Genomic DNA, 109,510 nt, shown 5'->3' with positions numbered 1-109,510 from the left:
TCTTACGAATGTCACATGACCAACTCAGAAAACAGTTGAGTCGTGATTACCTGAGCCTCAAGCAACTGTGATGTCATTTGTTTTCAGTCGACTGTAAATGGCAAAATAGCCGCCCCCTTAGATGGATCAAAACAAGTGGATTTTGCTGCTTCATTCATAATCTACAAATGCAATATTAATCAGAATAAAATTAAATGTTCTTTGTAGTTGCAACGAGCAGATTCAGTTTCGAGATTGTGGTGGGAAGAAGAAGTTTGATTTTCATTCAATCATTCAATCCCTTATTTTTATATCACACGTCTCGTACTTAAAAAGCAACACAAAATGCTTCACAAAACAGATAGTAAAAGACAACAAATCCCTCCCCCAGTAGGTGTGCGTCTTGGGGAAGAACTTAAAACATCAGGTGCATTAGTGTGGATTGTACATTAGCAACATAAATATACTCCGGGGAGCACTTCAGGGGCGTTAGGAGCTTTGCTCAAGGGCAAATGAACGGTGAGTTCAGAATATATCCAGGACAGCTGAAGACTGCAAAGGACATTCTTAGCCCCTCAGTCATGTCTGCCTGCGGTGGAAATGTGATGTATCTTGTGTCTGAGGCCATTAAAGAGAGAATTGGCGTTCTGCTGTGAATGGACATCAGTAATGTGCATGATTGAATGGGATACACCAGTTGAGTAGACTGAAGCATTTTCTTTTTCTTTTTCTTTTTTTTACAAAAAGCTTGTCAAATAGAGGGAAAGGTGAGCTGGAGGACTAAAGGGAGACCATTTGATACTCCCTACAGACCATCAAGAGCCGAGGACAAAACCCAACTATCCAAACAATGTGAAGAAAAAGAACTCCGTCGCCGTGAACTTCAATGAACAGAAATGACGTCTTCTGGGCGTCCAAAGTAGGTCACAGTGCAATTGTCTAATGTTTCTTCATGGAAAATTGTCCCTATTAACTTTTTTGACCTTTTACCTCATTTTTTGGGACAGTGATTTGCAGCAGTTTTAAAGCGCAATATACACATTATAGTTCCTCTCGTCTACCCTAGCAGCACTTTTAAACTCAGCTGTTCCCACTGTGGCGCCTCTCCTTTGCATGTCACACATAGCTCTAATGCACTGCGATCGGCTCCTCAGTGCTTCCCCCGGCCCCGCCCGACTGCCTGCAGTGTGACAGAGGGGCCGGTAACACGCTGTCAATACAGAACAAGATGGAGTGGAGGGGTGGGATGGAGCTGGGGGGGGAGCAGCAGATTTGGATTTTCCGCTCTCAGCTGGACGCCTTGTAGCGAGCAGTTCCTGTGGACACAAGTAAACATGGAGGATACATGATCCAAATCCCTCATTTCCTGCTCCGACCATGAAATTAGCATTAAAATACTAAAGTGGGAACACAACACACTGCCTGACTTGGAGTCCTCCAGAAAGAGAAAAATGTGAGTTGTTTGTCTGGAAAAGTTTAAATGTATTTAAATTTCAACGGGATATACAGAATATGCACAATCGTGTCAAAACAATGCAACAAAATGAAAGGAATTATAAAAAGTTTGAAATACCAGTCAGTGTTACCCCAGAACCTTCAGGGCTCTGTTAGGAGGCAAAGCAAAATACAAGAAAAGCCTTCTTCTAGAACTTCATAAATGTATGCTGCATTCATCAGTAGCGGCGGCAGATGTGTGCTGACTCCCATTTAACAGGAGTTTGAATTTGGCAAATTCTCAAAACAGCCACATCTGTGTAGACTTCTTATATCCACTGCAGGAAATGCATGGATGGATGTATGAATGGATTAATTTATGGATGGATGGATGGATGGATAGACAGACGGATGGATTAATTTATGGATGGACGGATGTATGAATGGATAGATGTATGTATGTATGGATGGATGGATGCATGATAAATGGATGGATGGATTAATTTATGGACGGATGGACGGATTAATTTATGGACGGACGGATGGATGGATAGGCAGAAGGATGGATTAATTTATGGACAGATGGACTGACGGATGGATGGATGGATGGATGGATGGATGGATGGACAGACGGATGGATGGAATAATTTATGGATGGACGGAGGTATGGATGAATAGATGGATGGATGGATGGATGGATGGATGCAAAACAATCAAAGAGTATCCAGATGACTTTGTGACTGAGTGCCCTGTACCTAATGAAATGTCTTTTGAATGTTTGCCCATGTGGAACAAAACAAACGGTCATAAAATTCAAATCACCCCCCAGAGGTGAGGAGCATGAAGTTAGAGTGACGCTTGTCCCACCTGGCCTACGAAAGTTTTAAAGTGATACTTATAATGGAAGCATTCAGCTACCACAGTCAACCTGAAACAAAATGGACGCAGCCTCCTTCGGTTTGTGTCTTATACATGGCAGTAGCGATTTGATGACTTCAGCACTGGTGGAGGCCACGCTGGAGCCCGAAAGAGGGCGACTGACAGGAGAAGCATAAGTGGTTCACAGCTGGTGTCTGCAGAGAAGTGTGGAGAAGGGCCTGCCGGCTAGGAGGCGGGGTCTGCGGGGTCTGCGGGTTGGGGAGGTCGCAGCCATGGCGACGGATGGAGGAGGAAGTACACAGATGTCCACGAGCTGGCAAGACCGTCAATAGGGTTGTGAAGACAAGGACACTGAGAGATCCAGGGATATGCTGTCTCTCATTTTATATAGTGAATGTAAAGGTGCATTTCAATACAACTGATTTTAGCAGTCACCAAACTGCACGTCTCCAGGAAAGTAAGCATTGCTAGCTAACTGAATAGCCTACCACTGCTAAGTTAGAACAAATTCTTAACAGGTGGTTTCGGTCTTTTATTCATTTTATTAAAGAAACTGTAACAAAATCAGAAGATAGTAAAAAGATGTGCATTTTTCACTCAGCTGCCGTTAGCTTTGACTAACACCGCTACTAAACACCACATTAGCTGCTATAGCTAATGCTATAGCTAGGAATTGTATGTCCGCCTTTTAAAGGCGTGCGCACATTTACAGTCATAGTAACTAGCATCAAATGTGTTGATGGCAACAACAGTGTTTGTTGGTGATGGGATGCATCCATCAAACTTAAATTCAATGACAGAATCACAGATTTTCATCTTTAGACCATGAACATGGGAGATGTATTTGGACTGTCGTAGTCATGGCACCAAACCAACACACCTCAATCCCAATCGTTGTCCTTTAATATTTGCTGCCAGCCTTTCGTGACCTCATGAAATGATGCGACAGTGAGGATGATGCGCTGGGAAAGCTTCCATCTCAGCAGTCCCAACACATTTCATCATCATCTCCCTTAAAGCCCACTTCAGCGTTCTGCCGAGTCACCGCAGCAGTCTCCAGGAAACAAACCAAAGCAATGCCGTCGGTTTGAATCGACGGCAGCAAAACGCCGAATCGGCACGAAAGGCAGGAAGGAGACAGAGGCGCCGTCGCATCCGTCGACACGGCGTCTGTGTGACCTTGAGAAAGCCACTCGAAAGCCAGATGCCGTGAGGCTCGCTTACATGCTGGCGCCGGCTTCGAATGTTCGCACGAAAAGAGACAAACGTGCTCGTGACAAAGTTTATGTTTTCGCAGAGTGACATCTTGGTTTATTGAAACGATGGCCTCCAGTCGAGTGCAACCGTCTGCCAAGTCCGAACCCAAATTGTAATTCTTAAATAGCCATAGACACATCTTGCTTGTGTTTCAATTTTGGTCATAATTGGTTAATTTGGATTTTTTTATTTAAGAAAACTATTTTTACAATATCAATGTCTAGACCATGGTGTTGAACTAATTTTAATTCAAGTGTGCCATACCAGAATGTAAGTGGCCTAATAAGCAATAAATAATGACAGGTCAAAATATTACCTGATTTTTTTTGGGTGCAAATAATTCCAAGTACAGTATGAATTGATTTCTTTTTATTATATTTTTACACACAATTCTGGGTAAGAGCCAGATTTCAGAATGTCATTTAAGTGATCGGGCCGTCCAATGCACAAAATTAGCAACAACAGTTATTTTTTTAGTGAAAAACTGTAGTTTGTGTTATGCCCTTACGGGCCAGATTGCAACCATTCATGGGCCAATTCAGGCCCACGAACTTTATGTTTAACTGAATTTCTAATTAATTTAATGCGATTTTCAGTGAAAAAAAAAAAAGTTCCAAGTGAACCCCGACTTAGCTTAATTTGCAGTGAAGGGCCACAAACAGTGATGTAAGCAGCTGGATGACTAAAAACAAACTACAATGGAACTCGTACCTTCACAGGGTCAACCATACCTTTAAAAAAAAAACAAAAAAAACTCTCAAACACCAATGAAAACAACAACAAATAACAGTGATACATCATGACTGTCGTGGATTTCTAGTAAGAGGAAGAGCTGAGCCGTTAAAGACAGCAGTAAATAAAGCCTCATCAGTTACCATGGAAGCTTATTCACAGCCGGAAAAGCCTCAAGAAGATGGAGGCAACAAAGGATGAGGTCATGTGATGAGTAGTTTATTAGGAAGCTTCCTGATAACCGTTGGCGGCGTCATCCACACCGTCGCTGAATCACTAGCGCGTCTCACCCGCTTTCTTTGTTTTTATGTCTTTCCCATTGTTCTCCATCATTCCAAGTATGCTCATGAGTCACTCCTCCCGCATGTGGGAGGCTTTAGAATATGGTGGACGGATAACAGGGGGGGATTGGACTGTAGGTGGTAGTCTTGGTGGATAAATTAGACTTAAGCCGAGGATCACAAATTAAAATAAAATAAATAAATAAATAAAGTACATCATGACCAGACTTTTCTGTCTGCTCTTTGTGGGGAGTCAGTTGCATGTGGCATCGCAAGTAGCTTTGTCTGCCTGGAGGATTTTCTAATGAGGGGCTTTTTGGAGGAGGATGACAGGCCGCTTTGCTTGTCCTGTCCACGAGGAGGGGCGTTTAAAGGAAATGAGCAACGTGCACTCCGCGGATGCGACTAATAGCACACGCCAACCCTGCTGGCATCTTGGCAGGCAGCATTAGCAACAGAGAAGTCTGAAACTGCCATTTTGTCAAAGACATTGAAAACCTGTAATTTAGCCTCCAAAATGTGAGCGGTCCGATGAAGCCAAACTGGGTCACGACAGTAAGATCATTTATGCCAGGCACTCGTAGTCGGTCGTAAAATGAAGTACACACGGCGCTTGCATGATCTAATCAATTCAAATGGAGTAGGCTCCAGCTCCCCTGCAACACCAATGAAGATAAGCGGCATAGAAAATGGATGGATGGTGCAGTCGTTACTCAGTTCTACACAAACATTGACACTATCGTGTGTGTTTCTTAATTCCTAATGTCAGAACTGAACACAAAGATAAATAAATAATTAAAAAAATAAGGGAAAACAACAGTAAGCCTCTGAAAAGTTGTAGGCCTACAGATGTCCACTGCAGAGAATAACAATAATACATTATTCATGAAATCACAATCATTTGTAATGAAGTGCATAGCCTGTATTTGGATAAAGGAAAACAAACCGTCCACTGTCTCCGTCCTAAACCTGTTAATCAGACTAGGCTGACATATGCACAAGTTCACAATTGGCCTGTTTATCTCTCAAGCAAAAACGTGTGAAGTAGAAGGTCAAGCCGGGTTATTAAAAATTTTCAGTTTATATGCTGATCAGCAATTACAATAAAAACAAATGATATGCAAAGGTTCCATAACACCGTATTTTAAATTTTGTTGTCCAATGTATTACATTCTATTGTTCAGATATAATATATTTTGATCTATATGTTTAATGAAAATGCAAATGAGCCAACTGTTGTAATCTTAATTGTGTATATTGTACACTGTGTTAAGTTATGCTATGTACGGCAACATTGGCACAACATACACGAACAAATACTGCCATCTGCTGGTTGCTTAGAAAAAAATACAGCAACAACTATTCCTAGCTTCTAAAGGTAAAGTGTAGAGTTGTAGACAGATATATCATATCATTAACTTCATATCACAAGCGTTTTAGCCGTGGTTTAAAAACATAATTGTAATTTAGGCTATGATCATTATGCACTGCCTTTTAAAACTAGTTTTAGTTTACTTTCTTAGAACGTGAAGTTAGATACATCCGGCTCAAACTTCCTTAAGACAGTTTCAAAATAAACGTCTCCTCACCTGGATACCTTTATTTTTCTTAGGAAATAAAAAAACAAAACAGTTATGGTTGATTTCGAAAATTACTGTGAAGGGACCTAAGCAACAAAGTAAACATTTATTTACATTATTGACAGCTTTTCTATTTATTTTTTATTTTACTTTGTAATGGAATCAGTCCTTTTGCCATAGTCTTTCTTCGTTTTTGTTTTTGTTTTTTTAAACTATTGTTACTCCTACTTTTGCCACTTCTTAATATGCATTTTACATTTGAAAAAAAAAACCATAGCACAACCACCAATTAGCAAATGATATGATAATGACAATAATGATAATCTTGTTTCAGTTTACTCACAAAGTAACTTGTGTGAAATCTAGATCTGTTCAGTTGAACAAAAATGTTTTTGAATAAATAATAACAGGTTAATAATTCGGCCTTCCGCCACTTAGTGGAACTATAATTTAATTGCGTCTGTCACTATATGTGAATAAAGATACTTATTTGTGGTCCACAAATGCAAAATTTCGAACCAAGAAGTGAAATTGTATAATTGTCCCGGGCACGTGAGCTGACCACACAATTTTATATTTTACTCTGAAAGTTTACCGGATGTCATGAGTCGAAAGTTTCCGAGCGGGAAGCGCACGAATGCAGCGTGTGTGCGCGTAAGTCAGTGCGTGTTATGGTAGCAGACGGCGCACACGCAAACTCCTCGTCTTCGGGTTCTTTCCACCGCGACGGCCCCACAACGTTGTGCGAACGAGAGGACCATGTCGGTGAACGACGTGTACGTGCTGCGACCCTTCAAGCTGATCGCGTTGCTGTGCGTTTTCCTGGCGCTCTGCTTGGACCTGGTGGCACTGCTCAGTCCGGCCTGGGTCACCGCCGACCACTTCTCCCTGTCCCTGTGGGAGTCGTGCTCCCAGTCCGAGGCGAGGCAGCCGGACGAGGAAGCTGCGTGGAGCTGCTTCTCCACTCTCACTTCTGGTCAGAAGCTTTCATTCTTTGCATGCGTTTTCATCCCTGCGGGATGCTCTTTGTGTTTGGATAGGACGGGGGGAAAGTTGGATGATTGGCCGTCAAATGTTAATAGAAAATAAATAAATAATTAAAATTGTGCAGTAAGTAGCTATGTCAGTATCACCCAAAACATGAAATAACAAAGTGTTCATGTGTCACTGGGTTTCCCTAATTATGTCAGTATGATGATGTCACTAATCATGTACTCCAATCACATAAGTTTGGCACTGACTTTTTTATTTTATTTTTTAAATTGAGCCAAACTGTACTTTTTATAGTATGTGATTGTGAATTGTTGTTGCTATTTTCAAACTATATTCCTTATTTAATTCAACCAAAGATGATGTAGTTCTTTACCCATAAAAAACATTTAAATGATGTAAAAAATAAATAAATAAATAAAATCCTTCCGTCCTATAGAAATACATCCAAGCCAATAAGCCATATAATAAAAACAACAACAAATATTGAACGTACTGCAAAAATCAAGAATAAAACATTTACAATATTTAAATATGTGCTCTGTTTAAAACAAACTTAGAGGAATAAATACAGTTCCAAAAATCTGTTTTTTTTTGTATGTAAAAAAACAAAAAAAACAATTGTGAATACTAAATCCATTGAGTGTATTGAAATATTTCCTACTCTGACCTAAGCAGACGACTCAGACCCTTCGTCATCACGTCATTCATCAAAGGTTCGTTATGTCGGTGTATTGACGCAGTCGCGGTGAGGCGTGTGACAAAACATGCACGCTGATTCACGAGCAAGCCCGGCCGGATGTGAGGTTGAATAGAATATGCGCTGACGGAGTTACAGCCAACAAGGTAGTCACCGGTCATGTGAAGGAGTTCCTGTTGTTTAGACATCATTTCCTGGTCTGTTATGTGTTTTTAATGTCAAACTCGCTCACTCACAGACGGTTAACAACGACATCTTTCACGTGGACCCACCGGGTTGTAATCACGTGGCTGCTGTGTTTACATCCTCGCCCCCCTTAATCTTTGAAAGTGTACAATGTCACATGTCACATGTCACCTGTGACTTTTCATGATCATGTTAGGAAGTCAGACGGTGGCTAATAAACACAATGATGTGATGTTTACATTTGAGAGGTATCGCTAAGTTTGTTAGCCTTTCTCAATGGTGGTTTCAAACCAATTTGTGGTGTCTTATCATTCTGTTTTCAACCATACTTCAATATCAAGAAAAATCCGAGAGATAAAATGAACATTTTTGGTTGATTTGACAAGAAATGATCCATTGGCTAAAAATTGATGCTAGCTTTTTCTTTCCCAGGAAAGCTTGGCTAACTAGCAACACTGGATTTTGAAGGTTCCACTGTAGTTAGGTAGATGTGACTTTATTATTGCTCACATACACATCTGGGTTTGTCTAAAAATGGGTTTAACCCATGTTGGAAGATATTGTGTTCGCATATGTACGCATGCCACAAAGAATGTAGCGGAAACAAGGCTTTGGCCCGGTTCTCATGTTGTGGAATGCGTGGGGCCAAATGGGAGAGGTGGGTTTGTCGCTTTTTGAGCGTCTGCAGATCCCGTTAAAACAACAGCGCAGGGGTGGGTCGGGGTTAAAGGGCCATCTTAGCCAAAAGGCATAAGCAGAGGTGTGAAATGTGAAGCTCATTTTTAACACCTTACCCTGACATTCCAGTTCGTCTTTGGACTCTACTCGCGTGTCGTGAAAAGCGCAGAAAATATCCATTGAGCTTAGAAATATGTGCTGCTGGTGAGAGGCGTCTGATGGAAATTCTAACCACATGATGTGGTAAAGCTGGAAGCAAAAATGCCTCCGGAAGGATAAGCCTTCTCCTTGTGTGCTTCTTATTCAAATGCCATTGAGCTGTTATCGCACGGGGAAAACGCTCCTTTTTCTCTCGCTCGCCGATTGTTCGCCTCATCCCATGCAAATTATTCTTTTGAGCTCGGTACCGTCTCCTGACACTGACAAGTGGGATTTCAAATATGGGATACACAATAAAGCAGCCCAGAGAGAGGAGGAATATATATATATATATTTTTTTGTAATATATATATATATTTTATATATATATATATTTTTGTAATATATATATATATTTTATATATATATATATTTTTGTAATATATATATATATTTTATATATATATATATATTTTTTTGTAATATATATATATATATATATATATATTTATTTATTTTTTTTGTAATATATATATATATATTTTATATATATTTTATATATATATATATTTTTGTAATATATATATATATTTTATATATATATATATATATTTTTGTAATATATATATATATATATATATATATATTTATTTATTTTTTTTGTAATATATATATATATATTTTATATATATTTTATATATATATATATATTTTTTTTTTATATATATATTTAAAAACGTATTGGTAAAATATTGCCCAAATGCTAAAAACGTAGCATTTTTCCCCCATAATGCAATGGGGTATTTTCCCATAAGACTTTATATATCTATATATATATATATATATATTTTTTTTTTTGTGTGTGTGTGTGCATGCGCTTGATTACGAGCAATATATGCAGGCAGTGGACAGTTTGAGGCTGCAGAAATGAAAAGTCAAGCAGCACTTCTTGTCCTCTCACAGACATATTTACATAGTGGAAACGTATTATAAGTCAGCGAGGCTGGAACATGACTTCAGCAGCCACAAACCACAAGGAGTAGTATTTCTTTTTACTTTTCAAACGCCAAAGAAACGATCATAAGGTTTTTCATCAATGCAGGCCAAAGTCATCTCCATGACAACCACTTATTTGATTTAGATTTTTTATTTTTTTTTATGTAGCTATGACTGCCTCGTGACTCCGAGTAGATTTTGCTTGGATGATCTTCTGACGTTATTACACGTGTTTCATCCCACAGACTGGCAGATCGCCACCCTTGTGCTGCTGGTAGGCGGCGCCGCGGCAACCCTGGTGGCCTTTTTGGTGGGCCTCATTTCCCTGTGCCACGGGACGCAGAGGAAGCACTACCGCACTGTGGCTGTCTTACTTTTCACTGCAGGTCAGTCTTCCTCCCCCGCTCTGTCTATTAATATTTTTGCTGATAAGCAGTGGTTGGGACCAGGAAGGCCTGAACACTATCAGAAGCACTGAGCTACATTTACAATCTAAATTTGATTCCCGTCAGTCTATAGTATTCATTTTGTCGTGTTTATCTTGGCTGCACTTTGTGCGTGTACGTCTTCTTCTTTTCTTTTTTTTTTTGTCCAATCAGATTTCAGCCACCATTAATTGGTTATTGTATTTAGCAAATACTAGCAAAATGACAAAAAATATTATTTATATTTAAAAATAAATAAAAATAAATATCAAACCAGGTCTAAAAATGAATAAAAAAATAACTGAAACCCAATATGGAGTAAATAGTTTTGACTGTGCTATGTCGTTCGAACGTACTGTAAAGTCGTTCAAATGTATTGATAAAGTTGCTTGAACGTCTTGATAAAGTTGTTCAAACATGTTGTTAAAGTCTTTCGAATGTCTTGATAAGGCGTTCGAACGTACTGCAAAGTTGTTCGGATGTTTCCGTAGCATCGTTCAAACGTTTTTGGCAAAGTTGTTTCAACGTATTGGTATTGACGCACAAACGCGTCGGTAACGTTTCAAGTATTTTTGAAGTCATTCTAACATCTTCACAAAGTCATCCGAACATATTGATAAAGTCGCTCCAACGTATTTAGTAACGTGGTTTGAACGTCTTAGTAAAGTCATTCAAACGACTTGATAAAGACGTCCGGACAAATGAATGGGAGTTTTCCGAACAAATTGAAAAAGTCGTTCAAACGTACTGCAAAGTTGTTTGAACATACTGGTAGAGTCATTCGAACGTATTGGTAAAATATTGCTAAAAACTTAGCATTTTCCCCCCATAATGCAATGGGGCATTTTCCCATAATGCAACGGGGTCATACCATAATTGCGCAAGTCAACGTTTTTAGCATTTAGCCTACATTTACCAATATGTTCGAAGGACATAGTCCAGTCAAAACAGTTTCACACTTCCGTAAAAAACAAATGAAATCCAAAACGATTGCAATCCTGATTGCAACAATATAGTGGAGGTATTACACAACGGATCAAGTATGGTACTTCAAGTCCCCATTGAAGGTCCAGGTACCAAATACACAAAACGAAGCAGGAAGAAGGCAGCAAGGACGCACTTAGCCCAACCACAAGCCTTTCCAGGCAGACAAAGTTTTATTTGTTCCAGAGCTCCTATGAAATAAGGGCTGCTAAAGTAAGTAGAGAAGCAGTGGCGCGTTGCTTGAGCTCATTTCTTCTGTGGTGAGCAGCCCAGAGGCCCGCTTGGCCCACGGGCCAAGAAAAAGCAGCCACAGAATTTTGCAGCAGTGCCAACAATAGGAAGTCACGGAGGGGAGGGGGAGGGTGGGGGGGGGGGCATCACTTGCAAACTTGAGAGAGGGGAAATGTTGACACCAGTGGGAAGGTGTCCATCTTTAAAGCATATAATTAAGCTATTTTTGAAATTCACTATAAACAGTCTTAGTTTGCGCTTATTTAACTTGCGCTAGTGTTGAAAGAAGTTCAATCGGAGGACTCGTTATTGTGAGGGAACTTTGTCTTTGTTCCTCTATGAAAACGTCAGGCATAAAAGGCCCAGTGTGTGCAGTCAAGTCAACTAATGGCTCTCCCACTGCCTGCTAGCCATTTACTAAAAAGCACGGCACGCCAGTGTTATCCTTTCCTGTGTGCGTAATTGCTCCGAGAGCCTGGCGAGAGAGAGAGAGAGAGGGAATAAGGCCGCCTTTACATGCGGACGGCGCACAGGCGAGCGCGAGCGGGAGCGGGAGCGTATTTGGACCCCGTTAAATGCCCCTTGGCAGCGCTGCGCTATTTATTTTCTGTCCAGAAATATGACCTCAGCTCAGTCTGGGCTCCATCAACACGGCCCGCATTCTTTTGGGCCGCCACCACTCCTAGAGGAAGGAAAGGCGGACGAGAAGTCACGCTGAAATCCTCAAAGCCGCAAAGGCTTACTTTAAGGAAAATGACGCGGCGTGGTAAAAGCAGCCAAGTGTTTTTTTGTTTTGTTTTGTTTGTTTTTTTTGGTCAATGTCAAAAGTCCTTATTTTCCATTAAGAACGATATACGCTCGTGCCATGCAAATCTATGCAAAGCTTTTAACTTTCTTCAAGCTCTCAAGTGTTTTGTTTTTGTTTTTTGTGGTCTGCTATTGACAGTTTGACGCCAATGCTGCTTTTATATAATGTTGTAGATTTTAGTTTTACATAAGTACTTAGCTTTAGCTTTTGTTTTGTTTTTTCATTTTCCCCAAACTGCTTCACTGTGTTTGATGAACATTTTTAATACTAAAAAAATAAACCAAAAGAAGCATTTCTTTTCCCCAAGCTGCTTCACTGTGTTTGATAAAAAAAAATGTAATACTAAAAAAGAAACCAAAAGAAGCATTTATTTTCCCCAAACTGCGTCACTGTGTTTGATAAAAAAAAAATTAATACTAAAAAAGAAACCAAAAGAAGCATTTCTTTTCCCCAAACTGCTTCACTGTGTTTGATAAAAAAAAATGTAATACTAAAAAAGAAACCAAAAGAAGCATTTATTTCCCCCAAGCTGCGTCACTGTTTCCTCTTTCTTCTTCTACCGTGTTCAGTAACAACAGCCTTTGGGAGAGAGAAAAAAATCGATCATCTTTACAAGCATTTCTCCCAAAATGTGCATGCCGCTTTAAAGGTAGGCATGTCACTGCTTGTAAAATTGATTTGCATAATTCACTAGAGTTATAACATCAGTTTTTTTTAATAACACTCCCCCATAGCAATGAACTCATTTACTGCCAATGACGGCTATAAATGTCAAAAATTGATTTAAACTATTTCTATTAGTTTAACTTTTTTCCCCACTTTTGTTAACAAGAATATAAAAACCTAGATTTTTTTTATTGTAAATTTAGAACAGATGTGAATTTTTTTTTTTATCGTGAGTTAACTAGTGAAGTCATGAGATTAATTACGATTAAAAACTTTAATCGTCTGACACCCCAAATTTTTAATAATATTTTCTTTCCTTTTTTTTTTTTTTATTCATTCACTGCCGTTGACGGCTATAAACGTCAAAAATTAATTTAAACAATTTCTATTAGTTTAACTTTTTTTTCCACTTTTGTTAATAAGAATATGAAAACCTATAAAAAAAATGTGTACATTTAGAACAGATTAATCGCGAGTTAACTAGTGAAGTCATGCGATTAATTACAATTTTTTAAAAAAATAACCGCCTCTTGCCCCTAATTTTTAACAATCTTTTTTAAAAATGAATTTATGGCGGTGAATGAGTTAATATCCATCCATCCAACCATTTTCTTAACCGCTTATTCCTCACAAAGGTCGCGGGTGATTTAAAAAAAAAAATAAAGCTCAATTTGAAATGAATATGACTCAAATATTCTTTCTGATACAGAAATTATATATTTTTTTAAATCCCTCACAAAGATAATCATGCTCAGTTTTGATTGTGGTTGTAGATTGCAGTGCAGTATAATCGACATAAACCTGACTACAACATTAAACGTGAACAAAATGCCGTAAAAGCTCTCAAAGTACACCACAATGATCAACATTCAAATACAGTAGCATAGTATGGCTGTTCATCAAAAATGAGACAGATTGCTTTTTATTCCTAAAAATAATATTTCACAGTATAATCCACTGTAACATTATGAATTTAAAGTGCAAAAATACTAAAATTATGATTCAATAAAAATGAATGACATATAAGTTAAATAAATAAAAAATATTGTAATACGACTGCAGGTATTTACTGAAATTCTGCCTCATCACCATAGCAACAGAACTGAAAAAAAAAAGCGCAATCTAGTTTGTGACCCTCCTTTCTTTTCATCTTTCCCCACCAGTTGTTCTGCAGGCCTGCGCTCTGGTCCTGTACCCGATCAAGTTCATCGATGGGACGGTCCTGCAGACCTATCACGAGTTCAACTGGGGCTACGGCCTCGGCTGGGGCGCCACCATTTTCATGCTGGGCGGCGGAGTCCTCTTCTGCCTGCGGACGGACATATACGAAGATGCCATGTACTGAACCAACATTTGGTTATTCTTAGTCAGGTTGTGAAGGCCGGAAAGTAGGACCGGTCTGTTTGAATAGAACCCCCTTCACTATAACTATCACAACGCCCCAGCCTTTTGCTCACAGCGTGTCCCCTCAGCCTGGCCGGTATCTGGGTGAGGTGGCGACCTTTCTGGACGGCCGCTAGTTGCTGGACATTTTCATCGCGTGGTGATTCTGGAGGTTTGTTGTTGGACAAAATGGACAGTCGGGTCCGAACATTTTGAGGGCGCCATGTTTTGGCATTTTCCTAGCGTTACAATGAGAAGCTTGTTTTCCACGTACTCACTTTCCCTGCATTCTGTCATAGAGTGTCTTCTCATATCACAAGACTCGGCTTTTATATATGATGGAGCTACTGTATTTATAGTTTGTTTGTGTAAAAATGTGTAAAAACTGTTTGTACATGAAGGACTTTCCAGAATAATTTTTTTTGTTTTTGGGAATGGTGACGGTAAGTCATTGGTGTGTCCTGCCAGCTTGACCTTTGACCCATGTGTAAAAAAATTAATAAATAATTAAAAGCACAGCATAGGGGGGGGGCTCCTTATTTGGGGTTATTAAAATAAGTTATTAACCTTATTAATAAAATATAAACTTAATATAAAATAAAATAAAAGCTTATTAAGACATAATCTGAATGTTTGTTATCAGGCGCTCAACATTCTTAAGCAGGTCGTATAATCAAACTTTTTATATTCTACTTAGGACAGGCTAGCTTGCGTTTGTTATCCCATTTGCTGCGATTATGCTAACGATTTGCATGTTTCGTGTGAAACAGAAGGCACCGACACGCTGGCAGACTGGTGTGAAGTTGTCACCCCTCGAGGTTTAAACTGCAACAGCTGCTTTGGAAGAACCACGGCAAATAAACTATTTCAGCAGCTGCGGCATCTGGAGAAATGACCACATAAGGAATGTTTTATGCTCGTATGGGGATGGACCAACACCGAGGGGAAAGTCCCAAATGTTTGTGCTTTTGATCCTGTGATGTTAGATGTGAGAGGCGTCTCTTTGAGTGGTTTTCTTATAAATAGCAAGCTGAAATGTGATCTGGGTGGAGGTGGCGGAGCTGCAAAATAAATGGATCAAGTGTCATAGAATTTTGGGACAGATTTTCATTAAAAACACAAATTGACAGTACAGTACACACACCCACGTGAGTGTAAAAAAAAAAAAAAAAAAAGAATCATTATACACACACATATTTAAGTTTGTTATATTACAAGCGTGGCACATGAAATATTTAAACATCCCTAATATAATATATATCGTGCAAGCGAGCATATCGAATGAACATATGAATACTAACATTAATACATGACAAAAAAAAGATGTGTTGCAAAAGTTAAAGGTCACCCGCCCATTCACACCTCTTGACAGAGAACGCTTGTTCGATAGTCGTGAGCCAGCTGCACATTTCCTGCCGCTGGTCTGCTGTTTACTTTGAGCAGCTTTCATTCGCCATGGAATTTCTCTTCGCATCACTTTTGACACTCTTCTGCCATCTTGCGGCCAAAAGTAGTATTGCGTGTGAGAAAATACGTTCGTTGTTGGGTTTTTTTGTGTTGATACTCTTGAGTTTATATTCTGCCATGTCGTGTCTGATATTGTAAACTATTTAATATTAATTTTTTATTCTCTCTCTCTCTCTCTCTCTCTCTCTCTCTCTCTCTCTCTCTCTCTCTCTCTCTCTCTCTCACGTAATATAACGTTTTTCTTATTCTTTTCTTTTATTGTGTAGTACTTTTCACAGAGGACTCACAAAGTGCTCTGCATAGTTAGAACGCCGTCATACATATACACTAATGTAAAATACAGATTTGCAACATTTTACAGTTGATTAAAATCACAAGTCTATCATCAGCACTGCCACGGACTGATGACATTTTAATGATGGTTGAAAAGAGAATTGTAATCGGCAGTTGTTAAGATGAAAAGGCATGAATGATCAAGCCAGATTGAGATGACGCGGTCCTTAAATCATCGTCAAATTCCCAAACCTGTTCAAGTTTCCCAGCTGACAGCTGTGAGTACTTTGGACACAACCACAGCATTCCCCAATAGTCCAAAAAACAAACAGAAATCACAAAAAAATGTCATGTGTGTCAACAATGGGAGAAAAAGACAGATGAGAAAAATGCTAAACTCCAGCTGAGTCAATATGACCCGAGTGTCATTGAGACTTCCCTGTTACACCATAAAAAAATAAAAATAAAGTTGACATTTTCCATTGAACAGCATGTTAAGCTTTCAGGAATGATTATAGGGCAACCTTCCACATGTTTTTATTTTTTTTAATGAATTAACCGCCAGCACAATCAAAGATGTAAAATGACTTATTTTTTTTATCAAATAATATGTGGAACATGGCAAAAATGATCGACATCGAATGGAAAACAAAAACTATCAAATGTAGGAAACACATTTCGAGTATTTGGTAGAGTAAGCCGGACCCTGGGGACAGTAACCAGATGGGCCCTGCAACTTTTAATACTGCAGGGACAGATTCCAGTTACTGAACCTGGGGGACGGAGACAAACGTTCTTGAACTCTGAGGAAGGGGGAAAAAAAAAAAAAAAAAAAAAGGTGATCGCTGGTAATAGTATAGTGGTTCTGGTTCATATAGTTGATCTTAAAGGGCTTGCTGGTTGGACCGATTCTATACAATGCAAGTCGAGGAGTGACGATATGGAAAATCACGCAAACCTGAAAGCGCTCCTCGTCTCGGTGGTCCTCGGCAGCAAAGTGAAGTGAATAGCAACACCTGAGCTATACATTAGCGCCACTCCAGCCTTCTATCAAGCGTGACCCCCCCCCCCCCCCCCCCCACCACCAAAATTACACATTAACTTGAAACATGTCACCTCTCCCCCTCTCGCTATCTCTTGGGCTCTTGGACCCTCACATGCCGTAAACGTAAATTAAGAAAAGTTGACAAACGACGCAGTGAAAAGCGGCAATGGTATAAATGATCTGAAGTCAAAATTTGAGGGCTGACATTTTCGACTAATGATACTGCAAATGGACCTCCGCGCGGACACAAATGTGTCTAATGGGCATTTATGCAGTGCTAGTGGGAAGCCTGCAGATGGCAGCGCGAGTGACCTTGCCACTATCGTTTGTACTGAGGGATCAAACAACAACAACAAAGCAGAGGTCATCCAGATGGATTCATTCCCAAGGTAAAAGTAGTGCGTGAACACATGAACGCAAAAAAAGCCTTCAGCAAAATTGTGCATATTAAATGAGCTTTATTTATTTTTTTCAAAAGTTCTGGGAAACCTCAAGCAAACTACAAGTTGTGCCGATTTACAAATTTACAGAACGCATTTACAAGGACACACACACGAACTGCTCAAATAACATGAATACACAAATAAACACAACATGAAATGAAAACAATATATAGAGGTACTGCTCAGTATGCTACAAGTTTTTTTCTCTCCAGAGGATAAAGAATATATTCCTGTGAGTATTGTTATTTCGTATTTCTGCATATGTTGCACAGGTTCAAATATCTGTTGCATAACACCGTGAAACTGACGCTATTCTTAAACCCGTCCATGGCGTTTTGCGTTGTGTGTTAGCATTAAGCTAGCAAACTTGTTTTATATGTGACCATAAACTGGGATTGTCTATTAACTGGAAGCCTTTTTAGAAGAAGTGTTTACTGTCTGTCTTTTCACATTTTTGCCTACAAATGAAAAATAAATAAATTGTCAAACGATGGCATCATGGCATATATCTTGAAAAAGTCATAAATCAGGTCACTCAGAAGTCCGGGTACCGCTAATGTTGTTGTATTGCTTAGTTTGTGCGGTAAATCCCCTTCGCAGTGAGTGTAGGAATTGATTAGATTTGTCAAAGTGACAAAAACATGACAAAGAAGACACAGTCAGTGACAGAAGAAAGTAAAGGGGCCCAATGCGGATCCATGTGGGCCACCGTTGTCAGTCAAGTGCTGGAAACTCCAAACATGTCAAATGTTCTTCTTCACAAACTGATATCCCTGATTCGAAATGACCTTCTGTCGATTTTGTCAAACTGTCAAAATTTGGAATCGCCTGGATGAAGAGAATGAGAAATATGTATTAGCACGTGGCACAGTTATGATTATGGAGCACTTTTTTTTTTTAATCATAAAATGTAGTTTGTTGTACTTTTGTGGTCTGCTAAAATACACGCTCTGCGACTCCATTCACTCCAGATGCTTGTTGCCGCACAATATTTGTTCAACTTGGAGCGCACAGCGAAGCAGTTTTTCTCGCCCACGGCCGGCAAAGTCAGGCTTGTGCTCACGGTGAGAGTTGTCTTCTGTGGGACATGTGAGGAATTCACAAATCAGTGTGATTTTCTTTTCTTTTCTTTAATACAGATTGATAAGAAAAAATATAGCTCATTTCAAGAGAGAAATAAAATACAGTAAACATGTCGTTTTTGTGTTACTTAAGAAAATATTTATTTATTCATGTCATGTGCTTTGGAAATAGATTGATATTGAATGATGGAGAAAGATGATAGAGATTGTTATGGAATGCTATGTAATGACGTGAAATGAGCGGAACCGTTTTAAGTTGGCTCAGCTTGCGTTGTGAAAATAGAAGGAAAAAAGAAACATGCTGGCTTTTTAGCTTGAATTTTTGAAAATAACAAAGTATTGGGGAAAAAATTATTCCAAAGTCTTGAATCGGTCAAAAACGTGTAAATTAGAGGGCAAAAAAAGTTCAATTAAATAAAGTTTTGGGCTTTTTACTCATTCACTGCCATGAATTCATTAAAAAAAAAGATTATTAAAAATTAAAGGCAAGAGGCGATTACATTTTTTAAAATTGTAATTAATTGCATGACTTCACTAGTAAATTTGATATCTGTTCGAAATGTACAATGAAAAAAAGGTTTTCATACTCTTGTTAACAAAAGTGGAAACAAATATTAAACTAATAGAAATAGTTTAAATGATTTTTTTTACGTTCATGGCAGTAAATTAATAAAAAAGAAAAAATATATAAAAAATTTGGGACATCAGGTGTTTAAAATTTTAATCGTAATTAATCGCATGACTTCACTAGTTAACTAACGATAAATCACAAATTTCAAATCTGTTCTAAATGTACAATAAAATAATCTAGGTTTTCATACTCTTGTTAACAAAAGAGGGAAAAAAAAGTTAAACTAATAGAAATAGTTCAAATGAATTTTTGACGTTTTTAACCGTCAATGGCAGTGAATGAGTTAATTGGAAATTTGGAGTAAAAAATTGCAGTGGAGATAAACTGAACAGTTTAAAAGTTGGGATGGTTTGAAACAGTCACAAAATGTATAAATTGGAGGAAAAAACAAAAAAAGTCAAAGATTTTGACTTTTATTTTGACATTTTGAAAAATAAATTGTAGTAGGACTAAGCTGAACAGTATAAAGTTGTTTTTTTCTATCCAGCCAATTCCACTCCTCCATATAAAATAAATCATTTTTCTAACCGATGAATTGTTTTTCTAACGAGAGCTGTGGGAGTTTCGGATGTTACCCAACGTACCGACTGATATTGCGTTCCTTCGCTGGCGTGCTTCACCTCCCATTCTAGACAGTGTTCGGGAAGCTTTCCGTGAGCTTTCCTCCAGTGGACGTTGATGCGGCCGCCTTGAACCTTCATCACGCTCGGCTTACGTGCGGGATCGGGCTTTACTGTTTAAAAAACAAAAGAAGAAGGAATCAAACAGGGCAACTTTGAGCAGGAATGTTGCATGTGTCCTGGCATGTACCGTAGTTTTGGATTTGAAGCGACGTGTACTTGGGCCTCAGGGGGCCTTCTTGGGAGGAGCCATTCACACAGATGTTGACATCAGTAAAATCTGGAAGAGGTTTCCCTGTGAAGTCGCAGCCACTCCGCATTCCGTTTGTGTACATGTACTTGGGACACGCCTGTGTTTTTTCCAGTTGGTTGTGCCTGCGGAGAAAAACGTAAAAAGTTCTTTGTCACATTTTTTTTCACAAATGAAAACATTGCTCGGCACTGAACAGGGGTGCTCAAGTTGGGTCCTCGGGAGCGCCGTGTTTCTCTCCACCAACACACCTGATTCAGCTTGCTGATGAGCTGATCATTAGATTCAGCTGTGCTGCAGGAGGGAAACGTGGGAAAACAGGCTCTCGAGGACCAAACTTGAGCACCCCTAGTTACCATAGTTACCGTTTTTGGTACAGTTTTCAGATCCAATGAGAATTTCTTAAAACTGCTAATTATATTTTCAAATTTTTCTGACACGCGCGCATCAACGCTGTAAACGCGAACGTTCGGAATATTCAAGTACACAATACTCAAAGTTTTATAAAAAAAATATCTCAACTTAAGTATTTTAACTTTTTTTTCAAGTTGGTGTATGACTGGGTATGGATAACTTAAAACTTAATAAAATTGAGTTTTTTCGTTATTAAAACCTTGTTTCTATTGTTTAAAAAAAAAGGTAATATATACAAATAAAATTAATGTATATAGTACATACTAAAAATAAAACTTTTACCGTCTAAAAACGTTTAATGACGTGTACTAAAATCCAAATGAATGCCGCCAAAAACGTTAATTGAGATTTACTACTCGTTTTTTTTCTCAATGGGTCAGCGCGACGTCTGTGCGGCGACGCCTTGTCATTGGGGTTGTAAAGTCCCAAAACACCCACTAACTATGGCCAGCAGATGGCAGCATTGCATCTCTTTTCAATGGGCTCCAGTTAGTATGGAATTACACTGAAACATGACCAATCTGATGAAACCGAACGTTTCCAAGGATGCCGTGAATGGCCAAAGCCTTTGTCACATTAAATCTAAAACACAAAAAAATATTAGTGTCAAAGTGCATCTTTTCACAAAAAAATCACCCAAAAATGACCTCTTTTCAAATAGTGATGACTAAAGAACGGAATAAGGTAGAAACATACTTTTTTTAACATACTATTTTATTTTTGCCTTATTTGACCTTTCTGTGTCACAATGAGATGGTTTGTAAACAAATGGGACTCACCAGTAATACATAAATATCTGTGAGTTGGCTGTAAATGTTTCCCACTTGCAAATCAAGCGCTCCATGTTATGAAACACGCACTCCAAATGTTTTACTGCATCGGCTTGACCTGTTGGAACGGAAAAAAATACAAAGTAAACGAATATCAACAGAAGCGTTTCTCACTGCTTTCTGCACCCTGACCGACCTGCGGCGGGAGGTTTCTGCACCAGTTCCGTGTAGTTCGCACTTTTGATCAAAGTGTTATTAGTGCAGTGCCCGCTCAGCAGGGTGTACACTCGAATTTGGACGTCCTTCATCAGATCGAACTGAGCGCTGAAATATCTCCGAGGCGCCTGAATAACCTGAATAGATCATATTCTCGCTCACTGCGTTTTATATTGGAGCAGTGGTTGTGTGTTGCACAGGCGGTACTCACGTCCCAACGCTGCGCATACGCATTAAAGTATTCCACCTGGTAACGTAAACATTCTTGGAAATTGATTAAGCTTGCTGGGAGGGTCCATGTAATATCCAGACGGCCAAGATGGCCATGATCGATGATTTTAATCTCCTCTGGGGGATCCACTGCAAAAGAAGATGACATGCAATATTAGGGCTTTTCATTAGATTCCATTCAATTCGATATTGATTCATTATGGGACATCAATTCTTCTTAACTCATTCACTGCCATTGACGGCTATAGACTTTTTAACAATTTCTTCTAGTTTTTTTTATTGTATTAGAACAGATATAAAATTTGTGATTATTCATGAGTTAACTAGTGAAGTCATGTGATAAATTACAATAAAAAAAAAGATTATTAAAAATATATAAATTAAAGTATATATATATATATATATATATATATATATATATATAGAAAAGATTATTAAAAAAATTTGGGTCATCAGGCGATTCAACTTTGTAATGGTAATTAATCGCATGACTTCACTAGTTAACTCACGATTAATCACAAATGTTATATCTGTTCTAAATGTACAACAAAAAAAATCTAGGTTTTCATACTCTTGTTAACAAAAGAGGAAAAATAATGTTAAACTAATAGAAATAGTTAAAATGAATTTTTTACGTTTTTAGCCGTCAATGGCAGTGAATGAGTTTTAAATGGTAAGTCTCAAAATGTTAAATGTAAAATTGTGGGAAAAGTTTGAATTTTTGAAAGGAGAAAGTCTTAATACAAGTTTGACAGACAAAAAAGGAAAAAAATGTTAAACTAATAGAAATAGTTCAAATTAATTCTTAACGTCTATAGCTGTCAATGGCAATGAATGAGTTAAAGATCGAGGGCATGATTAAAAACTCCACAAACAAATCCCCAATTAAATTTTGCGGCGGCAGCAACTCGTTAAAATATTTAGTTTATTAATGAAAGTAACCCGTGTTATAATCCCTCAAGTGTTACACAAACATTGACATCAGCAATTGTTAAAATAAAGATTCTGAATGGTCAGTAAGTCAAATCTTTCAAAAAATTTAAGAAAATACTTTTTCAATTCATGTGAACAATACATTTTAAGAAAACAATAAGATACCAAAAAATGACCTTCAAATTCTATTTTCTTATGAATTTATGTAGAAAAAAGATTCACAGTTTTACGATTTGATATCAAGCTCAAATAAATATTTCTTCCGAATGATGACAAAATACTCATTTCCAAGCAGTAGGAGTTTTCAACCAACCTTGAATAGCTCTGCAATGCAACTCCTCCATGCAGATTATTAAGAGCGCCATCAGTAAAACTCCGTCAGGCAACATTTTTCTATGCGCCCTGTAAACAGCAGACAAAAATTTAAACATGCAATTGAAATGATGAAACCGATTTTTTTTTTTTTTTAAAGTACAATAAAAGAAAGACAAAATATCAGATTGACTGCGAGTTGAAGAGAAAATATGTGCAAAAAAAAAAAAGCCCACAGAGGGAGAAACTTACATGTCTGCGTTCCAAGAGTGCGTGGCAAGTGAGTGACTGATGCTTTTGCTGACCAGTTTTGTTTTAAAACAAGGGGGAGGGATGATTCAACATCAAAAGAGGATCATGGCAAGGCAAGTCGTTGGGTCTTAGACGAAGAAAATTCCCTTTCACGTTCATTCATGCTGACTCGATTGCGCTCCACGTGTCATCGGAGGAGACGTGCCGGAAACATTTTCAGGATTAGTGCCCTAAATGAATAATGTGAGTTTTGCACTTCAACGTGGGTCAGACGGATCCCGCAGCATTCGCTTCGTTCGGGAAAGCTCATGAAAGCCCGGAGCGTCCGAGAAGAACATCACAGACCTGACTGTGGGATTTTTTTTCTCTCTCTCTCTCTCTCTCTCTTCCCCAAGCTCATTAAAATGGAGGTCAATCTTAAACATTTCTTGACAATAATATGTTATGTGTGACCTCACTTAGCCTAAACACGACATTCTGATTAATGTTACATTTTTGGAATATGAGCTATGAAGCAAAATCCAGCCGTTTTTTTTCCATCTCAGGGGGCGGCCATTTTGAAAATGACATCACAGTTGCTCAGGGCCCAGGCAACAACCAATCAGAGCTCACCTGTTACCCGAGACCCGAGCAACTGTGATGTCATTTTCAGTCGACAGCAAGTGGCAAAATGGCCGCCTTCTGATATGGATAAAAACTGCCGGATTTTGCTGCTTAACTCATATTCCACTAACGTAATATTAACCACAAGTACCATATTTAGACTAGTAGCGCGGCATAGAACATATTATTGTAAAATATAACGCAAGTCCTGGAACTTTTCTGACACGCAGAAAGCAAGCATTTTAGAAAATAAAGAGATTGTTGACATGATGGGAAAAACATTTCCATTCAGCATTTAGATATTTTTTTTTCATGGTGACAGAGAAAAAAAGAACACATGAGATTGAATTGCAAATAATTTATTTATAATCGCCATGTTCTGATGTTTTTTTATTTTTTATTATAAGAAACTTGAAAGTTATATAGCCTAGATATGTACAGAGCCTCGGTCATTCGTTGTTTTTATATCATGTACTTGACCTTGAGGTTGAAATACAAGAAAAGAAAAAAACAAAACGTTTGTGAGTCATTTGAGTTTTTCTGGCAGTGTTTTTTTATGTCACGGTGAGAAAGGCCATGAATTGTCATCTTGGTTTCATGTTGCCACAATCAGTAAACAGCAAAATGAAGGGTAATGTTAAAATAATAGTATTAATTATACAGCAACACCCCCCCCCCCCCCCCCCCCTTCGTTGCATTTGGAAATTTAGAGGTCAAATTAACTTCACCTGTAAAGTGCATTTTAGGTTGAAAATAGGTTTGACAAACTTTTTTTTTGTTTATTTTGCTACTAACTTCGTGTCAAATCCGATTACTTTTTTCTAACATTGCTGTCTACTTCCATAGTTCTTCAACACCGACTAGAGCAACATATTCTCTCAAAGTTAAAAGGGGTTTTTGAGCACCAGAGGACCATATGTGCAGAAGCTGGAAAAATACTAAAGAAAAAAAATGTAAAGGCTAAATCAGCGATGAATTATTTTGGTGTCATAAATCAAGTGTCGTATGTTGCCTTTAAATGTTACAAAGACCTTTCAATGAGGTTTTAAACGGCTGTTTTGGTTGGGCTGATATTGCTTGGCTTGACATAACAATAATGCAGTCTGATTTAAAAAAAAAAAAAGGGATAATGAGAGAACAAAACCCAACAAATATGACAAATATTCTTCTACATTTCATTGTTCCAAAAAGCAAAAAAAGAGGAAAATGTCTGTTGGTACCAATATTTGGTCAAGTGCGTTCGTCACCCCTCATTCAAAACTGCTCATATGATCGTTTCAAAAATACAGAGAAGTGATCCATATGACCAATCATCAATAAATGATTCAAAGTATCCAGTCATGCGGGGGTAGCGGGGGTGGAAGTCAAAGCATGTGACACCTGAGGAAGTTTACGGATTGGTTCTATTTCCTTTTCCCCTCTTAAATCACGCAGATGAGGGTTCAACAAGCTGAAACAAAAACCCGTGATCTTTATCACGCTAACGTAAATGTAACCTTTGACAGTTCAAAAAAAAAAAAACATGAATAATACATTTGCCATTCTTCCATGGAATATAGTCAGTATTTTGTATGTAGAAAGGGGAAGTAGATATTAGACATCAAGGCATGAACAAAGAAAAAAAAAAAAAAAAGAGGATCATATTGTTGACTGGAAAAAAAAACGCACACGTCCGACATTCTGGTTTTCTGGTAATATTTGCAAACTTTACACTTGAACACTCGGATAATAGACTCCTAGTTTAGCATATTCTCATGTCATTTGTAGATAAGGAAATCCCAAGAAAAGGATTCCAGGGTTTTGCAAAACTATTTAAAAAAAGAAGAAAAAAGAGTAGTGTACAAGAAGTACATGTTTCTTGGAAGTAAGAGATTAAATCACAATTCAGGCATTTTGCAAAATTACTCAAGAGGGGAAACAAAAATGAGGAGGAAGAAAGGTGGGCTGGACAGATCATCAATCATGTCACATCGTGTTTTCATCCTTGTGGCCTTTATTCAAATGATGTTATTTAAAAAGGACCCCGTTAAGTTTTGTCAATGGCAGAACAAAGACTCAAAATTATCTTTAAATAAATAAATATGTCAAATCAAAAACACACCAGTAAACATGAGGTTACTGAATCAAGACTGCATCGTGATCAGAGTCACAAACAAAATCATGTAACAAAACATGTAATTAATTACCCCAAAAAACACAAAAAAACAAAAAAGCATAAATCATTCAGCTTTTCCTGACACAGTGCGTGCACGTTGTGCTTTGTGGAAGTCACCCAAAGCAAAGATAAAAAAAGCTTCTTCATGTCTTGCGCAGCAAAGTATAAAAACGGTAGAAAATCGAAAAATACATGACTTTAAATTAAAAAAAAGGGAGAAAATGCTCTGAAACCACAGTGGGCTACATGTCGTCACAGTGGCCATATACACCAACAGCGGAGGATTTGTACACTCGTTCACACAAGGTTTGCTATGGCATGACTTTGAACAACGAATGTGGTCGTCATGCATTTGGAAAGGCAAAGTTTTGTAACAGTTTTGAGTGCTCAAACTGGCAGATCAGTTAGCTGTAAAGAGTAGAAAGAACGCAAAACGGCACTGAATTTAAATACAAGTTCATGAACGAGTTGGGGGGGTCAAAGGGAGTTAGTTACAAGTCACAACCGGCGCTTGAAGTAGACTCAATAACCACTGAGCATTCCAAAGAGGGATCAGCAGGACTTCTTTTTTGAGCCAATTGTTATTTTCCAAATGGGTGGAAGTCGGAAGAGGATACAAGTCAAAGCTGTGATGGACAGGAAGTGCCTGACATCACACGGGCAGACGGGAAGATGGTCACGTTCTTGTCTACTGTTTCAGTCGGACGCAAGCAAAACTGGGCAACTGGGGTCCTCGTCTGCTGAGGAGGATGGGGAAAGAGGGCATCTCTGGTCCCAGGTGAGGTTGGTTCGGGCCGGACGGGGTTTTTTTTTTTTTGTGTCAAGCGGCTGATAGTTGCGTGGGCTTCATGGCGGGTAGATCCAGCAGCGCCTGCACGGTCGCGCTCACCTTCACCAGGCCGCGCTCTTCCAGGATGTGATGGGGCAGACACAGCTTGTCCTGCATTAGCGAGAAAAAGAAATGGAAGTTGAACCGGGAAAGTGCCAGAGGAAGCAAAAGTACTCGCACGCTGTGCTAAAGCAGAAGCACAGATACTTCGTTTGGTAAAACTAGAAGTTTGGCGAAATCTTCGTCGGTTGGTGGTGACAAAGTGCGTAATTGCATTAAATTCACCAATAAAAGACTGGATATGAGTATATTTGATTAAATAAAAGTAATTCACATATTTGAGTAGGCTTTGTTTGTTAAAAAATAAGCATTTAGCGAGCAGCTTCATTTTTAGCTAGCCGCTAACGTCTGAAAGGGCGGCAACGTATGGCAGCATAATTAATAGTGAATTTTAAGCACGTCAAAACAGTGATTGAGCAACATTTCAGCTTGGTGTTGTGTTGATGTTTGTAGCAACATGAAATGATAGCCATAAAAGGTGGAGTAGCACCCCCAGCTAGCGGCTATCGCGATTTAGCCGGGACTCCACCTGGCAGCGACGAGGTGTTGTGCGGCTTGCTGTTGCTGAATATTCACTAACTTTCTAATGGTTATCTTCAACGAAGATGCATAATAAAACAACTGACAATAATACATAACATTCTCTTTTTTTAATTTAATTTTTTTTAATTTTTTTATTTTATATATTTTTTATTTTTTTTATTTTATTAAAAAAAAAAAAAAATACATAACATTCTCGCAACATTCATGAGAGGGGAAAAGACCGAAAAATGGCTGCCTCTGTAAGTCATTATATGCCATCATATATAAATGTCTGTTTTAGCATATACTTTCAAGAAAACAGCAGCAGATAAAGAAAATTTGCACGTTTGAAATATATAGTAAAAGTAAATAAATGACAACAAAAACAAATCAGACTCCATGTGTGTGTGTGTGTTGTTTGCGAGCTAGCTAGCATTGTGGTTTCTACAGTTTGACTAAAGCTTTGAACTGAGTAACCATCCATCCATCCATCCATCCATTTTCTGTACCGCTTGTCCTCACAAGGGTCGCAGGGGTTGCTGGAGCCTATCCCAGCTGGCTTCGGGCAGTAGGCGGGGTACACCCTGAACTGGTTGCCAGCCAATCGCAGGGCACACAGAGACGAACAACCATACTAACTGAGTAACCAAAAATGCTAAATGCAAATACAAATGGACAGGAATCGACAACTTGTTTTATTATTCTTTTCTTTACTTAAACCTGAATAGAAAAAAACATATGCATGATGTAATGCTCCCAAGTATAACTATAAATGAACAAAGCCTTTTTTTTATGTAGGTGTAAAAAGCGTCTTCATTTTGTTTTTGCCACAAATGTTATGCTGTCTAACATGAAACGCTACTGCCACTAGTGGCCAGAATATTCCACTGCACGTTTAGCTCAATGCAAATCAATGTTTTACAGTATTTTTAACGGTATCTTCATGTCGATTTTTAACATCAAATAACTATAAATGATTGTAACACTAGTGATTACTATGCTAAAGAAGACAGATTGAGGCAAATGTAAATAGCAGTAATTCATTTCCCCCAAACTAATTACATTTGTGGCAATCACTCATTCCAATCGGGTGAGTCATTAAAGCTGTATCAAGATTAGTTTCGCCTAATAAACATGCGGGATGATAAGACATATTGGCAGCATTACTTAAAACATTGGGTCAATAAAAAGGCATATTATAAATCGTGAGTACAGCATGGAAAGTTGTAAATGATTACCTGTGGAACTCCCATTTTCTTACAGGCATCCAGGAAGTTCTCCACATTTCGACGGCATTTAGCCATGCTCAGCTTTGGCTGAGAAGACACAGAGAGGATCACCACAAAATGCAGACTCCTAATTACCCACCATGCCCTAAACGGTATAATCGATCAAAGTGCACTACCACTGCAGGCGAAGGTACGTGGATGCTGGCCACAGAGCGAGGGCAAATGTGATTGGCTAAATGGCAAAGGACCACGCCGTCCATCAGAGCGGCTCCGACGTCGTCTGGAAGCAACACCTTCAGCCTGGACTCGATGTTCTGCAAAAAATGTCAGGCAAAATATTTTTTGGGGAACAAAGATTAGCGTGCTCGGTTTTTATTGGCAGAGGTATTCATTTAACAATATTCATTATTGTTGTTTGAGGCGTTATGTAACAGGGGAAAAAAAAACAACACAGGGCAAGGGCAAAGCCAATTTGGGATCCAAAAGTTTTCAAACAAATATCCAGCTAAATTCTGAGGAAAACACACTCAATCATGGCTTAAGTGATAACATTCCTTTTCGAGCAGAAGTTGTTCATCACTGGTTACTTAGGACTTCTTTTGAATTTGGGAGACAAGACTTATGAGACACTGCTTCGGCTTGTGACACAACGTTGGAAACACATCAAACCATAATAGTTCATTAAAAAAAAAAAATGATATGAGACGACCTGTCGTAGGATTTCTATTTGCTCGATTTCCTCTCTCAAATGCTCCATCTTTCTCCTCATAGTGAAGCTGGGCTCATTTGAGCTCAACTCCTGATGACTCGCTCTGGTGAAGGCTGGAACACAGAATTAGGAAAGCAGTTGAGATTTCCAGATAATGAAAAAAAAAAAAAATCAACACAAAGGACATACTAAATAGTTCTGATTAGCTGTGCAGGTACATTGAGACCTTTTTCCCGGGAAACAGTGAAGGACACAATGTAACACAGTGCTTATCTTTACTGCGTTATAAAAGCTTAGTCATTTTTAAATCAGTAAACAGTGTTGATAGTGAACCCTCGTGAGTTTCAACTGGGAGGTGATGTGAGTGCTAATGGTTCCCTAGAAACTCGACTTCCAGAGAGCTGCGCTTTGGAAAATTATAGAGTATATTAAAGGACTATTTTCCAAGTAAGTGACAACATCTGTTATGTGTCTGCAGCATGTACCTGATCTTGGCTTGAGTCCAAACACAGTGAGAGATGTGCTGAAATCAGAGTTGCATAAGCTCTCCTGCAGACAAAAAAAAAAAAAAAAAAAAAAAAAAAAAAAAAAAAAAAAAAAAGAGTCATTTACAGGATTGACTCGAGTTTGTTGATGGTGTTTAAACCAAACGGTCACTTTGCCACGCACCTCGCAGTTGTCACTGCCGCTGCAGTTTTTCCGGGCACTCTGGCATTTGTACTGTCAAGACAGTGAGCAAAAAAAGAATGACATATATAGCTTTTTTTTTTCTTTTTTTAAATATAATTTTTTTTTATTTTTTTTTTAAATAAGCACTTATTTTCCACAAATGTCTTTCTGGCTCTCGCTCTATTTTTATTTTATTTTTTTATTTTGTTAACATCTCAGTGTGCTGTATAATGCATGGATGTCTGATAACACAATGAAGGCATATGCAGGAGATGGTTATCGATGACGCTGTGCAATCAGATAGAAGTACAAGTACAACCGATTTCCATGTAAGGGTTAACCGGAGTCCGTGTAAGTCAGTCGATTTGTTTTTTTCCCCCAAGAAAACAAACATTTTCAGAATCTAGGCTACTACAATTCAATCAACACTTTTACATCATTTACACTCCAAAAACATAATCCAGAAGTGGGGTTCGGTCAAATCGGTTTATAGGATAAATGGGATTGTTTTAAAGAGCGTGAGCACACCTTGAGATAATCTTTTCTCAGGTATTTGTTTCTCTTGCGATCTTCGTTTTGATTGAGAACAGGCGGCACCTCCGGCCATTTGCACTCGGAATCGGACTGGTCCGTCTTCAGGCCGCCGTCGAAGGAGCAGGATGACGGAGGCTATGGAAACAAGCAGATACTTGGTTGGCCTCCAGGCGGCTGACACACAACTAAAAGAAATACGAGTACACGTATGCGAGTAGGTGGTACCTGTCCACTTAGCACCGATGCGCCACTGCTTCCCTCATCTAATGAAGCACTATAAAAAGAGAAATATTTGTATAAATGCACTGTATTATCCCATCAATTAAAAGGCTAAGGACTTAAATTGCCGGCACCCGTGCCAGAGATGACTAAAATATGACATCATTAGGAAGTTATCATGTTTCAATAACGATTTTCAGTGATTCAAGTAGTAGCATATCAATAACTACAGCATGATTGGTGTTCCGCCAGCACGAGCGCGCGCAGAACAGGAAGCATGTGGTACAGCAACGCACCTACGAGTCTGAGGAGGAGGCCTGGCTTTGCTGCCGGAGTGACTTAGGAATCTGCAGACGCAACCAAGTACAATAACAGTCACGTACAATAACGACAATGTTACATGCCCAATTTTCCTGGGTAAATCCATTCAAGTTAATCCATAACAAAAAGAAAATAGCTTCGACTTATCTAGCACCATTCGAGAGACCCAAGGACGCCCTCACAATAATAACTCATGAGCGTAATTAAAACCGAGAGTCCAATTGTTGTGTTATGTGCGCCACGTTAGCGGAGGTGAAGCTAGCAGTAGCTAATGGGCTTGACAGCGAAAAGCAGCATGATAGAAGTGTTAGAGTAGACAATATTAAGTATTGCACTCTTTGCGTGTTCAATTAACTGAATGGTGAGATTCTGGTGAAGAAGTCCCTTTGCAAAGGTAAATAATTATCAGAAGCTTCTGGTGACAAAAGCTGACGACACTGAAGCCGTGTTCTATCAGGTTCTGTGTCCGGCTCTCCGTCACATCCTTATTTATTAAAAAGTGGGCGAATACAAAATGTCTCCACCCATCAGCCCACAGTATATTTGGTTATAACTCAGTGAATACAAGAGAATCTGTTCCCATGGGTATGAATCAGATTAGAGAAAAACAATAATAATAAGCCTGTAACTCCCTTCTTCCGACCGGCAGAGACCGGCCCTCCCATTAAAGATAGCAAATGTACAAACCCGTTGCCCTTTCTCTCATGAAAGTAACACAGATAAGAATACAATTCTATTCATTGAGCCATACTGCTATAACTAAATCCAAAATGGCTAAAATATAAATTGAAACTGAAAAACAATGTTAATAACTCATCAGAAGCTTCCTGGAGATTTCAGACCCCAGTTGTGCAAGATGGAAGATGATGCTGAGGAAGATTCTAGATGTAAGTGGTGAAAGCAATGTCAATAAATGCAAGATTAAAAAAAAAAGAAAAAAAAAAGGGTTCAAATATTGTATCAATAGATCAATGTGTCAAAAATGCCCATAGGAAACAAGCTAATGGGAATGAAAGTGCTAACTGGTACGTCTAAAGCTCAATTTTTCGAGTAGCTACAATAGTCGATCGCAAATATTCGAGGAAACACTGGAGTCCATCTCTGGTCATCTAGCGCATGTAAACATACTGACTTGGGAAACGGCTGTAAAGAAAGCCACTTTTTCTCTACCTGTGAGCTCGGCCAGTCACTCTGCGTCGATGGATGAGACTTTCTGCTCTGCAAATTAAGGACCGTCGTCTAGAACATATCACACGGCCGCCATGGAAGGAGAAGGAGGAGAAACAGAAGCTGAAGGGCAAACTGATGTAAAGCGGCGTGAAGCCGACACGATCGTTAGCGCTAAGCGCAGGTGAGAGAATGTGCTTTAGCCGCGTTCGCTGTGCATGGCGATGCGTCACGGAGGAGCCGCGCACCGGTTCTGCTGCTCCTGCTGCAAAAGTTGGACGGCGATTTTCCTCAGATCCAGCACCTCCTTCAGTTCGTCATCCTCCTCTTCCAGTATCTGCTCTTTGTCGGAGCTGCAAAGCGGCCAGGATGGAGGTTAATTTATTTAACATGCCATACCAGTTTAGGCTTATGAAAGCGCTACATATGTGAATGTATTCTCCACAACAGTCATCAGCGACGCCTCTTGCCTTTTTGTTAGTAGAACAGAAATGGGCATTAACTAGAGTAAAACCGTCTTGTACCACAAACCGGCCAATAGTTGGCCTTTCAAATGTTACCATGATCCAATTCAAAATATTTATCAAAACAAGCCTTAAAAATCCATACAAGAATAACAAGCTTTTGTTACATGGGGTTGGAAAATATCAGAATCAACTCTAAGTATAATGCAGTAGTTTGTTATTTGTATCTGCTTAATGTTTGGATAGTTGCAAAAAGCCTAAGATGATGACTTACAATGTGGTATTTCACAGTGTTATGTAATAACAACAAACAGGAAATTTACAAGTTAGCATCTTCATTTTTGTTTAAATCTTACCCTGACTCCTCTTTCCAGCTCTCCTTGTCTTTGCTTTGGTGAGACAAGTTGAGAACCTTTTCCAACTCCTGAAATACACAATGGAAAGAACACGTTTGTGGATAAATACATATACTAGACTATATATATATATATATATATATATTATACATTGGACTTCCCTTTTTAAATCAATTGAGTCGACTAATATGAGTACTGAATAATTTGCAGCTGTTTTTATTCAAACAGTAAAAAAAAAACAAGAAAGAATGTAATTAAGAATTAAAGAAAGTCATATTTTTATAACTTCTAATGCCAACATTTCTTTATCCAGTTATGTGTTCCAAATGAAATTTCATGATTTGCAACATATTTCATCTGTGGATATATCGGATTTTTCTCCTATTGCTAAATATGCTTCTTTTTTTTCCCCCATGAAAACGATCACATCTGAGTCATAGCTTTAAGTAACCAAATGTGTGCAGATAGTTTCTTACCTTAATACACGACCCATGACAGTTCTGCTGTCCATCACACTCTGACAGAGCAGGATCCTCATTCGGGTTGGGTTCTATAAAGTCATACAGATCCTGATCTGATAGAGGGAGGAAGCATCCGCGATGATCACATTAACGCTCACTTATGTATATATTTCTAGGCACTTCATTCAATAACCCCCTCGGTCTCTGTTAGTGCGTTCAAAGGGGTAATCGGATACTTATTGTTGGTAACCTTTGCAAGAGTCCATTTTGGAAAGGATTGAGAGGGCATCGGCGCGGGCTGTCTCAGACACCTGAGAGTGGAGGCTGACGGTGTCATCGTCTGAAGGCTGCGTGAGGCAAAGAGATGCTCTGTGAGCCTGCGTGCTCTTCAATGACATTTAAACACAAAGATTGATTTGAAGTCATCTGTGACACAATTCTGCCTTCATTTGTTAAGTTATGTGATCGCTTCCCCTAGCACAGGGGGAGGGGTCAAGCTTTTATGTTCAAAAGTAGGGTGACCAGATTTTCAAGGTAAAAAGCGGGACATGCCAAATTTAGCTGGAAATCAAATAAACAATAAATTATCACCCAAAATTATTTATAACAAATTGAATCGCTAGTCAATTGGTGACGGGTGGTTGTGTTATTGTTTTTAGCTTATGCTAATTGCTATCTTAGTTGACAGTTCAAGAGTGCTAAACAATCAATGCACTCACCATTATCCAACCTTTTTTGCTCGCTCCTAGCAACTATTGGAAGCTGGTTGTGACGTTTACCTCCCGCAGTCCCGCATTGTAACATTTGAAATATGCCGTGAGAAAAACTCAGCTTTCATTGGGTCTGACCGGCAACCGCAGCATTAGGCTGGTAGGACTACATTTCCCATGATTCTTAGACACAGAAGCAGGAAGTAGTTCTCGTTACGGTATGAAGAAAACATACCCGTTAGTAATTAGATTTACAAAACAAACAAACAAAAAAAAAAACAGGACGCTGAAGTCGCACCTGTTCAGATTAAACAGTGATGTCTGGCCACCCTTCGCAAAATGGCATTCATCAATGCATAAAAAAATAAAAAATAAAAATAAAAAGTACAAATGAATAAAACACTTGTTTATTTCAATAGTGTACACAATATTGTAATAATGTGTAGTTATAATGTAATCAATTTAATTAAATTTACATTTTAGGTGTATATGGACAATAGCTTATCGAATGGTGTCCATTATTTTTTATTTATTTGATGTCTGACCTCTGTTGTTGACAGCCTCTTGTCACCATTGTCACTCCCAATTCCAGAGTCAGGCCCATGGTTCTTACTGGGATAAAAATCTTCCATGCTGAGAACAGGAGAGTAGGTATGGTATATGAGCTGGTGAGAACTGCAAAAACACAATAATGAGTTGATAAAACAGAATTTTAGTATAGGCATACCTATCTGTGAGTGGCTGTGGAAGACAGCGTTTGCTGAGGGAGGGGAGGTCCAGGGTGTCTGGCTTTTTGTCCGACCTGCACGCTTGAATGTTCAGGTACTTGAAAATGTGTACTTTTCCCTTGAGACAAATCTGAAACAAGCGATGTGGTCATTTCCCCACTAGATGGCGTAGTTATGCCAGATTGGTTTTGCTTGCGCTGATGTTTTGGACTCACCTGTGCCGGAGGAGACTGCATAGGATTGTTATCGAGGATGATGTGCTGCAGTTGCCTGAGTTTCCTGTAGACTGCTGGGATCTCTGTGATCTTATTGCAGGAGAAGTCAAGTCGGATGAGAGGCAGATCAGCCAACTCTGTCAGCAGACAGGACATACGAGTCTCATTTTGTACCATGGATTACTGGACACTTCATTAGGTACACACCTGTCTAAAATGTATCAACACCTGTGCAGCTTTCTAATAATCTGACCCTATAGCTCTTTACAGAACAAACACAAAGTCAGGTCAGTGTCAATGTTTCACTCTGACCTTCCGGAAGAATCTGCAGACAGTTCTTCCTAATGTTGAGTTCCCGTAAGGCATGGAGACGCCCGACCTGGGCTGGCAGCGCCTGAATCTCATTACAGCTCACATCCTGCAGGGGGAGATAGAGTGAAAACATCCAATAAGCATGACATAATAGATAGAAAAGCTACTTACAAGCTCCATCAGATCTTTGGCTTTGCCGATCTCTTCAGGGATGGACACCAGCTTGTTGTTGCTCACAAGCAGAACTTTGAGCGGAAGGTTGAACAAGTGTTTGGGCAAAACGGATATGAGATTTCGACTGGAGAGAAAAAAACATAAGAACATACATTTAGACAGGTGTGCAAATAACACTAGCAGTATATATTTAACTTATTCTCTGTCAGATAAGTTAAAATCCATCTTTGACGTCTATAGTCGTCAATGGCAGTGAATGTGGCTCATTCTAATATTCCACAGTAAAAACGGAACAGGTATTAAAACAGAACATCGCAATTATATAATGAGGTTCAGGGGCACAGAAGTGCGGCATGATCACCTGACGTCAAGATACGTCAGTATCTGCAAGTTGATGATGGCTTCTGGGATGCACTTGATGCAGTTGTGGTAGAGGTTGAGGGACTCTAGCGGGGCAAACAGACAAACTTCTGGAGGGACATCAGACAGGCGATTCTTGGACAGATCTGCAAAACAAAAAATCCTTTCCTTTATATTCCTTTTTTAATTCCTTTATAATTGATTAAAATGACTACCTTCATCCACATGGTCCGTAATGTTTACTGACAACATACAGGTGACATTCAAGTACAGTAGGCCTATGTGCTGACGCCGTCGTCTCTGTTGCATGCAAGAGCCACTGACTACTAAACAGACAGATCAATACATGTTAGTGAGAGGGGAGCATGTCATCATTGAGCGCTGGTCTAAAATTACAACCCTCTTTGTCTTACCGCATGGAATATATCAGCACTCATCGATCCCATTGGAAGGGACATCAATGTCTTAACGTAACGGCAAATGAGTTATAAGAACGACCAGGGGGAAAAAATACTGATATTGACATAAAACATCGGTTGCGGGTATTATCAAAAAGGCAGGAGAAGTATGTATTTTGTACTGTATTATAGGTAGTTTGGATCGTAAATACTAGTAGGTCAACATGATTTCACATTATTTATTTCTTTATTTATTTATTTTTTTTTTAAGAGCTCAGTATTGTTCATTCGGAAATGTCATCATCATTGCTCTTTTTTTTTTTTTTAAATATATATATATATATATATATATATATATACATATATATATATATATATATTTTTTTTGTGTGTGTGTGTGTGTGTGTGGGTGAGTATGTGTATGTGCGTGCGTGCGTGCGTGCGTGCGTGTATTTGTTAGCTCACCAGAAAACCTATTAGAAAAAATCTCATACCGTTCACCTAAACCGAACACCAGGAGACCCGAGGGGACCGAAGAAAACCAAGGAAGGCGAAATCCAGCACCGACCAGACACATTTCACATTAGTTAACACTTCCTTGCTGTGCAATACAAATTATATTTTAAACTGACATACACATTATAAAGACTCCAACAGATATCATCAACCAGACTTCAGACCATTTATGGATCATTGAACGATGCATTCATGCTCACAATATGTCACTTTCTCACTTTCATTCTCTCCATCCCTCAAAAAAAACCACAGCCATTGTCTTATTCAAATCAAAGGGGACACATGGGGGACATGGACCAGTGATATATGTGGAGCCTACCTCGTTTGGACACCTATTGATTGTGCAAATGAGTGTGTGAACGTGTGTCTCGCTGATCCCATCTGCGGCTGATGTGTTCATTAGCAGCCAGCGTGAGAAAGCGCACAGCTACAGATAAACATATTGTAATAGTCAACATCACTGCTCCTAACCTAATGCATGCAATAGCTACTATTATGTGGCTATTAATTATTTAGGTTGAAGTGCACGGGGTTCAACAGCAGAGGAAAGAGGCTGTTACTCGAAATGTCTTTGACATTATTTTTTATACAGCTCTTATATTACCGGTAGCTCTCATTACATTGACTGATGCTGTGGCCAGTTAGGATATCAACCCTTTGCTTAGTAGTCGAAGCCAGAAAGCAGAAGTGAGAAGACCACATGAGACACTCGTCAGACCGCAGTAATCAGCCCTTGGGGGTTCAAGGGAAACACAAATTATCGCCTTGAGAAGACCAAAGCTGAGGTTAAAGGGTGTAAGCACCTTCCATTAAGAGCAAATGCTTTAGGTTCGATGCTGTAATGCAGCTGGGAAAACACCCCTCCATCCTCCCCCCCAAACCCCCAGAAGCCTCCCAGCTGGGGATTCTTAGCACCGCCGTAGGTTGGTGGGGGTGGAGCGCAGGCGTGTCCACCTCCCCATTCCCCCCCCCTTCCAACCTAGACCGTTCGCCATCTGTGGTCCACAGTGGGCCTTTTCTTCCACCTGCTGGCTGGCAGGCGCTCCCAGCACGAGCCCACTCCATGCCGCACCCCCGTGCCAAATCATCTATCCATTCATTTGCGCTGGAGGTGCAGATGATGTCTGGCTACTTCCGCCAGTGACGCAGCAATCTAAAATAGACTTCCTGCTGGGCGCTGCTTCTCTCACTGCCTGTCGCTCGTACAAAGGATTTAACACAGGAAGTAGCCCTTTAAACATTCAAGATGTCAGTAACAAAAAAAAGGAGGCTTGTTACAGTACATTAACTTTCATCTTATTGTTCTATGTCCAGGCAAAAGCATCACTGTTTATCTCTACATTGGTGCCCTATTTTGTAGGGGCAAATCCTACAAACACCTCTTATAGCAATCTACAGCTATATTTGAGACTAACCACCATCAACCGACTTTGATACTTCCCCATTACACCCTCAAAAGTTGTGATTTTCTATTGACTTTCATATTTACTATTCTATTAATACAGTAGTTGCGTTGCTGTTAGAAATGTGCAGAAACTGCACAAAGACAAAGTAAACAAAAACTGTGGAAAAATTAACAAACATTTGTAGCTACTCATTAGCTACAAATGTGCTCATTAAATGCTAACATTAGCTGCTGATGTTAGCATGAGCGCAATGTTAGACCACGATTCAGTTGGCAAGCTGAACGTGTACTTTTTCACAAAGATAGTTTGAATTTCTGTAACGTTTTAATCAGTTGAAACCTTGCTGTGGTCAATAAAGGCAAGAATTTTTTTCCATTTTGCGTCATTTAACCACTCGTTACACACACCTCCGTCAGCATAGCAGTGCTAACTACAGTACAGTACAGTTATAATAAGACCTCATGATACCTTATTCTGCTACATTTTCATGATGACTGAGTGATTTGGATGAAGACAAAAGGAACTTTATAGTGATATTGACTCTAATATTACTATTACTTAAACAGCGTCATTGTCCCTTTGTATAGCTTTTGTATTGGATCTAATTAAATTGTTCAAGTGTACTTAATGAAGTGTTGTTTTACAATTTTTAAGCATTGGAATGGAAACTGAGAATTAAAACCTATGTGAAGCTTTTGTTTAATATTCTTAGTGAATAGTTTTGCCTGTGGTGACCTTATTGCGTGAAATGTTGGCCACATTAATATTAAATGACTGCAGAAACAGAAAAAAAATAACATTATGTTGCCTATGGGCAAACATACAGTAGGCTGAATTTTTTTTATTTTTAATGTATTGGAAAATGTGTGAACTGTTAAAAGCCCTATAAATACAACCTTTAATATCAGATTAAGACCAGCACGTGATTACAGTAGTAGTCATGTAGTTAAGTCAGATATCTAACCGTGACATCATTCAAGTAATATGGCCGCGTTTCCGAGCTAACAACTATGTCATGCCTCGACATGCGCAGGCACATCATGAAAGAGCCTGAGGTCGGAGGGTCGCTGTGCGGGAAGTAAGATTGTCAAGCGACACTCACGTGGTTGCGACCATGCCAAAAGTAGTTTTCATGCAGTCTATGTTCTGTGCGTCACCCTGTATCGTGCTGCATTGGACTACTACGACGAGCGCAGTATTTACACAGGTTTATAATTAAACGCAAGAATGTTGAGATGTGTGTCTGAGGGCAGACAGTCCTTCGCGAGGCGTCTTCGGAGGAGCAAGCGCGGGAATGTGATAACACATGACTTAGAAGAGTTTGCACGTCACACACAAGCCATGAAAGACGTTCTATTGATTGCGCCTGAGCATGTAAATCAACTGGAGAATCACATTTTAAACCTTGCTAGTCCCAAAGTAAAATTCAGGCAGAAGAAAAACAACGTTACATTGCCAAATATTCAAATGAGGCCATTCTGAAAGGTTAAAGCTTCCGTTTTTCATCCAGCCTGAGTGACCTACAAACAAACATTACACTTTAAAAATATATATATTTTGTGCACTTTAAGGAGATGTGTTTCATTGTTAAATACAAGCCCAACCCCTTCTTTAAATAAATGCCAAAACAGATTCTTGCACAAGAAAAAAAAATATCCATCCATCCATCCATTTTCTGTACCGCTTGTCCTCACAAGGGTCGCGGGGGTTGCTGGAGCCTATCCCAGCTGGCTTCGGGCAGTAGGCAGGGTACACCCTGAACTGGTTGCCAGCCAATCACAGAAAAAAAAATATGATTGCTCAAATCTGAACTTCTGGCCCACCTATGCTTTACAGTGTTGGTTATTTTACAGAACCTCAAACTGTTGTGTGTTGGTACCGTCCCAAACAATAAACCCCTTACCTGTCCGTGGAAAAAATCCAAAATGGCTTCCAAACCCGCCACTACTCTCAATTCTAATTAAATTCAGTAAATAAACATTTAAAAACAATTCCAAGCACCTTGAGCCACTATTCGCAAGTTGTGACTTGCAAACAGTGCAAACACGTCACACTGTCTCGCAGTTTTCCAGAGTGACTTATCAACCTGAACATCTGCCCAGGTTACTAACCAGGCCCTCTCCAAGGTCAGGCCTTCCGCCCCGCAAGCTCTTTCCCATGAGAAAACAAAAACCGAGTGGAGACAAAGTGCCAGTGGCACATTGCAAACAGACACCCTTGTGTGAGTAGACTCCTTGCTTTCTTTGCACAACACCGCTCATTAGTCAGATGACAAGCACTCAGCCAGACCCTGAGTACAAACGGCAACAAGCTTTGAAAGCTCTTTTGCAGAAGTAAAAGGTTACTACTGGCAGCATTAAGGCCAAGCTGTTAAAAAAAAAAAAAAGTGAACAATGTCACACATAGCATTGTTTTTGTATTTGTATGTGCATATGTTAGTGGAAGAACGGACAAGCGATGCTACTTACTGTTGCCACAGTGACTTCAAAAAGGTAAAAATAAATGATCATAAATGCACTTTATCCAAAACTATTTGGGATATATTACCATGTTACCATCATTTAATTCTCTAGGGTGCACCCCCAATAAATCACTGATCTACTTTGAGAGGCACGAGACAAAGTGTCACAGCATATGGTATATGGACATATCAGATTAGGAGACTCATTAAAAGACATAAACCGTCTCAATGGCAAGTATAATGGTTTAAGATGCTGACAAAAAAAAAGAATAATAACAGACTGATCAGGCTGCCTATGAGATAAGACTCCTTGGAATATAATTGAATCATTACAAATGTATGCATCTTCTAAAAGCTCAGTAGAATTATGTGCAAGAGCTGAATTAGAAAACCTGACTCGAGCAAACCAAACGGCTGCATGTAAAATAGGACTAAGAGGTTAAGCTATGGGAACCGAGAATAGAGTGTCTTCCTCCTTTCTGCGTGCTCTTTTAAACATATAGGCACGCATGCATGCAGAAGGGTGAGGCTGCCAGTAGCATCTTTTGTCCGCATGCGACCAAAATGACTGCGCCACACTAAAAAAACATATGTCAGAATTTATTAGAAATTGCTCATTCACTCATTTCTTTATACTGTCTACACTGCACAGTGGCTGATTTGGGCGCGCCTGATGTCTCATTCATGTATCTCAAGGGGAGGCGGAGGGGATGGAGGCGGGAGGGGCGGGGGGGGGGGGGTGGTTTGTCTCGCCCAACACAACCGAGCAGTCACCGAGCCCCTTGTGCTTAAATATATGACCTAAATCGTTACAGTGGTCGCTTTGTGTAAGACAGATATACAACAACCGCAATAAGACTCGCGCACTCGCTGCCCTTATCATGTAACATCCGGGTATCTAAACGAACGTTCCGAACACATTTTGCCACCCACCTGCTTGTGTTGTATCGGTGAGGTCGTAGCTCACCCCGGGGTACTCCCTCAGCTTCCTCCCGCTGAGGTTGAGGATCCCGGAGCACACGGCATCCTCCAGCGCTCGCTCCAGACTCCGGGCCGTGTGGTGCTGCTGCTGCTGCTGCTGCTGCTGCTGTTGCTGCTGCTGCTGTTGCTGCTGCTGCTGCTGCTGTTGTTGTTGCTGCTGGTGGTACTGCTGCTGGTGCTGGCTGCTCCCCGGGCTCCAGTGAGGTCCGCTCGGGTAGTGGTGGTGGTGGTTCTGGAGCGCAGTGATAGCTCCCACACCTCCTTGACTGGACGCCATTTTCGTTTAAAAAAAAAGAAAAAGGAAAAAGAAAGAAAGAGGAATTGAGTCTCGGAACGATAGCGGCAGCAGCGCACAGCGGCAGGTTCTACGCCCATGCGCGAGTGCAGAGGCGTGCATCACTGAGGGGAGGCGCAAAGGGGGTGGACAACCACCGAGGTGGAGGTGCTGATGATGCTGTAGTGGCCATTCTATTATTTTAAGTTAAGTAACACATCCCCCTCCAATGTATTAATAAGCAGAAGGCAAGGACGTACATATGAATGGACTGAATGAATGTTTACTTGCTGTTGGAAGAAGCGTAGCCACCGGCGGCCATCTTACGTTGGCATTCGCTCGGCCGTATAACTTGAATAAATAGATTTTTCTGTCTCTAAGGTGAAAATTCCACCATGTATGACATATGAAAGAAGCACTCCATGTACATCTCATTGCTAAGAAAAAATAAATAAATAAATAAATATATGTATATATATATATTTATATATATATATATAAAAGGTATATCTCCAGGTGCTACTCAAGATTTGTCTGCTGTCAGAGCCATCAACAATCAAGTGAAAGTAAAGCCCATGCATCAGGAGAAAAAAAATCACTGCGAAATGTAAACCATATATCTGTGAGTGACAATTCACAATGTTGAGATAATATACTCTGAATGGTAGATGCAAACAGTGAAGTTTAATGTTTGCGAAAGCTCTAATGACTCCAGGCAGGGATCCTGGCGTAAAACATGCACTGATAAAAGTGGTTTCAGAAAATAATAATCATAATAATACAGGATAAGAGGTATAGCAAATGAATGGATGGATGAGAGAGAGAGAGAGAGAGAGAGAGAGAGAGAGAGAGAGAGAGAGAGATTTTCATGTGTGCCATCAGAAACTATCCAATTCCTCTTAATTTGTCTGAGAATTATTCTTCATTTACAACAAATAATTGTCGACTATCTATGCCAGCGACAAATAGTGACAGGCAGGACAATTACCTACTCTTCCACTAGATGGCAGAATGTACAATTGATCTGTGTCGGATGCCTTTATTATTTAAGCACTTTTTTTGTGAATTTTTATTTGTGAGATGTTTGTCATGTAAAATAAATCCTTTGACTAAATAAAAGTTGTAAAACACTGAAGCGGACAAATTTTATAACAACGAGCCAAACAGAGTGAAATGCCCCCCTCATGAATATCTATGAGCTCTGAATGCTACCGAATGAACCCCGGTCGTCTTGTGTATTCCGCTATGTGGTAGCATGTTGTTATTATCCGCTATTGTTGCTGCCAGAATGGTGAAGCAGTAACACTAAACACACTGTAAGTTGCACTTTTATGATGAAGCTCGGAAGCTCCCGTGTGCATGCGTTATGCTTTTAATAACGTGTGTGTCGATGCTTGCTAGGCGTTGCTAACGCGTAGCGGTCTGTTGTGTTAGCTAGGCGCTGGTGACTTTAGTTACTGTACGCTGTTTTTTTTTTGGTGTGGTTGTCTGAAAGGGATGTTTTGAGGAGGAATATTTTGTGATAGGATCGTGTATTTCTTAACCGCCGAGCTTGCGTCCCCTTGGAATACAGTGGCGAAGCTAAATGTTGATGTTAGCATAGCGATGCTAGCTAAGCGAAGCGTCGATAGGAGGTAAGGAGACACAGGCCCTTTAAATCATCGTTTTAGTTCTAAAAGTGGAACTTGTTTTCTGTTTACCGTGCACAAACCTTATTATTTTATTTCAAACCAGCGACGACGTGTGTTGCTAACTCTGTCATTATACTAATAATGCAGCTCTCTGCAGAAACTGCTTTAGTTGTGATGTGTTTTGTTTTTTTCCTCCCACGGCGCCTGTAATTTACTACAAATCTGTCTCACATTAAAATAACCACACTGTGTCCAAATTTAGTGGTGGACCACCAGGCTATTATTTAGTGTCATTCCAATGAAAATGATCGTTCATAAAGGAGGAGACGATTACTAGGCAAGGGTGCATGAAAAGACAAAAGGCCAGGGTTTTTGGCAAAGGTGCATAGAAGGATACAGGTCGACAGATGTAAAGATACAGGCTAGTGTGGCATCTATTTTTACGGTGCTTGTATTCATGTTTTGACTTTTTACATAACTGTGTTACTATTAAATGCTAACAACAACAAAAAGCTTTACTGTTTAGCCTCACGGTTGACATCAACCTAAGGTGTGTGGGACTACATCAGATTGGGTCATAATTGCACAGAAAGAGTCAAAGACCCAGTATGTGAGGAATTAAAACCTCATCACCATATGCGGGTGACAAAACCAGAAAGCATGGAACCGGGCCTACACAGAGCCAAATGCACATGCAGGATGAGTCACAGATGCATTTAAAATGTTATCGGCACCTGCAGTCATTTAGAGCATCAGTAAACACAATATCCCACAGGTCTGAGACTCTGACTCTTGGACATTATCATTACATCAGCTCTTCCAGGACTGACCAACCAGAGAAAAGTCCAAAGTCCTTTGCCTCTTGTTGATTTTAGGGCTGAACGATTTTAGGAAAAGATTGATTTGTGATTTTGATTTGATCCTCCCCCTCACTTTTTTTTTTTTTTTAAATCAAGCTTCATGGCAATATTCACTATGTACAGTAACATTTATAAATATGACAAAATTACATCATAGCATCAAAACATTAAAAGCTGTTTATAAATGTAAGGACACTAAAGAGGAAAGTGGTCCCGTTTTTTAAAAAACTGGTTCAATAAAGCAAAATCTACTGCTTGCTGTCATACATGTATATATAAAAAAGTAATTGTTTAATACTCTGTGTACAAATGTTTTTCTTTTAACAAAACAACAATAATTTTACACTAATTTATCGCGCTCCGATTTGATCTGGCCTTGCCTGGGGCCCGTACCCGCCTGACCTCAGCAGTTTCTTAATATCATCACTCGGGTGCTTGAAAAGTTACAGGCAAAGGTTGCATGGGAGGATACGGGCAAGGGTGAATGAGAGACTCCTGTCCAGGTTCATGTAAGGATGCAGATAAGTGTGCATGGATGTGCCACATCAGTGCAATAGTTCATTTTAGAAGCTGGTTGCTTTTGGGAATTCCATTAGGTTGGTGTAGATAATTACACGCCAGTTACCTTTGGTTGATGCTGATCTGTGCAAAAAGAGACGAGTTTTTAGGTTAATGTGTGGGCATCATTGTTAAGCATTTTTCAAGGCTAATTCATGCATAAAATAAAACAAAAGTCTCTGTTATTTGCAGTTCAAGAATGGCTGACAAAAAGGGAAACACTGTCACTCCAGTCAAAACACTAACAAGGAAGGAAAAAGAAGTGCGAAAGAAAAAGGTAAGGCGATTATGAACTTCAGCTAAAAAGGAAACGTTTTCAAAATGGTGTCCGTGAACTATATTGCGTTGATGCTGTAGGAGCAAGAAAAGGCAGCTGTTGTCTTTGAGGAATTTTTAGCATCATTTGAGCCCAGCCAAAAGAGTGGCGTGAAAACGTTTGTCCGTGGGGGCGTTGTGAATCCAACAAAAGGTCAGGCGTTAAGAACTTGCTACACTACACTGCAAATCTCATTCCATAAGTCTACATATACTAGATACTGTGATTTTGGACATGCATAGTAAACAAGAAAGATCAAAGTCACTATTACAGAACAACTACTCTCATGAATACAACTCTTACTAACTGCCATAATTGTTGAAGGACTCTTTTGTTTTGTTTTTTCTTGCAGAAGAGGAAGCAGCAGAGGCCAACAAAAGTCGGCTTTATCGACCGGCCTCAAAGTATGTTCCCCTGCCTGAAGATGTCACAGCGGCATCATCTGCAGAGAGCAAAAAGTCTGTAAGTCTGGACACGTAAAATGAACGTTCCAAATTTAGCTCTTGCGAGTATTTCAAACAAACAAATCAGTGGCATGAGCGACGGCTTCTTGGATTCGCAGGCTTTTAAAAGAAAGACAGAGGAAAAGAAGAAGAGTAACCTAGAGCTCTTCAAAGAGGAACTTAAGATGTGAGTTGACACAAAAGTTCTTCGCTGTTATTTAAAAAACAAACAAAAAAAAACAATTATATTTTTGGACATGTGTTGTGAAAAATATAGAATTCAAGAAGAACGCGAGGAACGATACAAACGAAAGCAAAACGACCCAGTTGGTGGAGGAGGATACGGACTTCTGGAATCACCACTGTTAGGGCGACCAAGTAAGGAAACCGTGGAACCCAGGCTTCTTTCTACATGAATGGATGGAAACTATGCACTGCTAAACCTCATTGTGTTCCACAGTATTTTATGATGACCCAACTGTGCCGACCACCACTAATCTATACATCAGCTGCATCAGTCCAAAGGTCGGCCACGCGCTGTGATCTCATTTTAGCGCCACAGCTGCTATAACGCACTCTGTTGTTCCTCAGATGAATGAGGAAATACTTTGCAAAGAGTTCGGTAAGTACGGTCCTCTGGCCAGCGTGAAGATAATGTGGCCGCGCACGGACGAGGAGCGCTGCAGAACCTCCAATAGAGCCTTTGTGGCGTTCATGACACGGAAAGATGCAGAGCGAGCCTTGGCGGCGCTTGACGGTACTCCTGAAAACATGCTCCTGTTCGCCGTTATCCTCATGGCGACGTCTCATTCTGATGTTTTTATTTGTGGGGCTTTAGGTAAAGTGATAATGGGATTTGAAATGAAGCTGGGATGGGGCAAACCCGCTCGAATCCCGCCTCAGCCGCTCTACACTCCGGTCGGGGTGAGGGCTGCGCCGCCGCCCCAGTCCGGTCTTCCTTTCAACGCTCAGACAAGGGATCGCTTTCGAAATGACTTCACCAAACCCCTGGCCTTGTCCAAAGTTGACCTCGACAAGGTAACGGCCTACTTTGTTGGCTTTATGCATGCGCATGATATCAGAAAAGCGTGCCAATCGGACAATTCATTGGGTGCACCTGCACATCTAATGAGACAAGAATCATGTCAAGTCAAAAGTGCCTTGATACGTTCAGAGGGAAATCAATTTAACAATATTTTCATAAATATGTTCCCTGACAGCATCAGTCAAGACTGTATTATTATCTTTTATACAGCTTTCGTGATGGACTCTTTCTAGTAATGCCGAATGGCTAATGTGCTGGGGGAATGATCCAATTTCACCTAATTGGTGAAAAAATTGACTTAAATATTTACAGTAAATAATGTATCTTTGTCCAGAGTTAGAGTGATGGATAGGAAAATTAAATCAGGGGTCTGCAATCTGCGACTCTGGAGCCACACGTAGCTCTTAAGTCCCTGTCCTGTGGATCGCTAAAAGAAATGAGTAGAAATTATTATAATTATATATTTTTTTACATATATACTTTTTTTTTTTAGATGAAATGTTTTTTAAATGATTTAGATAGAAATAAATCAAAAAAATCGTAGTCACATTTTTTGTCAGAAAAAAAAGGTAGATGAAAATGTTTTTAAAATGATGTAAAAATGTCCAAAAAGGACCATAAAATGTCTAAAAGGAAGAAGAAAAGCATAAAATTACCATAAAATGTCCATGAAATTGCCAAAATAAATGTCAGAAAATTACATATAAAAAAAACATTCAAAAAGTAACAATAAAATGCCCCAAAACAACAAGAAGAAAGTCAGAAAATTGATTTAAACAAAGGCAGAAAAGAAAATGTCCAAAAACAAAAGGAGTAATCATGAAAATTACCATAAAATGTCTACAAAATTGCTAAAAAATAAATAAATAAATAAAAGTCAGAAAATTGATTTAAGGAAAGTCAAGAAAGAAAATGTTCAAAACGTAACCCTAAAATGTCCAAAAACTAAAATAAGAAATCCTGAAATTATCATGTCTATAAAATTGCCCAAAATGTCAGAAATTCTAGAAAAAAAGTTGAAAAATTACACCCAAAAAATGTAAAAAATAAATAAATAAAAAGAAAGGAATGACGAAAGGTAGAAAAAAAAGAATCAACATATTGGATGCTGCGTATTTTTGCATTCTGGTGCAGCTCTAATGAGCTCTTGGCCCCTCAATACTTCACACGAAAACACTGTTTCCTTTATCACAATGTTCAAATGTTTTACGGCTCCAAACTGATTTTTTTCTTATTTATTTGGCCTAAAACCGGCTCTTTTGACAGTCAAGGTTGCTGACCCCTGAATTTAATTGTATTCCACTAGGTGGCAGAAGGTTCATCATTAAAATCTTAATAAGAGTTTTGAAGCACTGCTGTAGATTGTGCAGGTGTGCCTAATGTGATGGACGTTCAGCTTTTACATCACTGATAGGCTAAGTCGGTGATATTTTGTAGAAGGATACAACGTAAGGGAAGGTGATTCAATAGTCTGGAAAACGATGCCCTCACTTTTATAATGACATCATTTAGTGTTGACATTTAACAACAAGCTACAGTGAAGTAGTGGCGAGTCTGACCTCTCATAGTGTAGCGTCATGCTCCTCTAGAGGCCGAATTGTATTTGCAGTGTCGTGTAGACAGGTGCGTATTCTCAAAACAGGTTTTTGACTATATTACATAACCGAGGGGCAAGATGAAGCATAGTTAACTTATTCACTGCCATTGACGGTTATAGACGTCATCAATTAATTTGAACTATTTCTATTAGTTAAAAAAAATTCCCCCCACTTTTGTTAACAAGAGTATGAAAACCTAGAATTTTTTTGGGTAACATTTAGAACAGATTTTGTGAATTTGTGATTAATCGTGAGTTAATTAGTGAAATCATGCGATTAATTACGATTAAAATACTGACGCCCCTAATTTTTAATAATCTTTTCTTAAAAAAATAATAATAATAATTTTAATTATTTATTTATTTTATAATCTTTATTTTTTATTTTTTAGGAAAGATTATTAAAAATTAGGGGCGTCGGGCAATTGCAATTTGTAAACGTAATTAATTGCATGACTTCACTAGTTAACTCACGATTAATCACAAATTTTATATCTGTTCTAATACAATAAAAAAAAAATCTAGGTTTTCATAACTCTGGTTTACAAAGGTGGGAAAAATGTTAAACTAATAGAAATAGATCAAATTAATTGTTGACGTCCATAGCCGTCAATGGCAGCGAATGAGTTAATGTTGTTAGAATGATCTTCAAACCTCATTCATTAAGTGGATAGTAAACCTTGCTATATATATATATAGTATGTATGCTATCGTTACTCTGCTGTTTTGTATCCTGCAGTATGTCATCTGTACAAATACTCACATTTGTCATATTTTCACTATTTGGTTTGACTTCACAAACAGACTCTGTCCGAAGCCGTAGTCAAAGTGGTTATCCCGACCGAAAGGTACACACACTCTTCCTCCTACGACTGACAAGCTGTTAGAACACAAGTGATAGGGCAGAGGCAGGGGCTGTCACGTATATTCAAAGATAAAACCGTAACGAAGCATTAGTTAGTCGTTTTTTGTTTTTTGTTTTTTGTTTTTTTAACTCATTCACTGCCATTGACGGCTGTAAACGTCAAAAATGCATTTGAGCTATTTCTATTAGTTTAATTTTTTTTTCCACTTTTGCTAACAAGAGCATGAAAACCAAGAAGAAAATTATTGTACATTCAGAACAGATATACAATTTGTGATTAAACATGAGTTATTGAAGTCATGCGATTAATTACAATTAAAAAAAATTAATCGCCTGACGCCCCTAAATTTTAATAATCTTTTCTTTAAAAAAAAAAAAAGATTATTTTAAAAAAAAAATCTAGGTTTTCATACTCTTGTTCACAAAAGTGGAAAAAAAATGTAACTAATAGAAATAGTTCAAATGAATTTTTGACGTCTATAGCCGTCAATGGCAGTGAATGAGTTAAGATAGTTTCACTTAGCAAAAAGCCATGCTGTGATTAATTGCATTGTGAACAAATCCATTCCTATAAATGCCACACCTCAAATGAGCCTCCTTTTTCAGCTAACGGAAATCATTCATCATTTAGTTTGACTGACACACACCTGCGGAGTAGAAATTGCATATAATCATGTCTGGAAAATTTCATTTTAAGAAAGCCCACATTTGTACAAATAAAATGCCTACCTTATAATAAACGCCTTACCTTAAATAGAAAGCTGGTAAATAAAACCCTCGGTGATTATATGAGAAACTACAGTATGTATTTTCTCCCTTTTTTTAGGTTTCTAAAATCGTCACTGTCATTCTAGTAATAATAGAAGTTGGGAGACGTCCACAGTATACTCACTTCTAATACTTTTGATACATAAAATTAAAAAAAAACAATATCAAAGATCATTTGTAGGAAAGACCTATATATCCCAATCTAGATTATTTAGCAATTTTCTATTCTTCTCATTTCTAATTCCTATTCATAACACGGCACAAGAGGCTGACGTGGTGCAAATGCCTCGACACAAGACCAGGGATCTACTCGGCCCTCCCTTATACAAATGTGCCGTGTAGAAATTTACACCCAATAAACAAAGTCAAATGAGAGTATTTCAGCGTAAGAACGTGACTTTATGTAGGATATTCATTGATATCGATTTTTGGGGGTGCGATTCGATTCAGAATCGATTTATGATTGAGAACGATTTTTGATTCAAAATTATTTGATTGACAATGATTTTTGCTTCAATTCATAGATAGTCAAGGAATCGTAATGATCTACTCCTGTCTGACTCGCTAATACTAACTAGCGCGCTACTCGCGGCGCTTTTCTATTAGTTTAACATTTTTTCCACTTTTGTTAACTAGAGCATGAAAACCTAGAATCATTTTTATTGTACACTTGGAACAGATATAAAAATTGTGATTAATAGTGAGTTAACTAGTGAAGTCAAGACATTAAAAAATGTAATCTGCAGACTTCCCTAATTTTTAATAATCTTTTCTTTTCTTTTTTTAATCGTGTCAGGCGATTTAAATTGTTGTTGTTAATTAACTGCATGACTTCAATAGTTAACTCACGATTAATCGCACATTTTATTTCTGTTGTAAATGTACAATAATTTTTTTCTTCTTCTAGGTTTTCATACTCTTGTTAACAAAAACTAATAGAAATAGTTCAAATGAATTTTTGACGTCTATAGCCGTCAATGGCAGCGAACGAGTTAAACAAAGCATCGTATGGCAATTTTCTATAAAAAATAATTTGCCACAGAAAAGATAAAGATCTGTATTGTTAGTCGCAATTAGTCCTCATTGAAGGTCAACTGTCTAAAGGGATCCTTTTGACCTCTTTGACTGAGCGATCCGAGTCTGTCCTGTACGCTGCGGAGCGCAGTGACTGTGCACTTGAGTGAAAACGGGGCACAGGCAAATATATACGCTCCACATTTTCCCAAACGGTAAATGCTTTGACAAGGACCGACGTTGTTAAGACTAGCGTCGAGAGCCAGCCTGCAGTTCGCACGGGTCACTAGCTCAGTGCAAAGAGGTATTAAGAGATCTCCCCCCCCCCTCCCCCCCACCGGAACTGACACAGAGAGAACATTAAAGGTTGGACGTAAATAAATCACTTTCTGTTTCTCCCCCGCGCAGAAACTTATTATTCCTCATCCATCGAATGATAGAGTTTGTGGTGCGTGAAGGTCCTATGTTTGAAGCCATGATAATGAACAAAGAAAAAAGCAACCCAGAGTACAGGTACAAGAATGATGTGTGTGTGTGTGTGTTTTTTTCTTAACCATCAAGCCTGTGGAGGCGCCTCAAATGATTTTCTTTTTGCTCAGATTCCTTTTTGACAACAAGAGTCAAAATCACGTTTACTATCGTTGGAAGCTATACACCATCCTCCAGGTATTTATCGACATTTTATATCCCTCGGTTTGACCGTTGGGGCCCATTTTTAAGCCAATGGCGATCGTAGAAAATGCCTTCTCCATTAACACGGAGCCCTAAACGCGTGAGTGCATTTTACCTTCACTTCCACAGGGAGAGTCCATTACAAAATGGAGGACCACAGAGTTCCGTCTGTTCCGCGGGGGATCCGTTTGGAGGCCCCCCATCCTCAACAGCTACATAGACAGAGACGAGGAAAAGGATGAAGGGGAGGAGGCCGCTACTCCTGAGGAGGAGGTGAAGAAGGGACAGCTGAGAACAGAGTGAGTACTACTAGGGGTGTGCCCCAAAAAAATCCTCTCATTTAGTACGATTCAGAATCGATTTAAAATGTCCCAAAATCGATGTTATTTCAATTATTTTATACTGTCTCGCCTTTGTTTGTGTGCGCCTTTATTGGGAGCGCTGTTCATGTTGTACACGATTTGGCCACTTAGGGGCAGTGTGGTCCCACGCGGTCTGACACACTGTTAAGTTGTAGCCACATTAGAGAGTAGAAGGAAAAAGTCACGATCAAGTTATTCCCCCAAAAGTTGTTTTTTTGCAGCGTGGAGCCGTTCTTTTGAGTGATAAAAGTGCAGTGAGCAGCGCGCTAATTAGCATTAGCGAGTCAGACTGGAGTAGATCATTACGATTCTTTGCACATCTTGAATAAAAAAATCATTCTTAATCGAAAATCGATTCTGAATCTAATCGCAGAGCCAAAAATCGGAATCGAATCGTGAGACATTCAAAGATCCCCCCCCCCCTAGAGTATACCAAACAGGCAAAAAAAGAAAAGAAAAAAAAGCCAATTTCCAATTTTAATCTGTTTGTTGCATCCTTCTCATATAGTAAAAAAAAACAAATGACATTATTTAATGCAAATTTTCATTTAATTTTTTTCAAATTATTTAAGTTACAGAAGGACATTTTTGCAACTGACTATGCTATTATAAACTATCTGGTTAACCTAGAAGAAACAAAAACAACCTACAATCGATTAAAAAAAAAAAATTGTTCTTCATATTATTCAATCAAATGAATTGATCCCACAGCCTCAAGTGTTTTTCATTTTTCTGCTCAACAGGCACAGGCAGAGGCTGGACGTGCTGCTTCAGGAGCTCACGCCCAGCAAAGGAAATATCGGCGACGCCATGCTTTTCTGTCTTGAACGAGCGGACGCCGCCGAGGAAGTCGTGGGACACGTTACTCAATCCTTCTCCTCGCCTCAGACTAACCTTCAGAAGAAGGTGAGTTTTATTTAAAAAAAATTTTAATCTTTTTATTTTGAAGACCTACTGTGTGGAAATCATGTTTCCCTGCAGCAACATTAACCTCACTGCGTTTGTTCCTGCAGATTGCCAGCTTGTATCTCGTATCAGACATTTTATACAACTCCAGTGCCAAAGTAGCCGGGGCATCATATTATCGCAAACAGTACGAGTTGCCTTTTCTTCATCCTTTTTATACGAGGTCTTCTTGATGTTTGTCACGTTATTTATAACTACGATTTTTGCTGATGTATTTTTAGCTTCGAGTCAAAGCTATTGCAGATATTTGGAGTGCTTCATGAAGCGTATAAAAACGTACAAGCCAGGCTGCAAGCTGAACAGTTTAAGGTAAACATGATGATTTGCAGAAAAAAAAAAAAAAAAGAATAAGAGAATTTCAAAACATAATTACGCCGACCCCTGCAGCAAAAGGTCACAAGTTGTTTTCGAGCTTGGGAAGACTGGGCCATATACCCGCAGCCTTATCTTATCCATCTTCAAAACATCTTCCTGGGCTTGGCCAAAATCGGGGAAGAGTTGGCAGAAGTGGAAGAAGTGAGTGGAAAAGGACTACTTTCTTTCATTATTTTGTCTTAAGCGCCAATCAAATGACCCGACGCTCCTCTTTTAGGAAACGTCCTTTAAACTCGACGGCGTAGCGATGGCCGCCGGCGCCCTTCTCGACGGCCGGCCTTTGGGCAAAGGGCCAGCGGACGACCTCGACGGCTGCCCCATGGGCTGGGACTCTCTGGACGGCGTTCCCGTCGACGACATAGACGGCGTTCCCTTGGGAAGCGCCATCGACGACATTGACGGGATGCCACGTGAGTCGAGCGCGGCGGCGGCCGTTTTGCGGTGCGACGGCGTCCTGACCCGCTTTCCCGTTTGTCCTCAGTGGACGACAGCAAGGGGGCTCTCTCCAGGAGGGGGCCTCTGTCCAAATGGGAGAAGACGGCCGACGACGAGACTTTCTCGCCAGGTAACGCGGCTCGCCAATGTCCTCTGCGGGGAGCCACTGGCGTTACGTAACTTTTTGCTTTCTTTCAGCCTTGCCCGAGTCCAAGTGGAGCGCCGCGTCGAGCAAGAACAATGACAAAGAAGTGAATGTTAGGTAAGGACCTCTGCCACTGCTTTTAGCTTTATCGGCAGTCTTGCCTGACACCTTTTCACAAGCGCTCAGCGTCAACGCGGTTTCTTTTGTTCTGGCGAGAACAGCGTCAACTCACTGGACGGAGGGAACTCCGAGAGCGACAGCAGCGACGACTCAGGCAGTTCGCCCAAACATGACAGCGCGCATTTTCAGAGCTCGCTCCGAAGTTTTCAAATGTCGGAGAGCCAAAGAAAAAAGCTGAGAGAGCTGGAAGTAAGTGACTCTTTCTGAAATTGCCATTAAGTCAAATAGGAAGAAAGAAAACGACGACTTGATTTTTTTTATAATATAGGGTGAGTTTCTAATTCTGTATCGATGCCACAATATGGCGGCTTATCCGCAATAATGAACCCGCATTCATTTGAGGCTTCTCAGTAGTATACAAAGCTACCATAAACTAAAAGTCATTTTCAGTTTAACTACACACACTATTAGTAGCTGCACCGACTGGCAAATATAAACGCACTTTCAGTTTCACTATTACATTCAACGACCGTAGTAAATAAGACAGGACGTCTTAAATGCGAACGAAAAACACCATCAAAGTAGGAAAGTTAATAACACCAAGATTGCACCAGATGGCGCCAAAGTAAGTTTTGACCTGAGGACAATCGCAGCAAATAAGAGGTCAATAATAGGTTCCACCCAAAAAATAAACTCCTTTTGAACATATTTCAATGATTCCTCTTTTTGAAAGTCACAACTGATTTCCACCGCCATAATACATAAACATAACCTTTGTTAACCCAGTTGAAAGTTATGAAAGTCCAAGATGAGCTGGAAAGTGGCAAGAGGCAGAGGAAGTCCGGCATGAACATCCAACAGCACGTGGAGCACTACAGGAACAAACTGCTGCAGAAGGTATTTGGAACACAAAAGGCGCTCTTTGAGCAAGAAACGCAACCGCTCGGTAAGATAAATAAGTCTTTAATGACAAATGTGGTATTGGACAAAAGTACAATTAGAGAAGCACAAAAACAAATGTTGTGGTTTTAATCTGGCTTCGACAAAGTGGTCCCAAAATGTGTTTTAGAGTTTTTAAACGGAACCATTTTATCATCTGTTGTAGGAATTTGAAAAGGATGACGATAAGCCTGAGAGGTCGACATCCAAATCAAAAGAGAGGTCAACCGAGGACCGGAAGGACAAAAAGAGCAAAAAAAGTGAAAACGGAGACCGACAACGGAGTCGAGATTCTGACAGGCGCAACCGAAAATCAAATAGCATCTCTCCTTTAAAGCAAGTTCCACGTGACGTTTGTTTTGTGCAAAGAATACGACAATCCTATTCTCAAAGACTCTCCCTGTCTCCCACCCCTCCCCCCCCCCCCCCACCCCCACCCAGGTGTCCCAGACAGTCCAAACGGTCCCGATCTCCATCTCCAGAGAGGAAGGGCCGAAGGTCCCGGTCCCGGTCCCCACATCGTTCCCACAAGAAGACAAAAAAGAGTAAACATTGACTGTCGCCTCCAGGCCTGCCACGAGAAACAGGCGTCCACCACTCACAGCGCTCCGTTGTCTTGGTCCCAAACACACCGCCACCCCCCGCCCGCAAGACTCTGCTCTCTTTTTGTATCATATTTGGACACTAATTATATTTTTGTTTTACTTTTGTTTATAAAAATAATGTGAAATGGTCAATGCTCAAACATTAAATCACTCTTGAGTGATTCTATGCATTTGTGTGTGCGTGAGTTCTTCTCTCAGCAGCGCAGGGCAAAAGTGCAAAGGGCCACGTTTCAGCTCTGCTTAAAAACATGACACTTTTTTTTATTGAGGACATCAATAGAACGTTAAGTTGCTTACAAAAGCAATTAAGTGTGCAATGTTACATTGTAAATGTACAGTTCCTAATCTAGTGAAATGTATCAAATGTCGAGCCATTAGTGTTTCTGAAAAGTACGTTTTAAAGATACCCGACCCTATTCAAGAAGAAACATGTACAGATTTGCTGTCTCTAAAATGTTGCCATAAACAACAGGAAATGTTGAAGCTGAAACATTTAAAAAAATAAAGCAAGCTCAATTTCTTGTTTTTTTTTTTTTTAGGCACGTTTACAAATCACCATTATTTCAAGACACATCGAAATGTGCGACTTAACAGTTCGGAGACGATGTCTTTGCAAACGGTTAGCGGGAGAACCTCTTAAGAAACGCGGCAGCACAAGAACGCAACCGCATGTTCCGAACACATCGTCCGCTTCGACCACATAAAGCGGTAACGTTGGCAATTAAGAGCTTTGACAAATGCCAAACTACTTTACAGTTGCTTGGTATGTAAGATGGCATCGATACAAGTTACAAATACAAAAGTCTCATGGAGCTCAGTATTTCTTCACATTAATGAAAACCTTGATGGCTCCAGTGAAGTCAGCAGAGAGTAGAACCTCTGTGTGATCCGTCTTTAGGGCACCTGCAACACAATTTTCCTTTAGCGCTTACAACTAACAGCACTTTGTTCCCGCTTGAAGCACGCGCACGCACACACACGCACACACAATACCTGAGGGAATCGTTTCAGACTCGTTGGAATCCAGGCTCTTGCAGTCGGCGTCTGTTTTTTCCGCACCGGCCTCTTGTGGCACAATGAGACCGGGCTGGGGTGCGAAAATGGCTGACGTGACGACGGCGTTGTGTGCTGCGGGAGAGAAAGTGCAAATCCAGGGCGTGAGGCAGGTTGCTGGTATTTAAAATGCAGTGGGCAAAAAAAAAAAAAAATAATAATAATAATAATAATAATAAAAGAGCAATGATGATGACATTTCCGAATGAACAATACTGAGCTCTTAAAATAAATAAAATAAAAAATAAATAAATAAATAAATAAATAAAAGAAAAAATAAAATAAAATAAAATGCAGAAAAAATAAAATAAAATAAAATGCAGTGGGCGCGCAAGCGGGCGCGGTTACCTTTAATCCCTTCCCAGAAGTCATTGCGGTCCCGTCGTACGGAGGTGAATTTGCTGAGGTCGTGGTAAGTGCTCCAGATGTACACGTATTTATCCTCTGACCCACTGACGATGAAAGAGTAGTCGTGGCTGTGGGAACAAAGTTGCATTACGAATCCATAAAAAAGAGGACGCGTCTGTGGCGAGTATGACGCATATTATTCAAACGCGTGTTTCCAGGACTGCTCCGGATGACGTGTGTGCGTTCCAAGTGTGTTGGGCTCAATGAACCCTCACCTGAAACTGGCCTTAATCTGACTGCTGCTGTTGACGTATCCCTTGTACTTCATGGACAGAGACAAGTCCCTCAGGTCGTAAAGGCGGATGCGGGAATCATTTGAGGTCACCAAAATCTACGGGAGGAGAGAAAGAATTTAGTGAATGGCGAGTTGAGTCGCGGCGATAAGATGATTTTCTTACCTTGTTCTCTCCAGGTAACGGTTCAATACCGGTGATTTTTCGCCCCACTTTATTCCTGCCTCTCGTGGACCGAACGTGTATTTGGGTATGATATTTCAGGCGCTGTAGAAAGCAAAATAAAAAAATAAAAATAAACATTTCACATGGCGTTTCCAAGGCAACGCGTCAGTACAGAGTAGATCTTCAAAGCACTGAATTTCCACACTGACAAACTGCCTAACTCGAGTTTCTGCAAGTCGAATTTACAGCCTTTTAAAACAAATTGAATGGCCGACGTCGTAAAGTATAAAGTATGTATATCCTGTTGGATGGTACTTTTAATTGCATAGTTAACTCACAATTAATCGCAAATTATATCTGTTCTAAATATACAATATTTTGGGGTCAAATTTTTCACTGTTGATATAAAAAAGGGGACAAATATGGTTTACAAACACAAATGCGGTTGTATCTTCAACCATTGATACAGGAATATTATAGGTAGTAATTCACATTTATTTGAAGTTAAAAAGGTATGCTAAGCAGTTAAAAGGAGTGCAAAACATTTGAGTCATACATTTGTGTTAAGGTCACTTTCTGCCACTAGGTGGGATGAGTGTTTCATGTTAAGCGTTTGGTCACAGGAACAGTATGTTAATCTTTTCAAATTCAGAGGAATTGGTATTGGGAACAAGAAGCAACTCATGGACTCTAGGCCATTTTGTTCATTGTAAATTACAGCGAGTCAATTAAATTATGTTATAGTGACTCCTTTGCACAACCTCATGAACATTTTTTTTTTTACATTTACATTTGAATGCCTCTGTGCATTGTATTTAATGCTTTTTAACGCCATTTAAGACCTTCGATTTAGCAAGAACAATCTAATGACTTTTTGTGCTTTTTAATGACCTGCTAAATAAAATACAAGACTGGATGCAAAAAAAAAAAAAAAAAAAATCAATGAATTGTTGAAGGTACCTCCGTGTCATAGAAGATGCATCTTCCGTCATAGGTGCCGATGACAGCGTACTTGCCATTCTGGCAAAAGTTGGCCGCCGTGATGAGGCGCGTTTGGCCGTCCACCTCGTTCCACAGCGCCACCTTCTTGTCCGGAATGTTCCACAATCGCAGCTTTCCATCCAGAGAGCCGCTTAAAAAGTATCTGTCGTCCTGGCAAGAAACAAAACCACCGCAAGTTAATAATCTGTGAATTGTGAGCGTCCTTTGAGAGATATGTTATCAATTTACCCTGGGGTGGAATGTGATTGCCGTGACGAAATCAATGTGCTGAAAGCAGCAGAGGCACTCTCGCCTGGATATGTGCCACAGTCGGACCGTTTTGTCCATGGACGACGAAAGCAGGAAGAAGTTCTACAGCAACGCAAGCAAAAAAAAAAAAGCCTCGTATGAGGCGAGACGGCATTCGCGTCGAGGACGAATTGAAAGCTGTGGACTTTTGCTCACCTTTGACCAAGACAAATCCAACAGATCTGCCGTATGGCCCTTGTACTTGCAGAAGGGCACCTGGCGAAAAGGGGCGTTCCTGTCTTCTGTGTCCGGGTCCTCTGGAGCACAAGTTGCCTGAAACGCAAGGACGGTATAAGACATTTGCTATATCGCTTCTCCGGAGTAGGGTCGTGGGGGGTTCACTCACCCCAGGATCAGTGTCAGATTTGGAGGAACACAAGCTTTCCTGCGATGGCGAAGGTGACACCCGACCTGGTTGGGAAGCGAGCGCAAACCGTCACTTCAAAAAACCTCACAGTCAAATCTCGCCAATAGTACCTTCCGTGTTGTACTTCAATCTCATGTTGTTGAAATAGTCAAAGGCGGTCTTTAAGACCCAGATGCGGACCACGTTATCTTGGCCGGCGCTCGCCAGCAGCCTGCCGCAGTGCGAGAACTTCATAGTCCACACGGCCCCCTCGGGAACAAGAACAAAATGCTGCCATCAGACTCGTTTGGTTTCCAAATAGGAGGAGGAGGAGGGAAAAGCGTAAATCGTCCTACCATGTGCTCGCCGCTCAAATCCTGCACAACTTTGATTTGATCAAAGTCAAACGGACCCTTAAAGCTGTGGGCCGCCTTAAACTTGGCCGGCCTTGTATAAGGCATCCCCTCGTCATCACTGGAGGACGGGTCGTCTTGGTCTGTGTGGAAAACTGGACACGGCCGCGAACAATGTTTAGTTCACGCGGCAATGAAAACGCTTTCGGACGTCACCGACATCCTCAGATTCCCTCTTCATGCTGACGACGTGCTTGCAAAATTCAGGTTATGTCACCACTTTTGAAACTAAACTCTGGCAAAGTTCTTAAAATCTTACAGTGCAATTTCCAATCTTTTCCCCTCCACATTCTGTTTTGTCACAGTTGAAGTGTTGGTATAATGAAAATGACAGATTGACAGATTTCGTTCGATTTTTTTCACCTTCATCGCGAACACTTTTCACTTTGTTTACTGCCTTCTCGCCGTATTCCTCAGCAAGATGCTTGGCCTTTTTCACCGACTTGCCCAGGAATTTCTTGAACTGAGTTCTGGAAAATGATGACACAATTGAGAAGAACGTGCAAATGAAGGTAAACAAGCGACGGAATTTGATCAAATAAGACGCAGATTCCTTACGTCCTCTGTTTCAGTTTCCCCCCATCTGTGTCTGCCAGCGGAGCCTGCGACTTGTCATCATCATCTGACTGCGCTTCATCGTTCCTGAGGGGGGAAAAAGGAACAACTTCCCTTTCAAACATGTCACCTTGTTTTTCACTGGAGACTATTTTTTTTTCCAAATGAATGTAAATACTCAAAAGCACAGCAACAGGCTATCGCCTTATCCACGTACGTGATATACTCTTTGGTCCTCCTCATGATGTGCAAAGTGAGGGGGTTAATCCCAGCAGGAAGTTTCTCCTCTGCCTGGATTAACGGGATCTCTTCCCCAGTGTCCAGGTTCTTGATCATCACGCTAGCCAGGATTTCCTGTTTTCACATTCGGGTTTTGGTCCAGTGAATGTTGGTGTAAGGAATGTGCTACAACATGTGATGTGGCTTCAAGCCAAGAGAAATAAAAGACCACGGAGATAACCACAAACACACAAGGGCCTACCTCATCAGTGAGCTCCCTACCAGAGTTGGACCGTGGACGCTGAGGGCCTGGAACTTGTCCCTCGCCCTGAGCCGAGTCGTCCTCACCCTCATTCTCCTAAAATCCACAAAAAACGGACGCTCTTTTTCAACTGCTGCTGCGCGCATGACGGCATCTCCAACATGTGATATTTAGCAACCGAAGCGTCACTGGCCTGTGCAGTTACGACTTTGTCCCCACTGGTGGCGCTGGCCAAATCTAAGGAGTGCTGCAACTCTCTGGTTAAACTCCTCACAGTGCTACTCGGAGACAACAGGCCAGAGGGTTCCAGGGGGTCGCTGCCGACTGGACTCATTGCAGATACTGCACAGACAATAATAGTTGGTTAATGTGTGTATTGAAACAGTGTTTGTTCAATCTATAGTATATTATATACTGTATATTTAAGGAAGCCTGCATTTTTTTTGGTAACAATTATTAATGCCGCTTTCAAATTTAACGCGACAGACATTTACACACTTTTATTCATTTATTAAAATACATGTCTTTATTTAATTTCTCTCAAATAATTTGTTCATTATTTTTGGGGGGTAAATAAAGAAAATATTAGCAAAATAAACAATTTTACCAACATTCAACTTCTTTTTTTAAAATCTAAAATTGGTTATCTAAAATTATTTACATCAACACTAAATTCTTATGGAGGAAATAATTAGTCAGTAAAAATTACATTAATTAGAAATGCACTTGAAAATTGCCATGAATATAAATTTATTATTAAACTTAACTTATTTACATATTTTACCTACACATTTATTTATTCATTTAATAGGAACGGGCAAGTACCGATACCAAGTATGGTTACTGAGCCAATACTCTGCTTTATTTCATGGTATTCGTACTCGCAACGGTGGGTGATACTCTTGTACTTAGGGAAAATGCTATAACTGGATTTTTTTGGGGGGAGGACATTTCATGTACCACAAGAACAAATGTTGAGTTGAATATTTAAACTAAAACCGGTCTGAAAAAAAGTGATATTGAGCATCCCAAATTTTTTTCTACAATTGAGCTGGCCCATCAGCCGTCTTTATAAAATAAAATATGGCTCTCGAATGCAAAAGTTTGCCTTCACTTTATGTAGAACCCTCCCCACATTATTCATTTTTGCCCAAATCTATTTCGAGTTGTGATCTGTCCACCTATGATTAACCCAGAACACTGCAGGCTTGTTATTCATTTACTTACATTTTGCATAAGTCAATAATAAGTAAACAAGCCTCGGACCATTGTGTTTCGGACCATTTTAAAGGCTGCATTGAAAAACAAACGTTAAACTTCAACACACTGAGTTATTGACACACCTTACATAATGTAATCAAACAAGGGTTGGCTAACACCCCTGGTGCCTTCTGAGTTTGATTTCTCCTTCTCAATTACTTTTTTTTTTGGCGGGGGGGACAACTTGTGAACATCTGTTAAAGAAGGTAAGAGCTTGACTGTGCCCCAGTGCACAAAGTCCAAAAAGACATGCTTGCGTCTTGACCGATACAACATCAAATCTTTTTCTTTCCCGTTATTGTAATGATACGCATGTGTTGTTTTGGCGCCAAAATTATTGTACAACATCTTTAAGTGCATTTTGTTTGTTTACCTTCAAGCCCACTGGGCCTGAGACACTCCTGAGACTTCTTGGAAGGGACACGCTGCATGGCCGGCGGAGGCGGTCTTGGAGGTGGAGCTCCGCCGGGAGGGCGCGGTCGTGACGGCGGAGGCTTCTTGGTGCTGGCTACAATGTCTGGTTCTACCGTGAAGTGCCGGGGTGGTTTCGTAGGCCCAGATGTGTCCATAGAGTCCATCGGTCTGTGTGCGAATGAAACTTGCTCTAAAATGTCAGCGGACCTGGGTTCCTGCGACCCTGCTGCGACCCCCAGCGCCCCATCGGGGTGTCTCTGTCCTATCGTGCTGGTGATGTCTGGTGGCTGAACACCTTCCTGTGTTCCAACTGAAGGTCCTGGGAGATCCAAAGGATCGGGGGCAGGCAGAGAATACACTCCGTTTGTCGCCGAACATTCCGGTTGCTCCTCGGGCCTCTCGAGGGGCTTCGGTTCATCGACTGGAAGCGACGCCGCCACAGGAACTTCCGGAGTGTTACTCTCTCCCTTTGACTCCGCTTCCGCTGTCACATCAACATGAAGTTGATCGAATAGTTCAGCAACGGCACCGTTTTCCTTTTGGCTCTCCTCAATGATGCTATCAATGATCTAAAAGATAAGAGAAAAATTCCAGCTCAATTCTTCGTACAGTGGCTACTGTGCAAGTCTAGTAACTAGAGCTGCGGCTATTGAATATTTTAGAATTATTCTACCAATTACCCCATCCATTGATAATAAAAATGTATTTTACAATGTTAAATAAATAAAAAATTAGCATGAGGGGTGCATGTATTGTTTCTCAAGTCCTTCACCATATCTGTAACTTTGAGGCTTTAAAAAGATTGGGCCTAGACTGGTGAGTGACGTGGGAGTCAGTGTGTTGGCTGTCATAAGCTAAGGTTAGCCGCTAGAGGTGGTCAGTTGTATTAAATTAGCTAATAGCTAATTAGCTAACAATAGTAGATGTGCTATTGTGTGAGCCACTTCTGCCTTGCAGTAGACACATTGCACATTTTAATCTTCATTTTTAAGTGTGAAATGATTCCTAACTTTGAACTTTTTTCTGTCTTACACACTCTTTCCTCCTGGCTTGATGCCGTAAGCACCAACTTATTTTGAGACTGAGGGGTGCTGAGTCACCAGTAACAGTCAGTGTGGAAAATGATAACTTGTTTTGTAGTCGAAATATTCAAGTTTCTCGATTAATCGTTCTAGCCTTATAACTAAAAGAAAATCTTTTTTTTCTACAAGACACACAGATACATACATAATAGATACGTCCGACTCAAGTTACCGGTAACTCTATTCTAATGTGTGTGAGTGTTATTGAGCAATAAAATAGAAAACCACACATGTAGGGATTCATCTTGAGTAGTCTCAGAGGCAGCCTCTCCGCAGCTCTCATCTTCATGGGATCTATGCGAGAGCTGTTCATAATGAAAACATTTTGTGAAATGAAAAAATACGATCATAGTTGTTTTAATTTTTGTAAATGAGATCAAATAATATGGACTTTTTAGTAATAAGTGTTCAAATAAATATTAATAATAGTGTCAAACTCAGCAGTTTATAGCTTTTACTACAACTCCTCTCGAGAAGCCTAATCTTCTTCATATAATTCTTTCTATCATTTTATTATTATTTATTTCTGTTAGAAAAATAAAAGGTTGAACCTCTAAAGCCAAACAATACAACAACACTGGTTTACTTACACTGTTTTTTTTAACCCTACAAGGAAATCATGTAAAGTGAAATGATTTTCTTACCATCATTAAACATTACATGAAGAGGTAATTTAGGTAAGGTTTAACACCAACTGTCACACAAGTCTTAAGAGAAAATAACCGCATAATACACTACTTCACCATGAAGGGACTTTAAAGACATACAATAGAAAGTAAATTATCGACAATAAAAATGCTTCTGCAGATTCTCTGGTCATTTTCTTCCAGTCATTAAGAATGATGTTTTCAGATGCATGCTAATTGTGTTAGTACTGTTACTGTGTATGTAAAGCGTGCTGACATTTAAGAAATTGTGTCTGTCATATCGCACTCCGATTATATGATTCTCTTTACCTTTCCTGTGGTGTTCTAAACTAATTACCAAACCAATTATATGACATTTGGTTGGTTTGACTTCAGAGGTTCCATTATATGACTGAAAAGTACCCTGGAAAAAAAGTTGCGCCATTCACAGTATCTATAGAATTATAGGAAACCCAGAAAGCACCTAATGTCTAGATTTATTAAGCCTTATTTCATACTTAAAGGTTCTTAAGCCAAAAGCAAAACATTGATTTGAGAGGTTTAAAAAAAAATCACCACAATTTACAACTTCAATAAACACACCTTAGGAGAAGGAATGACGAACTTGGCAGGTGACCTAAAAGGCACAGAAACATGGTTAAGAACAACTAATAAGCAAATGACTAGTTATCATACACCTCCAAATTGTCAAATGGTACTTTCATTTTCAATGTCACGACTAGTAGTGTTTACGTTTTCTAACATTCAAGTATGCAACACTGCACATACTGTGGGTTCCCACGATCAGTGCAGAAGACAACACAGCAAAACTGACACTCGATGCATGTTTTAGCTACTTATAGATAATAATGAAAATGTGTTTCCTTACACTTTGGGAGATGGGCTGAAATGCACGTCCTCCGGAGCATCGTAGAACTCCTCCGTGTCACTCGTGTCTGACGCCATGCTAACATGAAATGAGCTCTCCATCTAGCTAGCCAGTTTAAACATCGGGCAGCTAGCTAAAACAACAACATGCGATCGAGTGTAGCGGGATGACACCTCTGTCTGTTTTGTTCCTTTCGCATAGTAACGGTAACACGAAAAGGGCTTGGTCTTGGCTTGTTCGGAAAACACTTTCCTGTCAACGTCACAGCATTACGTTGCACCGTGCTCAACTAGCGCTACATGGGTACATAGCGAAAGGCTACAGGTTTACAATTATATCTAAACGTAAGCAACCGCGTATAAACATAATTTACTTATTTGCTGTCAGAGTATCCCCCAAGAAGCAAAAATGGCGTCTTTACGTTAATTATCTAGCTAGTCGTTCGGAGGCAGCCAGGAGACAGCTTATAAACAAACCATTTCTTTAAAAAAAGAAAAAAAGAAAAAAAAAGATGTCAGCCAGTGCCCAAAGGGCGGGGCATACATAGGCCCCTGTGGTGATTCTTCTTCTTCTTTGGTTTTTAGTTGTCTAAATCGCCTCCTGCTGTATCAGAGTGGTAGTCTGACCAGTTGAAAAAACTGAAAATATGAACCTGACACTTTGAATGATTCAATAATTCAAGGATTCAAGAAACGTTGCTGTCATACCAAGACACATTTCCACATGATATTCGGAATACGATATCTGAGGTCTCAGGTTAGTACAGCAAGGACCAGGACTTGTAAAAAATAAAAATGGAACAACAAAATGACTTGCATAAAATAAATATGACTAAAAAGAGATACAAGCAAATTCCCAGTTTGAATGTGTGCAAAGATGCAAATGAAGTAAAGTGTGGATGCAGCAGAAATAAAAATGCAAGAGGCATGCTACCAGGTAGGACCATGTGTGTAGTCCGCGGGCCTTTTCCAAAAATAGCTCACCATTGTGGGCTTTGTGATTTTCCTTGATATTGTGTAAGTGACGTTTGAAAATGTAAACAAAGGAAGAGATTTAAAGAAATCGAGTGCTGCATATTTTCTGTTATTATCTGGAAGAAAGCATTGACATGACCACTGTCTTCATATAAATGAATGTAATTAATGATTAATTACTAGGCCTGTCACTAACAAATATTTTTAGACTTGATCAATAATTAATAAAAATCACAGGTTATTTTCAAAATAAAAATTAAACGTTGTTGTTTTTTTAACGTTGTTTTTTTTAACCTAATTCAATTACTCCAAAGTGTCATTATTATTTGATCGGTGACTTAATAATGAAAGGAATTGTTGCAAATGGTTGAAAACGTCTCATGAGAAACACTGTATTTAGTAACGGAAGTTTTGAGCCAATAAGAAAAGATTGCCATACTATTCTCCCAATGAAAAGTTTGGATGGTCATGCTGTACCAATAAACGACAATCCGATTGGCTAAAAAATGAATGGGCGGTTCCTTTTCTGTAAGTGGATTTGAGGGCTTGGAAGGAAAACAAGGACATCAGTCAGCGTTACCTCGTCGTTGAAGGTATGGAATAATTTATCATTTAAAGTTTTGGGAGTATACTTAACACACAAGACATAATCGAATTACACATCGAACATTTTAAATACGGCAAACAACAGGTTGACAACTAGTCTGTCTGTTAATTGGTCGGGTCAATCCAACCGGACCAAGTAGCAACTAACTATGTGACCAACTAACTCGCATTAAGATTCAGCTTGTTTAGCTGTTTTAAATGATCAAAATCGAATAGCTACCAGTAAACCCAACTGACAACATCACTGCCAATCGTTCTTAATGTATATTGAGCTAGCTAATAATAAACGTTGACGAGTTAGCTTAGCTATGCTGTTAGCCTTAGCCTTTTCACTTGTGGCAACGTTTACCGCAAATGACCGGAAAATGAGCTTTATTGTAGGATAGCGGCGCTGATAATGTAACGATGTGTTGTTTTAACCGACTTATTGAAATCGCCCACCTTAAACGGCAATTTTATTTGCACATAAACAAGTTAGCTAACTCATGTGTACACTTTCCCCTTTCACGCATTACAGTCACTTCCCATGCGTTTACAGTACGTTGCATTGCGCCACTGAAAGGTAAAAAAAACTTTCATCAGGTTATGTTGGGATTCACATTGAAGCGTTTAAACTACTCGAGCATTTCAGTTGATGTATTTTTCGCTTTTGAAGAAAGACGCCAGGCAGATATTTTTAGCTTCAATTAGCCTACATCTAGATTAGGAATAAAAAAATAAAAAAAGTAAAATGGCATATCAGCGTGAGATAACCTTAAAAACTACCAATTCGCATAGACTTGTCAAGATGAGTACAATATTTCAAATCCTAATAATCTCATCTGGATTGTAATGGAAATGTGTCTGCTTGTCAGACTTTTAAAATTTCAGAATAAGTGACTGTCATAGTGTGGAAGGAATTGTATGAACTAGGTGGTATCAGGTAAATTAAGGCATTTAAACATGGGACACACTTTATATATATATTATTAACATTTGTACTATTCATTTTTCAAATGTTGCCGTCACTAATTTGATTGACCTTTTCTAACTGGCATTGAATACCATGTTGAGAGTATTTTGTTTTGGGTTTGAAAGGTGTGGCCTGGCAAGGGTATGGAGCACCCTATGCACAGAGGGGACGCAATGCCCATTGGACTTCATGACAGGTAATGAATGTGCAATGCTATTACATAACTGAGCAACAAGTGATGTTTGTTCAACTTTATTGAGAGAGTTTAAATGATATCTTCAATAAAGGCGGATGCAATACATTTTTGATATCAGATTGATGACCAAGTAGCACATAGTTGCAGTGGTTATCTGGCCTGGCTTGACCTGGCAGTGTATCCCGACTGTAAGTCTGTCGTACCATATGGAGAAAAGCCTTCATGTGGAATCAGAGGTGTTAAACAGGTAATACCCGATTAGGAGTTAAGATGCTATACTTGAGGACCGTGCATAAGAACCACTGCTGCAGAATTATTGGACAAATGTTTAGTTATAGTTTGATGGAAAGTTAGTGGTTTTATTTACTTATGGACTCCTTTTTTTTTTTTCTTTACTGACTGATAATACTGGTGTTGGCCAAAGCAAATATTTGAATGTGCCCTTCAGTTCTGCTATTTAGCAATCAAAGTAATGTGGCTAGTATCTGTTTATTTAGAGTGAACTAAAATGACTTGATAGAAGGTACATTTCAGACAAAACCGAAGGTTGGGCAATTTGGCAACATTAACAATCTAGTGCTATTTTAAAAAGTTTCACTGTCACGTTCTCATCCCGTCATTCCTTCCCAGTGTCATTGAGCAGAATGATACTATTCGTAAGAGCCATCGTGTGCGGTGGTCGCTCAGCTTCCCATAGCTGATGTCATGCTGCACTTCTTTTGACACCAAACGAGTGAAATCTGATTCATTGCATTTCAGTAGTATTTTTGCCTCTCGTCGACCATGCACCAGTTCCGAGACGTATCTCTGATTTCGGCAGTGATCGATGAGTTAGTTTTTCGTTAAATTGCTGCTCCATTCACAACAGCTGGAACATGAATGGGCAACAAAACTCAAGCAATTCAACTGCGCCAAAAAAAAAAGTAAATGTCACGTTAGGTAAGGTATGTAAGTTAAAAGATACTTTTAAGTTCCAGAAAAATGTGGCTGGCTCAAAAATGAGCATTGCTGTGTGCCACTTTTCACCGGATCAAGTCTATAGTGGGGAAATCCCCTCTTTGAGCGTAATCTTTTCCTGTTTGCCAGAATATAACAACCGTGTATTCACAGCCTCACAGAACAGTCGAGTATGGCAAAAAAAAAAAAAAAAAAGATCATTTGTGCATATTGCCATCCAAATTCTGGCTAATCAGTATTTCAGTATTGGTTGTGATGGATTCACTTTCACAGCACACATGCTGCTGATTCTGATGAATATAAATGTTGTTATAAATTAAATCATGAAGCCCTTGCGGGTTATTTCAGAATTTAGAATTGTCTCAATAGAATGTATTTCCTCGGACGCAAGTAGCTCATCCGGAAGGACTTAAGTTTTGGAACGTCATTGTTCGAATCCCCCCCCAAAAATGCAGCTATTTATTGGTGATGCTAGTTTGACTACTTTGCTTTGAGCAAGACTCATAACCTCAGCTCAGAGGCACAGTGTGACTCCTCGCATGCCCGATCACTCTCATCTGTTAGTCTGTGGTGTGCAACATTAATATATAGCAGTGTGAATTGAAATTCCCCCGGAGACATCACATTATGGTAATGTAATATTACAGCCCACTTCAGTATATGGATGCAATTATACTGGAACACATGGCAGTCACACCTACAGGAAGTGAAAATGCCACATTATGTCCACTTGGACAGTCTAATTATGTCCAATAATAAAGTCGCTTCTAAACAAATTGCCTTTTGCAGTGGTAACGATCCTCCGTTTTGAATGGCACAATCAAAGAGGTACTTATTCAAAAATGTGCTTGTCGTTGGTGTTTAGACCTGTACTGCATGATAATGAGAGCTGTGTCAAATTACCTGGCTCAACTAGTTACTTGATAATAAAACTGCTCCCTCGGTATGGTGTTAACACTACTGCAACCACAATAACTAACATTTTGTTACACGAGTTTGTCTCGTCACACTGCTAATTAAAGCAGAACAGTATTATCTTTTTATGTTTCAACCCTCTATCAAGCTTTTGACACAGCTCTTGTATTTGATCTCATCATAAAGTGTTGTGCAAGTTGTCATGATGTGGCGGGTCGGTCTATTTTTAGTCACGATGTGTTTCACATATTTTTGTTCCCTTTTTAATGGGAAAGTGTGTGTGTGTGTGTGTGTGGGGGGGGGGGGGTCTTGATTCATGTCGATCTTCAATTGTTGCGCAACCTTTTAGTCACCAGAGTTCTAAAAGGCATCCAAGGGTTGTATGTGAAAAGTTCAGAGCTTTGTAATATTACAGCTGGCTATATTTAGCTGATAGTCAGCGTATGACTTGTGGTATAAGTGAGGGGATGACAGATGGGGCAGCAAAGTTTTTCTTGACCTGGAGACAGTGGAATATTTGTGGACCTCCAATGTGCTGTGTTCAGCTCTGTAGATTGGACCGTCGTATTTGTAGTACAGTACAGTAGCACGTGTTGGGTGTCTCAAATTTAAAATGCTAATGAAAAAGTGCAGGAAATGATGTCATTAAATATTCATATTGTAGTTAGGCAGCATTTTGCGTGTATTCAGCTGCCCAAGTGGTTGTTGCGGTAGTCATTATGCAGAGGCGGGGGTAAGTCGCAAGTAAGTCGTAACCTTAACTCTATTTGCTACTACTAATGTAACTATTGCAGTGTTCCTACTACATTACCAGAAAATACTGGTTTATGATACTGCTAGAGGAGCATGGATGTAAACATTGTGTATTACAATGCGCATTCCTTGAAAAATGGTTGTAGTACCAGATATTTGGGAATACTGTTTTTTTTTAGTGATAGACCCATATAGGTTTTTTTCCGGGGCCGATACCGATTATAGTAGTCAAGGAGGCCGGTAACCGATATATCAAGCCGATATTCATTTGCAGTAAAAGAGAAAATATTAGCGTCAAAATAAAATAAAAATTAAGCATGTTTGTTAAAACGTTTAACATTTTCAACACTTTGAAGGTTTTTCTTTTAATTTTAAACATATAAAGAATAGACAGCTTTGTTTAAAACTGATACAAATTCCAGGGAGCTTCGCAGGTCATCACCATGTGTTAAAGTAATAAAAAAAAAAAAAAGGCTACCTAAAGTTTTCTACTGTCGATAAAGTTAAAAAAAAAAAAAATCAACGAAATTGTATTAAAAAAAAGTGTAGAGAGTTCCCAGTGTCAGCATAATCCTTTATGAAGTAAGGTGGAAATTTACATTAATTAAAAGTTCCCTGTATCTCACTGAGCGACAAATGCATAAGAATGAAGCTAATTTTGGGGTTTTGTCAGGGTTCGTAAAAGATTTCAAAAGATCTTCGCAAACAGTGGAAAAACATGTTCTAAATTTCTACAAGTAAAAACTGTCTGTGAATATCTTACAAATCACGATGAAAACCCAAAATTCTCTGCATTTACCGCTCAGTGAGATGCCAGCTTTATCGGCCTTCAGATTCATAAAAAGCCAATGTCGATATTTGTCAATATTTGGCCCAGCCCGATAATCAGTCTATCCCTACTAGTTTTCTACTTGATATTTGTTTTTGTTGTATAAAAAAAAATAAATCTTTTAACAATTGTATATTTTTCTATATAAAATGTGTTTCATAAATAAATAGAAAAAAGGTCAGAAAAAACTGCCATTATTTTCATGTAATTTTAAGGAAAAATGTATCAGGATATAAAATTATACCTATACCAGGTTATAGAATATTGTCCATATCACGCAGCACTACTTGGACCTTTGTTAAAATAATTTTGGAATTTAAGTCATCATACAAACAGAATTGAAATTAACTGAACTCTTTTTTTATTTTATTTTTTATGTTTTGAGTCTTTCTGTCGCCATGAGTTTTTTTTTTTTTTTTTGAGACCCGAAGTGTTCCTGACAAATTAAAATTGTTCAGAATTTTCCTGAGAGATGATGTTTTTGCCTTAAAAAAATCAAAAACTTATTTTACCCAAGATCCGAACAAATTGGAGATTGGTTGTCTTTTATTGTTAAAGATTCCACTACATTGGGTCCAAAGCAACTGAACTCGAATGGTTTTGCTGCAAATAATGCCATAGCATGACCCCAGTGGTAATCACAACTGTGCTAACAAGGTGGCACTGTTGCTTAGCTACACTTGATAAACCCCGCGGAAGGCTGGGCTCCTTCCCCCTCCTACCGCTCGACAGTGGCTTATGCAGCGAGGCGAGCAGTCGCGGTGGATGCAATCTATTGGCTTCTTGGCGCTGCCGCTAATGTCACAACCCTGCCTGTAGCCCGCACTGCCTCCACCCGTGTATTTCTGTCGCCACGGCCCGCTCGCCCTCCCCCTTGGATGGTGTGGGCAGGAGTGGTATGGAAGACTGCATTGGGAAGCTTCGCATGGAAATGCTCTTTGCCGTTAGTATTGCTCTAGCACCATTCTGGTGACAACAACATGCCGTTGAAATGGAAAAGCGGTTCGCCTGTCAGCTGGAAATTCCCAGTGCCAGTCCTTAAGACGTCCCGGTCCTCACCGCTTTCACCTGCCTACATGTGAGTAATAGCATTCATGCAACACTAACGTGGATTTGGGGACATTTCTGTTTGTTTCTCACTTTTGGGTTTGGGAAATGAAAAGGCATTTTTGAACATTTGGCGCTGTCACTTTTGGTTCCAGTTTTGCGTTCCATACATGTGATTGAGGGTTGTACCGTTTGAATTGATTAGCCTTTTCCGGCATGCATTTGGTGTTTCTCTGGCACGCTGCCTTGGGCAGGACTCAATTCGGTGCAAGCGAGCACGTCCATGACTTTTGCCATGTCCCTGTGGCTTCTGTTTATTTGGAAACGGGGACTTGCCGGCTTGGGAGGAGTCTGCCTTTGTCAGGATGTCTGGCTTGCCCTGGTTTAGAAGCTATTGTCATCTGCTACTGTTCTCGAAGGGGGGGGAGGGTAGAGCAGAAGGTCTTCACACAACCTTTTTGCCATCCTCTCTTTTTGCCTTCTTTTCATCGGCTCTCCACGAAAGCTCCTGCTCAGCATGGTTTAGGGTTGAAGGAGTGAAAATGCGGGTGTGGGTTTAAATCATTTGAGGGCAGGCTAGGCTACCTCTTGGGTAATTGTATTGGCTTTTTTTGTTCAAGTGGATTTATGCAATCATCAATTATTGCGCAGATTTACTTTGGAGCTACTTATGAGCTTAATTTTGCGAGCTTAAAGAAATTCAGCTGCGCAAGACACTGCTGTTTTTTTCTACTGTATAATTTTACACTAGCGAAGTGAGGGTTGACAGATGCACACGTTCCGTGTTAAGACGCGAGTCTTGATGAATGTTGTTACTTTATTAATCGCTTAAAAAAAAAATATCACAAGTTTTCTGCCTACACTTGTACACACAAGACCACAATAGCCCTGTCATTGAAACCGTTTGGTTCCACCCTGGTCCTTTTACATCCCCACCCAGATTTATCACAGTAGTCTGTAGATCAAACATCTCACCACTTATCATCATCATCAAGCATAATTTCGAATGTTTTTATAATCTTTATTCTTCATCTTCAGTGTATTGAACAAGAAACGTGTTTTTTTTTTGTTGTTGTTGCTGTTTGTTCCTCAGAATTCAGCGCACATTTCCAGTCACTTGACATTCTACGATATAAAAAGAGCGCCGAGAGATTTCAGTAGTAGTCTGGTCGGAATGACTTTTTACTGGCCGGCCGACCGCACAAAAGCACAATGAGGACTCATCAAGAGCATGCAAGTGGCTGAGGATGGCGTTTTGCGTGTCTTGTTGCGGAGGTTGTGCGCGCACACTCGCAAGTGAAGCATGTCAAGCCTCGAGGCTCCGCCTCACGCCGTCTCAGCAGACCGCTTGCTATTTTGAAACGTGTCTATTGTAAGCTGTGTTTTTTGGGTAGGTTGATATCGGGCCCCCCAATTATAGGTTACTCGGTGGTCAGAGAAACGTCGCTCTTTGTAGGTCCTTTACTGTGGAGGAGCCCTTGAGGCTTCGGTGATATTTTTAACTGCATGCTGCTAGGGTAAAGGTTATATCCACAGCAAAGGTTTTGAATACATATGGCCTTATTTTGTTCTGCCAACTCGCTGATGTGCGCAAATCAAATTATTGTACTATATAGAAAGACTTTACAGTTGACGGTTCTCCCGCAAAATACTTTTATTCAAGTGTCTTGTCAGACGCTCGTGCTGCAGCAAAATCTCTTGTGATGAATTTGGCAAACAGTTCACGCAGTTTTGAGAAACCTACTTCAATACCAACCCGGAGTGCTTTAATCTGTTAATCAAACTAGAGTATCTGTGTTCCAAAAATAATCAAAATGTTGTCGATTTGACAGCTGACATCAGACGCAATAAGAGCTTGAGGATTGTTTTTTATTTATTTTTTTTATCAGTTTTACTTTGAATCTCACTTCTACTGAATAAATAAAACACATTTTCATGGCTCGAGATACAGACAGATTAATTAGTTGCAATGTTTTTGGCAGACTTGAAATTGAATTAAATTGCTAAACACCTTCCACAATAAATGGCCGTCTGATTACATAGCTCGCTTGTTTGATGGGGAAATCTAATTAAAACATCTTTTAAAAAAAACCACATTTTCCCTTCATCAAAAAATGAGGCAGATTTTTGGATTTAAAAAACTATTTGCAGATAAGTTTAACAGAAGAATGGTTCACTCGAAGTAAAACCCTGACTGTAACTCACAGGGCTGTGCACAAGTAATACACTCTCAATCTAATTTGGAGCTTTTTCTTTGAACGCAAACATGCTCAAATATTTCCAAGTCAAGATGTGCCATATTGCTTGACTCCTTCCCAAAAAGACTGAGCATTGTAATTAAAGTAAAAGTTGCTTCACCAAAGTATAAGATTTAGCACGTGCACACTGATGCAACCAGTTCTAAGTTTTTATGCTCTTTTAATTGTTTGTTTACCCAAAAACATGTTTCTTTTCCATTTGAATTGTAAAAGTTATAGCCGGTCGCGTTCTCATCAATATTACTGCTTTTACACTTTTGCCATGCGTGTTTTGTGAAATTGTTATGTTTTGTGAAATTGTTATGTTTTGTGAAATTGTTACCCTCGTGCTCACTACACTCTTTCAAATGTCAGGCTGCTTGGAGATGGTTGCTATAACCTTTAACGTGCTTGTCTATAATTTTCTTTCTAATCTCAAGACAAATTCTCTCCTTCACTTTCCGTCGTCCATGTTCTGTGTCGTTCGTATCATGTCACCAAAAAGCGCAGTGACTATTTGTCATACACCGTATATGTGTATCAAGAAACATTTGTTTGTATTGAAACATGCCATGATTTTATTCAAATGTCCAACCAATAATTCCAGGAATCAAATCACAGTTCTGTGACATTCCAGATTTACCACTTTTCATCTCCATGCGGCGGTTCTGCGCTGCCAAAATTTGTAGTATCGCATCATTGTCAAAATGAAGCCATTTTTGCTGTGGTTGCGGCACAGTGACAACTTGTGTTCATATCTGTTCCTAAAAATGTAAAGTATCTCTAAGCAAGTACTATTTTTGTCATCTTGTGTCCTTTCTAGTTGTACACATCCTGTTCTGGTTTGCCTTCCTTCTGCAGTATCCGTCAGGTTGATTTAGCATTTTGTGCATGTTGACAGATTGTCTCCACCACCCACACACGAGCCTTTTTCTCCTGTTAACCGTTTGTGGTTCAGGTAGGAACATTTTTCTTTTGAGGTGCTCCAAATAACGCACTATTTATTGAAGGTGCCAGCATACCGTGGTCAAATGTTAATATTCTGCTAATTAACATTTCTCAACAATAATTAGAGTGATGATGTGGTAATTATAGGTAATATGACCTGGGCAAAGTGAACCGTAAGCAGTTGCTTGGAAATAGCAAAATAGTGTTTAACGCCTAAATTGTGCGTTTGAATGTAACTTTAGAACTTCATGGGTAATTTGCAGGATTTGTTTAGTTTGGAGCATTTGGTCATAAAGGAAATCAAATTTGGACAGCAAATAAGCTGTGATTCATTTTAGCTTCTCTGTCTGAATTCAAGATGATGATGATGATGATGATGATGGTGGTGATGATGTACATGGCCATGATATAAATCTGCCCATGTGTGCAGGTACTGTAACTGTACATTAAAATGCAGTCTGCCTGAAGGTCTGTTTGATGGAATAGATTTGCGAGACAGAACATTTATCAACAATGCTGCAAGGCTGTGTCTTTTTTTTTCTGCTCAGCTGCCTTTGACTGTGCGGCAGGTACAAACAAGCAGTTTGCCATTTTACTGAACTGAGTTGTCAGTTTATCAGAAGGGCGAAGTGTGTCGTCGCTGTCTAACTATGCAGGTGGAAGCTGGTTGAAAAGGCCCAATATGTATGATACGGTCCTTGATGCCACCATTTGATACGGTAATAAAATACTTTTTTTTATATATATATATATATATTGAAAGAGAGACATAGGTGTCACTAGTCTGCATCTCCGACTGCATTCTACCTCTGCCTTTGCATTGCTGCTATTCTGAGTCAGGATTTGATCTGGAATGAGTTCCCCTGTGGCTGAAGGCATGTCTGAAATGTATGGCGAGAGATGTGTTATTTAAAAACGTGTTCTTGTAGCCCAAGAAATGTACTACAGAAGGTCTGAAAAATGACTTGAGATGTGAGTGATCGAGTTAGACACTGAACGCATTCTGTGGAAGTCAAATGAGGGCCCTTGTTGCATTGCTTGTTCTCTCTTCACTGAGGGATTTCTTAGATTGCTCTTAACAGTACTTTTCTATTGGTTCGCAGCTAGCTATGGAGTGCAAAGCTATTCTTATAAATCTTTCAAGAGCCACTGTCATCTCGCGGCAAAAGCCAAGTTGACTTTAGCTTCTTAAACTGTCACTGGTAGAAGGATGTTTTAAAGCTTTCCACTGACATGAAGGGGATTTGATAGACTTCCCCTCCTCATTTCTTCATTTCCCTTAACACTTTTTAGTGGTTTCTTTGACTTCCAACTTTTTTGGGGTTCTCAAAACCTCAATTGGTAAATAAGGGTTACTTTATGCAGACGCAAATTGCAGCGGACCTACAAATATTGTTAGCGGAACATAGCTCAGAATACAAATACCAACAGGTCTGAATGAACTAACTTAATTTGATATTTACACAGGATTTCCTCAAATGGCAGCCGTCCCTAAAGCATGCCGTCTCCCAATTTGTCACTGGGTGCGTAAACCACCCAAGAAAAATAAATGCCTCCCATAAGTTAGATGGCAGATGCCGCCCTTTTTTTTCTTCCTTAGGAGAATAAAAGTAGTAACTGTAATTACTCACACATGGACATTAAAGAGTTGACCTCTGAGCTCATTTCTTTTGCCAACTGCAAACCAAAACAGCAGCACCAAAGCAAGTTAATTAAAATGTGGAGACGTACAAGATATTTCCAACAAGTTCCCCGCAGTATTAAAATGTTTGATCGCTTGTTTTTATGAACTGGAGTCCAGGGACTACTTTTTGTTCTTCCCAGTCTGCATTTCTCCATAATAGCCCGTTTGACTTTGTTTTGACTTTACTTCATTAAGATTGTACGTAATAGTTTAACCAATAATCATTATCTGTTTGGGAGGAAAGTGAGCTATAAGTGTCATCTAATATTGTTTGCTAATCCAAACAGACGCTCATACAAATAAAGCCCCCCCAGCCCCCCAATAGACACCAACCTGCTGTTGAGTAAATAAACTCTCCCTTGCCACTATACAAGCGAATTTGGCAATAGACTATTCTGCAACGATTGCATCAATCAGTACGAGAGATGGACTCTGCTTGGGTTCAACCACTGTGAGATTCCCGTCTCATGTTGGATGCTGTGGCTTGTTGTCTTCTTTGTTTCGTTCCGGCAGCAACCAACACTCCTTTGTGGTGTGGACAAACCACTCGCTCCTCGCTGCCTGTCCGCCTTACCACCTGACAGGGTAAATGTAAATGTGTTCTTCCTGTGATTGTGATCGCTGTGCGTTTAAAGCAGCGGCGGTGTCAAATCCTGCTAGTTGTAGCGCCATCCTGTGTGACCCTTCACCTTCATTCAAAGAAACAATCAAATTGAGCAGTGGTAGCGGTGATGACATCTGTTTCGTGTTTTTGTTTTGCTTTCAGCAAGTTCCCATTAGTCTTCCTGTTCCGTAGAATGTGAAACGAGTGGCAACCAGCTCAGTTGTTTATCCGTCACACGCCCATCATGGAAATGGACATATTTTTAACATTGCCAATTCGCACTAACAGTGGAACCTTAAAGGTTGAACACTAAAAGTTTTAAGATGGTGTCCAACTAAATCTTTATTTACCACTACCACAAAGTAGTTCGAAGTGTATTTTTGTTAGAGAAATTGTTGGTCCTTTCCACATTTTGTGACCTTTTTTCTGGTTTTCAACCTTTTTGAGGTTCTGCTGTTTTAGCATTGTACTTTCTATTAGACTGTGTTTGTATGAAATGTATATTGTCATCACTTTTGAGCTCACTAAAGAAACTAGAGCTGTCAAAATTAATCGACAACTATTTTAATAATAGAGTAATTATTTGGAGCCTTTTTTTTTATTTAAAATTGTCCAAATCCTCTGATTTCAGCATCAACAGTAGTTGTTTACTAATTTCTGTAGTCCAAAATGAAAGAAGACTGATTATCTTCTGTGTTTAATCAAAATAAGAAATTTGCAAACATCTGCTTTTGCTTTGAAAACAATGACCGAACCAGTAACATAGCACAACATCAACCCTTCCCCGGCCCTTTTTATTTAATTATTATTTAAAAAAAATTAATCACTACACGAAGTACAAAATGACCATCAGTCACTGGTCAATAAACAGTAATCAGGCGGGAAAACATGCTTTTATAATACACTTTAATGCAAAATAAAAATTTAGTCGATTGAATAATTGATTCTAAAAAATATTCGATAGTGACAGCACTAAAAGAAACATTGCCTTTAGACATAATATCCTCATATTTGTCGATTGTTGATTTGTTGTTAAGTCAGCACTTTTCGATCTCTCTCAGTTGGTAAGCGCCTATTTGTTGCCAAGATTGTGGTGGCTTCTGTGGCCACCATGCCTCTGAAATCACAATTAAATGACCTTATCCTCTTGTTGTGTTCTATTATAGCTCAAATCTGCTAATTGAACACAAAGATGAGCTATAATGTTGGCCAATAGCCTGGGAAACATTTAATAGCCTTCGGAAGCTTTCTGGATTAAAAATTTTTTTTAATAAAATGTGCACAAAGCACATGGGAACGTAGCTTTTACTAAATGGTAAAAACACATACTGTAAATGGTCTCCATTCACTTAAGAGACTGAGAATTGCCTCATCGCTCCAACAAAGTTAGTTTGCTACATTTGATGGTCTGCCTGCGCACAAGCCTGCTTGAGACAGATTTACTGCTATGCTGCGCCAGACATTTTTGTAAAACACTATTGGATCAAAATCACGCCAACCGGCATTTAAAGTGTGGGATACCCCTGACAATTCTGTCACGCTACCCAGTGGAGGATAGCTGTAATATGTTTAAACCTTTTATTCACTGAAGGTGCGAATAAATCTCCCTGCGAGATAGAAGGTTCGTTGTAAGAGATTCCTTCTGGTGATAAACGGACTTCTTTATTGTTTTAAAATACTGCCTGTCTCTTTACAGGCGCCTGATATCCATATTAGTGTTGCCGTTGGAAACTCAGTAACCGAAACATTATCTTACTGATTTCATTATTTTAGCCAAATGTCATGTCATGACACACTAACATTATTTTTTTATCAAGTATGAATGAATGCCCAACCAGGATATTTTCCATCAAATGTTTGATTTCACCTTTATTACTTCACTATTGTATATCGCAGTTATTACTTTAGTACTGCATGTACCGGTAATTATAAAGAAAAACCACGCGCGCATTCAGACCCCAACCTCTTATGAATAATTTCTGCTTCTGCCTCCTCCTAACTGCTAACAAAGAAACACGATTGTTTCTAGAAACATGCTCTTAATTAATTCTAAAATCTAGTACAATGTTGTCCGGCCCAGTTGTTGAATAATTGTCTTTGTGCATCACACAGCTGTGCACTTTGCACTCATTAGTTTCTTGCCTGAGTCTAGACACAAAAATGTCACTACGCATTAAAAACGAGCGCAATCGAGAGCAAGCTCCGAAGCTAAGAAAGGGAAAAAAACGTCACATAGGTCATTTGAACATGTTCACTTTATTTTAGTTAGTTACATTTGTGTAATATAACCATTTATTTACACGCACTGACGTCACATTCATGGCCCACACAGTTTATTACAGGCTGCAATGCAGATGCCTCGGATGGTGCAAAAGTCGAAACTGCATGGCTGGTCCTGATTTTGGCAATAAGAGACAAGAGGCTACTATTCAAAACAGCTTCCCCATTTAGGAGCATGAATATGCTCAGCACATTTACGAAATGGAAATGGTTCATCCCCTAAGAATTCTGCATATATTAAATGTTTTTTTTTTTTGGTCTCATTCTGTCTTTTGGTTGTGATCTTTTATGTCCAAGAGTAAAGGTCAGCAAAAGGTTAGAGACACATCACAAGGAATCATATCCTGTGTACGATGAACTACAAATCTCTTCAAACAAACGCTTTTTGATCTGTGGTAGGGGGACTGCATGAAATGTTAGAGTTAACCATTGGCGAAGGTTATCTTCATCTACCAGGATTTCGACATGTCTGTCATGTCTGGCCAGTTTTGGCATTAAGATAAGATGCCCTTTATTGATCCCCAGAGGGGAAATTCAGAAATGCTTGATATTTCACGGTTTCTAATCATAATCAAGAATGGACTGTTTTCCGTTGTTCTCCTTTTTGGTAACTATTCATATCTCTCCCTTGAATACATTGGACATGATTCAAGATGAATTGATTTTTGCAATTTACTCTGTCCACTTATTCCTGCCGTGTAAGGAAAACGGGGGAATTATCCCTGAAGTAGCAGACGGCTCGGTCTGGATCCTCAAGCAGGAATGGCTGAATGAAAATGCATGAATCCACCAAAAAAAAAAAAACATTTGAAAGGTTGACTATACATGCCTTGATTTTAGGAATCCTGTAAGTCCTGTTAGTATTGTTAACTCTTAAGGTCTAGAGCCCGACTGATTAAATCGCCTGCCCTTCAAACAAACATTTGCCAAAATGATCGGCCAAATGGCCGACGTTTGCCGATTGTTTTTCCAATTCATTCCCTCCAACAATTTACACTGCATTTAAGTAACACTGGTATCATTAATTATTACACATAAAGCCTACAAACACCTTGTATAATTAGGAAATTTGCTGGTAAGGTCATTTTATGGTTCTGTCATTCAAAACAAAAATACAAAATAATAATAAAAACAGTGCAACATAAATGAAATTGTTCAATATGATACACATGACAAGGATTCACTTCACTCTCATAATCTCACTAATTAAAATACAGTTTTTGCTGTTGTTGTTTTTTTTATAATATATAAACGATCACTCCTGTATTCATGGGGAAACCAGGCCAGCCCGTGAATAGCAAAAATTGCAATGACTTATGAAGATAAATGATGGACAAATTAGTAATCGGTATTTTTCTTTTCCTACCAAAATGGGCATCGGCAAAAAAAAGAAGAAGGGGCAATTCACATTGGTCGGGCCCTATAAAGGACTAAGAGATTTTTTTCAATTTAGTTTCCGTTTCCGTGTGTGTTTCTATTCATTGACCAAAATCTATTTTTCATTTAATGAAATTAATTTCCAGAGCCTCTGATTGGGTAGGTTTAATACAATTGCACCACTATTAACTGTTGTGTTGGTCATTTTTAGTACATTTTGTGGCATCATGCATGCACGAGAATCTGTTTACAATTTCTAATTTCCAAAATGTATTCAAAATAAAAAATGTTGGTAATGGTGATCATTTTGATAGGCAATTTTCATTCCCTTTCATTTCTTGTTATGATGTTACACTCTAACCATCAGCATCCAGTTTACACGCAATGTGGTGAAAGCACAAGCCGATCCAGCGTTTGGCAATCCAAGCTGTTCTGTGTGGAGCAGTGGAAATAAAAGTGACACGAGTAAAAGCGAATTTTCTTTCTCGTCATAGATCCCTCGTGGAGGACGACGACACTCACATGAAAGTGGCTCTGGGCTACGGTGATATGGGCATCTGTGCTCACCTTCAGGCATCAAAGACTGGAAACACACGTTTTTTCACAAGCAACACTCACAGCTCAGTGGTTCTTCAGGTGGGAGCGCAATTCAGTCCCGGCTTTAACCTTGAGAGGCGAATATAATTATTCTGTATATCTTTTTTAGTACTGTATCGTATGAAATACTTAACTCATTCACTGCCATAGATTCATTTTTTTAAAAGATTATTAAAAATTTGGGGCAAGAGGCAATTCATTTTTATTTATTTTTGTAATTAATCACATGACTTCACTAGTTAACTCACGATTAATCACAAATTTTATATCGGTTCTAAATGTACAATAAAAAATTCTAGGTTTTCATACTCTTGTTGACAAAAGTGTGGGGGGGGGGGAATTTTTTAACTAATAGAAATAGTTCAAATGAATTTTTGACATCAATGGCCGTGAATGGGAAAAAAAAAAGATGAAAAAATTTGGGGCGTCAGGCGATTAAAGTTTTTAATCGTGATTAATTGCATAACTTCACTAGTTAACTCACGATTAATCAAAATTGTTATTTGTTCTAAATGTACAATAAAAAAAAAAATCTAGGTTTTCATACTCTTGTTAACAAAAGTGGAAAAAAAATGTAACAGAAATAGTTCAAATGAATTTTTGACGTTTATAGCCGTCAATGGCAGTGAATGAGTTAATAATGAGAATTTCATTTTTGGGAGTATGTATTAACCAGAGTTCTTAGCATAGGACTAGTCTTTTGTGACAACTACCTAACATCTGACAATTCTTTGTTGTAGGGATTCGACCAGCTTAGGATAGAGGGACTGCTATGTGATGTCACTTTGGTGGCTGGCGATGGCGATGAAGCCTTCCCTGTTCATCGAGCAATGATGGCCTCCTCCTCTGACTATTTCAAAGCCATGTTCACAGGTGGGTCAGAAATGATTCAGAGTATTTGCTTCTCCTTCGTCCTCCTGCTATAATTTGTGCGTGGGATGTGCATCGATGATTCATTAAATGGCTGGTTAATCTTTTTTCCTCTATTGTATTCTGAGGTAAAGCATTTTTTTCATTGATTCATGAATAAAGCCATGCTTTGACATAGTACCAGTTATGTCACTATTACTTGTTCTGTTAAAAATGACCCCTTGCTTGCATCCCACACCATTGTGGGAATCTGAATGCCAAGCTATTAGGAATTGGCTGTGATAAAGTTCTTGGTGCAGAATTATTATGTACCGACTGACTGGTATCACAAAGAACAGCATGTAAGGCGTGAAAGTATATTAATAACAAATGTTTTTAAGGATACGAGATGTGATATTCGCATGGAGATTGTGGATACATTTCTAAAACCAAATTCTTTGGAACTGAATTTCTGTTCTGTTCTTAAATGCAACTCTTTTATCCTTCATACTAAAGCATCACATGGATACAGCTGCTCACAGACCTGTCAATCAAAGAAGATTATGTATCAGTTGTGTGGCAGTATCTCCCTGTTTTGCTTATCCTCTGCTTTGCTCTGATGCAGGTGGAATGAAAGAACAGGATTTGATGTGCATCAAGCTCCACGGAGTTAACCGAATAGGCCTGAAGAAGATCATCGACTTCATCTACACAGCCAAGTTGTCGCTCAACATGGAGAATCTGCAAGACACACTCGAGGCGGCCAGCTTCTTACAAATCCTTCCCGTGTTGGATTTCTGCAAGGTCTTTCTTATATCTGGGGTAAGCAAGCACACGGGGCTTTACTACAGCGCAATATTGTCACCAATTGTGCAGTACGTTATTTCGAATGTCCTTTTTTCTTTAGCTACCTGTTTATATACTTATTTACAATGCAAATGAATTGTTGACGTCATCAATGGCGGTGGATGAGTCAAAGCACTTACCTCGCTTTTGAATGAATGATTGAATGAGGCTACATTGAAGACATAGGGCTGTCACTGTCCATTCTTTTTTTTAAATTGCATTATTAAACACCAACAAAACTAGCCTACGCTAAACAGTTAGCAATCGCCATTAGCATTGGTGTGCTAGTGATGACCATTTATGTTAAACAAACAGTAACCACCATTTAGTTCACACATACATCATATCTACATGAGTTGAATTGAAACAATGTTAATAATCTAACAATATATATATATATATATATATATATATATATATATATATATATATATATATACAAATTATTTATCTTCTGTGCACAAGCATTATTAGCCAATGCTAAACGATTACCAATCGCGATTAGCATTATCCTGCTAGCGATTACCAATTAGGGTAAACAAACACTAACCACCGTTTAGTTCACAAACTTCATACATACATACAAGTGAAATTATTGGATATTAGTACTAATTATCTTCTGTGCATTATTAAACACCAACAAAATTTGACTTTGCTAAACGGTTAGCAATCGCAATTAGCATTAGCGCGCTGGCAATTCCCATTTAAGGTAAACAAACACTGCCATTTAGTTCACACATCACGTTACACATGTAATAGTACCTTTAAAGTGACACAAAAAGCGGAGGTGGCTCTTAGTGAGCTCTATAACTTTGTGTCCATTGCTTGCGTCTGCAAAAAATACTTTTGGTAGCTCATACTGAAATAGTTCTGTGTGTAAAAAAAGAAAAAGAAAAAGAAGCTACTATTCCAATCTCTTGTCATTCTAAATTTGCATCGTCACCCCTCTGCAGGTTTCCCTTGACAACTGCGTCGAGGTGGGCCGCATCGCAAACACATACAACCTCACAGAGGTGGACAAATATGTCAACAATTTCATACTGAAAAACTTCCCCTCACTTTTGGGCACCGGCGAGTTTGTCAAGCTGCCGTTTGAGCGCTTGGCCTTTGTGCTGTCCAGCAACAGCTTGAAACACTGCACCGAATTGGACCTCTTCAAGGCGGCTTGCCGCTGGCTACGCTACGAAGACAGTCGCATGGACTACGCCTCGAAACTCATGAAGAACATCCGCTTCCCCCTCATGAACCCGCAGGAGCTCATCAACCACGTGCAGACCGTGGACTTCATGCGCACGGACAATACGTGCGTCAACCTTCTACTGGAAGCTAGCAACTACCAAATGATGCCCTACATGCAGCCAGTCATGCAGTCGGAACGGACAGCCATCCGCTCGGACAGCGCCCACCTGGTCACGCTGGGCGGCGTCCTGCGGCAGCAGCTGGTGGTGAGCAAGGAGCTGCGTCTGTTTGACGAGAAGGCGCACGAGTGGAAGGCGCTGGCACCGATGGACGCGCCGCGCTACCAGCACGGCATCGCGGTCATTGGCAACTTCCTCTATGTGGTGGGGGGCCAAAGCAACTATGACACCAAAGGCAAGACGGCGGTGGACACCGTGTTCCGCTACGACCCTCGCTACAACAAGTGGATGCAGGTGGCGTGCCTTAACGAGAAGCGTACCTTCTTCCACCTCAGTGCACTCAAGGGACACCTCTATGCTGTCGGTGGAAGGAATGCGGCTGGGGAGCTCGGTGAGTTTGTTTCTTTTTTTCCGTCCCTGCTAAAAATGAAACTCATTCCACGGAAACACAAACCCAGCCTGCAAAAAAAATTTTTTTTTAGAAATATACAATATATGCAAAGTAAGGAGCCTGCAGTGTGGCACCTTGTTTTTGTTGTGCATATGCAGCACTTGGATGCGTACGTTTATCGTGACGCGTGTTAGCGCCGAGAAGCCCACAGTTTTTTTTTGTTTCCTTTTAATAAAAGTAAGCCTGTGGACTTCCAGTTCCTTTGTTGCGCTCTAATTTTTTTGCTATCCAGCTGCGCCGTCCACGGCTGATCAGCCACCGCACGTTACAACTGTACCACCCATAATTTGAATTGAGTTTTTAGAAAATGGCCACCGCTGAAACATTCATATTTTCTGAGCTTATAATTAGACGAAAGACCCCAATTCAGTGGCTGCCCACCTCATGGCCGATTCCGACTTTCATGTTCTGTATATTACAATTATATCTTTTTACTCTCTCTCGTGGCGCTCCTACTGTGTGAATATGAGTTGAAACAGAACAAAAGGCGTAATATGTAGTGATGTAATTAGATCCATTTTTTAAAGATGTTCTTTTGAACCGCATTGTTGGATTTGTGGGTTTGGCCCAGACCTCGAGGCATTTAGGTAGGCAAAGTAATTATAGTAAGTCTCAGTCACACCAATGAGAGAATTCATCTTGTAACTGGTTTCTATGGACGTCTTTTAAGGTCAATGGTGGCAATGCAATGAAATATATGTCAAGTTGTTTTTAATAGTCTTTTAGGATTAAATCACATCTTTTTACGACCTTCTCTTATAGGTCTTTATCAAGCAGAGTGTTCCAAGTCAGCAAGGTTCCCTTTTTATTGGTGCTCATCAGTCAGTCTCTCTTTTTGTGGTCTTTTCCAACAAAAGCAATCTCTCAAGCTAAGATTTATGCTTTTTTTTTTTTTCTTCTCCTTCTTGCCTCTTTTCTTAATCCCCTGAGATTATTGGGACTAATCGGCCTCCACAGAACACTTGTCGCTTGCCGATCCAATTACTGGGTTCTGTCCCTTGTGTTTTGGGCCAAATTTGAAGGTCACAAAAATACCCTGGCTCGATCCACTACTGCCAGTTCTCTCCTGGCTGCGCACTGGTTCCATTAAGATTTGTGAGAGGGGGGGTAAAAAAAAACTGCAGGCTATTTAGGTCACGCTAATCACAATAGCGCTTTTCATCCAATAACTTCAGGTGTAAATCCTCAATATTCCAGTGTTTAAGCTTCAATATATTTTTGCTTCTTCTATTGTATGACTGCACAGCTCAAGGTCACTTTTAATGACCAGTGATGAGTAGGCAAAGTATTTATTCGTCCCACCCACTGAGAAACCCTCTGCTTGCCTGCGGGATGGATAAGACTTGCCAGTAAATCTTCGGACTAATTTAATTATTTTTCATAGTTTTGTTGTGGCACTTAAAATGACACAAGCCATAAAAGTTTCACCACTAAGTGTCGTTGTTTGATAAAAGCCTTATGTTGTGTTTGTCATTGCAATATTGTAATAATTGGGTGCATTCTCCTTGCCTTCTGCTGTCAATTTTGTTTTTTCTTTATTCAGTCACATCGCTAATAAGGGAAAATAAGAATGCAGTTGTTTCTCAATGCTCTGCACAGCCTTCAAACTTACTCTCATGTTATGAAGACGACAGTAGCTGAAGCGCAAAAAAGGCGCACAAACTCAGCAAATTTACACAACCTGTAAACATCATTCCATGAATGATCACAGGTTTCGTTTCCAGATCGTTGCAGTTTTTTTTTTTTTTTATATATATATCTTCAGGAACTTTTGACAGAAATGATTTCACAGTCTTACTATCTTCCAATTTCCTGTTCGCTCCCTGCTGATGTGTTTTTTAGGATGTGCCGCCCGCGTTTCAAAAGTTGTGTTTCAGCTCCCACGCTGAGACCCTCCAAGGTCTCATTTGCTGCCGTTTGTCCTCCTTAGTTGTGTCTTGACCTACTTTTATACTAATACGTTTCCTTTTCCCCCCCTTGGTCGTCTTAAAGCTACTGTGGAGTGCTACAACCCAAGGACGAATGAATGGACGTACGTTGCCAAAATGAATGAGCCACACTATGGACATGCTGGGACGGTGTATGGCGGCTATATGTATATTTCAGGTAAGTTGCGACCATCTTACAATTAAATGTGTCATCATCTTAAATGCATTATTATTTTCAGTGAGAATGTTAGACCTCAAACCCAGGACTTGTCTTTCCATTTTCAATGCCATTTTTCTTCACATGATTTTTATTTTCATCATTTTCTATACACGTTTTTTTTTCTTGATTAAATTGCATGGGAGGCCAAGGATGTGTTTATAATAGTATTTTAGTAGCTCGGTCTAGGCCAGCACACACACAAAGGGTGCTCATTGCCCATATTTGAGTTCACAATGGCATTTTCGTCATCAGACCTAAACATAACCTTTTGAGACTTGCTTGCGGTGAGACTGTTTGGGCCGATTGTCTGATGAACCGCAATTTAAAAAAAAAAAAGCAAAAGAGAAAAAAAAGCAAATGCTGTGTTAGTTATTTTGTATGAGATGTAAAAAAAAATTTTAAGATGTACACTGTGTACATAAATAATTATGAATATTCTGTTTTTGTTCATTTTTTAACCATTAACAATCATCTCTTTGTTTTTTTTAAACAACCAATTAAAATGATGGCAGTATTTTTCACCAAAATTATTCAAAATGTAGTGTTGTAAAAAAAAAAAAAAAAGGCTTACCACAAACACAAAGCTTTTGTATTTCTGTCATTACACAAAGATACCTCGTTTCATGATAACATTGATATCAAATTAACGATTATTTCAATCATAGACAGTTTCCACATTTTCACACTCCTTTGAAACTACAATTGGCTGTCTATCTGTTAATCCACATTTATATATCTTCCATTTAAAGATTATCTGCAGGATCTGAAAAGGTTTGATGTCGGAGGATGATGGTTTCTCCCATTTATATCCGCTAATGCTTCAATTGTCATTTATGCAGCGTGGGATGCTGCATTGGCTTGCATGAGAATTATTTTATTGTGAAAGGCAGAAAAAGTTCTTTTCATGTCATGACAAGATATTCAGTTAGTAATTCCAGCTATTATGCAGAGGTTATTTTGACACCTTAGCCCAAAATGCCACTTATGCCACCTCAATGCTGCTGATGCTGTTTTTCCGGGACATAGTGGCCTTTCACCAACCTATCGGTTGATTGGTTAGGTGGCAGAACGAATACAAGTCTTTGGAGGATCCCACATTGAGAGGTTCTTGGCACACCGGGGACGACAGCGGCTTCAATTCAAGTCCCTGCTCGCTCGCTGCTTATCTATGGTTATTTAACAGCTGCTCTTTTTTAATAGGATGCATTTTCCTGACAGAAACTTTCCTTAATATGGCTTTATCTGAATGAACCCGTTTGCCCTCTGAGTCAATTATTTAACAGTACGATTTTCTTGGAATGTCAGCGTTTTAATCCTGGAACAATTTATCACTATTCTTCACTTTCCATCTACAGAAAGAACATAACATTTTCACCATTATTAACATGAACGTAGTTAACATAGAAAAACCGCCTTAAGCAACTTTCAGTTAACTTTCAAACCTGTCTGAGATTTTAATCAGAGATTATTTTCACTTAATTGGTCCAGAAAATACTAAAATGTCCTTGTCTTGCTTTCCCACTTGATACAATTTGTTTGGTCAGGTGTGAACACAATTATTTGGTTATGGACCAAATCATTTTGTACCAGGCCCCCTGTGGTTCCAAACAAAGTACACACACTGCACTGTTTAATTATGGGGAATAAGCCATTTAGTCTTTTAGAAAATCTAATTGGCGTATTCAAGAAATGACCTTTTCCAAGTTGTCCTTTTCCAGTACACTACAGCGGTGGGTGTGTACAGTCAAATATATCCCAGGATATTGATATAGGATTGTTATTCCACTGAAATCATTTTGTTGTATGTTTTCACTCAATGGTTACCGTTTTAAAAGAAGCCTTTTTTTTCTGCTTTTCTCCTGTTCTCTTGCTGACAAATGAGAAATGGGCGCAATCGCATGGTTGTTGTGACACATTTTCTTTTGCTCAGATTTTTTTTACCTTTTCCGGGGGAGAGGAAGCAATTTCATTTGACAGAATTGGACCAGAGCAATCAAAGTACCAGTAGATGTAAAAGAAGACTAAAGACTAATTCATCTTTTTTACATCTGCTTGGTGTGGGTAAAGATAGTCTTCAGCAATTGGTCTTTTTCGCTTGCTTCATTTGGGGTGTCACACCCGTAGTTGTTCACGTCATGGGATTGAAAAACAGCATATCCTGCGCTATGGAGATGAGCCCTAGTTTCTTTGTGTGTGACTAATCCTGAGCAAATTTTTACAACGGAAGTAGGGTGGGGTGGTGGGGGGGGGGGGGGTGATAACTGGATGAAGCCTGTGTGGGAGGTGTCACATGGAAGATCCTGTGTGTTAATCCGTACTGGCTTGTGGGTACTTGTGGTTCTTACAGCAACATGCATGATGAGACTGACGGTTTATAGCGACGCTTGTTTTATTCGGGCCACATTTTCGGAATGGCTTTGATCCCGCCAGGTTAGTTTGAGAGAGCGTGGCTGAGCACGATCCTCCCAAAAGGAATACACATTAGTAGTTTGGACTAATGCGCAGACAGCACCTGCACATTGGAGCCAACTCGGAGTAGTTTAGAGGTGACATATTCATCTTTGACTTAGAAAGGGGAAATCAAGACAAAACAATCTTTACATTATGTTGTATGCGACCCCCACGAGTCTTAACACGGCGTTCAGATTAATATTGCCTTTGTAGAATATTAAGACTCAAATTCCACCTATTTTTTTTAGGGGGCGGCCATTTTGCAAAATTGCGTCACAGTTACTCGGGTAACGACCAGTCACAGCTCACCTTTTTTCTAAGTTTGGTCATGTGGCGTTGGCAGGTAATAACCATTTACGGCTCACCTGTTTTCTTCAGTTTGGTCAGGTGACATTGGCAAGCTAAGCCGTGATTGGTTATTACCTGTGTTGTCATTTTTGGTGGACAGCAACAGGCAAAATGGCCACCCGAGATGAATAAAAACACATGGCTTTTGCTGCTTATTTCATAGTTCACACAATATTAATCAGAATACCCTGTTTAGAGCCTGCATAGAGCATTTTTATGAATCATTTTTGGGGTTTACTATCCCTTTTTATGAGCTAATTTATTTAGATCATCTTAAATGAAGTCATAGACTCAATCCGTCAACATGATAAATCAAATATTTCCGTATATTATTTTGCTTGTCATCAAAACCGTGTGACCGTCTTATGTGGTGTGGAAGCACACCCTCGATCTATTTACCTCCAATTTTCCAGTTCGTCAAACAGATTAAGCGAAGGAATGAATGAATAACCGGGTTTCACGCGACCAATCATCTGCTTTTAGCCAGCTACCTCTCAATGGCTACAGCCCGCAGGGTTGCGTTGCTAACACATTTTCTTCTGCTGAGCACAGTGGATGAGTGGCGAGCATAGTTTGATTAAGTTGTATTATGCGGTTGCATATTATGATGAGGATTTTGGAGTGTTTCCAAGAGTCTCATCTTAGATTGCAAGTGCCGCTTTTGAAAAAAGTCTTAAATATAGCGCAGGGCTTTAAATGCTTAAGGCCGCCAGGTAAATGGCCAATTAGAGAAATTTTGTTGCACCGAGGGCCCTGCAGCACCCTGGGGTCTTGGGGGGGGGGGGGGGGGGGATTAGAGCCGCTGTGCAAGGTGATCCACGCTGAAGTGCACTTCTGTGTTGGTCTGTCACAGCGGATCAGCTCCCGTTGTACGGCCGCGCCGCTCGGCTGTCTGAAGGTATTCTGTCAGCTGGATGAACCTGACAAATGCACTCAGCCCACGGACCGTCACAGCTCAAGTGGTGTGGCGCAGTTCAGGATGCGAGTAGCGGAGCGGTTGAGAGCCGCGGCGCCTCTGGACCGCAGTGCCAGCATGCTGAGGTTCTGCGGTTGGAAATGGTTTTTCACTTCACTTTTGCTTCGTGCTCCAGCTTCAGTCATATTTTACATTGCTGGTCATCCGGCGAGTTATTCACGAAAGGGATTCAAGAAAATGCCTTATGCTTGTTGTCGGTTACACGAGGTTAAGTGTTGGCTTTCACACAACACGCCTCCAAGATGCAGTGGGCTGACTGAGGAGGTGCGAAGGAGGACTGTACAGCACTTTTATATCAAATCAGCCATTCTGGCGGTGCCTTTTGTTGAGGGGTTGTTTTTAATTTAACGCAAGAGCTCATACGGTCTTAGGCTGACTGACGGCCTAACATTGAACCTGACAATGTGACGAGTTTGTTTATGTTTGCGGGGAAACGGGTGAATGATGAGGTCATCTTGAAAGGGAATAAAAAAAACGATCCGTTAGAGGTTATTTATGTTGTATTTTTTCAGGATTTAAACGAGCTTTGAGTTTGTTGTTCGACAACTTCCCACTCATTTATAACTAGAAGTAGAATGTCACACAGAAGAATGCAGACCAAGGCTAAGTAAGCATTATGTCCTGGTTTTTGAACAGTTTTCAGACTTGCACATTATAAATAAATAATTTAAAAAAAAAACATTCAAAATCATGTTAAATCTACTTTTCTTAATCTTCAAATAAAATAGCTTTTTTTTGTGTGTTTGTCGCCTTCTACCACAAATTTTTATGGAAACTAGTTGGACAGTTTATGAATATGTTAAACACACAAAGTTGAACTAATAACACATTTCTGTTGTGTGTTTCCCCCCCGAAGTAGTTTTAAGTAAGTTGAATGTTCTATTCTTTAAAATAATTGTATTACGCCAACAGGCGTACAGTGTGTTGTCCACTGACAAGACTGCCTCCCTCAAATTTGATAAAATTGACACATTTTTAATTTACCAATTTTTACTATAACTACATCAGACCATACATGCCTCGTTTTTTTTTCACGCAGACATTAAAGCAAAAAATAAAGAAATCTTTACAATACGTTTTTTCTTTAGCCCCGCTAATCTAAACATGGTTTTCTGATTAATAATGTGTTTGTGGAATAAGAACTAAGCAGCAAAATCCACCCATTTTTATTCATCTCAAGGGTGGCCATTTTGTCTTTTCCTCTCGGTTGAAAATGACATCACAGTTGCTCAGGTAACAACCAATCACTGTTGAGCTTGCAAATTTCTCATGGCCAAACGCAGACAACAGCTGTGGCTTGATTGGCCTGTACCTGAAGCACTGCTACGTCGCATTCGTTCGACAGCAAATCCCAAAATGGCCGCTCCCCGAGTTGGATAAAATGGATGGATTTTGCTGCTTAAAGGGATCCTTGACTCATTGAGCCATTTTCAGTAATGAAAAGTTCAGATTTTATCCAGAATTTAATTTGATAACTTCATTATTTTTCATGTACAATTAATACCTTTAAAAACACATTGAGTCACTCATGATTGGCCATTACTTGTTTCCTGAGCACGCATGATGTCATCTTCAGTTGACAGCAAGTGGCAAAATGTGTTTTTTAAAGGTATTTTATCACAATAATTATACACAATATTATCTTCTTTCTGCTGAAAATGGCTATCCTTTAGAGATCGTATCCCTGGTATCCATTCTTGCTTTTTCTGTTATCAGATCCTAAAATTGAAATGTGAAAAATATATTAGGAATTGAAAATGGGGGGGGGGGGGGAATGAATGATAGCTGGATATCTCCTCAGTGCATTCACTGTGTGGGCCAGTTGTTGAAAGAAAGTCTGACTTGATCACTTGAGTAGGCGCCACATGGCCAGCCCGAAAAGGCGGCTCAAGCATCTTCGAGCACGCGATCTGAGGGCAGCAGCCGAAGCGGTTTCTGCTGTGGATGCGCTTGCAAATCTTCGCCGCTCTCGCTTTAGAGTCTTTCCGCCTGGGGGGGGTGCGAGTGGGGCGGGGATGGGCTTGCTTCTACCCAAATGCATGCTGGGATTGTGTTCCTCTTTATTTTAAGCCTTCCCTGTAGACATGTCCTGTTTTGTTTTTTTTGCCTTTCCTCCCCACTTTGCCTCAGCTTTCGTGCGTCTCGACATCTCCAGTCTGTTTGTGCATGTTTGCGTGAGCACATTGTGGCCCTCCACTTTTGTAGTCATCAGTTCACTGTAGAGTGAATGCCAAATGACTTGAGCCCCCCCCCCCCCCCCCGCCCCTTCATCATTTATGACACCACTGAATGCGACCATATTTTTTTCATCCGCTTTGCCCGCTTACACAACACGCGAGCGAGCGAATGAGTCAGATTGGCTCATCCCGTCACACTTGCCGCCTCTGGTGGTTGGCATGGAGGCTAATTAGAACCTCTCTTCTCGCTACAGGCGGCATCACTCACGACACCTTTCAGAAGGAACTGATGTGCTTTGACCCAGATGCAGACAAATGGACTCAGAAGGCGCCCATGACCACCGTGCGCGGCCTCCACTGCATGTGCACGGTGGGCGACCGCCTCTACGTCATCGGCGGCAACCACTTCCGGGGCACCAGCGACTACGACGACGTGCTCAGCTGCGAGTACTACTCCCCCGCCCTGGATTTGTGGACCCCTATCGCCGCCATGTTGCGAGGCCAGAGCGACGTGGGCGTGGCCGTGTTTGAGAATAAAATCTACGTGGTGGGCGGCTACTCGTGGAACAATCGCTGCATGGTGGAAATAGTTCAGAAGTACGACCCCGAGAAAGACGAGTGGCACAAAGTGTTTGACTTACCCGAGTCGCTCGGCGGGATTCGAGCCTGCACGCTCACGGTGTTCCCGCCTGAAGATATCTCAGGCTCGCCGTCCAGAGAGTCGCCGCTTTCAGCGCCTTGATGAGTGATGGGGGGGGGCGGGGGCGGGGCTATTTTGGTCACACCCCCATCAACCCTGTTAACTCCCCAACAAACACACATAGACATTGTTTGCACTTCCTCTTCGGACTAAGTCAGTACTGCGTCCCTCGGTCCTACATTTGTGCAGAAGCCCCTCGGGCGGTGAAGCCGACATCCCCGCGACACTAACGGCAACCGATTTCCACCTTAATATAAAAGGGACTTTGCAAATCAACTTTTCTACCTGATTTCGCCGCCTGCCGTATGCCTGCAGGCGCGTTGAGCAGCAGAGAGGCTCACCAGGACACAAGCTCAGGGCTCGGACCAGGCCCGCCTCAACAGCACTCCTTCAGTTGTACTTTCCTGCGATTGCTACAAAACTGTTAACAAAAGTGGTGTTTTCTAAATTTAATAAACATGGTTTTTAAAGTAAGTGTGGAATTTTTGTGGAATCATTACCGCTTAACATTTTGCTCCGTTAGATGTTCAGATTCTTCACTGTGATTGATTGGAAAGATTCCCAGTGACACCCGTCAGCTGTCGATTGTTTACTGCCGGTGTAAACAATCCCGCTGACCGGCGTTACCTGGGAACTGGCACGCTCTCCTCCCTTCTGCTGGCACCGTGACGGACGGACGCGTCGGCCAGTCTGCCCACCTGCTCCCGGCCGATTAAATCCTTAATAGCGACATATGGCGTCCGAGACGAGCGCTCCGCACTGTTACCGGGGAACAAAAAGGTTTGTGTAATCATGAGGTGAGTTTGGTCCACAGCGTTATAATCCTCATTATGCTCTCATTACAGCACATTATTACTGTCCTGCCTCTGATTTCCTCCTTCATTTTGGGGCCTGTTGTGCTCAGAGTAGATTTCAGCAATATTATACCAGCAACACCGCTTTTGTCAAGCGCGCGGCCCGGGGGACTGATTTGGCCCCGCCGCATCAATTTTTGTGGCCCACACAAGTTTATTATTTTCGTTCTGTACTGAAATTGCAGGTTTTCTTTGCTTTTAACAGAGATTACAAGCCTATTTTTTTTTCTTTCACTAAATTGCTTTTTACAATAATGAACAATGGTTGTATGCTTAACTATTTGTGTGCCCACCATTTTCCATCACTTATGATTTAAACTTGATTTATTTTAATGATCAACTGCCGGGACGATTGTGTATTTGTGATAATATGATGGTGTGTCTACTGTACTGTATATTTATTTTCACAGTCATAACGATGTGGCTCGTGCTGAGAATTAGTTTGGCAACTCTGATCTACACGACCAAGACAGGTAATGCTTTCATCCTTTACAGCAGTGATTTATAATGTATGTACTACGACAAATGTATCTTTTTGCATCCATCTATATAAAGACAGGCAGGTTCTATATCAGCTTCGTGTTCAAACGAGCAGACTCAGATTTGATCCTGACCAAAGTAAATATGTCAGTAAACTGAGACAAGCGCATCATTATTTTAGTAAATATTTTTGGTGACATTTTTGCTTCTTGATGTGCAGTGAGATTTTTCTAAAAATATGAGCCCTCCTTGGTTGAAACGTTGGGATAAATTGCTTTATAAGGGGAGATATTATCTTCGGTTTTGCTAGATAATAGTAAAAAATAGATGTCGTAGAACCAAAATACATGCTGTCAATATAGGTATTTAATTTTTTATAGTACATTTCTCAATACATGTATAAATCCATTAATGTACGATCCTAAACAAAGGGTATTGATGCAAACAACAACAAAACAAGATACTATGACAGTGCAAAGTTGTGCAAACATTCAGGTATAGCACCAAACTGCTTAATAGCAAACTAACTGATTAACTCATTCACTGCCATTGACGGCTATAGACGTCAAAAATTCCTTTCAACTATTTCAAATAGTTTAAAAAAAAATCCACTTTTGTTAACAAGAGTATGAAAACCTAGATTTATTTTTATTGTACACTTAGAACAGATATAAAATTTGTGATTAATCGTGAGTTAACTAGTGAATTTCTGTGATTAATTACGATTAAAACATTTTATCGCCTAACGCCCCTAATTTTTAGTAATCTTTTTTTTTAATTACGTCAGACGATAACATTTTTTAATTGTAATTAATCGCATGACTTCAATAGTTAACTCACGATTAATCACTAATTTTATATCTGTTATAAATAGTACAATAAAAAATGTTTCTATGTTTTCATACTCTTGTTAACAAAAGTGGAAAAAAATTTAAACTAATTGAAATAGTTAGAATGAATTTTTTATATCTATAGTCGACAATGGCAGTAAATGAGTTATGTGCAAGAACTTTTTTTTTTTTTTTAATTAACACATTCGAAATTTCAATGTTATTGAAATATTTTCACAGCATATCATTCCAAATCCACAAAAATGATGAGGCCTACTTATGTTGGAGTATAAGAACCGGTCGAAGCGCAACTGAGCCATGTCTGCAGTCTTAATGGTGAATGTTGATATTACAACTTAAAACTCCAGTCAATGCATATGTGTAACCAATAAAAAAAATAATAATAATAAAATATTTTTGTTTTGTGAAAAGTCAAGGGACTACTCCAGAGTGTGGCCCGTGGGCCGCCAATTGCCCATCCCTGACTTGTAGTATCGCTAATAATCATATCAATCAATAATCTGCGATTTCATGCTCTTGTAATGGTCGACGAAAACACATCCGGTGTTGTCTGAGCTGTGCAGTCTGCCTGTCCATCGTAATCTTTGAAGAATCGCATGGACACTTTCAAAGAAAAACCGTCCTTTTTAACTGCCTGAGTTGGAACAGCATAGTCACAGTCTGCAGAGTTCCTCTAAATCCCAAAGTTTGTGCAAGCCAGTGTCAATATTGCATGATGGCGCCTGTCTTTTAATGAACAATGCGCCCACGAGAGAGAGAAGGGAAAGAGAAGTGGAGCAAAAAAAAAAAAGAAGACATGTCCTCCCTCGTCACAGGCTCCTTTCATCATCTTTACTACCTGTGCTTCTTGGTGGATTTCATCACCACTGGTGGCCTGTTTTTATCAAGTGATGAGATATGTGTGTGTGCGTGCGTGTGCGTGTACATCCTAACACATTTGGCTCGCCATATCTTCTCTAATGCAGCCAGGAAGTGACCCAGATTGTCCAGTCTGCTGGGTGTGTTTACATCCAAGCGCCCTGATGACATTGTCAGTCGGGAGGCATAGCTCGGCGGCAGCGGTGAGAAGGGAGGGGGAGGAGGGAGCGCACGAGAGAGGTTGCTCTTACTGTAACTAAAAGCGGCACACCCCCCCCACCCCACCCATTATGGTGAAACACTCCGCAGGGATGCAGATCCTCGCTGTCTTGTGACTGCGTTCACATTGGTGTTAATGGCTATTGATCCCAGCGGATGGCAGACGGCCAAAGTATGCTGATGTTAACTCCCGTTGCATAATCATATTCATTTCTTTAATGCACCGAATCAAAAGCTGCCTCCTATTATTAAGGCCCACATGCTTCAGAAAGGTTTACATGTCTTTATTAATCCCCATTAATGAATAGTACACGGGTCAAGTTTTTGTGCTCTGGGTCCTGTGTGAATGTGTGGTGAATAATCCGGCCCTGATTCATCTCTAAATTCAACACCAGCTTGCGTGCGGCGATGCCAGAGGTGCTTGCGGTAATTGGGATTTGTTTTTCTTCAACATCTGGCCATGTCACAGACCTGGATTTTTTTATTATTTTTTTTACGCATGGCTTGTTTCTTCAATGTGCAAACTTCCTAACTGGAGCATCTCTTCACTGACTTTGTACGGATAATCCTTTTCATGCATCTTTGCAGAGGAATAAATAATACACCATGAAGCTTGTCTTGATGATGTGTTATTGCTGAGCTATTGCAGTGACGTTTGGCTTTCTGACGTTATCCTTTTTCCTTAAACTTGATGCATCCCAACCTTTTGCCACATACATGGATCATCCAGGAATCATCAGGGAATTTCTGGAGCCAATTGGCTGCACTGAGAGAAAAGGGGGCGAATGTTTTTGTGTGTAAAAATATTAATTATATATATATATATTATTTTTTTTTTAAATGTCATATAAATTTTGTTCATGATCATGTTCTATTTTGTGGTGATTCTTAAAAATAAAAAAAATCTTGATGCATCCCAACCTTTTGCCACACGGATCACCCAGAAATCATCGCCTCTAAGGCCACTTGGCTGCACTGAGAGAAAAGAGAGTGTCCTATTTTTCAGTTCTTTATTTGTAAAGAAATGTGAAAATATTGCATGCATTTTGTTCCACTTCACTATTTTATTCCACTTAAGTGTTGATTCTTCACACACACACACACACACACACACACACACACACACACACACACACACACACACACACACACACACACACACACACACACACACACACACACACACACACACACACACACACACACATCTTAATGTTTGAAGCCTGACAGGGTAAACAAAAAAATCACGGGGCTAATACTTTCACAAAGCACTGTTAAAAAAGTTTTAAAAATATATATATATACATTATGTTCAGGACACACAAATAAATAAATCTTAATGCATCCCAAACTTTTGCCACGTGTATCATTCAGAAATCATCAGGGAACTTCTCAAATCAGAGAGAAAAGGGGGTGTCTTTTTTTTTTTTTTTTATTAGTAAAGAAAGTTGAAAATATTGCATACATTTTGTTCCACATCACGATTGTATTCCACTCGTGTTGATTCTTCACACACACACACAAAAATCTTGCCGTTTGAAACCTCAAATGTGGTAAAAGGTCAAAAAGTTCACGGGGGGGGGGGGGGGGGGGCTAAGACTTTCACAAGGCACCGTAGCTGTAAATAAAGTAGTCGTTTGCAGATTTGGAATAGTGAGATTTCCCTTTGACGCTCTGAAATTGGGCACCGTGAGAACAGCTGCTCTGCTCGGGGATCTGGCAAGGTTAAATACAGCTCTGGCTTCATGTCCCTGCAGGTTTATTACACGGTTAAAGACCCATATGGCAGCAGCGCCACTGAGATCATCCGGCAAGCAAATCAGGTATATTGCACCGCTAATAACTCTTCTATGATACTATTGAATGGGCGAGTACCAATACCAAGTATCGTATCAGTTCGATACCAGGCTTTATTTCATATTTTAAAACGTCCACAAGAGGGCGGCAAATACCAGTATTAGCCGCACTCCTATGGCCATTTTGAAATCAGTACCTTGAAATTGAATAATAGAAAATTGCTATTAATTTCATGCAATTTTAAGGAAAAAATGCTATATTGGTCTTTTTTTGTGGAAAACTTTGTGTTTCAAAACGACTTATGGTGTCGGTGACTACTCGTACTGGTTTCTGTCTCATCAATGAACAAATGTCATGTCATTTTCTGCTCTTTTTTTTTTATCAAGCCTATATGCTTTTTAGCAAATGATGCAAAAATTATTAAGCATAAGTCAGGAACAAAAGGTGCAACTCATTTCCAGCCCAAGCATTAATAACTCTTAAAACATTTGACTTTTGAATCTGATAGTACTCATTTGAATTCCTTTGGGGGAAATTGATGTCGATCAAAGGTGAGATTGTGGGCAGAAAAGCTGGGAAGCATATTTGAGAATTTTATTTATTTTTTATTTTACCCATTATGAGGATTATCCCGCATTGAATACATTGACATGTTTTAGCATTTTAGCATTTTATGTAATAGATGAAAAAAACAAACGGTATAGAGATTCGTGACCTCAGCTTGATGATGTGTCAGGAGATCAAATGTCATTGATTGTGTGCCTGTGTTCTAAGTGTGTGTGGGGGGGGGGGGGGGGGGGAATGCCGGCCCCCCTGAGGTCACATCCGATTGTTTGTCTGTGACAGTCTTGATGGATAACTCGGGCTCTTTGCCTATAAGTCCCGTTGTGCAATGGCAGGTTGCCATGGTGACCTGAATTCCTCGCACGTGTCATGAAAAAGCACTTGACGGGGGCACACTGATGGGAAAAAAAAAGTCGAGCAAACAATTTAAATGTCTCTTAAAAACAAAACGAAAATAGTAGCACGAACTCATTTCCATTCCCTCTTCCATTATCACTGAGCTCATGCCTAAGGTGCTTTATGAACTCGCTCTACACTAATGACCTCTAGTGATCTTTAACGAGAACAGGACGGTGCCTTTGATTGCCATTGAAGCGGATATAAAAGGTGCGTGCGTGTGGAATCACACGGGATGCGCACGCACCGTGTAACAAGCTGACGCTTAACACAAAATCATCGGACATATTCTCCGAAGTGAATCCTCTTAACGTTCACTGTCGTGGTCTGAGCAGAAAGATCCAAACAATAAAGTCAATTTGTGTCCTCCTCTGCCCTCTAGGAACTGGTCATATATTCTACAGAAAGAAACGGGAGTTTACAGGGTGACCTCATTGCAACAAAGTACTCGAATGAGCGCTGACCTACTTAGAAAACATTTTATATGCCCCGTGAAAGCTTGAGTAAAGAAATAACAATTCGTTATACAGAATTTCTCTGTGCAAGTGCAAATTAAATACTGGTTGTTAAATGTATGGTAATTAATCTTGTTTTTGTTTTTTTAATGACCTAATTACATAAGAGTGACACTTCTACTTGCCAAGTAATGAGCTATTATATTGTGCTAATGCTAACTATAGCTAACTCTTTGCAGAAAGATATGGAAGTTTACTGACAGGGTGGACATTTTTGGCTAATGTTTTGCTAATGCTAATTTTATGAGTCAATGGTGGACATTTACTTAGCCGCATGGTTCAGTTAGCAAGCTGACCCCTGTACCTGTAACTATATTTAGAATTTCAGATTATTATTATTATTTCTAATATATATATATATATATATATATATATATATATATATATATATATATCAATTGATATCACTATGACAGAGTGGACATTTTTAAATTTGACATACACATGAAAATGATTACTGAATCTTGAGTTTCACTTTTTGAATTGACACATTGACTGATAATTATTTTTCACCATATTCTAATTTACTGAAGATGCACGTGTACTGCGAATTCCACATTGTAAAATTATCCTTTAGAATGCCGCACAAAAAAAATTCAAAATGTCGAAAACACCTTCTTGTAGTCTGTTGCCACTTTTTTTTGGTATTACTTCAAGCTAGAAAATATGCATACCCAACATACTCAAATTCACATCAGAATTTTGAGATGAACTTATGGATGGATGCATTTTAATATTGCCGCCAGCAGAGAGCAGCAAAGATCTAATACTATTGGCTAATGAAGGCTAGTATTCAAAACAGGCTACCTCCTCACTGCATGTTCCAAATGGGGGAACACTTGAGTTCACAGCCATTATTGCAACAATAAAAAATTGCTAAGCATTAGTCCGCACATTACAAACACATGAATACAAATCCACTTGCGTCACCGCGAGTCACCAAATCGCAGATTGTCACGGGACTTGGTGACACGTACGCAAACAAAATGTTTGTTGTGAGCCCAAATGTAGTGAATGCAGTCCTGTCTGTCACAACGAATGGGTGACTCAACGTGACGCCTGTTTGCGAAGGTGATAACACATCAGATGCAAACCATGTTGCAGAATCTGTCCACGTACAACGAAAGAGTCACCAGCCGTAATCTGCTTTGTCACTCACTTAAAATGCTGGAAATGACAAAACAAGTTCGCAAGAAAATCACAATGTGCTGCTTCTCATCTAATCTACATATACAGTGGATACTGGAGAGCACACGATGCTATGGTTCGAGTCCCGGCCGGCTCGAGCCTGCCTTGTGTAAGCTTTGCGTGTTCTTGTATGTTTTCTCTAAGTACTCTGTCTTCCTGTCACATCCCCAAAACATGGGTGCAAGGTTCATTAACTCATTCATTGCCAGACCTTTTTTTTTTTTTAGCATTTGGACATTTTCAAGACCCACAGGATACTGTGTGAAATCACCAAATCGACCTAATTGTGAATGCTTTGAGCATTCACCACGTTTTTTCAAAAAAATTTTTTTATTTTTTTTATTAGTTTCCTCACATACAGCATCCGATTTACACCATTCCAATTTCAACTTGCTCCAAACATTCACGCCACCCGGGCCCATATTTTTCCTCATTCAACGTACTTACAGTTTTCACACAATTTAACATTTAATATCAGAGTTTCCTCACAGATTTTTAATTTAGACAGACATTCAAATCCAACTTTCCACTCCCACTCCGTCCCATGCACCTTATCATTCCCAGGTGTTAAAGTGCATTGGCCCGTAAGCAAGGATGGGGGGGGGGGGGGGGTTCGAATCCCACTTCCATTGCAAATGTATCCATGGGCATGACACTTAAGTGAATAAAGCTTTCCACCTGCATTCAAATATTAGCTTTCAGCATTCACACGCAATTTCTCCAGAAAAGAATACACTCTCTTCCTTCCACCAGGAAAGAAAAGTTTCATTCTGTGAACCGGAAAATTTGAAATGCTGGACATTCTTTCTTATCATGGCCTCATACCAGCCAAGTAACGGAAGACTGACTGTCAAGTCTCAGATGGAATGAAACAATTCTCGTGAAATCTATACCCACCAAAAAAAAAAAAAAGTTTTACCACAGCTGCAAAAACAACGGTTGAACGCTCAAACTTCCGACAACATGACGGATGAAGTCGCACGGCCATTCAGATCGGTTAACAGCAAAGACACACAGTTGGACTGCAATGCTGTTTAATAGTCAAAAACATAAACAAAATGTATACAGTACAGCAGTAAGATTTCAGAATTTGCTGTGCGTAGACAAAAAAAAAAAAAAAAGGTAACATTCTTTTCCAACACTGGCATACAACAACAACAAAAAAACACTTGTCACAGAGAGGTAAAGCATAAAATCAATGCCACGTTTAATATTTTGTGGCATTATGACTTAATTCATTAGATTGGTATCATACCGCAAGCAAGTCAGTTTAAGGATCTTAAATATGAGTTTGACCTTTTTCATGTCATCTGTACGTCATCGCCGTACAGATGGGTTTACTCTGTACAAACGTCATTAGGATTTTTTGGGCAATATTTTTGCCTGTCCAGTATTTCGATTCCTGGTGGTGTCTTGGAGGTCCAAACTCTACGCGCGCAGAAACATGCACAGCACTGACTTAATGACTTTACTTTAAGCAATAAATACAAATAAATCTACCGTCTGTTGTTTATCTGTAAAATGTGTCATGAGGGATTTATTTTCCTCTATAAAACTTGGCAGAAGAATCAAGCACCTACACTTCACTCCCACACATTTGGAATGGTTTCTCAACTGTACACTGTAAAAAAAATAAAAAAAAACACTCACCATCTGAGATCCACATAAAAAAAAACATTGCAGTTCCACACCACTTCAAACTACACAAAAAAAGATTTTTGCTTGCATCAAATGGTATGATAAGGGACTTACCAACACAGAAAAGAAAAATTGCACATTATAACAACAGCAACAGCAGAGATGTGTGTTATAATTTATATATTGTGGATCTGCCAACGTGGAGGAAACATTTTTGACTGGCAAATGCCTTTTAAACGCATTTAAATCACCTGAATCAGAATCTGGTTTTATTGCCATGTAACTAGTTACTTACTAGGAATTTGTAGTGCAGACATGACATAAACGAGTAGCATTAAAATGACATCATATAAACATGAAAGTAAATTATAATATATATATATATATATATATATATATATATATATATATATATATATATACACACACATTGACTTAAATTTATAAAATATGTGATTGATTAAAATATGTAGATGGGAAGAAAACAGTGCAAAAAGTCAATATATATATCATAACGAGCATAATACATTGACTAAAGTATTTCCAAGTATTGCTCGACCGCACGTGCGCATGCGCAGACCCAGTTGGTATCATTTAAAAAAAGAATGCCAAACAGAAACCTTGCTAGCATAATAAATCATACAAATTACAAATCCCGTACTCAATTTGGGAACGTGTATTTGTAATGCATGCACAAGTTAATACCCCGATAGTTATTAGCGTTTAGCCCACAAGTACGTTCAAACGTGCCGGTACTTGAAATACGTTTTAAAATATACAAATAGGTTCGAAGTTAGTTTTGCCAGTCAGAAATGTTTGCTCCACATTGGCACTTCCACGATTCTATACTCAATCATGTTTAAAAATATATATATATATAAATAAATAAATTTTTCATTCCACACATTTTCTTTTGTGCATCCTATTCTAAAATAGAATATTGTCGATTTTATATTGACTACTGATTTGTGGAATAGTAAACAAAAACAAATACATAAATATATTTGATATGTATGAATGTTTGCGTGAATGTGTAAGGTCTAAAAAAATATATAATTTATCAATTTTGTTACTGTATATTACATAATACATGACATATTTTTTGTAGTTTTGTGGTAGTGCATTGTTTTTGGTTCTGTGGCTTTAGCACTATAGAGAACTCAAATGTTTTTGTGAAAAAAATACAAAACTGTACTTTTAAAAAAAACGTTTTTTCTTCTTTTTTTTTTAAAGATCAAAATAAATCATCTCCAAAGGCTCATGATGATGATTACCACAGTTAGTTTTAGGTTTTTTTTTTAAAGCATTTTCGTTTTTATTTTATTTCGTTAACAAAATTGTTTTTTTTAAGTTTTGTTTTTTCGTTAGTTTTAGTTAACTAAAATAACCTTGGTTGGAACTGGCTCCATTCCTTTGGGATTTCGAACTACAACAACTGAGAAATAGGATTTGTAAAGTGTTAATTATATATTTATATAAAAATAATTGTTTATTTAGTCTCGGTCATTTTTAGTCCAAGTTTCAGCCCCGCTTGTTAGTTTTTATTCATCCCGTTTTAATTTAGTCCATTTTTAGCCAACTATAAATCTAGCATTTAAGTCCAAGGAAACAGTTTTATTTGTCTAGTGTTAAGTCAACAAAAACTGTCAACATTTTAGTCTAGTTTTAGTCAGGACAATCATTTTATTTTTTTGGGAGAGTTTTTGTTTACTATTCCACAAAACTGCAACTTTTTTTTTTTAAGCAACAGTTTTTTTCTTTGCGTGTGTGTAATTACATGTTTTTGGGGATAATGAACTATTTTGATACCTCTCAGGTATATACTTACGGAACCCTTAAAAAGTTGAGTGCTTGTCTTGCTATTTAAAAAGAAAAAAGAAAAACGACCGTCGTCACCCCAGCGTGAAGTGTCTCTTGCGAAAGTGTGTGTTTAGGTTTCAGCCGTGCCTCTCGCGGAGATGCCGTTCTGCAGTTTCCTCTGCCGCCGACGTCTCCAGAGCAGCGCAGCCAACAGCAGCAGCAACAAGAGCCCCAGAGCGCCCCCTATCAGTCCCGCCCTCAGAGACGCGCTGCGGTTCTCGGGCTGGTACATTAAACACGATCCCTCGCTCACTCCGGCGTCGTTCAGCGCCACCAGGCAAACCTTGGCGGTGTTCTCGATGGGGCCCACGCCCCCGCTGCGTCTGCTCCCCCCGAACGTTTGCTTCTCGGCCCCGCCGACCGTCACCTTGTAGGCTTTCACCGAGGAGTGAGGCGCGCACCAGCGGAGGACCACGTCAGAACCGTTCCAGGTCACCGTTTTCAGGAAAGGAGGCTGCGGCGCCTCGAGTTTCGACGTCGACCCCGGACACAAGCAGTTATTGGCGGCCGCCAGCTCAATGCAAGCGGGCTGGTCCTCCTCACAGGGGTTGTAGTCGCACCTTTGCAACGTTCCTCGGTTGGCAGACACGGTCTCGGGTCGAACGGTGGTAACGTCGGAATCTGTGTCGTAATAGTCGTCCGGGGGGAGCGCGAGGGCCTCGGACGGGAACGCGCGGGGCCTGGGGGGCCGCGTCGTCCCATTGGCCCTTGGCTCTCGTTTTGTCGTAGGCTGGGAAGTGGAAGCACTTAAGAGAAGCAGGTAAATGAGCATCATGGGAACAGGTCTGCTGGGAGCCATCACAAAGCCTGGAGATGGTACAAAGGACATATTAGGAAGTACTTGTGCAGTCACTTTTTGCACCCCATTGGGATCTTGTTATTCCCCATGAGGGCTGGTATTTTATTTTTATATGCTGTAATGGGCCTGGTGTGTGAATTACATTGGTGGATGACAAAGTCGGCCGGGTGAATGATGAATAGTGATGGTGGGGGCTAAAGTACAAACCAGGGTTGTAATCATTTTTCATTTTTTGTTATACATAGTTTTTAGTTTTTTTGGGGGGTTTTTCAAATCCAGTTTTTCAGATTTTTGTTTAGTTTTTATTAATTTTAGTATTAGTTTTAGATTTTACCAAGCTATTATTTAAATTGAGGATTTGTGGATACTCCACTACTGTACTCAAGTCGATTTTTATTGTATGACCTTTTTCTTTTACTTCCTTAATTTGGAAACAGATATCTGTACTTTATACTACTTTGTCAAAATAGGCTTAAAATGTTCCCTCACTACTTTGTAGTTCGGTTATTGCGGATTCACTCTATTCCGGATTTTCATTTGTGACATTTGTACCCTGGTTTCTGGTTAAGGGAAGCCATTTTAAGGTCAAAAAGAAAAACCTGAACCCCGATGTCTGTAAAAACATTAGTAATGTGTTTTTTTTTTTGTCCAGTTATCATTGGCTAATTTAGCTATTACCGTCTTGTTTTAGTAGCATGAGGCAAGCAAATGCTAGCTAGCTAGCTAGCTTGCTAGCTACTCAACATTTTCTTCCCACTATGAAAGTTAATAAATGGAAGGAAAGAGAGAGCGAAGTTGTCAAAACAAGTAACTGACCATAATCATTCATTTTTACTTTTGTATTTTTATTGAAATACAGGACTTGAATCTGCCCTTTTTTTTCTTTCTTTATTTATTTTTTTACCAGGGTCCAAGGAGGTTATCTGCACTTAAGTACAGACTTTAAGTACACTTGCCACCGCTGCCAAAGAGTCATTCAAAAAAATTCCACCCGCTTTGCTTGTCAACTTGCATCAAGGCACCAGGAAAAGAAGGACGTGGGAAAGTAACAAAAACAAGTGGGGGGGGGGGGGACACTGAATAATGTTAAAACTATTGATCCAAGAAAAAAATATATTTTTTAAATATGATTATTAAAATATTTGACAATATTACTGTTGTAAAATCAATGAGTACAAGTATTTTGAATGATTTGAAGTGTCAGCAAGTTAAACTAAGCATTATTTTGTGTAAAGGTTGAAAGTTTCACTTAAAGCTCTCATTAAGTTGTGCCAGTAAGGTGGAACTTTTTTGTTTTTTGTTTTTAAGGGGTTTATAAATGTACGGAAACAGAATATTTGGTGGCAGGAATAATCCTCATGTTAAGCTGGAGGTGGCTCGCACTAATTCAACATTCCAGACCGTATTGCACAAGAGAGGGTCGGTGAATGCCTACGCGCACACACACACACACGCACCCACGCACACACACACACCCATGTGGGACGCAGTGCAGCTCAGTCAGCTGGATCCACTTACAGGAATTTTCACGATGAATCAACACAAATATTTTAAATACAACTTGTGTTTGATTACACAGGAAACATTCTCATTACAATTACTTACTATAAATGACTATATTACAACAAACAGTGTAAATAACTTACTTGTCGCTTGCAGACGTTTCAGCAGTTCAAATGCTTTAGGAAGCTCTTCACGCTGCTGTGCTGTCCTCCACTTGTCTGCTTCTCCTTTATGTATTATTTCTATTTCTCCTCTCCCTAACAACTGCAACCTCCCACACTCCCACCCACCTTTTTGGACCCGTCCTGCACCCGCTCCACCTCCCACCCTGTCAAAGTTAAATGAGTCTGCATGCTTTTAGAAGAGTTTTACGATCACTCACAGTGGATGCGAAAAGTCTACACACCCCGGTTGTCAGGTTTTGTGTTGAAAATGAGACCAAAGATAAATCATTTCATAACTGTTCATGAACATTACTGTGAAAACACGTACAAAAAATGGGTTCTAGTCCGACAAACTCAAGGTTGAACTTTTTGGTCGTATTTCCAAAAGGTACCATTAACTCGTTCACTGCCATTGACGGCTACAGACGTCAAAAATTCATTTTAACTATTTCTATTAGTTTAACATTTTTCCTACTTTTGTTAACAAGAGTATGAAAACCTAGATATTTTTTTTTGTATTAGAACAGATATAAAATTTGTGATTAATCGTGAGTTAACTAGTAAAGTCATGCGATTAGTTACGATTAAAAATGGTAATTGCCTAACGCCCCTAATTTTTAATAATCTTTTTCTTAAAAAAAAAAAAAGATAAAAAATTATTACAAATTATTTTTTTTTCGAAAAAAGAAAAGATTATAAAAATTAGGGGTGTCAGGTGATTAATTTGTTTTAATCGGAATTAATCGCATTACTTCACTAGTTTATATCTGTTCTAAATGTACCCCAAAACATTTTGGGGGGGTTTCATACTCTTGTTAACAAAAGTGGATTTAAAATAATAATAATAATAGAAATAGGTAAAAGGAATTTATGAGCGGTTTGAAATAGTAATCAGTATTAGCATAAAACCTTCAAGTTTCTACGAAAGGAAAAACTCATCAGGAAAAGCCGACGAGGCCATCCAAAATGTATTTTTGGGGTTAATCAGAGGCACTTTAAATAGCAGCAGGTTTGTTCTCTGTCATTCAACATGAGTTAAAATGTGATTGATTCATTCTGAACGCATCCACATCCTTAGTTATGAGTGGGTGCGCGCACTACTTTTTCTGTTGATGACGTCATATATAACCGTTACAATTTAATTGGTGGAATTATTTATCTTGGTCTCATTGGACGGGGTGTGAAGACTTTTCATATCAACGGGAAATCATTCTGATCTGGCCAGCATAGACCATTTAACTGCATTCCTTTGCACTACTCACTTTAAAAAATAAAAAAAATAAAAAATCCATTATGGGAGTGTGTCTCGCTTGTTAATGATCTCTGGTCGCCTTAAAGGGAGGTAGGAAATAAAAAAAATAAAATAAAAAATGAACGCAATGCTTTATTCATGAACGATTACTAAGTGACTCCAGACTGCCGCTCACGCCTTGTCGGACCTCTCACCTAAATAAAATGCATGACTTTGCCTGGAACGTCCCAACAACGTCCAAACAGAAATGGAATGCAGCTGAGGGACATCTGCTCACCAAAT

General features: G+C 39.6%; 7 protein-coding genes across 14 annotated transcripts; 3 read left to right on the top strand and 4 right to left on the bottom strand.

Moving 5' to 3' along the window:
• Positions 1-6,765: 6,765 nt before the first annotated feature.
• Positions 6,766-14,762, top strand: LOC147161044 (transmembrane protein 47-like). The gene is made up of 3 exons (XM_086098801.1): positions 6,766-7,118; positions 10,076-10,216; positions 14,108-14,762. Exons 1-3 carry the CDS (start codon positions 6,902-6,904, stop codon positions 14,287-14,289), a joined length of 540 nt encoding a protein of 179 aa, XP_085954927.1. The 5' UTR covers positions 6,766-6,901; the 3' UTR covers positions 14,290-14,762.
• Positions 14,763-17,583: 2,821 nt separating this feature from the next.
• Positions 17,584-23,557, bottom strand: il13ra2 (interleukin 13 receptor, alpha 2). Its single transcript, XM_086098939.1, has 9 exons — positions 23,267-23,557; positions 23,016-23,104; positions 21,750-21,898; positions 21,519-21,675; positions 21,332-21,440; positions 20,079-20,263; positions 19,853-20,001; positions 18,480-18,633; positions 17,584-18,383 (listed from the first exon to the last, which is right to left on the bottom strand). Coding segments are annotated over exons 1-9 (1,011 nt in total). The 5' UTR covers positions 23,269-23,557; the 3' UTR covers positions 17,584-18,366.
• Positions 23,558-25,841: 2,284 nt separating this feature from the next.
• Positions 25,842-42,202, bottom strand: lrch2 (leucine-rich repeats and calponin homology (CH) domain containing 2). 3 transcript variants are annotated; one of them, XM_086099084.1, is made up of 21 exons: positions 41,778-42,202; positions 36,065-36,209; positions 35,701-35,827; positions 35,530-35,635; positions 35,218-35,354; positions 35,002-35,132; positions 34,820-34,907; positions 33,815-33,911; positions 33,580-33,677; positions 33,104-33,171; positions 32,532-32,636; positions 32,287-32,355; positions 31,092-31,142; positions 30,802-30,850; positions 30,571-30,711; positions 30,043-30,093; positions 29,859-29,922; positions 29,374-29,486; positions 28,841-28,978; positions 28,674-28,751; positions 25,842-26,964 (listed from the first exon to the last, which is right to left on the bottom strand). In XM_086099084.1, the coding sequence occupies exons 1-21, from the start codon at positions 42,100-42,102 to the stop codon at positions 26,845-26,847; spliced, it is 2,301 nt and encodes a 766-aa protein (XP_085955210.1). In that variant the 5' UTR covers positions 42,103-42,202; the 3' UTR covers positions 25,842-26,844. The 3 variants fall into 3 exon arrangements, with proteins under 3 accessions (XP_085955210.1, XP_085955208.1, XP_085955209.1); XM_086099082.1 differs by having other exon boundaries at positions 33,580-33,653; positions 41,778-42,128; XM_086099083.1 differs by lacking the exon at positions 31,092-31,142 and having other exon boundaries at positions 41,778-42,128.
• A 1,322-nt stretch (positions 42,203-43,524) lies between these two features.
• LOC147161041 (U2 snRNP-associated SURP motif-containing protein) lies at positions 43,525-55,981 on the top strand. 2 transcript variants are annotated; one of them, XM_086098037.1, is made up of 24 exons: positions 43,525-43,733; positions 45,341-45,425; positions 45,506-45,617; positions 45,817-45,926; positions 46,027-46,094; positions 46,185-46,285; positions 46,368-46,432; positions 46,499-46,664; positions 46,746-46,945; positions 49,354-49,397; positions 51,605-51,709; positions 51,796-51,862; positions 51,998-52,167; positions 52,974-53,136; positions 53,244-53,323; positions 53,418-53,505; positions 53,584-53,712; positions 53,789-53,981; positions 54,053-54,136; positions 54,205-54,268; positions 54,373-54,520; positions 55,058-55,168; positions 55,377-55,594; positions 55,636-55,981. In XM_086098037.1, exons 1-24 carry the CDS (start codon positions 43,705-43,707, stop codon positions 55,757-55,759), a joined length of 2,724 nt encoding a protein of 907 aa, XP_085954163.1. In that variant the 5' UTR covers positions 43,525-43,704; the 3' UTR covers positions 55,760-55,981. The 2 variants fall into 2 exon arrangements, with proteins under 2 accessions (XP_085954163.1, XP_085954162.1); XM_086098036.1 differs by having other exon boundaries at positions 43,530-43,733; positions 55,377-55,546; positions 55,652-55,981.
• Positions 55,982-56,043: 62 nt separating this feature from the next.
• On the bottom strand, positions 56,044-65,566 carry wdr44 (WD repeat domain 44). 2 transcript variants are annotated; one of them, XM_086098033.1, is made up of 20 exons: positions 65,031-65,566; positions 64,745-64,778; positions 63,746-63,820; positions 62,393-63,002; positions 60,953-61,101; positions 60,760-60,855; positions 60,496-60,632; positions 60,282-60,365; positions 60,087-60,193; positions 59,667-59,818; positions 59,442-59,580; positions 59,311-59,375; positions 59,121-59,237; positions 58,905-59,027; positions 58,635-58,826; positions 57,675-57,776; positions 57,492-57,607; positions 57,217-57,344; positions 56,809-56,943; positions 56,044-56,718 (listed from the first exon to the last, which is right to left on the bottom strand). In XM_086098033.1, exons 1-20 carry the CDS (start codon positions 65,129-65,131, stop codon positions 56,630-56,632), a joined length of 2,751 nt encoding a protein of 916 aa, XP_085954159.1. In that variant the 5' UTR covers positions 65,132-65,566; the 3' UTR covers positions 56,044-56,629. The 2 variants fall into 2 exon arrangements, with proteins under 2 accessions (XP_085954159.1, XP_085954161.1); XM_086098035.1 differs by lacking the exon at positions 63,746-63,820.
• Positions 65,567-66,517: 951 nt separating this feature from the next.
• On the top strand, positions 66,518-94,764 carry klhl13 (kelch-like family member 13). 4 transcript variants are annotated; one of them, XM_086098784.1, is made up of 9 exons: positions 66,549-66,597; positions 67,688-67,758; positions 77,642-77,713; positions 81,884-82,025; positions 82,727-82,859; positions 83,461-83,657; positions 84,635-85,430; positions 87,483-87,596; positions 93,845-94,764. In XM_086098784.1, exons 2-9 carry the CDS (start codon positions 67,706-67,708, stop codon positions 94,330-94,332), a joined length of 1,995 nt encoding a protein of 664 aa, XP_085954910.1. In that variant the 5' UTR covers positions 66,549-66,597; positions 67,688-67,705; the 3' UTR covers positions 94,333-94,764. The 4 variants fall into 4 exon arrangements, with proteins under 4 accessions (XP_085954912.1, XP_085954910.1, XP_085954913.1 ...); XM_086098786.1 differs by lacking the exon at positions 77,642-77,713 and having other exon boundaries at positions 66,518-66,597; XM_086098787.1 differs by lacking the exons at positions 66,549-66,597; positions 67,688-67,758 and adding an exon at positions 71,946-72,290.
• An 8,265-nt stretch (positions 94,765-103,029) lies between these two features.
• LOC147161038 (LRRN4 C-terminal-like protein) lies at positions 103,030-108,058 on the bottom strand. The gene is made up of 2 exons (XM_086097833.1): positions 107,956-108,058; positions 103,030-106,317 (listed from the first exon to the last, which is right to left on the bottom strand). Exon 2 carries the CDS (start codon positions 106,307-106,309, stop codon positions 105,581-105,583), a length of 729 nt encoding a protein of 242 aa, XP_085953959.1. The 5' UTR covers positions 106,310-106,317; positions 107,956-108,058; the 3' UTR covers positions 103,030-105,580.
• Positions 108,059-109,510: the final 1,452 nt, after the last annotated feature.

Source organism: Leptonotus elevatus, chromosome 16 (assembly GCF_054856555.1).
Source record: "Leptonotus elevatus isolate MCC_2025b chromosome 16, RoL_Lele_1.0, whole genome shotgun sequence".
In the NCBI taxonomy this organism is placed as follows: Eukaryota; Metazoa; Chordata; class Actinopteri; order Syngnathiformes; family Syngnathidae; genus Leptonotus; species Leptonotus elevatus.
This window is presented reverse-complemented; position numbering and strand designations above follow the sequence as displayed.

Excerpts from the sequence above, each read along its gene's own strand:
- LOC147161044 (XM_086098801.1), top strand. The coding sequence starts at position 6,902 with ATGTCGGTGAACGACGTGTACGTGCTGCGACCCTTCAAGCTGATCGCG. Across the intron at positions 7,119-10,075 it reads CTTCTCCACTCTCACTTCTG|ACTGGCAGATCGCCACCCTT; the intron begins GTCAGAAGCTTT and ends TTCATCCCACAG. Across the intron at positions 10,217-14,107 it reads TGTCTTACTTTTCACTGCAG|TTGTTCTGCAGGCCTGCGCT; the intron begins GTCAGTCTTCCT and ends TTTCCCCACCAG.
- il13ra2 (XM_086098939.1), bottom strand. Across the intron at positions 20,264-21,331 it reads CAGATATTTATGTATTACTG|GCACAACCAACTGGAAAAAA; the intron begins GTGAGTCCCATT and ends TTTTCTCCGCAG. Across the intron at positions 18,634-19,852 it reads AAGGAACGCAATATCAGTCG|AAGACAACTCTCACCGTGAG; the intron begins GTACGTTGGGTA and ends CATGTCCCACAG.
- lrch2 (XM_086099084.1), bottom strand. The coding sequence starts at position 42,102 with ATGGCGTCCAGTCAAGGAGGTGTGGGAGCTATCACTGCGCTCCAGAAC. Across the intron at positions 35,636-35,700 it reads CCAAAGATCTGATGGAGCTT|GATGTGAGCTGTAATGAGAT; the intron begins GTAAGTAGCTTT and ends CTCCCCCTGCAG. Across the intron at positions 32,356-32,531 it reads CAGCAGGAGCAGCAGAACCG|ACGACGGTCCTTAATTTGCA; the intron begins GTGCGCGGCTCC and ends GATATGTTCTAG.
- LOC147161041 (XM_086098037.1), top strand. The coding sequence starts at position 43,705 with ATGCTAGCTAAGCGAAGCGTCGATAGGAG. Across the intron at positions 46,433-46,498 it reads TCAGCTGCATCAGTCCAAAG|ATGAATGAGGAAATACTTTG; the intron begins GTCGGCCACGCG and ends GTTGTTCCTCAG. Across the intron at positions 53,713-53,788 it reads AGTTGGCAGAAGTGGAAGAA|GAAACGTCCTTTAAACTCGA; the intron begins GTGAGTGGAAAA and ends CTCCTCTTTTAG.
- wdr44 (XM_086098033.1), bottom strand. The coding sequence starts at position 65,131 with ATGGAGAGCTCATTTCATGTTAGCATGGCGTCAGACACGAGTGACACG. Across the intron at positions 63,003-63,745 it reads CTCAAGATGAATCCCTACAT|ATCATTGATAGCATCATTGA; the intron begins GTGTGGTTTTCT and ends CTTATCTTTTAG. Across the intron at positions 56,944-57,216 it reads CTTCTGGGAAGGGATTAAAG|CACACAACGCCGTCGTCACG; the intron begins GTAACCGCGCCC and ends TCTCTCCCGCAG.
- klhl13 (XM_086098787.1), top strand. The coding sequence starts at position 72,193 with ATGCCGTTGAAATGGAAAAGCGGTTCGCCTGTCAGCTGGAAATTCCCA. Across the intron at positions 77,714-81,883 it reads CCGCCTTACCACCTGACAGG|ATCCCTCGTGGAGGACGACG; the intron begins GTAAATGTAAAT and ends TTCTCGTCATAG. Across the intron at positions 85,431-87,482 it reads GAATGCGGCTGGGGAGCTCG|CTACTGTGGAGTGCTACAAC; the intron begins GTGAGTTTGTTT and ends GTCGTCTTAAAG.
- LOC147161038 (XM_086097833.1), bottom strand. The coding sequence starts at position 106,309 with ATGGCTCCCAGCAGACCTGTTCCCATGATGCTCATTTACCTGCTTCTC.